Here is a 144,179-nt window from a genome sequence, read left to right on the forward strand (position 1 = left end):
CGCCCTGGGCCCCCGCGCAGCAGCCGCAGCCCGCGAGGGGACGCGCTGCCGTCGGCGGAGCCGGGTCGTGCGTCCCGCTCAGGGCTGGGGCCGGACCCGGGGCCTCGGAGGCAGCCAAAGGCCGCGGCGCCCCACATCCGGCCGGGCCCGGCCTGAGCGCTCCCCCCGGTCGGGGGTCCCCCGTCCCGCGGGGTCACAGCGCGGCCGGCGCCCCATGGGGTCCTGAGAGGCCGGTGCCGCCGGGCGGGGCGCGGAGCCGGGAAGCCTCTGGTGGCCGCGGGCAGCCCACCGCCCACCTCGTCCCTCCCGCCCCCCGGCGGCGGCGCCGCCGGCCCCCTGCACGCTCGCGGGGAGCCCCAGAGCCCGCGTGTCCTCCAAAAAGTGTCCGCGGGGAACTCCGGAGGCCGTGGGACCCGCTCCCGAAAGGCCTCCCCGGGATCGCGCTCCTGGAGACGCGCCGGCCGTCCCCGCTCCGCCCCGCAGGCCGCCCGCGGTCGGGAAAGAACGGAGGCCACGCGGCTCAGACAAAAACGGGCTTTATTGAAAGTCCGCGAAGTGACGACTCTCTGCAGGCCACGAGTCACGCCCCAAATGGGGGCGCGGGTCTTCGTAGGGTTCGGCTACGGCCGGGGTTTCTTGGCGCGGGAGGGCGGCGGGGCCTCTCCTGCCAGCGGGGGATGCGCTGGGATCTCCCGCCGGAGCCGGGGCTCTCCTGCCGGGCGGGCGGGCTGGAGCAGTTACTGCCGTCGGTCTGGCTCTAGTTCGGCTTCTCTCCGCGGCGGCGGCCGCTGGGCGCCGGGGCAGTGATGGGCTTTAAGACCCGCCTGTGTGTGCTCGCTCGACCCGTCGGGGCGCGGCCTGGAGGACGCGCCGGCTCCTGGGCTCTGCGATCACACGTCGCCGTGGGCTCTCCTGCCCCACGCGCGCGTCCTGGGTCTCTTCCCCCATCGCCCCGCCCAGAACGCCCTGGGCCACGGGCGGGCCTCGACCCTGTCCCAGGAGTCCCCCATCTAGGTCCCCTGAGCCCACGGGTGTTGGCCATGGCTTTTGTAGGATGCCCCGCAGAGGAACCTTTTTCTTTTTTCTAAAGATTGATTTATTGGGCCTCCCTGGTGGCGCAGCGGGTTGAGCGCAGCGCTGTGAAGCTGTCCGCAGCCTCTGCAGCGCAGGTTTGATTCCCGGCCGGCCAGGTAGAGTCCCACATGGCACAGCAGACCTCTCCTGCCTCACCAGCTGCTCCCCTCAGCAGTGCCTTCGATCCGTCTGCCTGTTCTGCAAACAGCTCTGTCTCTGAGGAATCCTCTCACCCTCCCGCGCTTCTGGCCTGTACCCCAGCTCTTGTATAAATAAAAAATATTAAAAAAAAAAAAGATTTATTTTGATGCCTACAAGAACTGAGGTGCAGGCTATAGGTGGGGGGGGGGGGGGTTAGAGGATTCCTCAGAGACAGAATGGAGAGCAGGACAGGTGGATTGACTGAAATCCACTGCTGAAGGCAGCAGTGAGAGAGACACAAGAGGTCTGCTGTGCCATGCTGGCGGGGGATTGAACTCGTGCTGCAGTGGCTGCCTATAGCTTCACAGTGCTACCACTTAACCCCTTGCGCCCCCAGGGAGACCAGGAGCAACCTTTTCAAAGAGTGCTTTTGCAGAGTCAGTGACTCAGGGCAGGAGGAGAACAGAGAAGAGGATTATGCAGAAGGAATGGATGGTCAGGTGAGTTCACTTTGCAGGGGGAGCAAGCCTGTGAATCCGAATTAGATTTAGAGCCCAGTTTCAAGGCCCATATTTGAAGATCGAATCAAGCTTCAGACCTTCGCCCCTGGTTTCCCAAGCGTTCCTGGTCCTGCCTTGTGATGGGGACACATTGTCCGAGGGGATGAAGCATCCCGCGCTCTTGTTCTTCACTGAAGAGGCACCTCTGAGAGGCGGATAGATAACTGACCCAATGGACTTTGTCCTGAGAAGACTGAACTGCACAGGGACTGAGAGTGCAGACCTTAGAAGCCCAGAGGAGACCTTTCTCCAAAGTCTGAGCCTCCAGCGATGAGATATTCATTGCCTCAGCAGGGCATTGGCACTCAAAAGCCAGCAGGGAGGATAGAAGCAGGAGACCCTTAAGCTGTTCTCTCGGGTGTGTGAGTCAGGCATGATCAGTTCTTCCCTGAAATTTTTAGTCTCCATCAAAGCATTGTCCCAAAATCACTTTAGCTGATTCACTGGTCAGCCTGACATTTTTTAAAAAAGATTTTTATTTTATTTATACAAGAGTTGGGGTACAGGTCAGAGGCATGGGAGGGTGAGAGGAATCACCAGAGACAGAGTGGGGAGCAGAACAGGCAGATGGATCGAAAGCACTGCTGAGGGGAGCAGCAGGTGAGACAGGAGAGGTCTGTCTTACCATGTGGAACTCTCGCTGGCCGGCCAGGAATCGAACCCATGCTGCAGAGGCTGCGGACAGCTTCACAGCAGTGCGCTTAACCCACTGTGCCACCGGGGAGGCCCTCAGCCTGATATTTTTACTGGAAAACATTGTAAGAGCTGGGATGCGATATCTCTATAGGTAGATAAATGCTCAAATATGTCCTTTCAGTGTCTTTTAGGTGAGATGGCATTAAATTTTAGTTGCCTTACAATGAGGAGCCAAAAGAAAACCTGAAAATTTAGTGATTTTATAGAAGATGACTTTATTTTTTTAAAAAGATTTATTTATGCATATAAGAACTGAGGTGCAGACCGGAGGGTTGGGGGGGGGGGTGTGTGTGTGAGAGAATTCACCAGAGACAGAGCGGGGAGCAAAACAGGTAGACTGACAGAAACACACTGCTGAGGGAAGCAGCAGGTGAGTCAGGAGAGGTCTGGTGCCATGTAGGCAGCTCCTGGCCCAGTGGGGGATCTAACTCATGCTACAGTGGCTGGCCAAAACTTGAGAGCACTGTCTTTAACCCCTGCGCCACCAGGGAGGCCCATACAAGATTACTTTAAATGGTCAACAAATTTTGATTATTCAGCTTAGCAAAACCTGAGTTGTATAAGAGATTTAGCCAACATTGAAATCATGACTGAAAGAAAAAGTTCAAGGCACCAGTCCATCTGCCCACCTGGCACTATGCAGGTGCTGCTTTTAACCAACTCTCTCCTACCACAGGGCAGCAGGCTGCCTGCCTGTGGGAGACCTGAACTAGGCCTGGGATTCTCTCACCTGACCACCCTTAGCAGAGGCAGCTGCTCAAGGCTGCCACGGGGCGACCAGGAAACACGAGGGGATTTCACCAAGCAAAGCAGGGGCACACGCACCCTGGGCAAACTCCCCAGATCTCCACGTGCTGCATCACCAGGACTTGCCGACTCCTCCTAGCACGCCCTGGGCGACCCTTTTTTAATTCCTTGCTACAAGCCCCTGCCCTCGGCCCAAGAGCAGGACGGGGTGTGCAGACACGAAGGGCTGCGGTCCTCAGTGTGCCCACAATTAAACTACCTTCCTTCTCCTGCTCTGTCTCTTTTCATTGGTGGGAGGAAACTGAGCCCGGACGCTGGATGTCAGCAAAGGTGACTTGGGACATAACCGCAGCGATGGAAACAAAAGGAAAGATAAACAACAAAGATCAACGCAAACGTAAAAACTGTTTCGAACTCAGTGAAACCATCACAAAACAGGCAATCCCCAGAACTGAAAACAGCACCTGCACACCCTGCATCTGACACAGGTGTCATCTCCAACATCCACACACCTCACACATCCAAGAACGAAAAAACAAATGACCCGAAGAAGATGTGGGCGAAGGAGCCCGAGGTCACTTCTCTAGGCAGACACCCCGCCTCTGCAGGCAGGGGCAGATGCATGAACGTCCCTGATACAAGGAAATGCAAATCAGTGACCCAGACGCCCCCACCCCGCGAGGGCTGCGCGCAACAAGCGTCCCTGATCCGAAACGCCGCGCCGGCACCTGCCGGAGACCAGCTGAGAGGCCGCCAGGTGCAGCCATTGAGCGGATGCCCAGAGGCCCCGCCCGGCCCACTGTGCAGACCTGGGCAGAAAGAAAAAATGCTGAACCCAGGAGTGTCGGGAGGGGGCGCTAGATCCCGCCAGGGTGAACCCCGACCGCTGCGGCACCCCCTCCCCACCGTGGGGCCGGCCTCCCCTGGGCGCTCCGGCCCCTGGGGGGCCAGGGGGGAGCCAGGGGCGGGGTCTGGGGCTCCGGAGCCCCTGGGATCTCTACACTTCTTTCTCAGGCAGGTCTACTTTTAGTGGGTTCATCAGAGACTGCCCTCCCAACCAAACTCTGAAAACAGACAAGGTCTCTCTTTGAGCTGGGTATTTCCCATCAACCCTCAGGTTCAGCCCTGGCCATAAACTTACTGCCTCTTTTTTTTTTTTTTTTTTTAAAGATTTATTTATTTATACAAGAGCTGGGGTACAGGTCAGATGCGCGGGAGGGTGAGAGGATTCACCGGAGACAGAGCGGGGAGCAGAACAGGCAGACTGACAAAATACACTGCTGAGGGGAGCAGCGGGCGAGGCAGGAGAGGTCTGCCACGCCTTGTGGGGTCCTTGCAGGCCATACAGGAATTGAACCCACGCTGTAGAGGATGCGGACAGCTTTATAGCGCTGCGCTCAACCGCTGAGCCACCAGGGAGGCCCATAAACTTACTGCCTCTTATTGCTTGTTTCTTTGTTACCAGCAATGGGGTTTCTATCCAGCCTGCCTAGTCAGATATTCACATCAAGTATTTGAGAAATCAGCTTTATTTGTAAACCAATTGGCAAGGAGGTAGGTGATAAATTCCAATCTACCTCTCTGATTAAAAAATTATTTCACTTAGCATAATCCCTTCCAGTTTCATCCATGTTGCCGTAAATGGCATGAGTTTATCTTTTCTGATTGCTGAGGGGAGAAATCAAAATCAAATACTGTCCAAAATTTAACAATGATGTAAAAAATTTTAAAAAAAAAATTAGATTATAGAAGTTTTAAGAACCAGGTTGAGAACAGAGGAGTTAAATTTTATTGGCTGGAAAGCAGGTTAAGGGCAAAGAAATGTGGACTTGGCTGGAGTTCAAAGGCTAGTCACAGGGCACTTTGTACATGAAGATGAAGAGGCTTTTCTTCAGATAACTAGAGTTCTGAATTTCTATTGGTGCACCTCTTCCTCTGTGTTCTCAGTCTCCAGCCTTGGAACTTAGTTCAGAGATGTTTGCTTCTCCGTGATTAAGCTGGGTGTCAAAGCAGGTCTGGATTTCTCCTGTCTGTAAATATGTTTCAAAGGGAAAATTTTAGAAAAGGTATTTTTTCCCCCTCTTTTGCTTTAGGGTCTGAGATCAATTAATCATTTAGCTTCAGTTTCATCTTCACCTAGCAGGATACCCTCCAAGCATGATCAATGCCTTTTATGTGCCTCTAAGTCCGAGAGCCACAACCCTCCCAGGGTTCAAGACCATTTGACTCAAGACCATTTGAAGGGAGTTGCAGTTCATCTGCAGCACAGGAGCTGGGTTTGTGTGTTCATCTGTGTCAGGGAACACATGTTAAGTTGAATTTCCTTTCTCCAGGTATGAGGCTAGGACACAGCAACCTTGTTCACAGAATTCCCTCTTAGTGATGCTGTGGGGTTGGGAGGAGGGACTGCTGTTTTAGCCAAAGAAAGTGATTCTCATAAAATCTTTCAATTTTCACAGGCTGAACCTTTTTAAATCCTTGATGCAGAGTCCAGTAATCTCACAACCTGTTAGTAACTCTTTAGTAATTTGGATCTTGATGGTTTGAATCATAATTCACTTTATTTTTTTTAATTGAAGCATCAATTTTAACCGAAATAAACACTCCCAGTATTGATGGGATTTTATGTCTCCCTGTTAATAACTTAATTGTTATTGTTATTCAAATAAACTTGTGAATATTATGAAAGTGTGATATTTACTTTTGGAATCCTTGGCAAAAATGTCTAAGAAGCACTTGCTTAAGATAGTCCTATACACTGGGCCTCCCTGGTGGCTCAGGGGTTAAAATCTGAGCACTATCAAGCTATTGAGAGCCACTGAGGCTTGAGTTCACTCCCCACCACACAGCAGACCTCTCCTGTCTTTCCCACTGCTCCCTTCAGCAGTGTCTCTCAGTAGATCAGCCTGTTCTGCTCCCCACTCTGTATCTCACCCCCCGCACCTCTGGCCTGGACCCCAGTTCTTGTAGGCATAAATATTTTTTAAAAAGATAGTCCTATATACATGATCAATAGTCAATACGTTTCCATGCGTAAAATGAAATTCACTTTGATATCCAAAATCTTTTCTATCTTCCCATGTTAACATCAGGATGATACACAATGTAGATCCTTCTCAAGTGCTTTTCTCATGCTGTCATCTTTCCTACAGCTGTTACTGTCCCACTGGGTGGAAAGGAGTGTACTGCACAGAGACAATCTCCACCTGCGATCCTGAACATGACCCTCCACAGGGCTGTAGCAAGGGAGCAACTTGTGGTCTCATGGATACACATGTGACTGTCCCCTAGGAGCCATTGGACTTCACTGTGAACAAGGTGAGGCAGAAGTTCAACTGCACTGTCTACAAACAGAGCTAAGGCAACTTCCTTTGGGGAATGTAAAATGAAATATACAAAATAATAAAAATGGAGTCCATTCTCTTCTCTATATAATTGACATTCTATTTCAGATAAGATAGTACTCAAAATTCAGCAGTATACGGATGAGGCTTATCTTTTTACAATTGCTTTAGTTCATTAACTCTAAACCTCTGTTTATTCAAAATTCTTTTGTGCTAGGTGCAGTCTAATTGAGATTACGTTATAACTTAATTCTAGAACAAGGCTCTACCTCTGAGTTTTACCTTCTGCAACTTCCATCTGATTCAGGACTCTCAAGAGTATCATAAGGTAGATACATCAGCTCTGGTGTAAAAGAAAATTTTGAGGGGTGAAATGACCCCACAAAGTCTAGTGGGAATAAGAAGGAGCTTTCAATTTTTAGGACTCTTCTGCTTTAGTGTTTCCTCATACCTTGTAATTGATAATGTCCTTACCACTGGGGCAAAATATGGTACTGCCTCTGAGGGAGCCCCACAGTCTCTGAGTGTTCGCCATGTGATTGTGTCTGAGCTAACTCCTCTTCAGTTCCCAGCTTAAGATTTTCTAGATTTCCTCCAAATCACAAATACTATAAGATGGAGCTGGGGAGTGGAACTTCATGAAGTCAGCAAACACTGAATGTGACTCTCTACTGCCCCTCATTCCCCAACTGCAAGCAAGAATTCCACTCTACATTTTATTTTATCTCCTCTTAAAGCTTCCCTGGCCTCCTTTCCCTGCACCACTCCTTTTCTTACTCACAAGCTTATTGGGAGGGTCAGTAAAAGGCTAGTCACCTCTTGAGCTCATCCATCACACTAGAGTCCTCTGCTAAAACTCTAAGAACTCCCAGGGCAAATTATGACTACAAAATATAAGGGCTAGATGGAGACATTGGAATAAGGTGTCATGAGAAAACCAGGAAAGTGTATGCTATTCATGTCTCAAGTCACACACTGTTTAAAAATCAGTACTTCACAGTTGGTCATCTTTGGTATAGTTCTAAGTAGCAGAACAAAATTGGAATAAAAGACCTCTGCAACCCCACACAACTCAGCATCCTAAAAACTCATTTGTGTCACACAGCTGTGTTACTGTGAGGGGAATGGAATGACCTCAGATCAGCCAGTCAGTCAGGATCTAGTTGCACAATCCAAGTTCATCCTGTTCCTGCTTCAGTTTGCTGCCAGCTGGTGGCTGTTGTCCTCTGCAGCCTGTATCCATAGGGATGATTCTGAGTCTTATGGCTGACCGAGACTTCCAGGTCAGGGTAGCAGGGATTTCAGGTATTTCCCTTAACTGCAAATCTGGATAGATTAAGGCAGGAAAAAATGGCAATATGGGTCCCACTACCATTTCCTGGCTTCCTGAGACTAGATAATACACTATTTCTCCTGCCTCACCCTTCATGTAGAAGATAAAACTTCGGACTTTACATCTCCTGTTTAGGAACAAAGGTCAGGGTAAAAGTAATCTAGTCCCAATCACCAATTGTGTTATCTCTACCTTTGAAAAATTTGGGATTAATTGCAATATCATATATGTGGGGTAATAAATTTAATCTCTTTCAGATCCCTTTATAAATATATAAATGCAAACATTTCTAATTCTATATTCCTTGAAGTTCTATGTGTATTTAACTTTCCTCCAAAAGTAAAATTTGGTGATGATTGGAAGACAATGAAAAGTTAGTACACAAGTGATTTAGTAAAATAAATTTTTAATGATGTCATTGGGCGTGAATATAAAATAATGAGTGAAGTTTTGTGTCTGCCTTGTGGAAATAATGTTTTCATAATAACACAGAGAGATCTTGACATTTAAAAAATGGTTTCTTAGTTCCTGGAAGATGCCGTAATCCACCCTCTTTCCTGGAATAAGGACTTTACACATACTTTTTCCTCTATCTAAAATGCTCTCATCTTTCCTTGACGCCCACTAACACTTGTTTATGCTTCAGATGTCAGTTCAGATATTACTTCCTTAGGAAGCCTTTCCTGATTTCACAGAACTAAGGGCAGTGACCCTGCCAATGCTTTCATCATTGTTGAATCTCTGGAAACCACCATATAGAGCACAACAACAACAAAAAATCTACTAATACATTTCAACTTAAATAGTTTTAAAATAGTAAAAACTGTGTTAGTCAAATGTAGAGAAACTAGATCTCTCACACATTGTTGGCGAGAATGTAAAGTGGTACAGCTACTCTAGAAAATAGCGTTGCAGTTTCTTATAAAACTAAATACACACTGACCGTACAACCCAGCAATCTCACCAACTGGGTATTTATACAAAGAAATTAAAATGTATGTCTACACAAAAACATGCACATAAATGTTCATAGTAACTTTATTGTAATAGCCAAAACCTGGAAACAACCCAAATGTCCTTCAGTGGATGGTCAAACTAATATATTCATCCCATGGGATACTCCAAGAGAAAAAAGTAATACTGATACATGCAACAGCTTGATGGATCTAAAGGACATTATGCCAAGTAAAAGAGGTGATCGACAATCCATACAGAGTATCAAAAGGTGACACTTCTGGTCCATGATTTACTGAGAGAGAGAGAAAGAGGTCAGAGAAAGCTACTTATTTTTTTTAAAAAAAGAGAACTGTTGGATGTAGGAATAGCAAATGGGATACCTCAAAAATAGAGTAGAAGAGCACCCCCAAAAAGTATTCATAGAAAATAGGGGCCCTTGCCAGAAAGAGAGAAAACTAACATTTCGCTCCTTAAGCTATCAGTTTGAGCTAAGCTGACACTGGTTATGATATCAGAGTGAAGCATGGGAGAAAGAATTCAAGAAAAACAGACCCATGTCTCCTGGAGTGAGCAAAGACTTAAAACCAGTACCTGTCAGCATTCAACACAGCCTGAAAGTAAAAGCTTGGCTGGAGCTGTCTCTGAGGGCAGGGCTAGATTCAGAGAATCAGGGAGCAGAGGTTGACCCTCCACTGAGGACATGGCAAAAGCCACATGGCACAACTAAAGTAAGCAGGCATGAGTCAACTTGAAAGCAATTTAGCCAAAAAGGTAAACTGTCTGAAACAGAAAGAAGCTGAATTTGTAATCACCAAGGAACATCAGTCTTATCAGGAACTATAGGAGAGAGGTACCAGTGGAGATTTGAAACACTTAAGACTCTCTTCCATGGAGAGAAGACATTAAAAAACTGCGTATAGACAAGAAAAACATTTTCCTTGTCCTCTTACCAGTGATCCCCAATGTTATCTTGGAAAAGCTGAAAATAGCTAAGTGGAAGGTGGAGAGTAAGTACAAACAACAACAGGAAAACCCCACAATTCTCAAGCTACTCCACTTTCCAAGCTTGGATCATATCTGGGCTGGGGAGACAGGATAGAAACTTGGAAATAATCAAGACATTGGGGTTTTAATTCATAGTGAATGGAATTTCAAAATACCTGAAAATGAAAACTTTTCACTGGGTCCTACAAATGATCAAATAGCTGTGGGATTAGCCAAATATAATAAAGAGAACAGAAAAACCCACAGAATATGTCTAACAGGCAATCACAAGGAAAAGTCAAATTACTACCAGAACGCCTTCTATCAAAAATGCAGTCCTTTCAGGACCTATACAAAGAAACTATAAAACACTGTTAAAAGAAATAGAAGAAGACACAAAGAAATGGAAAGACATCCCCTGCTCATGGATTGGAAGAATAAACATTATTAAAATGGCCATCCTACCAAAAGCAATATACAGATTCAATGCTATTCCAATCAAAATCTCAATGGCATTCTTCAAAGAAATAGAACAATTATTGATGAAATTCATATGGAATCACTAAAAACCCTGAATAGCCAAAGCTCTACTGAAAAAAAAAGAAGGAAATGGAGGCATCACACTCCCAGACTTCAAACTATACTACAAAGCCATAATCATCAAAACTGCATGGTATTGGAACAAGAACAGACATACAGACCAATGGAATCGAATAGAAAATCCAGAAATAAACCCACAGATTTATGGTCAACTAATCTTTGACAAAGGCGCAAAGACTATGCATTGGAGCAAAGAAAGTTTGTTCAATAAATGGTGCTGGGAAAACTGGGTCGCTACATGCAAAAGAATGAAGCTTGACCACTACCTCACACCATACACAAAAATCAACTCAAAATGGATTAAAGAACTAGACATAAGACCTGAAACCATAAAATACATAGAAGGAAATATAGGCAAAACACTATGGGATTTGCACATCAAAGACATCTTTACAGACACATCACCCAAAGCAGTGATAGTGAAGACAAAGATAAACAGATGGGACTACATCAAATTAAAGAGCTTCTGCACAGCAAAAGAGACAATAACAAAAACAAAGAGAAACCCCACCAACTGGGAGAACATTTTTGCACCCAACACTAATGATAAAGAACTGATCACAAAAATCTGCAAAGAGCTGATGAGACTCAGCAACAACAAAGAAAATAATCCAGTCAAAAAATGGGCAGAAGAGCTAAAAAGAAACTTCTCTGAAGAGGAAATGCAAATTGCCAACAGACATATGAAAAAATGTTCAACATCACTTGTAATCAGGGAAATTCAAATCAAAACTACCATGAGATACCATCTCACACCAGTGAGAATGGCACATATTAAAAAAACTAGCAATAACAAATGTTGGCGAAGGTGTGGAGAAAAGGAACTCTTCTGCACTGTTGGTGGGAGTGCAAACTGGTCCAACCACTATGGAGAGCTGTGTGGAGATTTCTGGACCTACTAAACATAGAGCTTCCATATGATCCAGCAATTCCACTCCTAGGTATTTACCCAAAGGACACAGAAACATCAATTCCAAAGAGCACCTGCACCCCTATGTTTATAGCAGCACTGTTTACAATAGCTAAGCTTTGGAAACAGCCCAAATGCCCAAAAATAGATGACTGGATCAAGAAGATGTGGTACATATATACCAGGGAATATTACTCAGCATTCAAAAAAGATAAACACATGCAATTTGCAGCAACATGGATGGCGCTGGAAGGGATCATGCTCAGCGAAATAAGCCAAAAAGAAAAAGAAAAATACCGGATGGTCTCACTCATAGCAGGAATCTAGAAAACTTAAATAAGGGACCAGGAAAATGAATATAAGAAAGTGAAAATCAAAATCAACAAAAAACTATGAACCAGAGACACTTTTTGGGGGGTGGGGGGCGGGAGGGGAAGGATTGGGGTCAGAATGGGGCGTTTGCAATTGTATGGGGGAATATAAAAATAAAATTTATTATTTAAAAAAAATGCAGTCCTTTCAATAAATCATTACAAATCCTTGTATCTTTCCTTTGATTTTTGGTATTATGCCAACATCCAGCAATCTTTGCTCATGCTAAAAAATAAAAAAAAAAAGTCTTACTCTGATGTCCCACATCACATATTCTTGGATATTTTGAAGAGATATCTTTACTTAAATAATTGCTTGTTTTAGAAATCTACTGATTCCCTAAGTCAGATGGTGCAGCATTGCAATTCAAGTGTTTCCACCTCATTAATTGGCCCATTCTGCTTTCCTTTTATGAGATTGTACTGGCCTGGTGCCAGTCAATGCTGTAGTTGTAAATAAATCAGTGGTAAATAAAAATATTAGTAATTTTTCTAGGGGTTCTATTTATAATAAACAAGGTCATAAAAGTGATGGGCATGGATGAAGTTTGTGTAATTTGGAAATCACCGCAATTATTAGCTATTATGCCTCCCAGAAAACTATCCCTTCTGGAACTGCTCCTCACACTGCCCAGCCCAGAGGCTGCTAGCCAGATAGATCAGTTATCCAAGAAGAGAGTAGTTTTCTTCTAATTAACCTGCCATTGATTAATAAATTCTCCTAAATATGATTCACTGTCAGAATGACTCTGCATGAGTCACTAGAAAATCTGACCTTTTCTGAAATTCTACTACACAGTGAACACAATAGAGAAAATATTCTACACAATAGAGAAAATATTTCACAGCTAATTTAGCGATGACAAATGACTTAAGTCAGAGTTCTTGAAATCCTATTGTATCTTCCACCTGTCTTCACAAGCAGACCCACTCACATCTAAAAGGCATCAGAACTTTTAGTCCTCTCAAACTATAAAAATTTAATGAGCAATATCTTCATAATTCAGCAATAACAGCTATCAACTCTGTATACATTGTCTCCAAAGGTACAGTCATTTGAAAGTATCTTGTCTATCAAAATATATACATTCATCCCTTATCTAAAAACACAGGACATTAAAGTCCCTGTATACATAGCTTCAAGTTATAATAATTTCACACCAGTGAAAGAAATGGAATGTGCCAGCCTATCTGCAGCACTTCAAGCAAGGTATTTTGAAAACAAAGAGTGCAAGTCCTCATACTGCCATTTGGAATACAAAAATTTAAATAGGATTATGCTTTATTATAAATAGTTATCTTTTTGGAATTCTTGTGCTTCTAAAAGTGCTAAACATTTTCATGTTATCATAAGGGCTACAATAAGTATATTAAGACGTTTACGTTCTAAAGTGTAAAGTAAATAAGGTATCCACAAAGGTCAAAGTTAAATCCTTCTAAAGTGTTTTAGTACATACTATAGATCCCCATCCCTCTTTCTATATGAGGATCCCCATCCCTCTTTCTATATGAGGATCCCCATCCCTCAATTGCTGGGAATATTGCCAGCAGATGTTTGAAGCTGAGTCCCTCCCCAGCACTGAAGGGAACTGCCTTGCCCAAGCTTACACCACCCCAGCCTGACCCCAGTGTTGCATGTGGAGGCTATGCAGGCTAGAGGTTGGCTGGAGGCCCACCCACTTTGCCTCAGTATTTGCACTCTTGCAAATAAACATGTACCCCATTTAGTGATATCTCACAGCAATATTTTGAATATGTGGCATTATTAGAAAATTTAGTTCTCCCAATATTTTCTAAATATGATTGAATTCTTAAACAAATAATGGTACAGGGCTAAAGCAAACCTCCTTCATTATATAAAGAAGTAGCTATTGGGTATGTCTTTGAAACATTCAATATCAGGGGTACTAATAAAACCCATTTCATTTTTTAAATTTACTATTCTATCTTGTTTAATGTCTTAGAATGAAAATGTATTAATTTAATAAAATTACAAAAACAATTTCAAAAGGACACCCAATTTTTTAACCACTCTTACATTCTTAAACTTTAATTGTTTATGAAAATATGGCCCAACTAATACTTAGGATGGAAACACCTAAGTATTTATTAAAAATAAACTTCCTAGACTCCATCAAATGGTGAGGTATAAAACTTTGTATCTTAGGGCCTCCCTGGTGGCACAAGGGGTTAAGCATCTGTACTATGAAGCTTACCGCAGCTACTACAGCATGAGTTCAATCCCCAACAAGGTTAACACATATGGCACACCAGAGCTCTCCTGTCTCTCCCACTGCTCCCCTTAGCAGTGTATTTCAGTCAATGCACCTGTTCTGTTCCCCACTCTGTCTCTGGCGAATCCTCTCACACCCCACACCTCTGGCCTGTATCCTATTTTTTGTATGCATAAATAAATAAATCTTAAAAAAACAAAAAACTTGGGCCTCCCTGGTGGCACAAGGGGTTAAGCAACGCACTATGAAGCAATTCGAAGCCTCTGCAGCATGAGTTCGATCCCCAGCCTGCCAGGGAGCAACCCACATGGCGCAGCAGACCTCTCCTGACTTGCCTGCTGCTCCCCTCAGCAGTGTATTTCAGTCAGTCTGCCTGTTCTGTTCCCCACGCTGTCTCTGGTAAATCCTCTCACGGCTCCCGGCCCCCGACATCTCTAGCCTGTACCCCAGCTCTTGTATGCATAAATAAATCTTCAAAAAAATACAAAGACAAAATAAAGACTGTGTCTTAGCATTCACACCAGTTGAGTCTAACTTCTAACCTCCAAATTGCAGAAAGTCAAAATGAGTGATGTATTCCTTAAAAATCCATAAATGCCAAAACCTTTTGGATAAATACCAACCAGTTGCCTATTAATCTAAAAGGAAAGACAATAGCCAGTACAGACCAGGGTCAATAGGAGAAAAAGCTAAACGAGTAATGACTCAAGACATGTGGTGACGCACCTCCCTAAAAGCACTATTAATATAAAATAAGAAGGAATATAGATTTCATAAGGATAAAATTTGCAAAATGAGGAAAACTCCCTTTCTTCATCTCATAATTCCCATCTGGTCAATTATACAGACACAACAAGTAATATCTGAGTGATTATAAATATATAATAATCCTACTTCAGTTTACACTGAAATGAATTTTCACATGCTTGACATGAAATACAACCCAGGAGTTAGCACTTTCTGAAGATATAGATTTAAATCACTAAGTAAACTGGCATTTATTTCCATTATTATAGTCACTTAAAATCAGAAATATAGAAACACAAGAATAAATCATATAGTCAGGACATCTCCCACTAATTGAATCATCTTTTTGAAAGTATTAATGTTAGACATTTCCAAAAATCTCACATTCTTGAGAAAATAAGACATTCTCAGAATCTAAGCGTCTGCTGCCTCTCTGTAACACAATCTAGAGTGAAAAGTTGTGCTACACAGCACCAGTCAAAAGGAGCAGTTATCAAAAGCATAGAAGGCTTTTCAATAATTGGCCCCATCACAAAAACCCTTCAATTGGTGAGACTGGAACAGTTAGCAAGGTTCAGTGTATTCAGCTAGATGCATCCCTTGAATGGTAAGTTTTTATTCTGTTGTCACTGAAAGTGTATGTTTATGAATTTAGGTCCCTAAATATAAATGTTAATAAAAATAGTAAGAGCTTTGTTAAAGTTAGCAAGATCCAGACATAGTATACATACTATAGACATATTTTATATATACAGTATATACATGCTCAACTTTGTAATAACCTCATCAAAAGATGAAGTCTTGCATAATACTCCAAAAAAGACAAGATCTGCCTGTAAAAGATAAATGAAATGGATGTATCACTGATGTATTTCCAGTAAATCCATCCACATTTATGGTTTCAAATTTTTTTGTTTTTTGTCACCTAGTTTAGATTTCTGATTTTGGAAAGAGTTCTTGGGGAGATAAAACATTGGTCCCTGTTTATTTGCTTCTGCTAGAAGCAGAAAAAGTTCCAAAATAAGTTTATAAAAAGTTCCAAAATAAGTTTATAAAAATGTTGAACTACAAAATGCAAAAATATTATAAAGTCTTGAATTTTCCACTTTCATAAGATCTTTCTCCAGAACTTCTGAGAAAGATTTTTGCATATAGTTATATTTCTACTGCAAAATATACATTTTTAAAGTTTTATCTTTGACTTTTCAAATTCATCTTGTTTCTCAGAAAATATTTTGGTATTGAGAAATAATTAAATCAGTTAATTTTGTTTCACATAGTCATCAAAAGTGGTGCCCTGATTTTCACAATGCAAATAGTTATTTTAAATGTGCCTTAAGATGTGGATAAGTGATGAAAATATCAAAGAAGTTTAGAACAAAGTGGTTCCATCTCAATGCACTGGTGAAATACCTTCAAAAACAATTTCAAGGAGAAAAGATAAATTCCAACAAAAAATATAAAATGATTGAGATACAAAATATATCCTACAAGAAATTTTTCTCCTGAAATAGTTTTAAATTCATGAATAATTTAAATTTCCCCTGTGAAAATGTCAAATGGGAAAAATCATACACTAACAGCAAATTCCTACTTGTAAAATGAGACATGAAAAGACAATCAACTTCAACTCTCTTGCTCATAAAAACTCAAGGTTCAGGAGGTTATGACAAAGTCCTTGCCTGTCAACTAGGAGTTGTGATGTGAGAAACATCTGCAGGAACACTCTCATGTTGATGCAAGCAGCCTTTTTTTTTTTTATGGGACTGTCTTGCTACGTCACTGGTTAAGGTCACCATAAGAACATAAGGCAGAAATTAAAAAAAAAAAGAAACAACTCACTGTTGCCTTTTTGTACAAGGACAGAAAATCAAAAGATATTTGGAACTGTGACTGGCCAAGAATATTGCACTGTAATTTTATAATCATTACCCTGGATACATATTTGCATTTATGTTTATAAACTTAAAGCTAACACGCATTAACAGGAAAGCAAGGGCATATTTTCTTACATCTATTATTAAATGGCATTCTATTTCAGTTCATGAGTAAAGATTTTCCTTTTTTCATTTATGTAAGGAAATCATGAAAACTTTGAAATATTTAAAAAATCTAAGCTTTACATTTTCAGTCTTAACTCAAAGGTAATTATCAAATGACAGGCATAAAGTTGTTTCTTTAACAATCAAGTGGTAAAAGTTTATCTAAAGTAAAAATTCAGTTTATTGTCCTGTAACTTTGTACCTTCTCTAAGAGCTGGTGGATGTAATCATTAACCAAGTCTTCCAGCTGATTCTCTCCTAAAAGGATGTTAGTAAAAATATACCAAAACACTTAATACACAATGTCAAAAACCACAAATTTAGATCTCTGTAGAGAACTTGGCAAACCAAGTTCTTGACAAGGTTTGTGTCTCTTTACACATTAATCATCTGAATGATCTCAATAAAGCATGAAATTTCAAATAAAATGATAGTTCGGAAATGATGATAGCTGATTTTAGATTTCTGATTTTGGAAAGAGTTCTTGGGGAGATAAAACATTGGTCCCTGTTTATTTGCTTCTGCTAGATATATAAAACCTTAAAAAGAGTTTTTATACATAAAATTTATCATTGTTAAATACAAATTAATAAATAACCTGAATCATTATAACCTGAATTCAAAAATTATAAATAACCTGAATTCATCTGGATAATTTCAGCCCTCCCAAATATATATTTTAAAGGCCTACTTATCTGTAATGGATAGTCAAACAATGAGATAAACACAATATTAAATTTGTTTGCCTTTTCATGACACTTTTTGGGGCGGGAGGTAAGGCAATGTGGCGCTGTGGAAAGAGGAAGAGGCAAAATGAGCAGCATGTGCCAAGAAATTTCTCTGGATAAGAAAAGGTAACTTTAATTGTTATGAAATGTTAGAGGGAAAGGGAGTTTTTTTTTTTTTTTTTTAAGATGTATTTATTTATGCATTCAAGAGCTGGGGCACAGACCAGAGATGTGGGGGGGGGGGGGTGAGAGGATCCATCCACCAGAGACAGAGTGGGGAACAGAACAGGCAGACTGACTGAAATACACTGCTGAGGGGAGCAGCGAGCGAGACAGCAGAGGTGTGCCATGCCATGTGGGTTTCTCCCTGGCCAGCCGGGGATCGAACTCGTGCTGCAGAGGCTGCAGATTGCTTCATAGCGCGGTGCTTAACCCCTTGTGCCACCAGGAAGGCCCGGGAAATGAAGTTTCAAGGAAGATTTCTGCCTAGTTTGATATGTAAACCACTTTGCTACATTCTTGAAGCGCTCTTAATTGAAGCAATCTTACGTTAAAGTTCTTATATTCTTTTTTCAGGCCCATAGTTCATTTACTTTTTCTCTGAAGGTTTCATTGCAACTTCATACAAATGCTAGATCACATTTGTTCAGATTTATTCATGTATGACTAAATAAGAGATAGTGAAGGAGAGAAATCTGGTGCTACTAAAGCACCAATCCAAAAATGTCTTACCAACTCCGGAGAATCAAGACTTCTGAGGAAGTATCATTTGCTCTAAGACCTCAAAGATGGATAGGAGTTAACTCAATAAGGAGAAATGGGGAGAGGGGAAAAAAAATGCATAAAGTTGCTGAATGAAACTCTAGCAGGGTTAGTGTTGCTGGACTAATAAAAATGTAGAAACAGGGAAGATTACATTTCAGATAAGGTGGAGAGAAGGGCCTACAGTTTTTATAAATATGTTAAAGATTTTAGGTTATCCCAACAAAAGGGAATGCCTTTCAAAGGTAGCATTAACAATAAAACTTTCACTTGAAAAGCTCACATTAGCTTCAATGTAGATTGAAAAATCAGTTGTACAGGAAGAAGAGTGGTGAGCCTTGGCAATAGCTCAAGCTAGACAGTAAATTTAAGGTGGCAGGAAACAAGGTGGTGGATTTGAAATGTACACAATAAATAAAAACACTAATTAATCTGCTTGATTCAAAACCTATCTTGTGTGACAGTTTATGTGTGGGGCAGAAAAGGCTGGTATTAAGAAACACACCAAAATTTTTGTTTTGAAGAACTGAATAGATGGGAAAGCAAGACAGAGTTGGGGAAGACAGCAAGAGGACAGGTTTATGGGAGGAAATCCACAAACTGAGCTATGAACTTTGGAGCTTGAGATTTCTTTAAAACAACTAAATAGATTTCAAATAGCCATTTGCGGAGTTGTACATGGAGCTTGATGCCAAGGGCAAGGCTGAAACTTTGGAGAGCATACAATATAGGTTTTCATTGCACCACTATTGACTGTTGTTATTTTTCTGGCCTACCTCCCTAACCTCTGCAACAGAATCCTAGCTTGGATTTCAAAACAACCAAGTCATTTATTTTTCCACATTCACCCTTAAACTAAAGTCATTCAAGAAAAACCTCACTTAAACTTAGTACAAAAAAGAGGCATTCATTCAGTGTGAAATATTTACCACTAGGGAGAACTTATGTGGCCAATTCCTGAACAACAACAAAAAACAGGATATGTGTATGAATATCTACACATATATTTTGAGCTGCAAATAGGAACAAAACTCTCGAAAATAACTGTGATCAAGGTTTGCTACCATTTCCCCCCAAAACTTGAGTAAGTGGTCAAAAAGTACAAAAGCTTTTTATAACATTTTACATTTACTAATTAAGCTGGTTGTGTTCTTTCAGGTGATTTTTTGTCTCTCCTTAGTAAATGGTTCTGTTCAACTCCACTACAACCTTGGGGACAAAGCTATCACTCTAGAAACTCTCCAAAAACTGACTTTTAATAGTAGTTGGCATATGATTAAAGCAGGAAGAGTTGGTGCAGAAGGCTACCTGGACCTTGATCGCATAAATGTAACAGAAAAAAAACCACTGCTAAAATGAGCTCCCTGGATACAAATACTGACTTCTGTATCAGAGGAGTGTCATCCTTAAATCTTGTAAATCCCATGGCTATAGCAAATAAACCTGTGGGTCTTTGAGGTGTGTAAGAGAAGTTATTACAAATAATCAAGAATTACAATTAACTGAATTAGGAGTGAAAGATGAAATATAGCTGTGATGGTACAGCCTGTGGCTATAATGTGTGCAGAAATAAGGCTGAATGTATAGTAAATGACCTAGCTTTTTCTTGCAAATGTTTGCCACACTGGACTGGAAATACATGTGACCAGAGTGTGTACTGTTTGAATGATCTTTGTCTCCACCAATCTCTATGTATACCTAACCAATCATTTTCTTACAGTTGCTTATGCACTTTGGGTTGGGTGGGAAGGTACTGTGAAAAAAAATTTCATTTTCAACTGCAAAATTTATGGGTGATTCTTACATTAAATACATTGATTCATATTACAAAATAAGAAACCTTCGGTTTACTACCATATCCTTAAATTTCAGTGCTACTGAAAGAGAAGGCTTAATTGTATGGATAGGAAAAGGTCAAAATGAAGAAAATGATTTTCTGGCAATTGGTCTCCATAATCAGACCGTGAAAATAGTAGTTAACTTAGGAGACAGTGTCTCTGTGCCTGATTTATAGCAGTGGCATGCCCTGTTGTAATAAATGGCACCATGTAGTTAAAATTCAAAATCAAACTCTTTTATAAAGGCCTACCTGGATGACAATCTAACCCTCTTTGAAGATACCTATCCAAACAAAAAATGTGTTGCTCTGAACTATGATGGTGTTATTTATATAGGAGTCTTTAAATATGGCTGAAATGTAAATATCATTACTCAGGTATTGTTTGAGAGATTTTGTTGGCAATGTTAAAGATGTCTTTTTTCAGCATTCAGAAAAAAATTGAGTTAATTAGAAGGATACAATATTTTTGATGGAGATCAACAAAATTAGGTTACACAAACTAATGATTTTCATATACAAAATATTAATGTAGTTGCTTTGATAGTTATTCCTTTGGCACAATGTTTACTGGAAATCAACTGTTTAATATTATATGAAATAGCACAAATTCTTAGGTTTATAAAATACAGCTAATTAAGAAACTGGTTCTTTCCTATATCCAATTTAACTACATGTTGATTCCTAAGTTTCATTCTATTAGTTCATTTATTCATCTTCATTATTCATCTATGAACTGTTTTTAAATAAAATTTGAGTGGGAATGAATCAGTTATAAATACAAAAAAAGCAAAATTTATTAACCAAAGGAAAAATAAAAATTATATAAAGAAATATATTCCATTACATGGATGAGCTGTAAATATGACTGAAATAATGAAATGTGCATCTGGACTTCACCCAAATTTGTGTTTGGGAAAGTAAAAGATAAGGAAGAGAGCTGCCTGGTGAGAATTAAATGTTTTCTTCCCCAGTCAGTCATTAATATATTTTTTGTACTTTTTGAAAAAAAAAAAAATAGCATATGCACATCAGTTATAAATACAAAGGCAAATATCCTGAGAAATATCTAAAAGAAGTGAAGTGGTTCCTTCTAGTGTACTTTTTGTCTATAAACCCTGTAGAATTACTTGACTTTTAAAGCATTGTATATTTCGGCAACCGATCACATTCCCATTTAAACCTCATTTACGTTTAACTTTCCAATTCTATAGGTGTAAAAATTGGGCATAAAAGATTCTGAATGACATCAAAAAGTATTCTTCTGATATATCTGTCCTATTAAAAGCGTAACTCAAGAGTGTCCACGTTGCCCAAGCACCACTTACTGACATAACATTAACGGCATTTCAGCCCTGACTCCACTCCACTATTGCAACTGGGAGGTAGTTATTTCTGCTGTTACTATCACTTTCAGTTTGATTTATGACAATTTTGCCATCAAGAAAGCAAACTAATAACATGACTGACACAAAGCACTAATAGGTAGAATAAGACTAAGTGGAGAAAATCTTGGCAATAAGCAACGAGTTTAAGAGCAAAATAACTATTAAAGGGCAAGGACTTTACAGATAAGACCATGACTGATGCACAGTAAACTTCTCATCACTATTAATAAGCAAAATGTGTGCAGGTCCCCATCTATACACAGAATGTTCATCATAGTGTGTGAACATAACATAACATGAAGTACAGATGCAGAATCAAATGTTTTTACATTGAATCAAATGTTTTTAAACAGAAATCACACAATACAGCTCCATCCAAATGGAGGCTAAAATTTTTTTAAATAAACCTGGTCTACACCATTTCACTTTGGAGATGCTGTTATCATAAGGGTAACAGCTCTAAAATGTCTTTTTTGATAGCTGATAATCAAAAGTAACTTTTTTTTTTTTTTTTTTTGCTACAAAGCCCGGAAGCTCTTGTATGGGAGGCTACAAAAACTTGAAGGAAACTTTGCTGAGCTGCATTGGCCTCACTTTAGGATGCCTGTCTTAGACTACAATGTGTCTTTCTTGAAAGCACTCCCTCCCAAACTGGAGTTCAGGGACCTGTGAGGGTCCCCTAGACTTTTTCAGAGGCTTCAGAGTACTTTCTTTCCCAACAATAATCCATGTGAAGCCAATTTTCTTCATATATTGAAAACAAAATGACATATTGAATTTGTAAGACACTGACTGTAGGAGTAGATTAAAACAAACAAATAAATCCAGCTGCCTTAAGTCAGACTTTGGAGATTTACAAACACTCTTCTTACTAAACTGATTTAGATTGGAAGCTATCTGCCAGGAGACAACACTATCATTTACCCCTTTAAAAACTCCTTTTGAACATTGAGTTTCTAACAACATCATTACTTTTGGGGAAAAAAAACCATTCTCTTAAGAATAGTTTTAAGACAGTTTGGGAAGATACATATAAATCTCTATATAAACTTTTACAGAAACAGTGAAGGTACCTGGGGATACTGAGTTTTATTAGATTCACTTTTAACATATGCTGGGGTTTCCCCATGACACTGCTCCACTGGTCCAGGGGACTCCTGCTTTCAAAATGCTCCTAGGTATCGATCTAGTATTTTTCAATTCACCTATTCATGTGCCCTCTTGCTCTCTACAGGAATTAAATTCTTTATGAAACAGGAATCAAAGAATCAGGGTATTTGGCCCCTTTTTAAAAGCAGTAACAAATCTCAACCATGATTTGCTTTAAGAGATAAATGTTATTTATGCACATACTGCCTTTTGTAGTCATCTGTAAATGGTAACTGGACCACTTTTTCATCTCTATTTTTAGTATTATAACTTATTTACTATGGTCTTAGATGTTTCATAACCTCCCAAATTTAAGATTAGTGCACCCATTACTAGTGAGTCAAAAACTGTGACACAGAATGGCTCCCAAAAGTACACCCTAATCTCTGGTATCTATAAACTGCTAGGTTACATAGCGAATTAATCTAAATGAATTAAGGTCACAGATGGAATTTAGATAGCTAACCTGTGGATGTTAAAAGTTAAAATTATCCTAGATTATCTGGACAGCTAGCCAAATTTATCTGGTATTATGTGGCCCAATGTTATCAAGACTCTTCAAAGCAGAAGAGGAATGAGAAGGGTCACAATGGCAACAGGAGTTAGTCCCACTTTATTGGCTTTGAAGAGTGAGGCAAGTAAAGTGGGTGGTTGCTAGAAGCCCCACTTTGCTGGAAAAGGCAAGAAAAATGCCTCCAGGAAGGGACTGCACCCTCTAACACCTTCATCTTTACTCACTGAGATGTGCTCATCAGACTTCTAAATCTACATATCTGTAAGATAATAAATTTGTATCATTTTAAATTACTAATTTTGCAATAAAAGAGCAGAGCAGCAATAGAAACCTAGTGAGAACTGGAGAATCAGAATTTGAAAATACTATAATTACTAATTATAACACAATGATGTTAATTTTATTACTGTATGTGAATCTGTACACATGTACACAAATAACCAAACTTTTGTGCCTCTCTCTCATTCTCAATTCTCAGAACACAAGTGCCACACAGACTTTGGAGAAAGAGAGAGTTGAGCTAGAATGCCAGCTCTAACAATAGCAATCTAACTTTGGGCAATTTTTTCAACATTTCCAAGTACCAGTTTCCTCAATTCTAAGTTTTTACCACTCAAACTGGCCAAAGTTTATATGAGCTACTAAAAACGAAGTTTGACATACAGAGGATTCATGGAGGTTTTCTTTTTGACACCAGATTACAAGGGGTAGACTGTAGGTTTCTAGATATCCTAAGACATTTTACTTAATGTGCATATAAATCATTCTAAATTTCAAAAAGAATCAAACTGTTTTTAAAGAGCAAATCTTCCATAGCAGAAACTGAGAGATGAACTTCATGGAACACAAGTTTAAGGTTGTTTTGGAAGAGACTTAAAGACTGAAAATGGCTTTGGACCTACTACTACTGTTACAGGGCAAACCTTGATATAAAATGGGGTTGCCTGACTGTGGGTCCTCACCCGCACGCTTAAAGGGGACTTAATGCTGAACTGAAGACGTACACAAAGGTTGATAAAAGGTTTATATACAAGGTAAGGGGAAATGGGAAATGAGTAACTCAGGGAGAAAAAGAGGGAGATAAGTTCGTAAATGCGTCCTACCCGTTCCGCTGACTTGGAATCCCAAAGACCCGCTAAGCTGGCGAAAAACCAGCAGGCAGGCTGCTTAGCCAAAAGGGCGATCCCAGCCACGTGGCAAGTTAAATATTCAAACTAAGAGCCTGGCTGCTTAACCCCGCCCTCAGTTCCTGCAACCTTCCCTTTGGTGATCATGGGACTTGTAGTTCCCAGTGTCATGGGGATGGCGTCCACAAAGTCTGTATGGAGTTTGCTCAGGACATCTCCCCTCTCCCTGCCCTGTAACACTTTCCCCCTAACACTACTTGAAAAATTCTCATTCCCTTTCATTCCTCACAAGCTAAAACCTCAGCCAATATGCCCACACTCTTCCCTACTCTCCACAACATTCCAGTCAACCTATCATTTAGAAATTGGCTCCAAATTTTAGTAACCCTGTAATCCCAGGTTACGGCCATCACTAATTAGGTTCTATATGGGATGCTTCAAGATCCAACAACATGTATAAGAAATAACTGGCTACGACATAGTAACTTACCTTTTTGGTTTTTTGGTTAACCCGTTCTTTTTTGTACCTTGCAAAACCAATCTGGTGTCTCATCAAAACCACCCCACACCCACTACCAGATAAATCCATCAAAGTAGATCTACCGACAAAATAAACATTTAAAATCAAAAAGTTAACTTTCTTTTGTTTGGGAGTTTTTTTGGTAAAGAAACTGACAATCTCTACTAAAGATGACTGACCTTAGGAGGTTAGGTTTGTTTGGAGACTAACTTGTTTTGTAACAAGCTAATTTCTAAAAGAAGACCAAAGCTAAACAAACTTTATTTAAATACAAATACATTATTTCAAAACTTGTATGATGATACTTTTCAGAGGCTAACAAAAAAAGGGTTGCAAGTTGTTGCACATTAGACAATGCTCTGTTTTGAATCTCCAGTAGTTTTCTTTCCAGTGACAATAGCAGGCTGACTGTTTCAAAACTATTTTTAACTCTAATCTTTAGTCTGTTTGGGAAAACTAACTTTACAGCCTCATTTTGTGAAATTCCGTCCTCCTTCATTAACAGGTAAATAAAAAGTGTTTCTCCTCTTCTTTGGCTCCAAGTGTTAGTATTATTTGGCAGCTATGGCTTTAAATTATAGCAATCAATGCAGTATGTAGTTTAGGGTGTAAAAAAATTTAGATTTGCACTAAAAATCTTTCATGTGCTATTTAAGCAAAACTAGCATCAAAAAATTGCAGTTACCCATAAAACAAATTTGAGTTAATTACATATTTTACAAAAAGAGCACATTTTTCTCAAATAAAAGTTCTGTGGTCTCACAATGATCAGTCAGTGTACCAATTTTGATGATGTACAAGTTTTCAGAAATGTACCTATAAAGTGAGTTACAGCTGCATTGCTTTTCCACTGGCAGCTCTAAATTCCAGCTTCTTTAGAAAAACACACACAATTTATCTCAACAATTTATGATCTAAAACAAATTATTATCCCCCCCAATGCCTGACATAGAGATGTGCCTACATGTTCTTAGTTGAGTAAGAGAAGAAAAATGTCTGAAGGTAATTAAAGCTTCAAAGAAATAATTTGCTATTGAATTTCAAATCACACACACACAATAGGTGAGAAATTCTTTTATCATATTTAGAATCAAAATATCCCTTAAAATATTTACATTTTACAGTAAAAAGGATAGCAAAACACAAGATCATGTACAAGCTTAAGTATTCAAGTTTCTGAAGAGCCAAAATGAAAAGGAAAATAATGGTCTACCACAAAGCTGTAGCATATGGTAATAAACGCCTTCCAATGAGTGCAGATTAAAGCAATAATGTACTCCTTAGGCTTCTGATTCTTGGTCAAAAACTGCTCAACTAAATGATTAATATAATCTGATTATGAAGTTTGCTTGGCTTTTTTGTTGCTCCTTTACAGTCTCTTTAAAAACAGTGCAATTGGAAACAAACTTACAGAGCACACATCTCAAATTAGTCATATAAAGGACATTCACTAGAGGCAGTAAATATATTCCATAGTTAACCATATTTCCACTTAAGGAATAAAACTAAATTTTCTAAGCCTTTATTGCATATTAATAAAACAAATCTTTGAATATACAGCAATGTAAAACTTTTAAAAATATTAAATTCCTATAACTAGGGACAGTTGGTATGAAGAAGGGACGATGAACACTGGTACAGAGAACTCTGCACCAACACACAGAATTCAATTGTTCTGCAAACCACCAATATTAAAAATTTTAAAGATGGCACAATCCTAGCAGGCAATCAAAGTTTGTAAGATACGACATTTAAGTTATGTAATCTTGAAGCAGCCTGCAGATTTTACCTTTTACTTTTAGCTCTGTCAGTGTGGTCCCTGTCTTTGTGGTACCTATCTCTGTCCTTTTCCCCTTCCCTATGTTTACTTTTTTCTCGTTCTTTGTCCTTTTCATGGTCTTCACTTTTAGGTTTATCTGGTTTCTTTTCTACATTCCTACTATCTCTGCTTGCTTTGCCATCTACTCCTCGATCACCATGTGACAACCGTGCCCTCTCTTTATCTTTGTGCCCTTCCTCCCTGCTTTTTCTGTCTCTCTCCTTGTCTTGGGTTCTGTCTCTGCGTCTATGCCTTTCAGATTCTTGCTCCCACTCCTTTTCATGCCGCTCTCTTTTCAAGTGGTGTGAATCACTATAAAATCTCTGGCGATCTCCTTTGCCCCTATTAAATGGCCTATCCAGTTGCTGTTGATCTTGCCTACCCCAGGGATCACTATGGCGCCTTTCTGGTCTCCGAATGTCCTTAACCTGGTAAAAATTTTGTGGCCCTATAAACCTTGATGCTTGTGAAAGGGGACCTATCATACGTTGTGGCTGGCCTGTCATATGAACAACTGGAGGCCAGGGAACCATGGGATTCTGAGCAAATCCAAAGCCTGGAGGGGGCAATAAAGGAGGTGGCAAATGTGGTGCAAATCCAAACATGCCTTGTGGGGGGAAATTGGGAGGCCCTGGAAATGGAAATCCAGGGGGGCTAGACTTGAGATGCTGAAGGTTGGGTTGCTGTGGCCTCATAGGTGAAAAGTTCGCACTTGCTCTGGGGCTGGTGCTTCTGGAAGTGAAGTTGATGCTTTTAGAAGGAAATTCTGATTGACACGTGTTTCCAACTTCAAAATGAGATGCTGTTGCTGCTGAGCCTCTCCGAAATGGGTGCACAGTTTCAATATTTTGCATTAAGATATCCTCCTGTAAGGATTTTGCCTGTTCTGCTTGAGAAGTGTGTATGTTTTCTCCTGATGGCGATTTCTGTGCAGCCCCTGAATTATCACTCTGCTGAACAGATGAATTTTTGTCTACAGAAGACAATTTTTCCTCCACATTGCTTTGTTCTGGCAAGGGTTCCTTTTGTGACAGAACAGGTAGGGTGCTCTTTTCTCCATTTCGGCAACTATCTCCATCTTTGTTTTCTGAAGTAGTTATCTGCTGACTTCGTCCTGCTGCTTGCCGCGGATCCCTTTTCAGGTTGATAAATGGTGGGGACCTTGTCGTATTAGCAACAACATTTTCATTACAACTCACATTACCATCTGTATTTCCTTTCCCTACATTAGACCTGCAGGGAGAACTAGTATTTGAGGTCAGATTATCCTGCAAATTATTCTCTTGATCTTGCAGTTGTCTTTTTAATGTTCTCTCTTTGCTGTCCACATTTTCCTCTTGTTTTGCCTGAATTGATAAGTTTGTTAAGAATGCTTCTGTAGAAACGTCTGGGGGTTTACCTCTGAGACTAAGACTTGTCAAAGGCCCAGGAGAAACAGAAGAGGACCCCACTACTGATGTTTCTTCTCCTCCTACTACTGAATTATCTGTAGATTCTGAAAGATTATCTACATTAACCTTTACCTCCTTGGCTTCACCATCAGTTACTTCCACATTATCTATTTTCTCAGCTTTGGGGTTGGCTTGCTCATTTATAAATGGAATTTCTTTAAGAGTGTTTGGTTCTACTGCTGATTGAGCCTGTTCATATACTTGACCAGTAGTACCCAAAAGGCTCTGAAGAATATCATCCACAGGAAGAGGTTTATTTGCTAATTCCAGAGTAGAAGGTTGATTTTCCCAGCCAATCAATACCCCAGGCAGGAATCTTAAAGGTTTTGGTGGCTCCTGTTTGGTGACTTCCACTAAAGGTTCAATTACTGTTGGAAGATCTTCCTGAAGAGTTTGCTGAGGCTTATTCCTCTGCTTATGCAATACAGTTGTAAAAGAATTGAAAAAGTCATTTTCCTCCTCTGGTGCGTCCTCTGTGGATACTTCCATTTTACTTTTCTTATCAGGTGGCAACGCTATGGGTACACTTTCAGGAGTCTCAGCTGTGTGACTAGTACTAGTACTAGCACTATGTTGCCGCTTCAATTTTTGACGAATAATTAAGCCCAACAACAGATTAGGTCTATGCAGTTCAAGGCCTGTATAAAATCAAAACATCAATTAATAGTCACTTTAAATTATTACAATAAAAGGTAAAATTAAGCAACTAGCAATTTATTATAAATTGCTAATAAATTGTCTAATTAAAAAAGTCTAATAAATTGGTCCCTGTCAAGTCAGTTCTAGGAGACTGGATTCTAAGAAACCAGAATCTGTTTTTTGCACTTTGATCTCAGCTCTCTTATTTCAACCGATTGTGTTTTTAAAATGTATACTTACCAGGTCCATCAAAAGGCACAAGTGGGTGTGGAATTTTATCTGTGGCACCTAAAGGAATAAGGTACATATCTTTAACCTGCTTCATGTTGTTAGCAGCAACTCCATAGCGCTTTCTGCTGCTGAAGTATGCAAACAGCAAAGTATAAGAAATTTGATCTTCTTCAGTTACAGGTGTGAAGCGAACAACACAAATTTCCTATCCAAGAAAATAAAAAAATGATTGTTTAAACAAAAACCTAAACAAATGGGTTGGTTTTAAATACCATTTCTTAATTAAAAAAAATATCTGAATTTCATAATGGTTAACCAAATAACATAGTATACCAACTTAAAGAGGGAAGTATACTAACAGAAAACAACTCTTAGGAAACCATTTATTGACGTTTGTTTTATCTAAAGGGTTCCCATAAGAAATTGAATTCAAAAGTTAACTGATTTGTTAAAGGTGATATATTTATCATGGGAGAGATAATACTTAAACTGAAATCTTTTGATAGCTATACTCTATATTTGCAGTTGGTATAACCTCCACAGAGGGAAGCCTGTGTTCTAATTACAATGAAAATTAATAGCAACTACTGTCACCACCCTACCATGTACACAAACACACAAATCCACTAATAATCAAATTTACAAGGGCTGAATTGTATGGTATGGGGAGTATGGTAAAAAGACCTCAAGTACACATAGGACGTACAACTTAAATTCAGTTGGTTTACTTAGGAACTTACATGCTTGCCTCTGAGTTCTTGTCTATGTTGCAGATATTAAAGACATTCCCAATTTGGTATTAAATTATAATGTGAAAAACGGAAACTTTTTCAGGAAGGTAAATAGAGAAATGGGCAGATTCAGATTTGTTGCAAAGTCAAATTGATGCAATACCCTACAGAAAACGTGTATAAGCTGAACCATAGCTCTGTCTCCTATAAAAAGTGTTTCATATAAACTGTCCTCTTACAGAGTTAACAACTGTTACAATGTTAGTTAATTCAAGTTGGAGGCACATTATAAAGTATTTGTCAGTGGTATCTGGTTAGACCATGCAAGATTACCAAAATATCTGAGTAAAACTTTCCAATACTTTCATATGACTTTCGCTGTGACAGTGACTTTCATATAACTTTTTTTTATAGTGCTTTAATGATTATTTGTATTACAACACTTACCAGTTTAAATTCTAAAATCTACACCGAAAAATAAATATTTTCAGCTTAGGATCATCCATTTGGATTGTAACATTAACTTCTAATGTTACAGAGAATTACTAAGATTTTAAAAATTTATGTTCACTTATTCAAGATTTGTTTTTTGAATGTCTATAAAATGGTAAGTAATATCTATGGAGGGAAAAAACAATTTTTTCTGAAGATTAAATGTTCTTGCGTAGTGCTGTTCTATGAGTTAAGCAATGATAGCAGGTAGAGAAAAGAAAAATATTAAAGAAGCTACTAATTATCTCCCAGCAACTAGTCTCCTCCTTGCCTATCTACAGAGGAAAACCCTTAACTTTTAGGTGAGTACATGACCATGTGGTAGAGATTACATTTCCTAGTCTCCTCAGGAGTTAGGTGAGGCTACATGATGAAATGCCTGCCAGTGGAAATCAGAGGAAACAAAATGAGAACTCTTAATTTCTAGGTCTTGCTCTTAAAAAACTGGACAGGCAGGTTTCATTTTTCCCCCACTTAGTTATGAGTGGGCTTTGACAGTGTTTTACTAATAAAACACAACAGTAAACTGTCAAATAACAACACAAAAGGGACCTTGCCCCGGATGACATTGTAGAACTAAAGCAACTTAATCACCCTGAACAACAGATCTACCTTACAGAAAAATTAACTTCTCTATTTCTTTGAGTCACTGTATTGAGAGTCTCTTCATTGCAACAGATTAGCCCATGTCTTAATTAAAACAAATACCTATAATCAAACAAGGGAGAACTCCAGGATAAATTTCAAAATCACTGTAGAACATTTTTTCCAAAACAGTGAGGAAGTCACTAAGAAACCCAAAGTAGGGGTCGGGGGAATCCCACGAAAGGAAAGATAGGCTATTTTGAGATAGCAAATGGCTTTAGTTTAGCATATATGTTATATAGATTAAAATTTGTACTGGCTCTCTCCCCAGGGGACTGTGTATAGGAACTCTTTAGCGGTTTACTGTTCAATTAGTCTCTCCTACTGGGATAGTTAGGGAAAAGGGAAAAAAAAAACAAAAACAACACAACAATGCTCTCATTACCTTTGTTCCTGATGCTTTAATTTTTTCCACATAATCCCAAACTGTCTGAGGTGATATCCTGCCACCTACTTGAATGCTATCTGGTAAATCCTATGGTAAAAATGAAAGTGGTCAATGAATAAAAAATAACTTTAATATTCATAATTCACACAAATTTAGCTCTTAGACTTATTTGAAATGGAAAATAAACAAATAAAAAGATGATGAAATGCAACAGAGAACATAAGAAAATACAGTCAGCCTCTATGCCTATGGGCTCCACATCCATGGATTCAAACAACCATAGACCATTACTGGCTGTTTATCATTAACAATTGGATTTCAGAAGTTATTAAGTTTAATTATATAGCACATAATACTATAATTGCTTATTTTCTATGAATGATACATAGCTCCTTCCTATCGCTGAGTTATAAACCCAACCAAGGGTAAGTTGCAGCAACTATGGTCACTGGTCTCATGAAACATACAATTAACTATAGTTTCAACTATATCCTCTCCTGCTTACAGAAATTAGCATATAAGATCTGTAGCCATGGAGTTGGGAAAACACGCAGTAGAGAAAAACTTCACAAGACTTGTTAAAGTGAAAAATCTTCCTGATGGACTAGCACTGAAGGCCACGAGTATGTCAATCTTTTATATTTAAAGAAAAATTTACATATCCATGCAGTGTCTCAATTTTTAATTCACTGCCACAGTAAAGTACATACATCTTCAAAAGAGTATAGGACACGTGGGTTTCAAACTTTCAGAGCACAGTTTTGTACAGTTTTTAAAATCCATTTGTGAACTCATACTTCCATTAATTAATTGGCATAAGGACTACTGTTAATATTTTTATTATGAATTAAAATGAAATATTTTTATTATGTTATTTCCCTGTCTACTGTTTTCAGAAATATCTATGTCAACCCAGGCAAGGAAAGGGAAAGAAGTTCACGGTACCTCTGTCAAGTACTCAGGAGAACCAGACACTGGGTAGGCTTTGGTAACAAATTTTGCCACAGAAGGCATGTTGATAAAACCTTTCCAGATGAAGTTCAATCGAGCCAGGAAAGTAGACTCAACTTCAACAGTTCCCGGCATCTCTGGACTAAAAAGTGATATTAAAGTTTTCAGACTAAGATATGCTCATGAATAAATTCATTTTCTACTTAGTCATCAATTCTACTTTTACACATGAAAAAGAGCAAAATATGTAAAGGCTATTAAAGAGCTTATATTGTCATTTTATAAAATTATGTTCGTATTTACATAGTCACATTTTACAAAGTTATCCTTCTTTGTTGACTTTGTCGAACTATGATCCAGAGAAGTACAAGTAATTTTCCATTAGTGACCTATCTTGGGACCAACATAATTAAAAGTAGTTTTAAAATAAAGTTCACATATACTCAAAATTTCAAATAACCCTTCAGAGTCTTTTTCTGTTATCTCAATTAGTTTAGAATATACGAAAGTACAGTTACTTTCTCCAAAAGAAAGGATCCTAAAAAATATGTCAGTTATCTGTTTTTTAAAGACCTCCAAGTGTAATTTGGCAAAGATCTATAATGATTATTAATAAAAAATTAAAGTTAACAGAAAATTACCGTGGCGCAGGAGAGAATGTTGACTTTGGAGATTCCTGTTTATCTTCTTCAAAGAATTCAGAAGCCAAAATATTTGAGGTTGAAGACAATGCATCTGCTATACTTTCTGCTTCATTGTCTGAATGTTTACGAGATACCCCAACAACAACTTTCACCTTTTTTGGAGAAAGATCATCTACAGGTGGTGCCATTCGACCTATAACCAGAAGAAATCATTTTAAATGATATTTCTATTACTTAATAACTGATGGAGTTTATACAGTTTCTCTGATTGCAACTATTGTGTATTATGTATTTCCAGAAGTAATTTTAGACAATCATTTCTCATAAACTATTTTCCACTTCTATTACTGATGTAAAAATTAGACCAAGATGATGCTAAACAACTGGGTCTAAAATGGAAACATTATAACTATAATCTGTAAGAGTTAACAAAATTTTTAACTAAACTAAAATTCAGTCTTGAAAGTAACCTAAAAAAAAAAATGACAACAAATTTTTATCTTACTTTGTTTCATACAGCATCGATTCATGACTATATGCATAGTGTAGTAATAGCAAGTTACTAAGCATTAAAAATATTATTAAAATATAGAAAATTACATTGGTTTTAGTTACACTTGTAACTTAAATTATCACCTGCCTGTCTTTATTACTAGATCTTTTTTTTCTCTATTCATCATCAGGATAACATTTTACTTTCTCACCACTACATTCCCTGAAAAGTAAACTGCCTGCAAGGAGCAAGCACTCAATGAATATTTGTTCAACAAATGACCACAGATAAGAACAGTAATAGCTATGTAAACAAATAGCAAATCAATAAAATTTTATTAAAAACAAAAGAGAGAAAGAGCACGCAACAGAGAGGTTGGTGCTAAAAGCATGTAAGGTGAAAAGCCCAAGAGTATATTAGCTTCAGACAAGGCTGGATAAAGGAAAGGAGGGGAATATCACCAGGGTTCAGTATCTTCCTCCACCTATTCTCAGGTAAGCTCTGACTTAGTAATGACCCACAGCACCTCTTCCTCAATAATTCTTGAAAACAAAAAATTTGTATTTGAGTCTATAAAAAACAGTATTAGTGAAAAGGTAATTTCTGATTTGTTTCAAGTCATATATAATAATAAAATTTGAACACTACTTCATTCCTTCACTTAGACATAAATAACAGTACCATTGAAACTGTCTGAAATTTCTAATGTTTATTCTCATGGTTAAATTCTAGTCATTTGCCCCTGGGCTGGCTAGGTTCAGATTTTATATAATATAATTAACTGTAGATAGTAAACTATACCACAAACTACACTATCAAAGGGAATGGTGGGTACCTCACCACTAATACTGGGAAAATGAGACCCTACTTACATTACAAATACAAGTATCCCCTTCCAAATGAAAGCAACATTTTAGGGAAAAAAAATATTTTAAACTACCTATGCAAATTTTGCAGTTCAGATCAAACAGATGTTGTCTGTGTTGACTAGTGGTATCTTTAGACATAGAATCAATCTCTTCTTTTTGCCTTTCAGATCCTTCTGTCTTCTCCAATGATTTATTTGCTGTTGATTCCTAAATGAAAATGAGAGTAAGAATTAGTTTTAGCAGATAAAACTTTACTTCAATTATTAAAACCAACACATTTCAAAGTTATTTTTTTCCAAAATAAATCTGTTCTATTCATAGCTTGTCTTTCACTCTCTCTTTAAAAATGTTAGATAATGGCCTCCCCGGTTGGGCAGTGGGTTGAGTGCCTTGCTGTGATGCTGTCCGCAGCCTCTGCAGCACAGGTTCGATTCCCGGACAGCGAGGGAGAAACCCACATAGCGTGGCAGACCTCTCCTGCCTCGCCCGCTACTCCCCTCGGCAGCGTCTTTGGTCCATCTGCCTGTTCTCCCCACTCTATCTCTGGTGAATTCTCTCACCCTCTTGCGCCTCTGACCTGTACCCCTGTTCTTATATAAATAAATAAAAAAATCTTTAAAAAGATGTAAAAACTTAAAAAAAAAGTTAGATATTAATGACTTAAAATAAAGCAAAAACTCAAACATTCCTTATTCTTCAAGGCTTCTAACAAAATGTCATGTTATTTCTTCACTGATTATATTTACCTGAATCTGATTATATTTATATTATATTATATATTTATATTTACATTATATTTATATTATATTCACTGATTATATTTACCTGAATCTCCATGGCGGCTTCCTGTTCTTTCATTGGGGCATCACTCTCAATTTCTATTTCACCTTTATGAGTTATTTTTGTGATTGGTCGCCTTTCCACTTCTCTCTGCTCTTTCTCAATCATCTCTATGGTCTAACAGGAAATATTTTAAGGAAATACTTTACAATTAAACATATATATTTCTAAATGAACAGCTTTACATACTAATATGAACTTATAAAAATACAATGACAGATAATTTAAAATCTTTAAGTGGTCTCTCAAACAACAAACATACTGAGATAGACAGAGAGAGAGAGAGAGAGAGAGAGAGAGAGAGAGAGAGAGAGAGAGAGAGAATGTATGTGTATGTGCATAGAAACTGCCTCAAGTGCTGCGGTTTTAAGATTTACCCAGTACTTCAGTCTCGAGAAGTTCCTATTTACATAACTGGAAGCAATAATAAAGTGTAATGTAATTTGCAAAGTAATAGAATGATATTTATATGTAAAATCTCCTTTCTGATTTAGTATTCTAACAGTAGTCACAGGGAAATGAAACATACCTTTCTCTTTGTTTCCTAACTTGATATTCTCACATGTCCCCCCTTGAGAGCAGTTTACTCAAAGACCAAAAATTATCAGGTAGTCTCCTATCAGTTGTCTCCTGACTCAGCTTTTGTGGCAGTGATAATTCACAACTAAATAAGCTTAGCAACAAAATATAAAATTTAAGAGAGTATGACAAAAATTAGTAAAAGATATTTGAGCACGGAACAGGGTAAGAAAAGTAACGATGGGGCTCATCATCTCCCTTGCCTTTGTTAAATGCGTATCATCCTTTAAAGAAAGAAACCAGGTAAGTAATCTAAAGAAAGAACAAACTGTCTCCAACGCAGTCTCAAAGCAAAAGAAAGGTGTATACATATTTGAGATATGAAGGGAAAGAGGAGGAGGTGATATTATTTTCAAAATGAAAGAAGAAACCACATGAAGTGAATACTATGTAAGTAAGTACAGCATATCAAATCAACACCACTTGCACTTCTATATCTAGATGGAGGTTCAATGCCCAAAATGCAATTGTTATGGAACAATCAGGTATCATGTAGGATTAATATGAACTACAAGTAACCAGTATTTTAGAATAAAGGGCAACTACAATAAGATAATGGGTAATGTGGCTATCTCACTGTCACAAAATCTAAGTCATGTATTTAATCTTTAAAGGTAATTAAAGTTCACAACTCTTGACATTAGTAATTTTCAGAAATTTTTAGTTTTAAAAATGCAGTATGGTACACATAATGGGATGGAGCTACTTACTTAACATACAATGTATCTGTGAATATGAACATTCACTACTTATCAATGAATTTGTTACAGGGAAAAGCCTTATTTTTTCATCATTTGGCACTTTGAATATTAAGGTAGCATAAACCTGTAAAATTTTCATTCTCATTAAACTAGCTCTACAAATTACCAATATTCATAATACTTTCAAACTGTGCTTTGAAAAGCATAGATATGATGAGGATGCACCTATTTTCCCATCCTTCTGATTTATAAAACACAAAACACAAGGTAATTCTGTAACTGAAGGATATAGAAAGAGCCACAGAGATCAGGAAAAGCAAAAGATACCATTTAAGAATTAGGTAAGAAGAAAGGTTTAAGTAACAGAAGCACAGAAAGTCTGCATTACTGTGCAATCTGTATGTAATTTGGCTGAAATACATAGGTAAAGAATCTCACATGTCTGTTTTCTCTTCGTCTCCATGCAGCTAATTCTTTGGAAGCTAGTTCTTCTGGACTCATTCTTATAAGATGATCAGGGGTTACTTCACCTTTTAGTACTTTTTTAAATAGTATCTGAAAATATTTAAAAATGGGAAGGAAAGGAGAGAAAAACACTTCTTAAAAAAGAGGGAGCTGCTATATAGAAACACAATAAAGATGCAATTTTGAAACCTGATATACAAATTTTGGAGACTGATACACATAATGTTTAATGATTTACATAATTCCCCACCAATCTTTCCAGGGACACACACTGTCATAATAGCCAATAACCAATAATACAGTAAGGTACTGCTAAAAAAAAACTTTACTGAATGGGATGTCGTTCATATTTTTAAGATTTCACAGGTTTAAATCCTAACAGGCCTGATGGAGATTCCAGGGCAAAGAAACAACTAAAAGAAAGAATCTAAAGGAAATAAATCTTACCGAAGAAAAGCTTACAGATTATATAATTTGAGGAGGATCTGAAATAACTGATTCTTGACAAAATGAAAGTTATTTTATGGGGAAAAATGGGTTTTGTATTTTGATTCGAACATATGGTAAAGTAATTACTGTAATAGTTCAGCTAACAGTCATCATTTTCCCTTTGGCAAGTATCAATTGTTAATATGTATACGGATGCATAGTTCTGAATCTCTTCTCTATCCCACTGATTACTTCTGATATATTTTTCTACATTTTCCCTATCTGATCTATTTGTCTAGCATTAAAAATGGAAAATAGGTAAAAATAAAAGATTATTCTATTACAAAAATCTCTTTAAAATATTACTGACTTTAAATGGAAAAACAAAAAGTTAGCTGATATCCTGAATCGTGTACATGTTTCTTAAGTAGCTGTTAGTATACTTCAAGAAAATGCATACCATAGCAAATATATGATACAAGTTGACAAACTGATATCATTTATGTTAAAACCTATTAGAATTTAAGCATATCATATACAAGGTGCCTGCATCTACACAAACAGCTTTAAGTTCGAAACAAGAAATCCCAAGAAAAGTTTAGAGCTCAATGTTTACTCCATTGCTAAAAGGTTATTTAGAAGTCAGTCATATTTAATTTACTAAGAATGTGTTAAAACAGCTTTTCTGGGCCTCCCCGGTGGCGCAGTGGTTGAGTGCTGGATTGCAAAGCTGCCCGCGGCCTCTGCGGCGCTGGTTCGATCCCCGGCTGTTCCCCGGCCACCGGAGGAGGGTCCCACATGGCGCGCAGACCTCTCCTGCCGCCCGCTGCTCCCCTCAGCAGTGTACTTCGGTCCTTCTGCCTGCTCTGCTCCCTGCTCTGGCTCTGGTGAATTCTCTCACCCTCCCGCGCTTCTGACTGTACCCAGTGCATGTATAAACAAAACAAACAAACAAATAAATAAAACATGCCTCTATTAAAAAAAAAAAAAAAACAGCTTTTCTTTTTATCTAAATGCAACTTATTTTCATAAGTAGCAGAGTTCTATTTTCAGATTTAAATCAGAAGGATTAATATAGTTTTATGAATTTTGGCTTAAAAGAATTTTTGAAGAAAATATATGAATCAATTTAATAAAATAGATTAAACAAGGACATAAAGGACAGAAAATTCACATAAACCAGGGTGAGAAAGACTTAATATATTTTCAAGAAACTAATATATAACACTAATTTACCACTAGCAGAATTCCTAACACAGGTAAGTAGCATATTTTATTAAAATTACAGGATCAAACTACAAAAAATAAATTATAAATCTATTATAATCTTAAATTCCTAAGTACTAGGACAGTTAGAAGCATAAATATCTACACACATACGAAACATACTTACATTGTTTTTTGGATCTTTCAGATTGAACATCAAACTTCTGTATTTATTCTTATATTTAGCATCTGTGTCCCGAAAAAAAGAGAAAAGCTCTTTTTCAATTTTTGTAGCAACTTTTGTTGCCTTTTCCTCTGGTACCTTCAAATTTGAGTCTGTAAGTCTTAAAATTAGAAAATTCAATTATTTTTCAAATACATAAAGTATAAATTATTCCACCTTCTCCAATAATAATGTGCATTACCTTTTCATAAGAATGTCTTTGAGAGAATGTCTGACACTTTGTCTAATCTGATCTGCAGAAGGCTTAGATGCAGCAGCAGCAGGAGGATGCACATTAGGCACTCCTTTTTCAATTTTCTTCTTTTTCATTTCTTGCTTCTCATGAGCACCTAATTTAAATAATATCAAAAAGCATCAAACTGTTTTTAACAAAGTATTTTTCCACTAAATTATTAATATAAATTTATAAATAAAATTAATTGATTATAAGTCACCATTTAAAAATAAAATCAGAACCCAAATTCCATATTGAAAATTTCCTGATACCAAAATTCTAATTTAAATGAATTTAAATGATAAATTGATTAAAAAATTGTTCCTAGAGCTATGAAATATCTATGCCCTTTTTCCACTTTAGATAATGGCTTTTAGATCTAGTTACTTTTCACATAAAGTGATCTGAAAGTATTAGCAAATAATTTAATAACCTTACTAATACCACAAAATTAAAACTGGCTTTAATTGTAATTGATAATTTGAATGTTAAGTTTTTTTGAATGATTCTTCATTCTATCACTAATTCCCACCTCCAAAATCTCAAAACATCCTACTACTCTGATCTGCTATCATACCAGCTTATTTATTTGAGAACTCCTCATTCCAACAATTCCTAGCTATCATTTTTATATCCACATTCCTCACTTTTGCACATAACCGGCCTTGATAGTCCAACACTATTACCACTCCCTTGCATACTTAACACCTTCATTCACTCTCCTTTAAACACTTGTATTACCAAAGCTATATCCCTCTTGAAAGCAAACTTTTATCTTTCAAAGAGTCTAAACACAGATGAAACTAACGGGAGAAATACGAGCACCAGTGTTTAGAGCTTACTTAAAATACATAACCACAAATCTCAAGTAGATAACTCAATCGGCTGTCCTAATCCTATTAAATTTCCCTGGTTAATTTGCTCTCCCACTTTAAAAAAAAAAAAAACAAACAAAAAACACTTTTTCTCCTCATCTCAAACCAACAATACCTCCTTTCCAAATTTCAACTTCATTTGATTTTCTCACTCTATATTTCACTGAGGAAACAGAAAAATGTTAACTATCACATTTCCCATCATTAAAACTACTAACTGATTTGCATCTGTCCTCCCTCCTACCACATGCAATCGTCCTTATTAGTACAATGCACAAACTCGTCCCTTTCTATGACCAATTCCCTCCATGTATAGTGGCTCCCACCCCCTCTTGTGACCCCATGGATTTTGAACCTCAACTACCTTTCTCTTACATCATTAAACTCTCTCTCACTGAATCAGTTCAACAGTTTTACAAAAATAAGAGCTATAAGAGCTCCTTAAGGGCCTCCCCTTAAGGAGAGTGGTGCAGCGGTTGAGCGCTGGGCTGCGAAATTGCCTGCAGCCTCTGCAGCACAGGTTCGATCCCCGGCTGCCGACGAGGGTTCCAAATGGCGTGCAGACCTCTCCTGCCGCCCGCTGCTCCCCTCAGCAGTGTATTTCGTCAGTCTGTCTGTTCTGTTCCCCACTCTGGCTCTGGTGAATTCTCTTACCCTCCCGCACTTCTGACTGTACCCAGCGCTTGTATAAATAAATAAATCTTTTTTTTTTGAAGATTTATTTATTCATTTATTTATTTATACAAGCACTGGGTATAGTCAGAAGCACGGGAGGGTGAAAGAATTCACCAGAGTCAGAGCAGGATGCAGAACAGGCAGAGGACTGAAGCACACTGCTGAGGGGAGCAGCGGGCAGCAGGAGAGGTCTAGCACGCCATGTGGGACCCTCCTCTGGTGGCCGGGGAGCAGCCGGGGATCGAACCGGCACTGCAGAGGCTGCGGGCAGCTTCGCAACCCAGCGCTCAACTGCTGCGCCACCGGGGAGGCCCAATAAATAAATCTTTAAAAAAAAAAAGCGAGCTCCTTAAAAAAAAAATTCCCTGACCCTACCTCTAGCTACCTCACCACTTCTGTTCCCTTTAACAGCAGAATTCCTTCAGAGTTATCTGTAAGTACTATCTCTAGTTTTTCATATTCTGTTCTTCCTTGAGCCACTGTAATTGTTGGCGCCACTGTTGCAGGAAAATCATTTTAGTGAGTCACCAATGATTTTCATTTCATTAATACATATATTTTACAATCTATGTTCACCTTATTGTTATCCAAACAGCATTTGACAGCTGATTAGAACCTCCTTAAAATTTCACTGTCTTCCAAGCAATCACGGTCTCTTACTTTTCTTACCTCACATACCACTGACAAGCTCCAAGAACTCTCTGCCTCTTCATTATCAAATTCTGTCTGTAGCTGTTTATTTATATCTAGGTCCATTACTTCTATGTACTGATAAATCCCAAGTTTATATACTACTCTGATCGTCTCTGAGCTCCATACTCATCAGCCAAAGTTTATTCAAACATCTTCACCTAGCTATTAGGCGTCTCAACATTAAAATGGACTAAGCACAATTTTTTTATTTTCCTCCGGAAATCTTTGTTCTCAGTATTTCTCATAGCAATAAATAGCACCAACATTTCCCTAGTCATCCTCTTAAGACTCCCTCTGTTCCACACTACCATCATTCCCTTCCTAGGATACTACCACTGACTCCTACCATCTTTCTCTCCTATCTTCCTAAAGGTCAATCTCTACAGAAAAAATCAGAGCAATCCATCATTCCCTTGTTCAAATTCCTCTAAAGGTTTCCTACGACATTCAGAATAAAATACGAACTTTGTTATAACCTCAAAATTCCCACATAACTCTTAATTCACCAACAACCATCCTGCCCTCATTAATTACCTTATAATAACTCCACAGGGGCTTTCCTGTTGCTCAAATGATAAGCATGTTTCTAACTCAAAGTCCTTCAACTGTTATTATAACCTTTACCTATTCCCTTTAATAACAAAATTCCATGAGTTATCCTTTCTACCTAAAACAAACTCCCACCACCCTCCTTGACCTTGGGTTTCCATTCCATTACTGTTTTTCCTTCAAAATGCCTAAATTCTACAAAATAATATTAACAGCCATATCTACTTAATGTCTGTCTTCTCCATGAGCATTTAAGTGCTATGAGGCCAGAGGCCTTATCTTATTAAGTTCATTAGTACTTCCCTAGATCCTAGAGTTAATGGCTTCAAATTTCAAATAGGTGAATCACCTAAATTATTTGTATTGCCATTAAAATGCCACATTTTTTGTTTCTCAAAATATACTACTTGATGGTATATGAAATGAAATGTAACTACATTATAATATATTAACTCTTACTAGTCCTACTACCTGGTTTTGAAGTTTTTTCTCCTGTGCAAGTAACAGTTACAGACTCTTTTGGTATTTTTTCACTTTTTTCTTCTGAAGATCTTCGAGGTAAAACTGGTTGTCCCATCTTTCGAAGAGGAGCTAACTGCCATTTTTTAATTTCACTATCTTTACAGTCTGATGAGGTTTTGCCTTCACCAGATTCCTGGAAAACATATTTAATTCATGAGAATAAAAATTAATAAATTAACTTTAAATATAAAACAAGCTACAAAAGTATGTGGATTCAAAATAATTAAATCTAATTAGCATTCAACTTAAGATATCATACACACTTCATTCTTTAGTACAAAAATAGTTTAAAAAGTTTTTAAGATATAAAACTCAAATATTAACAAAAGGGAGATTCATTCACCCTTTTATTCAAAATCCATGTTTAGCACCTATAGTCTGCATAACTACCTGAAAGCCTATAAAACAGAAACAAAAATACATAAAGATCATGCTGCCAAAGATATAAGAAAATTGTATGTAAGAAAATAAGAGCTCTCTTAGTTAGCTATGGATATGGCAGAAGCAGCAGAAATTGTGGATAAATAGGTAATCTATATACTCGCTGTTTTCAAAACACACGAATTTATAATCACCTATAATGGGTTTATAAATCAAATTCTCAACGTATCTAATGGCAATATAACTACCAGAAGATAGAATAAACCATACTTGCTATTCTTATCCTAATTATCCCCACAAAGAACTACTGTGAAACCAGAGTTCTTACACCCTTAAAATTAATTAATCGGGGGCTCCCTAGTGGCAGGTTGAGCGCAGTGCTGTGAAGGCTGTCTGCAGCCTCCACAGCACTGGTTGGATTCATGGCCGGCCAGGGAGAATCCCACATGGCGAGGCAAAACTCTCCTATCTTGTCCGCTGCTCCCCTCAGCAGTGTCTTTGGTCTGCCTGTTCTGTTCCCCGCTATGTCTCTGGTGAATCCTCTCACTCTCCCGCGCCTCCGGCCTGTACCCCAGCTCTTGTAAAAATTTAAAAAAAAAAAAGTAATTAATCATATCAAACTAGTGTTTGAAAGACAGAAAACTGTATTCATAGAAATATAATCATAGATTTTAACTGGATAGAGTAGCAAAATAAAACAAGACAAAACACAACTGATTTTCTCTAGACTAAGAATCCTCTAACTTACTTAAACATTTATTTCCTACCTCACACACTTAACTTGAGAGCAGGAACTTATTTCAATCAGTGCTATACACCCAAGCCTGGTAGCAGGCTTGGCACACAACAGGAACTCAATAAATGGTTTAATGTAAGGTAGGGGTAAGAAGAAATAATTAAAAAGCAGATTCCATAAACTAAAATTAGAAAAGTCCCAATAAGATCCAACAGTCCATCATAAAAAAGAAAATGAAGCAGCTATCGCTTAGATGGCACATGCACATTCAAAATCAAACAATTCTAATACATATGGATGGTTTCTCAAAACATTATGTTGATGTTTTGTACTTTTTTTAGACAATTTAGCTACATTACAATACAACAAGCCATTTTTTCAAATGGCCAAGAAACTGTATCCAGTAAGTGATGAATATCCGTTAGTGATAAGCAGAAATTTTCAAAAGGTGTGCTATGGAATTCCCAGGTCTGCATTATCAATTACTTTGGCACTAATCAAATCAATAGACAATGCAAATTATTGGAAGGACAACATCTGCTTCTCAGACTATTGGCAAAAAAACAAATGCTGTATGTCATAAGGATTTGGAAAATTGGAATTATCGTCATATGTGAAGAACTGAGTTTATAAATATTGAAGAATATTTTAGAGAAAACATGTTTTTATGCTCTTCAATCTGAATGGACTGAAAGATTTGCAAGGTTGTTCCCAATTCTATAATTCATGTTGTCTTTTGGATTATTATATTTGACTATCCATATATATTTGATGTCACTGTATCTCCTCCTTTGCACGTAAATAGTAAATCAATGATTAGAAAAATTATAGGTTATAAGGTAGACAATGATAATAAAATGTCATCAGTTAAAGTACTGTGTTCTTTATAAATTTCTCCTCTATCTTAAAATTTCTAGTTAGAAGATACTTCTAGAAGGTAACAACCTTTTTTAAGACTTCACATTTTAAGAGAAAAATAAGGAGATGAGGATTTCAAGCAAGTAACTGGAAAGAAGATCAAAATAACTAACACATTTTTCCTTACAGAGAGAAAATAACTTTCACTTGAAAGGTACAGTTAAGAATTAGGAGATATTTATGCACTGAAAATCTTTTTTCAAAAAACTTATCAGCACTGTAGAACATTCACTTAAAAGTTTTTGGGAAAAGTTTTTTTCTTGAAAATAAAATTCCTCAATATTAAAAAAACTTACCAGCAAAGCACAATTTATACTTAATCAAGACCACACACCAAAAAAGTTGAAACCAGAGACTAGCAACATCACAAAATCATAAGAAATGAGGCTGAAGTATTTTATTAAAAAATCTATTATCAAAAAATAAAATGGAAAATGTACACTAGAACAATAAACCCTAAAGAGAAATTTCAAATTCTCATGGTTAGTCCATTCAAAATTCTTAACTAAGCAAGGAGAGGAAGGACTACGGTCAAAGTAAGAGGGGAGGGGGGTGCAATTGTATGGGGAGTATTACCAAAACGAAAATGCATACATTGTACAAAAATGAAAAATGATGTAAGAATTATATAAAATATTAATTAAAAATTCTTAACAAAAGAATGCATTAATGAGCTTACCCGTTTTAATATTTTGACCTTGTGCTTCACTGTATCATCAGCATATTTGGTTTTGTCATTTGTTAGTGTGTGCTTTGATAGCCCAAGCTTTTCATACTCCATTGTTTTATCCTCACTCTGGCCTTCAACTTTAGCTTGGTTTTCTAAAATATCCGTATCCACTATGTCAGTCTTTTTATCTTCTTCAGCACAACATTTCACACACACATATTCTTTGTCTTCCTCTCCCATTTGCTGTGCTTGAGAAAGACTTAATCCAACACAATCACCATGAAACCAGTCATCACATCTCCCACAGCCAACCATAAACCTGAAAAATAAAAATAATTTTTATTTGATACATTTTCATAAAAAACAAGTTAAAGTGAGCCTCAACTAAATTTTAAATATTTGATACTGTGCTATTTTGTGTATTTTCCACCTTCACACATTCTATCAGATCAACATGGAACAAGTTTCAAAGAAAAGACCATTCTATAAAGACAAAACTTAACTATTTCCTCTCTGGAAAGAATGAGAAAAAAACTTAAAGGGGGCAAAAAAAAAAAAAGTATGAAAATCAAGGGCAACTGACTTTGTCAGTATTCTATATACACTTATTTCTCCAATGAGGATGATGATAGATAAGATCTGTGATAATCTAATCAGAATTGATCAGTTACTTACCAGTTTTGAAATCATACAGATCACTTTAAATGACAAAAACTGGTATTAACAAAAATGCAACTAAAAAACTAATATAATGGAGTCTCAAATTATTTCTTACTAAACAGTTATACTATAAAACTATTTTTTTTGGTCACAATATTCTAGTTCATGGCATCAACTTTAATTTAGGTCAGTTTTGGCATGTCCTTTTGTGTGCGGACTTCCTTATTACTGACCCTTTGCTTTCAATAAAAAACTTACTTCCCCAAAATGAGTAACTATAAGAAAGTGAAAATCAAAATCAACAAAAAACTATGAACCAGAGACACTTTTTGGGGGGTGGAGGGCGGGAGGGGAGGGATTGGGGTCAGAATGGGGGGGTTGCAATTGTATGGGGGAATATAAAAATAAAATTTATTATGTTAAAAAAAAAACTTACTTCCCCAGAAATCAATATTATAACATGAAAATATTAATATTCTGGTTGAATTTTTTTTTTTACTTTCCCAATTATTCCCTATAAAAGCTTTCTCTTTACTCCCTCTCATCTAAGAACCAATGAAAAATCCCAGGAATGTGAGAATGATGCTAAAAGGTTTTTCTAAAAAAGGAATGTGGAATTAATTTTAAGTAACAATGCAAGTCACAAGTGTGGAAATTTGAGGGAAAGTATCTTCTTTACATGTTTCAACCCATTGTTAGGAAGAAACAAAAGCTTAAAATAACATTTTCTCTTCAGATCATCTGTTATATTTGTAATGTTAAGGGAATTTAGTCATATTCTTTTACAATATAAAGGCTTTATGATAATTTTGATCTTGTTAATATCCCTTTTAAAAATGTATGTTCTAATAGAAAGATGTTAAAGTTACTAGTGATATGGCTAATTCTACAAGATTCTGTTATAATGCTGGAACTCTAAAAGGCAGAGTTTCAGTCCATACAGGGTCTCTTGAAAATGACCAAGTCAAATACCTCAACCCCTAATAGTAACACTTTGTGTGCCTCTGTTGTGTATTAAAATATTACTCTACATTAAAAAAATTTGACTTGAGGTTTATAATTCACCATTCTTGACCCTAACCGGTAATGACTGTGCTGGCATGCTAACTTTAATAACTATTTCCATAGTGACTCATTTGGTTGGGAGTTGGGAGTGAAGGAGGGGACCCTCATGTCTTAGGTGTAAAAAATATAGAATGTATCCCTAAGCACAAATAAGAAAAAAATTAAATAATATGGTCATTTGTTTACATAATAGGAATGGTTTCTCTGTGTTTTAGAGATTAGATGGGTCCAAGTTTTGGTGATAATGATCCTCCAGTCAACAGAAAAATACAGTTTAAAAAAATATAGGCGCTTAGAAGTTCTTCTGTTTCAAGTTGCAAAGACATAAGAATTGCTGTTTCTGAAAAGTAACTGTCTAATATGAAGGTCTTTAAAACACTGAAGGAAAGCTGTTAGTGATTTTCCTTTATTTCCACAACCAAAGCTATACTATGCTTTCCTCAAAGCCATGTCTTGAACAGCTTCAGTAAGACACCACTAAATAACCTACACCATTACCTGGAGTATGCTTTTGTACCAAATTCAAATCTAAAAATCAAACTATAAGCCACATAATAAGGAATTTCAAATGTTCATTCTAGTTAACCATGAAATAGCTTTATGACCATGAAATTAAACATACAACTATTTCACTATACTTCATTTCAAGTTCATTTTGGAAATGTCTTCTCAAACTTGAGAGGTTATGTAAAAATCCTCTACTGGCATCTACAGATGCTTAATACTCTAGATTTTATGTGAAATAATGCAGCTATATAAGAGAAATCAAGAAAAAAATGACTTGATTTCCATGCCATAGGGTATGATTTCACTTGATAAATTACCTAAAAATGTAAATATGGAACATTTTTAGGTCTAAACCTTAAAAGTACTGAGAACTTTATGAACCGTATTTTTTAAAGATAGCTTATTACTAAAGGAGAATAATTCTCTTCCCTGTTCTAATTATTCCTCCTGCTTTAAAAATGTGGGAAGAGGGAATAATGGATCACATAACAGAACTACTCTCCCATTTTCAAATTTCTGATTAATAGGCAAAATCACATAAGGACAACTACAGCCTGGAGTCAATTCTTTCATTTTAAAAAATCAATTATTGTGTGGGTGTAGCACAGAAACAATTAATTAGACTAAATCAGTATGAAAGTTATAACGGAAGAGTTCAGAGATGTTTGTATCCTGTTTTGTGTTATACACACAAAATTAAAAAAAAAATCAACTAAGCTAGACAAGGCAACTAAAAATTAATTTAAAATTCTAACCTTAATTTGTAATCTTTTTGGCTTAAACCAAAATATATTCTTAGAAAACTGTTTCTTCAAAGTAAACGAGAGGCAACATTGAGAACTCCTGTTCTTAGCAAATCCATGTCAAAAATTCACTGACAATGAATTCTCAAAAAGAGTTCTCATTTCTGGTGTTTTAAGTGATTATCTAGAATAAATTGATACACACACACACACACACACACACACATATATGTGAGTATATATCTCTCATTTCTGAGATATAAAGGATTATATTCCAAACAAAGTCACACCACAGTTTTCATCACCAACAATCTAATCTGTTGAGTAACTTAACCTACGCAGTTGAAAATCCTAAGAAAAACTAGAATCATTTTTTCTAGGGTGAAAATTTCCTTCTAAGGAAAAGGTATCTTATAACTGAGTATAAAACCATGAATCCATTCTCTGTTTTTGTATTTAAATTCATCCAATACACTAATTTTCTATAACTAGGTAAGAAAATGTAATACAAACTAAAAGCATAAATATCTTGTGAAGAGATAAATACTGGAAGTTACGATATATAAAACAAGACTTAAATTTCTTCCTTCCAAAAGACTTAAGCTTGAAAGAAGTTCACAGATCACACTCTATTTTTTTTTAAATGGATATTGAATAGACTGGTTTCTAAAGTAATGAAGACACCTTTGTTGTAAGGCTCAATCAGGTAAATAAATGGAAACAAAAACAGCATGACATAAAACTTGTTATACTGACTTTAGTGTATGTACAGAAGTCACTTATGATCAAACATTACATTTGACTATGCCATAATTAAATCTGTATTACAAAATGTAATTTCCAACTGGAAGCACATACAGGAAGCTACTAACCTCAACTGAAACAGGTATAAATGCTGAAGTCAAGCCTTTATAGAAGTAAAGCTGTTACAAGAGCTAGAAAATGTCATATTAACAAATAGCTCTCATTTGTAGCTAATGCATGAGATCAGAAAGATGAAAATTATTTTCAGAAATGCCATTCTGAAAAAATTTGTATTATTACACATGGAATAATATAGGAAAATTACATGCTGCATGACAAGTGCATTTTTTGAGTAACATCAATGTATATAAGCACAATTATCAAAGTAGTAGTAAAAGGCTAGTAAGCAGTAAAGAAAAAAACAATGTTTCTTTATTCACAAAATTAATGTGAAATGTTGGTTCCAAAATTGTCTCCAATGTTTTCAGGTCAATTACACATAGAGTGAATTCAAAATCCCTACACATCTAATAGTCTTAAAGTCATCCTCCAGACTGAGGCAAAGAAACCCTAGGTTTTAAAGAACAGATCCAAAAGTGACAGTAGGTAACGAAAGGATGAGTGGAGACTGAACATTTAATCTTCATTTTAGGAAAATAACGATACTGGTGAAGTGGTACTCATCAATAAAAAGCCTAGACAAACTCAGGGGGACCAGGTCATCAGAACAGAAGTCCATCTACAAAAAAAGCTACATCATAACATACTTAACATGGCTTTCAAGCCTAGGACAAAGTTTGTTTTTGAGACTCATTCACTTTAAGACTCCTATTCCATAAATCTGACAGGGTCAGCACCATGATCCTGACTAACAGAAAAGGGGCTGATTAACAGAGCACTTGGAAGTTCCACCTCGCCCTTTATTAGCAGGCCCACTTTGAAATATGAGCATGTTATTTTAAATAAAAAAGCATAAAGAGTATATAAGTGAGGGCAAATGTGCACTATAGTCAAACAAGTCACAATTTTTTAAAACTAAAGTATGTTGTTGCAAAGTTTAACGCTATTTTCAATGTTATAACTAACACTGAAAATATGTCACAAGTTAAATCACAAAAGAAAACCTTTGGAATACTTTTTTTTTCCCTCAGCATAGTCCCAAGATCTCCCACCAAACTCTCTAAACCCTACTCCCATATATACCAAAGTAATGTATCACAACACTTTACTAAACTGTCTCTCCCTGAAGAATTTCACTTTTATGTAACCTGATAATATTGGGGTAAAGCTACTCAAATATATATTTCATGAGTAAGAATATTACAGTGTGATACAATTCTTTTATAAAATCAGCGTTGATAGATGTTCCAACAGCAATCTCAACACTTGAACAGGGTTAATTTTATAGCTGAAACTCCACTTCATCTCTTGTTATCCTTTTCTTAAAAAGACAGCAAATAAAAAAATACACTGGAGGAAGGGAGTGGATGGGGCCAACAATGTCATGAGACTACGTAACAGTGACTTCTAAGGAAAGAATGCCAATGGGTAGTGCAAAAAAGGTTAAGGTTATTTCTTGAAAGATAAGAATTCACAGGAAATTCTACAAATCATAACATTTAAAAAAAAAAACACACGTTTTCATTCCATTCCATGTTACATACAATTCATCTGGATAATTTAACATTTTTTTTGCTATCAAATTTCATTCCAAGGTCAGATCTGATAGTTATGAAATTGTGGTATTAAGTCATAGTGAATGTGCTTCATTTTATCCACCCCCCCAAAAAGTCTTGAGAAGAAAAAAAGAATTTCAATTATAACCTTCACACTTTATTACTAGTTCCTCTCAAACCAAATAAAGAACTTACAGGACCCAGCAAGGTGAAACAATTTTCTGATTAACAGAAAGTTTTACTTTTTCGGATGCAATGACTAAATTATACTCTCTAACTGGTTACAATAGTAAAAACATTTCCATATATATCAACTGCTGGTCAAGCTATGCTTTTCAAATGTTTTAGGATGATATACTTGTAAATTCAGTGGCTCCACATCTTTCTATCATTTATCCAGGATTGATAAGGGGATTCTGTTTCTGCACAAGTCTTTGTATAGGAAATAACTTCTTTCTATAAAAATGTTCTCACAATCCCACCCTAAAAAGCAATTTCTCTTCAATGCACACATCACACATACACACATGCACACACACGCGCGCGCACACACACACCTGTTGCCATGTGGTTTTTTGCAAAACCCACACTGCTTGCTGGGAGTCCACATATATTTGCTTTCAAATGAAGAGCTATGATCTGAGCCTTCTCTTTTTACGGTAGCTATGTTGTCTGGAATGAACAATGGTGGCTCATCCAAAGAAAAACTTTTGCTGCTTCTTCTTTGGCGGGGTTGTAGGTTCTTCTCAGGTTTTTTCAGTTTCAATTTATCTTCCTCCTTAAAATGCTCTACACCTGCATGTTCAAGCTCTTCCTTCACATGACTATTGGTTTTCACTGTTGTAACTAGCTGCTGGGGCTTATGACACTGTTTCTGGTTGCAGTGTAGTAAGTGTCCAGTTTGTGCAGGATGATGAGGTTCTTTAGAGGAACCAGGGTGACCATGAGACTTATCACTCAAAGAATGAGGTAAGGGTTTGGAAGTCTGTAGTGAATTTTGATCCTGTGATGTTTTTTTCAATACAGAATGAGCTTGATTTTTCACAGATTTGACCCCAGAATTGCAACTCTGAAGTTTTGAATCTTTGTCAACATGTTTTTTTCTCACTTTGGCTGATCTATGAAAATTTTGCTGAGATTCTGGTTCATCAGCATTTCGCTTTACACTTTTGACATTAACTTTAGTTTTGTTATGCGTTAATTCATGTTTTGCTACAACAATTTTCTTCAGAGTATCTGTCATGTTTTGCTTAGAATGAATTACTGGTTTCATATGTTTGGATTTTATGTTTTTTGGCTCTAAGCAAGAAACACTACTTGACTGGCTGCTTCTGTCATCCTGAAAGTTTGCTGTGTTGTGAGTCCCCATTTTAATACTTTCAACAATATTCAATCCTTTTGGATTTTGGTCAGGGGCATCACAAATAGCATTTTCTGAAGTGTTACTTTCTGGTTCAAAAGCACTAGTATCTACCACCTCTACATTTGATTTGTTAAATTCATCTCTCTCCAACTGATTATCATTAGACTCTGTCTCTTTACAATATCCCAATGGCTCTATTTCAAGTCTCTGAAGGGAGTTCTTGGTTTGATCAGAAACATCCATGGTATTCTTCAATTCCAAATTACATTCATTTACTTCACCCACAGAACTAGACATATCTACAACGTTGTCTTCTGTCTTATTTGGATTTGTACAAGCAGCATCACCAGAGAAAGTCACAGCAGATGTAGATTCTTCAATAATTTGGTCTTCTTCATGGGACAATTTTACTATGTCCTTTGATTCTTGTTCAATTTCTTCCTTTGCCCTCACTTCTTCAACAATAGTCTCATCTCTTTTATCAGAAATAGACTCATTCTGTTCCTGTTCTTCTTTATCTGAAAACTTAAACAATGGGCTACTAACAGTTTTGATTTTACATTCCATCAGAGGTTCATTTTTCTTGTCTTCAATATTAACACAAGTCTCTGAGAGGAGTGAACAATTTAATTCATGAGATGGCACATTTGTTTCTCCCTGATTATTACACTTCGGCTTAGAATCTAATCCAGCTCCATCCTTCATGTCAAGACAAGATGACACTGAAGAATGACTTGGAGACACTGATACTTCTGGTACCAATTCAATTTGTCCAATATGTCGACTGCTTCTTCTGCTCTCTTTATGGTACTCAGGTTTCAGTGTGGTAGAAACTTCTTCTTTAATTTGACACCTTTCTGGTTGCTTCACCCCAGCTTTCGGGGCAGATACAGTCTTCCCAGATGCTTTTTTTGTGCTATTTAAAGGTGCTGCATTTGAACGCTTGGCAATAGTGCTTTGTCGCAAACTTCTTACTTGCTCTAGCACAAGGGAAAAAAATAAATAAAAATAACTTAGCTATGTTGCCATTTTGTTTTATTTCAATTCAATTTAGAATATATCAATTCCTTGTTTGAGCTATAAAACTATCTGCTCATTTCAATGAAAATGCACTGAAGTTACTTGTGATAGTGATTTTAACATATATATGTTAAATTATATGTAACATACAATATATATTAAACATATATATGTTACATTTTATATTCACCAAAGTTCTATAAATCCTGGCAGTGGGAAAATGCCTCTCTAAAATTCAGACTGATACACATTACTACAAACAAGACAGAAACATTGTCATCAAGTCTCTTTTTCATAAGGAGTAAGCTGAGAGCAAAATGAATTTCCTTTACTAATGCCCATCTTATAGAAAAGTTTCAAATATTATTTTTAAACATACAAAAGAAAACAAATTCAGGTACCAATTAAATCTGAACTAAACCACCTATCACAAACAGGATCTGTGTGAGTTTCATAGCAGAGCTTCAAAAGAACTCTAATCCCTCTAGGAATGTGTTTCACTTATTTCAACATGTTAGCAATCAAGCTATTCCTAAGAGAAAAATGACATATATACTAGAGTACTAGACACATGTCCAAAAAAGAGAAATCAGAATGAAAAAAATTTAAATCGAGAAAATGCATGTGGGAAAATGCACACAGATTCCTAATAAGGAATAGATAAATGAGTTTTTCCTCCTCCTCCTCCTATCTGGGTATGTCTCCAGGAGAAAAGAGAAACACAGAGTGAAAAGAAACTGGAAAGAATGAAAGCTAAATAAGAAATTCACTAGGTAGAAAACCCATTAGCTAAAATATAAAATAAGCTATTTCTAAGTCTATATATATTCAACACTCTGAATCTGCATGAAAATTGAACAGTACTAACTTAAAAAGTCTCCCTCCATTCAATGTAAAACTCTATCATGCAACCAATATTTAGAACATTTCCCTAAGCTATAAGATTCATAAATTATTTGGTGGATTTTAAACTGTTGATTACATGCTCAAATACATAAAATTTTTAATAACTAAAACTTTAATGGCCTATTATCAATATTTAGATATTTCTAAAGCTCTGAACACAGCTTATAATAACATACAATTCTACTTCATTCATCCACCCTGAAATAAAACAGAACTTTTAACACCCATTACCTAAAACAATTAAGACTGACAAGTGAACACCATATTCAACTGTGATGGCATTCAGATAAAATATTGTCTTCTACCAATGACTGATTTACTGAGCAATATAAAAAGCAACTTTTTCTCTCTAAATATAAACTGCCTTAATTTGAAGCCTGGCTGTACAGGACATACATTGATTATCATTATTTACTGTTACTGTGTAGACTCTTCTGTTCTTTCCCAAATTTACAAGTATATAATTTAAAAACTGATTTAAAAATATTAATTGGGGGAAAAAAATCAAGTAAATAGATGCATCTAAGGTTTACTTATCAAAATTCCACTAAAACTACATACTAAGGGGTTCTTTTTGAAAAGGTATGACTCTAAAAGTAAACAGAAGAAAACGGTGACAATTTTGGATGCCAAAGAAAAAATAGCAAGTAACTAATATAGAAGATCAAAACAAAAAAACAAAAAACAAAGCACTAAACTGACAATGTTGGCAAGACCTAACATCATTAACACTTCAAAAGGCTTAGGAATAGCTCCCATGCCATTTGGCAACATGATGGGCTTAAAACAGACATAGTATCCCTGACAGTACCTGAACAGCAACCTAAAGTCCAGGCATTAGGGAGGAGAGAGGTGCCTCTATAGTTGAGTAGGCAGCCAAGAAAACAAAAACAAAAGTAGTAAAGGGGGTACCACAGAGCAAGAGGAACCTAACAAATTATCAGGAGATTGAACTGATGATGTAGCAAAACAAACGAAAAGGCAAACACTAGAAGAAAAAGAAAGAAATAATAGTGGAGATGGAGCAACTGGGAAAAAGAGAAAGAGGAGGAAAAAGTCAGAGACCCTCCCTCAGTTCTATTACGAACTTGTATTCTCATGGTGTATTTCCCAAAGGACAAGAATGCAAGTTTGCCCACATGATGGGCAAACAGTTGCTAGTGAAACTATTAGTGAAGAAAAGAAAGCACACGATAAAGCTAATTTAGAGTTTTAGAATGATTTTCAAGAAGCTATAGAAACACACGGACAATTTAGAAAACTGCTATGAGCTGGATCAAGCCTTGGATGACACTGAGAGAAATCTGTGAGAAGTTGGAAAACTGTTCATGAAAGCTAATATCAGAGAATGGATTAAACAAACACAGGCTTGGCATTTCCTACAGTAGGTTTTTCTTTCAATAACTGAGCTGTCTAATACACCTGCAATGCTGTTAACACAAGATTATTACATTATGATAGAATTTGGAACATTAAAGGTGATAATAGCATTACTGACTGCTTTAACTGTCATTTGAATCCTAAATATAATGCATTATTAAAAGTTTAAAACACATTGTTAACATTGGAATAAAGTATCCCGGAACAAATGTCCATAAATGTGAGGCCATCCAAGAAGTTGTGGAATCCTATGAAACATAGAAATGACAAGATCAAAAAATACCTTGACATTAATGAAAATGAGGACACAAGCTATCAGAAATTACAGTATGCAACAAAAGTGTCTTGAGGGAAGAAAACTACAAGTCCACATTAAGAAACAAAAAAAATCCCATTAAACAATTTAATATAGGGCCTCCCCTGGTGGCGCAGGCGGTTGAGCGCCATGCTGTGAAACTGTCTGCAGTGCTGGTTCAATCCTGGCCAGCGAGGGTCCCACATGGCGCAGCAGACCTCTCCTGTCTCGCCCGCTGCTCCCTTCAGCAGTTTATTTCGTCAGTCTGCCTGTTCTGTTCCTCATTCTGTCTCTGGTGAATCCTTTCACCCTCCCACAAATTTGGCCTGTACCCCGGTTCTTGTATAAATAAATAAATCTTTAAAAAAATTTAATATTACACCTAAAACAACTTGAAAAAGAGCAACAAACAGGATTTAAAGTTAACAGTAAGATGGAGATAATAAAAACAATAACAGAAATCAACTTAAAAATGACCATACAAAACATCAATTAAACTAAGATTTGGTTCTTTGAGAAGATACACAAAATTGATGAGCCTCTAGCTAGGCTAAAAAAAAAGAGACCAAGATAGAGAAAACATTAATAAACAGAATTAGACGCAAAAGAGAAAAATCTACCAGATGGCACTGAAATATAAAGGACCATAAGAGAACAACTATTCAGTCATTAGGATAGAGGAAATGTTACCATTTACAGGAAAATGGAAGGAGGCTGAGGGAATTCCATGTAGTACAAGTCAGAATGACAAAGGTGAATATTGGACAAATACACAATGGATGATTCTACAAAGCAAAATACCTATAAAAACTAGCAGATACTAATAAAGTGAGATTTTCTGAAGTTAATGGGGGAAGGGAGAATGGGTCAAAGGAGTATATAGGACTATGATGGGGGAAAAAAATAGGTGGGAGACATGCCAAATGGAATCAATTCATAATACTTTTACCCATGGTTTAAAAGGAAGAATTTGATCAAAGACAAACCATATCATGTAATTAACCAAAAAAGAAAAGTTTTCAGAACTGTTACCAGTCATCCCCTGTGCTCTAGGAAAGGTCAAATCAGTTAGGAATGATATATACAAGCTGTTTTGAACACCAAATATATGCTTTTCATCTTTATACTACCATATGCTTAAATGAATTCTTTGAATGACTACATCCAATTCTGTACCAATTACTGTTCAGTATTGCTTTTTAACCTTCCTGTAATCCATTTTCTAAAAAAGTAGTCATTTTCAGATGGGGATAGAGAGGGGAAGGATTAGGAATTGGTAACCCCAGTTGACCCTAAAGTGAAGCAAGAAAGGTAGTTAAAGTTAGTATGAAGTGAATGTATGAATAAGAAGCAGTTAGATCCCTAGTTCCTCCTTCTCTGCAGCCCATCTGCTGGGCAAATAACCTTCCTGGTCTTAATATAAGAATGGGGACTTAGTTTCTATAGTTTCAGGGTTTCTATACTAAGGAACACAGAAAATAATGGCAATAAAATATACTGAAACTTGTGCAATTAAGTATATACTGAAAGCTGAGATGCCCCAGTCAGATTCCCTCAAAGGCTTCCATAATATGCCAGCAAGCCAATGAACCTAAGAAAGTGACCTAACTTCTGACATCAGGGTATACACCAAAAAATAGCACACTATAATACTCGTAGTTGACAAAAACCAGATGACATTCCATATAGTTTTAGTTTCCTATTCCTAAACATAAGCAAACCAATCAAGGATCAGACAGTTAGAAAAGTGTCCGACACAAAAGATGAAAATCAAAAAAGGGGGAAGAAGAGAAATTATAACTATGAAGGGATATTTAAATATTTTGTTCAAATACCATTAAGTATTTCATGAAAGACAACAGAAAACATTGCATCCCTAAAACAGTAACAGGACATCACAAAAAGGACAATTCCCAAAACAACAAAATGGCATTTGAAAATTAGAAATGCAAAATTTAATGGAAAAATTGGAAGAAAAAATGAGAAATTTTCAGCAAATAGAGGAAAAGATCAAAGAGACAGAATGTAGATAATTTAAAAAAAAAAATTCAAGGTCAGTTCCTGCTATTTAGCAGTTGAATTATAGGAGTCTCAGAAGCAAATTCTGAGAAAACAGAGAGGAACTGTCAATGAAACAATTCAGGAAATTTTTAGTCTCATTTTCAGACTAAAATCACCTACTGAGTACCCCGCTAGATACATTAAATACACCTCCATAAAGACACATCATCAGAAATATCAAAGCACTGGAGCCAAAAAAAAAAAAAAAAAAAAAAGAATAATCAGAATAACTTATCAAAAACACAGAATTTAATAAAAAATAGAGCATCACTTTCAAATTTCTGAAGGAAAATGATTTCCAACCTTGAATTCTATATTCAATTAGATTAAGATTTCAATATAAGAATACAGTAAGTTCGTACAAGGTTTAAAAATATCGTATTTTTTTCTTGAACTTCTGGAATACGTGTCACCAAAATGAAGTAAATAAAATAAAATAAAAAAGAGGAAATAGAAACTGCACATTGCACAGACGTCTCAGAAGAACGAAAAAGAGAGAACCCTGGCTAAGTTATGTCACAAGTCTTATAGAGCAAATACCAATCCATATATTGATAGAAGCAGATCAGAGCAGGTTCAAAAGAAATACTTCTCTCAAAAAAATGAAAATGTTATCTGATATGCATAAATATCTTTAGGAAAGATTTACAGTGACTAGGATATAATTATTGACATATACACAAAAAACTGTTCACAAATGTACAAAACTATAAGCAAATGAGCAACAAGATTATTAGACAAAATGTTACCATAGCAAATTAAATGAATCATCTCCAATAGACTATAAATTACTAGTGATCTAACAAAATTACATTTTAAAGGTTAAAAATATGTACTTTTGTGTGAGTGGGGAAAAAAGAATGCTAAATCATCATCCAGTGTGGGATATTAATAAACACCTACAGAATAATAAAAAAGTAGTAATATTTATGTTACTTAGAGACACGAAGGTAATACTAATAAACTAAATAAAACCAGCTGAAGAGTAAAAAATACTTTCTTCTGGAAAGGGAAATAGTACGGTGGCAAGTACTGGAAAGTGATAGAATAAACTCTTAAATTTTGTGACTGCATAATTTCAATAAAAATGTTTTAAATTTTACTAACAGAACAATATAATCTCAAAATTAATAATCAAAATACTCAGATTAGCAATCACCAAAAAAGTATGTTCTCCATTTATAATCTATCACATCTGTTTTTAATACCGCTGATTTTCCAGCTAGAGGTCTTTGGAAGGATTACCTTGTGCCATTAAACGAGGAGATTTTCTTGGTGATCTCACTGAATTTTCTTCTACTTTGTCCCTCAAATTCCTGTTAGGTAAAATCAGTTCTTCTTCATCAATGGTATCATTGCCACTTTCTTTAACAACTCCTTCGTCCATAATATCGTCAAGACCAACAACTAAGAAAAAAGCAAAAACAAAGAAGATATTAATTTCAAAAAATTCATCAGGGATGTTAAGTATTTAAAGGCAGTATAGAAAATATTGTGCAACAGCTTAATATAGTCCTACTAATCTGAAAATCTAGTTTTATTCCTAATATATGTGATTTTGCTACTACCAAGCTCCCAACTTCTACCTTATGAAGTAACAGGTCAGAGAAGATTAACTATCTCTCAATTTGACCTCAACTATTACTCTCACTTAGTATTCATTGTACCACCTTGTGAATATCATAGGCAACTGTATCTGGAGTGTTCAATTATTCCAATTGTAGTTAAAGTATAAAGTAGTGCAAGAATCTAATACCCTGAAAAGCTTATGATGTAGATTCATGCTAAAACCAAAAGATTTCAGTTCTAACTGAAATTGCATAGAGTTTATGCCACAGGTATGAAAATAAGCAATGTAGATTATACTTCTCAATGATAGCAAACACATACAAGCATGCATGTGCACATGTGCACGTGCGCGCGAGCACACACACACACACACACACACACACACAAAGGAAAGAAAAACCTCCCCCTCCCCCAAATGCTGGTGGAAATGGTAGATATTTTAAATATCTACATAATTAAATTACCTTCTCTGCGTCAAAAAAGAAAGACTCATTTATGAATGAAGGGTTGGGGCAGGGAAGATAGGGAAAAGGATTGGAGAACACTGTAAGAAATATTAACACTATATTGCCATTGAGTTTATTACTATATATAACAAATGTTATTTAACTAGCTGATATAGAGCAATTCTAAATGTGTAGCCTGTATACAATTTTATAAAAGAATGTGATTTAAATCAGACCTAGATTAAAATCCCTGCTAAGATACGTAAATAAAACTTGACCATATCACTCAACTTCTCTATCAGTTTCTTTATCTCTAAAATGAGAATAACAATACCACCTGTCCTACCTACCTCACAGGGTTGTTGTGAGGATCAAGTAAGATGTTGTATGAAGTATGAGAACTCACTTTGTAAACTTTAGAGCACTATACAAATGTTAGTTATTATCTTCATCCTAGGGGTTAGAAGGAACCTCAAGAAGTTATCTAGTCCTCATCTTTGTATCCAAGTAGAACTTCATTTAAAAGAGCTCAACAAGATAGTGGTCTATCCTAAAATTTAAAGAAAACAAAATTTTTTATAAATATACTTTCAAATGGTACAATCTTTTTAAAGAGCAATTTGACAAAAAGAATCATGAAACTACTTAGACACTTTGACAAATTATGAAGAATACACTTTGACAAATTGTAAAGGAATTCTCTATTATAGAGAATAGATTATGAAAAAAATGCTGGCTAAAAACAGTGTGATTCTCAGTAACAAATGAGATGTGTGTGTACATTCAGATACATAAAAAAGTCAGCAAGAAATAAATGAAAATTATAATTATTCTATGAAAGATTAGACTGGTTTCCTGTTTTCCAAATTTCCTGCTCTAATATTATATTGCTCTCTATAAAAAGAGTTCATGCTTTTAGTCACTATGCTATGTACTAATAGCTTACAAGAGTATTTTTTTTAAGAAAATTCATTGTGTTCATTTAAAATACAATGAGGGAAGAAACAAGTGGGGGTATTTAGTTTTAAGAGCTTATTCTACCTTGATAGAATACTTATGTTGCCATAGTCACACATTCTCAATAAATTTTTAAAATAAGATTAAGAGTTCTACCATGTTCATTCTAAAAAGCAAAATTTAAGACTATTTTCACCTCAATTTTATATAAAAGCATATGTAAAACAAATATATGCATTACAAATGTGCACAGATAGGAAAAGTGGCACCAGGGTGTTTCCACTTACCACTAGTGTAAGGTGGATATGAGGTGCAGATGTATTTCTAATCATTAGTATATTTTCTCTGTTTCCTAACTTTTATAATGAGCATGTATTATTGTGTGTTGTAAGTACAAGAGAAAGAGACAATTCAAAAATGTAAACTAGTCCAGGAGAAAAGTTATTAATGTCTAATTAATACTGTTAGGAGGGTGTTAAAAGGTATGTAATGAATTTTCAGATTATATTGCAAAGCAGAATCAACAGAATTTAGCACACCAAATCCAAAAGAACTACTAGGCCTTCCTTATCTTACTCCATTTCTTACCAGCATCTGACCATTGGCTCCTCACCCCTCCTTGCCATTAAGCTTCTGGACATCATACCCTACTATCTATGTCACTTTTCAACATCTTCTGACAGCAGTTTTCTCTTGTTGTAGGTATCTACACATTAGAGGACTTACGGAGTCAGTCCTCCCAACTCTCCTCTTTTTTTTTTTTTAAGATTTATTTATTTGTTCATACAAGAGCTGGGGTACAGGCCAGAGATGAGGCGGGGGTGAGACGAGAGGATTCACCAGAGACAGAGTGGGGAACAGAACAGGCAGACTGACCGAAGTACACTGCTGAGGGGAGCAGCAGGCAAGACAGGAGAGGTCTGCTGTGCCATGTGGGTTGCTCCCTGGCCAAGGCTCCTGCTGCGGATAGCTTCATAGTGCAGTGCTTAACCCCTTGCGCCACCAGGGAGGCCCCCATCTCTCCTCTTAACCAACAGTCATTCCTCCTTAAGTTAACTTATGCAGTCTATTCAATATTTGGAAAACTCCCCAAAATTATTTTCTCTACCTCCAAGTTCTTATTTAACCTCCGGAAAAGTGAAATTTGAAATCTTCACTAGGGTGTCCATCAGGCATCTCAAGTTTAATATATTGAAAACATACATTCATTCCACCCATTCCTCCACCTCTCAATAGAACTCTTCCTAGGGTATTCCAGTAACAGATTAACTCCAGAACCATTCTTAACTCCTCTCTCCTCATATCCCACATCCACACAATCTTTTATGTTCTGCTAGCTCTATATAAAAATTTTATCAGTAATCTAACCATTTACACCTTCACAGCAGATATTCTATTCCAAATCGCCATCATCTCTCATTAAAATGTACTATTGGGAAGGAAAAAAACAAAACCAACTATATTGTAATAGTCTCCTAAAGTCCCAGGTTCCTCTACTGCCGAGCCCTACATACACACACACACACACACACACACACACACACAACTTCTCCACTCAATCATCACTGTGATCCTTCTATAATAAGTAAAGTCATATCACCATTCTTTAGTTTAAGACTATCCAAACCCTTAACACATTTAGATTTACGTCTAAAATCTGAGCCAGGGCCCACAAGGTCCTAAGAGGATCTTCCCTAGCCATTGTTCTCTAACTCACCGCCTACCACTCTGACTCATTTTGCTCCTGTCACACAGGGCTTTTCTGAACATTGTAAAGTATAAGGCCATCTCTGGCCTTGCTATTCCCTCTGCCTGGAGTGCTTTCCCCCAAAATATCCATATGCTCACTCTCTCCATTCAGTTTTCATCAAACATTAGCTTCTCAGAGAAATCTTCCCTAACAATCTTATCCAAAACAGCATATACTCCCATCACTTACCATACTTTATCCTTTAAAACATGTTTCACTACCCAGTATCTGTTTAACTTTCTTCTCCACCCGAGTGTAAACCTTATAAATCAGGGACTGTGTCTCTGATTTGTTGTTTGAACCCAAGAATCCAAGAATAACTGGTATATAGTAGGTACTCCAGAAATATTTGCTGAATAAAAATCTAGGGAAAAGAGAATTGGGAAAATTCAAACCTTGATGAGTAAGAAAAATGTTTCCACTTACCAAGAAAAGTTGGAAAGAACTGAGGAAGTAAGATAATAAATTCACTTTGATATATTGATGGCATGAAGAAAAAAGAGCAGGCAGAGTAATACAATATCACAAAGGAAGGGTAAGAAGATTTCCAAGCAAGTAGGAATGGGATAGTTAACTGCTATAGGGAGAACACAGGAAGAAAAATCCACTAACAGGAGAGGATTAGATGACAAGAGGTTAAAAAATGATTAGGTGAAGAATGACAGCTGTGACATATAAAAAGGTGCCAAGTTAAAGGAACAAATCATGGTTTGTTATGACAAAAAAGGAGAGATGAGAAGGGAAGATGATTAAGATAGGGAGAATCACCTTTACAAAGAAGGAAATGGGGGAATGGAAAGACACAGAATGCAAAAGAGGTAAGTGGATGCGGGGGAGACGAAAATACCTGGGCATATTTGTGCTGGAAAAAACCTGAAATGCTGCACTGAGGTTCCATCCACTCCCCTCCCCCTTAGAAAATTATATATTCCATCAGAAATTATATATTCCTTCTCCCTTTTTTCCTTAACTCTTCCAGAACAAATCAACTATTTAAAAAGCACTTGATGGGGCCTCCTCTGGTGGCGCAGTGGTTGAGCGCTGGGTTGCGAGGCTGCCCGCAGCCTCTGCAGCGCCAGTTCAATCCCCCGACCACCAGCCAGAGTCCCACAAAAAAAAAAAAAAAAAAAGCACTTGATGGGTGAAAGTTGTCAAGAGGTACAAACTTCCGATTACAAAATTAGTTAAGTCCTGGTGGTATAATGTACAGCATTATAACCAGTTAATAACGCTGTTTTGCATGTCTGAAAGATGCTAACAAAGTAGATCTTAAAAATCACAAGAAAACAACCTTGTAACTACATATGGTGTCACATAACAGACTTATTGGGGAAATCATTCACAATACAGCAGGTCCTTTTCTTCAACACCATTTTGTTATTAACACTCATGAGGGAAAAAACTATCCTGGCCCAATGTCTTATTCAAGGATCTGCTTTCATCATATGTCATTTCATTTAAAGTCACAGTTTCAAAGAACTTATCAACAATGTTAAGTGAGCATTTGCTATACATTCAAATATTAAATCATTACTCTGCACATCTGAAGCCAATATTGCGCATCAATTCTATCTCAATTTTTAATAAAGGCCTGATTCTCATTCATTCACCTGATTAAAGTAATTCACAGTGCAGAATGACTGGCAAGACCCTCCCAAGCAGGCAGTTATGTCTTAAAGAGTTAATTCAGCACTTCCCTGGTGGCGTAAGGGGTTAAGCACCACACTATGAAGCAATCCGAAGCCTATTCAGCACAAGTTCGATCCCCAGCTGGGCAGGGAGATACCCACGTGGCGCAGCAGACCTCTTTCCTGACTCACCCATTGCTCCCCTCAGTAGTGTACTTTGGTCAGTCTGCCGTTTCTCCTTCCCATTCTGTCTCTGGTGAATCCTCTCACCCCCCGCATCTCTGGCCTGTGCCCCAGCTCTTGTATGCGTAAATAAATAAATCTTAAAAAAAAAAAGTAGTTAATTCAACTGCTTCTGGTAAGAAAATGAAAAGAAGCAGAAGAATTGGAGTTCTTTTCAGAACACAGCTGAGTCTACTCCTACATAGATCCACAACTCCCACTCCCACGGCCACAAAGCAAACTAAGATTCAGTATTTGATATCTTACTTTAAAAAAAGTGGCCAGTGAGTTACCAAAATAATGCAATGGTGTGAATTCTTTAGGAAGCAAGTACACAACCATGCCATACATAACATGCTTTTTCTTCTCGCCCATGTTCCAGAGTTTGTCGTCACTGTCATTTTGGTATTTTAGCATAAAATATAGAAACATATTCAGAAATCTCCTTGAGTCTGAGTACCAATCACATTAAAATTCCTTCCATTCCCATCACCAATCAGCTTTAACCTCCTAAATCTAAATCCTTCTGATATTAATATTACTTTACCCCAGACAAATTCCAATCTATCTTTCTGAGAAAAGGAGGTTTAATTCCAATCTATCTTTCTGAGAAAAGGAGGTTTAACAGAGAGTAAAACCAAATCATGTGGAATTAAATTTACTGAAGTTCTCCACACTAGGATGTTTAAAACACTTTAATACCATACAAAAGGAAAAGCACAAGTGTATTACAAAAGGAGAATCACAAATTTAGTATAGAACTCTTCCCTTTTGACATGCCTTAATTCATGATGGACAGTAAGGCATGATTGACATGCCTTAATTCACCCACTCCAAGAACAGTTATTTCCTCTATTATAAAAGTTGGCATTAAGTGTTAGATTTAAGATAAAACTAAACAGCATGCTATCTTTGCAGTGTCACAACAAGAATCTATTTTATAGGAATTGTGTTTTCAAACAGAATAAGAAAATATATGGTTACATCCTCCTAACAGAGCCTCTATATCTTTCTCATTTAATATTACCAAAGACTACCTAGCCTCCACTTGCCTACCTTTATGTGAGATTTTTCTACAACATGGATGATTCATACATTCACCCCCCAAAAAGGTTATAAAAGATATATAACATTAAGTTGTACATTATATACAAATTACCCATTTTGGGATGAATTTATCATTTCAGACATTAGCATATTCCTACTTTGGAAAGTTATTACATGTACTTATTTTTCTCTTTGAGTCCTTCTTTACAATAAATTTAATGTTTACTGAATCAAAAAGACAAACACATTTAACTTTACTATTCTATATATATCTCATCATATGACCTTCAACTAAGATTATAAGGGATTTAAAAAGCTAAGACTCACTGGCATTGTTTCAGATTTAGAAAAAAATTAGTACTAAAAAATCTGAATATTTCATATAGTGTAAACTACCTTTTAAAATGAGCTTTCCTCACTCATAAGAATCTACTCAAAGAACACAAAAACACTAATTAGAAAGGAAACCCGCAAGCCTATGTTTAGTGCAGCACTATTTACAATAGCTAAGATATGGAAATAACCCAAATGCCCCAAAACAGAGGAATAGATCAAGATGATGTGGTATATATACACAATAAAATACTACTCAGCAATCAAAAAAAGATAAACCATGCCATTTGTAGCGATATGGATGGAGATGGAAGGGATCATGCTAAGCGATATAAATCAGAAGGAAAATTCACTTACACATGGAATATGGGAAAAACTGAACAAAGGGTCAGGAAAAAGACAAAACTTGAAGCTGACCCCAGATCTGAGGCATACAGCAGGGGAACAGGAGGGAGAGGAGTCAAAACAGAGGAGGGAAGAACACAAGGGGCTGTGGTGATGGATCACGGGTGCTATGATGGTAGGAGAACTAGGGGGACACTACACCAGTGGGGAGAAATCAAAACACTGCCCAAAATTAATACCAATGTAAGAAAATAAATAATATTAGTAAATGACTACATTTAGCTTTCCCTACACCTTCCTACTCAGGTCTTAATGTGTCTTTCAATAATTTATATAAATTCTTTATGGATCATCTGTGTTGTCTATTTGGTCTATTTTTATTTATGTTAGTATTACTTGGTATCAATTTCACCTAATTTTTCTTCAGTATGCTATCTTCAGTTAATCCAACAATATTATCTATTCTTTATGCTCTAACACACTTATTTTAATACATTCTAACACCTTAAATTTAAATGAATACAAATACTTCAACTTTTGCCAAACTCAATCAACTTCATACTTTGAGGATAACTTTATAGCATATTTCATGGAAAAGGGCTTTTCCAATAAAACCAGTCTAAAAGACATTGGGTTAAATGAAGCTAAAACAATTAGTTCACTGCATATCTTCCAAGGCTTTAATATAATGCTAAAGAGCATTATATGAGTTAAAGAACTGCAAATGGTTTAGTATAACTGTCTCCCAAGTCTTATATTCTCATACATATATACATATCAAAATAAAAATAATGGTTATTTCAGAGATATTTCCCATTATAATTTTATTCATATTGCCCAGTCCATCTCATATTAAAAATGTTTGGTTTAAAAAAATTCCCCAAAATTGTGATTATACATGTGAATACCTAGAAACAGAAGGTTGGAAAGACACACTTTTTATTCTTAAATTGCTTTCTTTTTATCCAAGTTATACATGAAGTGATTTTAAAGAGTTGTCTTATTTCCAAATGTTTGCAGAAAAACATTAATCTTAGCACCACTTCCCCTCCACTTCCCACAGTGAAATTCAATCACTTCACTGGAAAAATGTAGGTATTACCATCCTTCACTGAATGATTGTGACAAAAAATGAATTCATTAAATTTAGCTTCTACTCACTTAATACAGTTTCCAACACTATGCTTGATGTGCAAAACAGTAAGATCGTCCATCGGTAGCCAACTCACTCTGGGAAGTGTACAGTGACCAAGTAAACACTGCTGATAAAAACTTGGGTGTTGGGGAGCAATTGAGTCGCTTAAGGATACTTCTTGGTTGTTCAAATTTTTCATTTCATTCCTTAGGTTCTTCAATCATTGTCTCACACTGAGTTCATTTACACAGTCTACCAAAAACTGTGAATATAATTACATAAACCACAACCAAAGGGGATACCAGAACTAGTTATGAATAGTGGATTACTTTGGCCTGACAAAAACACTGACTAGTCACCACTTAAATTATTGCATACCTTTCATTTACTATTGCTCTACATGGAATGTAATTCACTTACCCAGATATTCAAAAAGCTGCACTCTATATCTGTAAGATTGCTGTTATTCTTAATATGTCACCTCCAGAGAGGTATACCCTGACAATCCAACTCAAAAAAGCCAGGGACTCCACCACCAAACAACCAAGATATTTTCTATCACCTTACACATACTTATAAGTATCTGAAGACAGGGGCTTTGTCTCAAACACCACTGTATCCTCAAATACTAGAAACAGTTTAGCACATTTTGGGTGTGTATTAAATATTTGTAAAATGAACATTTAACATTTTCATATTATGTTAAAGCAAGTCATTATACCTCACAACCGTGGACCTATGCTGTAAGGTGCTAATGCCTGGAATGCTATTTAATGAGAGTGTTACCATAAAACAGGAAATCAGTTGGGAAAATGCAACTCAACCCTAACAACATAGGTCTTACCATTATATATTGAGTGTCACATTTCAAAGAATTAGATCCCAACTAGGTACTTTGTTCTGTAACATGTTAACTTTTATTCAATCATAAAACAAAACAAAAACAAACAAAAAAACAAAGACAAATAAGGCCAAGCCAAAAGTTCTCAAAGGATTATGTATTTTCTAGTAGATAAGACTTAAAACAATTTCTACTCTATCACAGTAAAGCAAAAGATTTTTAATGGTTATTAATTCAACATTAAATAGAATACAAACTCCATTAGGTAGGAATTTGTCTTTTTGGTTTCAGATATATCACCAAAGCCTAGAACAGCAGTTGGTACATGAAGTTCAGTGTTAAGCACAACTCAAATGAAAAATGATGAATATATACAAAGAATTCATGGTCCCAGGATTGTTTTTATTCCCTTTTCCTTTTCTTCCCCTCCCTTCCGCCCATTAACATCAGTCTTCACAGTGTTTATTAATATCCACTAGTTTTTGAAACTATTTTACTTTAGGAAATTGTATGTTACATAAATGCCCAGTATTTGTTTTTATTGTTCTGACCTGCTTTATTACACATAATTCCCTCAAACTCCATTTTGCTTAAAATGGTACACTTCAGCTTTCCTTATGGTTGAACAGTATTCCATTGCCTGGATATAGCACATCTTCTTGATCCAATTATCTACTGATGGACATGGCATTTAGGCTATTTCCATGTCCTACCTATTGAAATAATGCTGCTATGAGCATTGCAGAACACAAAGATTTTTGTATTGATGGTTTCATATTCTTTGGACACCAAAGAGTAGGATTGCTGGGTGATGTGATATTTCCATTTTCAGTTTTTCAAGGTAAAAACTGAACCTTTTCAAGGTAAAACAGCTTTCCATAATGGCTGCACCAGTTTACATTCCCTCCAACAGTATAATAATCCTCTTTCTCTGCATCCTCTCCAGAATTTTATGTCTTAAGTTTTTAATATGTGCCACACTCACACATGAGACAAGTATTCTCACTGTGGTTTTAACCTTTAGCTCTCTTGTGGGGGTTCCCAAGTTTTTAGCTCAAGAAAGCAGAATTAAACTAGACTTAAATTAAGAAGTTACCCTTAGCGGGCCTCCCCGGTGGCGCAGTGGTTGAGCACTGGGTTGCGAACCTGCCCGCAGCCTCTGCGGCGCCAGTTCGATCCCCGGCTGCTCCCCAGCCAACGGAGGAGGGTCCCACATGGCGCGCAGACCTCTCCTGCCACCCGCTGCTCCCCTCAGCAGTGTACTTTGGTCCTTCTACCTGCTTTGCTCCCCGCTCTGGCTCTGGTGAATTCTCTCACCCTCCCGCGCTTCTGACTGTACCCAGTGCATGTATAAACAAAACAAACAAATAAATAAACATGCCTCTATAAAAAAAAAATAAATAAAATAAAAAAAAATTAAAAAAAAGAAGTTACCCTTAGCAAGTAAAAGAAATAGAATAAAATACCTCTAATTACATCACAATATTGAATGACTCCTTAAAGAACACAGAATAAGAATAATAGTTTAGAAAGCACTATTAGAAGGAAGAAAAAAATGAACAACCGAAAGTGTTAATTAGAAAGATACAATTAGCATTTTTCAGACTATATGCATAAAAGCCAAAGCCTCTTTAGGAGTTCAACTGATAAAAGTCTCTAAAGGACTTAAGAGTATCTTTTCTACCAAAATGGCATGAAAATAGAAGTCAATCACAGGAAAAAAAAAAAGCAAAAGAAAAAGCTCAAATATGTGAAGACTAAATATCATGCTGTTGAATTACTGGATACATGAGAAAATCAGAGTAGAAATCAAAAAATATGTACAAATAAATTACAAAATAAGACACAAACTATCAGAACCTACTGGGTGCAACAAAATCTGTGCTAAGAGTATAAAGTATACAGGAATAAAAGCCCACATCAAGAAACTAAAAAGAGAGGCCAGATTGTATACCCTGAGGCTCTAGAAAACAGGAACAAATGAAATCAAAAGTCACCTCTGGAGGAAGAATATAAAAACAAGGGTGGAAAAATAAAACTGAAATTAAAAAGACAGCAAGCACAAAAGATCAATGAAACTAAGGGCTGGTTCTTCGAAAAAATGAACAAAATAGACAAACTTTTAGCAAGGCTCACCAGGAAAAAATAAAGAGAAAACTCTAATAAATAGAATAAAAAATGAAAAAGGACAACTTACAACAGATAACTCAGGAACAGAGGATAAGAGACTAGTGTAAATATCTTTAAAACAAGAAGCAGGATAATCTAGAATGGACAAAATTCTTAGCATCATAAGCCTTCAAAGTACAAAGCTATAAAATCAATATACAAAAATCTGTTCTATTCCTGCATGTAAATAACTAGAAGAGAAAGAAATCAAGGAGGAAATGCAATTACAAGCACATCAAAAGATTTGAATACTTAACAAAGGAGGTGAAACACCAGTATGATGAAAATGACAAGGCATAACTAAAAGTAACAGAAAATTAAAAGAAATGGAAAGATACTCATTGTCTACAGGTTGGAAGAATTAACACTGTCAAAAGGGCCATCTTCTCCAAAGCAATATACAGACTCAATGCAGTTGCAGCAAAGTTTTAAAGGCCTCCTTCAAGGAAACAGAGGAAACATTACTGAAATTTATGTGGAGCCACAAAAAACCACAAATAACAAAAATAATTCTGACAAAAATGTAGAATAATGGAGGTATCACACTCCCAGAATTCAAATTACACAAATCCAGTTTTTAGATCACTATAGTATTGAAATAAAAACAGCGGAATAAAACTGAGAGCCCAGAAATAAACCCGCACTTGTATGGTCAGTTAAAATGAACCAAGAATATGAAGGGAGTCGCCTCAAAAATAGTACTAGGAAAAGTGGAGAGTCTCATACCATACACAAAAATTAACTCAAGACCTGAAGCCCTGAAATAAATAGGAAAAAAAAAACATAGATAAAACATTCCACAACACTGGCCTCAGTAATGTCTTTGAGGACTTGACTAACAGCAAGAGAATCAATAGCAAATATTAAAAAATGGGACTACCTGAAACTAAATAGCTTCAGCCCAGCAAACTAAACTGGGAGGGCCAGGGTGGGGGGGGGGTAATAGGAGGGAGGAGGTTGTTGTTGGGGGGGGAGAAAGACACCCTCTTGAGCAGAAGAAAATAGCTGCATACCATAAATTCAACAAGGGTTTAAGATCCAAAATCTATGAAGAACTCATAAAATCCCACAAAAAGAAAATAATCCAATGAAAATATGGTTGGAAAAGCTAGACAGACACTTTTCCAAAGAAGACATGAAGATGGTCAACAGGTACAAGAAAAAATGCTAATTATCCTGTCATCAGGGGAATACAAAGCAAAAACATAATAAGGTAGCATCTCACACATGTGAGAATAGTCCATAAGAAAAAGAGCAGAAACAACAAGAATTTAGTGAGGATGTGGTGGAAATGGAACCCTTGCACACTTTTGGTAGAAATGCCCAGCCCCTATGGAAAACAGTATGGTATGAGGCTTCCCAAAGTTTTGAAAATAGATCTGCCTTACAATCCAGCAATCTCACTCCTAGGTATTTATCTAAAAGATGCAAAAACAATAATATGAAAGGGGGTGTGTGTGTACTCCTATGTTCACTGCAGCACCCAATTATGGAAACGATTATGGAAACGACCATAATTACAATACCCAATTATACCCAATTATGGAAATACCCAATTATGGAAACGACCTAAGTCCCCAAGAACAGAGAAATGGGTTAAGACGATGTGGTATATATATACACAATGGAATATTACTTAGCTATTAAAAAAGATGAAATTTTGACATTTGCAACAACGTGGATAGAAATGGAGCAGATTATGCTAAACAAAGTTAGTCAGAAGGAGAAAGACAAACACAGAAATACAAAAACTAAACCAAGACAAACCCTCAAGTCTGACTGTAGAACAGGGGCTACCAGAAGAGGAGGGAGAAGGAAAGATAACTCTAGGTGCTTTTGTGGCAGACATGGTATTGTAATATACATCTGAAGAGGTTTGAGGCTGTATCTCCAAGTTATATACAATGCCACAAATTATATACAACACTATTACCTAAATAAAATAACAGTTTAAAAAGAGAAAAACATTCAATGGAATATTATCATTTAACCATGAGAAAAAAAAATCCTGCCATTTGGAATGGCATGGATAGTCCCTGAAGGCATTATCCTAAATGAAATATGACAGATTAAGACAAAATACTGAATGGTACTATTTGCATGTGGAATCTTAAAAAAAAAAAAAAAAAAAAAGGTCAAACTTACAGGAACAGAATAGAAATGGTTGGCAGGGGTGGGACAGGGCAACCAGGGAAAGGCTAAGGTTAGCAAAAGTGTCCAAACTTTCATCTAGAAAAATATGGTCTCAGAATCTAATGTAAAAGGTGACTAAAGTTGATACCACTGTACTGTGCAATTGAAATTTGCTTAGAGAATATAATTCTAATTTCTCACCAAAAAAATGAGATAAATATACAATGTTATGGACATATTAACTAACAGAAATGGATGGAATCCTTACATAATTCCAATGAAGAAATGAACACAAAGTGAATTTTAAATCTTAGAATTTTATGTCAATTATACCTCAATAATGTGAAATTTTTTCAAAGACAAGGAAAAAAGGGTCAACTCAGGAATAAATTTAGAACACATGTATTATAAGAACCTCGAAGACACAAGGAGAGAATTCTAATAAATATAAAAAATCTGTTAAGTAAACATAAATGTAGCTAGGTAAGGGTTTTAATGAGCAAGAAATGAATATATATATAGCTTTGAAACAACTATATATACAGTAAAATATATCATCCCTTTTCATAACAGATTTAGAAGCCATCAATATCTGTTATCGTCAATAATTCTGTCTAAGGGCCTCCCTGGTGGCGCAAGGGGTTAAGCACCGCACTATGAAGCAATCCACAGCCTCCGCAGCAAGAGTTTGATCCCTGATGGCCAAGGGGATCTTTTGATATGAAGCAGCAGACCTCTCCTGACTCTCCCACTGCTCCCCTCAGCAGTGTACTTTGGTCAATCTGCCTGTTCTGTTCCCCATTTGTCTCTGGTGAATCCTCTCACTCATCTCTGGCCTCTCACTCATCTCATACCCCAGCTCTTGTATGCATAAATAAATAAATCTTTAAATACAGTTCTTGGAGAAAAACAACTTTAAAGAGGTTTATTTTGGTCCATGTGCTACACACACACACACACACACACACACACCCTTTATTCATAAATGTGCACTTACACACACACACACCCCCTTTATTCATAAATGCGCACTTCCCCTTACTTTAGCTCATTTATTTTTAGTAATCTGTTTTCTGACCTTTCAAGTAGATGGACAGACCACACTATTAACTCATATTTGAGAAAGAGCAACTAAAAGATGTCAAAACATTATACAATAAAAGGACAGAAAGTGTGATACTATGCCTCTGAATCACATTAAGTGTTATAAACCAGTATATTACCTCAATAAACAACAAAGGGAAAATGAGTCATTAAAAAACATTGTTTCCAAGTGTATTTGTCTCATGTTCAACTAATGTAGGGACCAAAAACCTTGATAAAATAGAATCTAAGAATATCACTGAAAATGAATGATACAAAATTTATTCCCTAAAATAATTCAGTCAATAGTTAAAAGCTGTATTTCGTTCACCATCCTATTTTTTTAAAGAGGCGCCATCAAAAATATCTTAGAAAATAACCCATTCAAAACGGTTAAAATAAAAATGGTTTTAAAACTATCTTTATCTTGGGGAATTTAGGTGGAATAATTATTTTCCAACTAAAATATTACATAAATTTTTTAATATCGCTTTCTCCATTAGTCAAGATAATTTATTTGACAATTCGTCTCTCCTATGACCAGTGTGTGTCAAACTTGATTTAAAACATTTCTATCAATGTTAATCCTTGGGGAAAAATCACCTACCAAACTGACTTCTTTTTTACATTTTGATTTCCTGATGAAGCTGTTTATCAGGAAATTTTTCATGATGAAATTGACTGCAAATATACATACAGAACAGGAAAATAGGGTTCTGAAGCCAAAATTAAAGCAAAATAATCTCAGAGTATAAAAGGCAACTCGAGTACTTTAAGAAAACATTCTGCATCTTATAACACAAGATTTTCTGAGCATTGAAAAAAGGACTATTTGAGCATCAAAAACAAAAAGGATTGTAACAATTTATTTTAACAACACATGAGCCATTAATGACAAAAAGTTGAAAGTCGAAAGTAGCAATATGTCATCTGTGGCACTATATATGATCATTTCATGAACTCCTTACTCTATAAATTGGTATTCAAATGTTAATTCTTTCCCTTTAATCTGCCTGTTCAGTAGAAACTATAATTCAGAGTAACCAGGAAATAAACTTTTCTTTGCCAGAAGAATGCAACAAAGTAAATAATAGTCATCACTTGGCTACAACTGATCCTACCAAGTTTCATCAAGGGATGCATGAAGAAATGGTTAATCACTAACTTTATAGTTTCATGTTGCCAAAGTTAGATCCCTATAGATTATTTGCTATCTCAAGTATTTAGGAAGGAGAAATTTGTCCTTCACCACCTTAACCCAGTAACAAAATCTAGCATCAAAATCAAACATAAAAAGACTTCTGGTGTGATGTAATACGAACTGGAGTATCACCTATAAAGGATTCTCACCAAAATGTTTACCTTTAATCAAGCTTAAAACCTAATTTACAATGTGCAGGAAATAAAAAAAAATAGAAGAACAAGTCCACAGACATTAACATCAAAGTCCAAAATATGGGATATCCCTAACTGACATTGGGTCTCATTCCTTCAAAAATCCAGTGTGACTTGGAAAAAGATATGGGAGGCTTCCAAGTATAATAAAATACCAGATGTTTAATTACATCTTCATTTAACAAATCAAGTGAAAATGATTGTTTTAGGGACCAGTGGCAATATTGAACAAATCAGTACATTAGATTTTTGGAAATTGTTCTTTTCTTATGGTATTGTTGAGAAATCCTTTTTGAAAGATGCACAGTGAAGTAACACTAAACAAGTGGAGAGACTGAATAAATGAGTTGGTAAATTAATAAATGGATGTAGTAAATATAGCAAAAACTGTAATAACTGTTGAATTTGATAATGATTAAATGTATATATACATTCCCTAGTCTTTCTGTTTCAGTATGTTTTAAATTTTCAAAATACGAAAGTAACATTTTAGAAAAAATAATAGCTTAAGAAAAAATAAGCTTGTTGGGCATTAAACAGAATGTAATTGACTTACAAACAACTTTGTTCAAACCAAATGTAAAGTGGCCTTAAAATATTATAAGCAAAAGTATTATTAAAAAAAAGAAAAATAAGAAAAAAAAGCAAAAGAAAATTATGGGCAAGAAACTAAAATTAAAGTCAAGGATGATCACAGTGACCAAAATGACTTACAACATTTACATTTTACCAGGAATTCCCTGGTTTTATGAAGGTAAGCCAATTAACAAAAACTCTTTAGGGGAGAATATATGAAAAAAATAAGTCAATATACTTTTAAAAAGTACTACCTCTAAATAAAATACCTTACCATTTCAATAGATACCCTGTAACAGTTTTCACTATAAATATTAAGCACTACAGTGGCAACACCTGATGGGGTATCTAAATCTTACCTCAATTAAAATAAATTTTAAAAAATAAACAAACAGGTGGTCTTCCAAAGAGACTGTACACGTAAGGTCAGAAATTAAGCTCTAATAACATTTAATCAAACTGCTATATATTACTAGATTCATATCAGTCAAAATTTATCTAGACTCTAAGTGAGAATTCCATAAAGTACAAGTTGATAACCTTATGCATTGATTTGCCTTCAATACACTGCATTGCTATAAGATGTCATCAGTATGAACGCCTTTAACATCTTTATAAAAATCCTGATACACAACTGATGGTTTATATTAATTTTAATGATGAGAAGTGACTATTAAAATCTTAGCTCTCCAATAACTCACAGAAAATTTCTTTAAGAATTTTTAGACTATTTTGCTGTGCAGAAGCTCTTTAATTTGATGTAGTCCCAGCTGTTTATCTTTGCCTTCACTATCACTGCTTTGGGTGATGTGTCTGTAAAGATGTCTTTGATGTGCATATCACGTAGTGTTTCGCCTATATTTCCTTCTATGTATTTTATGGTTTCAGGTCTTATGTCTAGTTCTTTAATCCATGTTGAGTTGATTTTTGTGTATGGTGTGAGGTAGTGGTCAAGCTTCATAGCTCTATGTGATATGTCATATTAAAAATAAACATCTTTAATCTGTCCCTTGTAGATAAAGGTGACATTTTAGTAATGAGTAAAAAAATAATTTTCAAAAAGAAAGCTGGGCTAGGAAAACTGATGTTTAGAATTGTTTCCATGATTATGTAATTTGTGACTAAAAATAAATTATGGCACCTATAAATACTCTTAGCTAGCACTTTGAAATTTTTACACATAAAAAGTTTCAGTGATTTTTTTGAACCAAAATGCTTTAGTATTTTAAAACATATAACAACTTTCTATTGGTTGAAAAGAACAAACACACCGAAGATGACAGAAATGTTCCATCTAAGCTGCAATGAAAGCATTTACATACTTGGCAGACAGAAACAAAAATTTAGGATTACAACTAAGTAGAGAATAAATTGAATTTCTTCCTGTCATTCATTAAGATAGTTATTAAAATCAAGCATCTAAATTAACTCTACTTAGAATCTGATATATGAAAGATTATATCAGAATGACAAATGAAATTTTCAAAAATAAATGATCAGACTGAAATAAAAAGTTTTCATTGAATTTATTTTAATAATTTTAAGTATGAATACCATTTATATTATCTATAGCATGTCATTTTTAAGTTCACTGTATGGGTTATAAACATGTAATAACTGCATAAATATACATACAAGTATCAAAGAACATCCCAAAATGATAAACATATTCTTTCAAAATGTTTGGATACCGCCACCTTAATTAAAAGAAGCTTCATAAACGTAAGTAGCAATTCTGACACTCACTCTCTCACCCCCAACCCCAATCTAAAATTTTGATGCAGAAAATCATGATCTATAAACAAAGACCTGAAATTTATTAACTGAGACACAAGTTCCATTAGTTAGAGGTAAAAAGTAGAAATGTAACCTAGAAAAGTCTTAGACAAATGAAGCAGGAACAGTTCTGAAAACAAGTGAAGTATTCTACACCTCCTACCCCCAGCTCCCACCCCTTACTCAGGATAACCTGTGACCTGGGGTGGGGCTTAACCAAGAAAGAGGTACTGATCTTTAGTCTCCCGACAGTGTAAGTAAGCCACAGCTGAAAACTATGCTTGACAATACTAGCTGCTGCTCAATATCCAATCAGCCAGTCTTCCTCACTCACTAGAGAATTCCTGTTTTTCTATCAGGCACATGGTCACCCATATTAGAGACTACACTTTTCAATCTACCTTACTGTTAGATGAAGCCACTGCCTAAGTTACAGCCAATGGAAGGTAAGGAGAAATGGTACAAGCAGCTCAGGATGCGATTATACTGAAAGAGAGCATACCTCTCTCTTTCCCTTTTCTCTTTTACTGACCAGAGGCCAACTTCATAGCTGGAACAGCCATTTCAAACTATGAGGTGAAATGAAACAGGACTCATACATGGTGGAGCTATTGCTCTGATACCATACAGCTCCATAGCAACTCTCAATCATTCCTGGGCATGACAAAATAAATCATTTTTAGTTTTATAACACTGTTATTTGGCATTTTCTGTCTCCCCCAGCTGAATTCAGTCACAAACCAAAGGCTAAAAATTTTTATTAATATGACCCAATGAGCCAAAACCCGTAAGAACCAAATCCATGGCAGCAACAGACTAGGGAAAGAATAGTGAGTCTGACGTAGGGAACACAGAAATGAAAACCAGGCAGCCAGAAAGGATGAACATACCTCGATCTTTGGGGAAATCTAGGTAAGTAGGGATTCCGTACTCTCTAGTAAGAATCTGCCACTGCAAAGAAATTAGGAAATTTAACTCATGGCTGGAAAGTACTCATCCACTGCTAGGATAAGGAAGTTGGGCCAGAGCTACAGTCCTCAACAAGCTAATCTCTCTCTGGGGCCAATGAGCCAGCAGTCTCATCCTCAAGATTCCATAAGAAGAATCAGGGCCTCCGCGGTGGCGCAGTGGTTGAGCGCTGGGTTGCGAGGCTGCCCGCAGCCTCTGCGGCGCCGGTTCGATCCCCGGCTGCTCCCCGGCCACTGGAGGAGGGTCCCACATGGCGCGCAGACCTCTCCTGCCGCCCGCTGCTCCCCTCAGCAGTGTGCTTCGGTCCTTCTGCCTGCTCTGCTCCCTGCTCTGGCTCTGGTGAATTCTCTCACCCTCCCGCGCTTCTGACTGTGCCCAGTGCTTGTATGAATAAATATATAAATCTTTAAAAAAAAAAAAAAAAGAAGAATCACAGATTCAGACTAATTCATACCTTTTATCAGAACTTCTCTTTGGTCAACATCCTCAAAAGATGGCAAAATACAGGCTTAGTAAATGTATTACTCATTTTTCTCCCGATTGGGAACAAAAAACAGTAAGAATAAAACTAATGGGATTAATTAAACAAAGATCAAAACAAAGGTCAAGAAAGCATTTACTCTTTTGCACACAACACTAATGATAAAGGACTGATCACAAAAATCTACAAAGAGCTGATGAGAATCAACAAAAACAAAGAAAATAATCCAGTCAAAAAATGGGCAGAAGGGCCTCCCCGGTGGCGCAGTGGTTGAGCGCTGGGTTGCGAAGCTGCCCGCAGCCTCTGAAGCGCCGGTTCGATCCCCGGCTGCTCCCCAGCCACCAGAGGAGGGTCCCACATGGTGCGCAGACCTCTCCTGCCGCCCACTGCTCCCCTCAGCAGTGTACTTCAGTCTGCCTGCTCTGCTCCCCGCTCTGGCTCTGGTGAATTCTCTCGCCCTCCCGCGCTTCTGACTGTACCCAGTGCTTGTATAAATAAATAAATAAATCTTGCATAAATAAATAAGCCTTTTAAAAATAAATAAATAAATTAGAAAAAAATGGGCAGAAGAGCTAAAAAGAAACTGCTCTGAAGAGGAAATGCAAATGGCCAACAGGCATATGAAAAAATGTTCAACATCACTTGTAATCAGGGAAATGCAAATCAAAACTACAATACCATCTGACACCAGTGAGAATGGCACATATTAAAAAAACTAGCAACAACAAATGTTGGCGAGGTTGTGGAGAAAAAGGAACTCTCCTGCACTATTGGTGGGAGTGCAAACTGGTCCAACACTATGGAAAGCTGTGTGGAGATTTCTTGACCTACTAAACATAGAGTTTCCGTATGATCCAGCAATTCCACTCCTAGGTATTTACCCAAAGGACATAGAAACATCAATTCCAAAGAGCACCTGCACCCCTATGTTCACAGCAGCACTGTTTACAATAGCTAACAAATGCCCAAAAATAGATGACTGGATCAAGAAGATGTGGTACATATACACCATGGAATATTACTCAGCATTCAAAAAAGATAAACACATGCAATTTGTAGCAACATGGATGGAGCTGGAAGGGATCATGCTCAGAGAAATAAGCCAGAAAGAAAAAGAAAAATACCGGATGGTCTCACTCATAGCAGGAATCTAGAGAAAACTTAAATAAGGGACCAGGAAAAAGAATAACTATAAGAAGTAAAAAATCAAAACCAACAAACAACTATGAACCAGAGACACTCTAGGGGGGGTGGGGGCGGGGAAAGGAGAGATTGGGGTCAAATAAGGGGGTTGTAATTGTATGGCGAATATAAAAATAAAATTTAAATTAAAAAAATAAAAAATAAAACAATGAAATTCCAAAAAAAAAAAAAGCATTTATTCAAGGCTCCTTGACTTACTTTATGCCAGATTTTTAAATTAAGCAAGAATAATTCACTACTGTAATAAAGACTTAAAAGCTGTTCATACATTATCTCCTTTTTTAGTACTTAAGTTAAATATCAACTTGTATACTTCCAGTATGCAGTAATATTCTATGACTCTGAGAAGTCATAGTTGCTATCACATTAAACAATTATTATATAGAACCCTATGATAGGGTCTTTTAAATCACAAAAATGATCTTTCTACTCCAAAAACTACCTATTATCCATATGCAGTACCACAGAAGTATTTTTACTTCACTATGTGAAAGTCTGCAAGCCTCCAGTACAAACTCTGCAACAGAAAAAACCACTTTGAAAAATACAAACAGTTCCAGAACTGCTAGTGTTATCAATCATATTTAATCATTTGTGGTTAAAGAATGATCTTAAAAGGAATTCACTTGCAAGAAAGGAAGAGGTACAAAGGAGAAAAGATTCACAACATAAAATGGTTAAGAATAAGCAAGCCAACACATACTTTCAAAATATTCTAGGACATGGAATTTAAAAACACTTTCATGTATCTGTACAAAAGCAAGACTCAGAAATCAGGCTCACCCTAGTATCATCCTGTATCAGCAGAGTTATGAATTTTGAAAAAGCATGAGAAAGCTAACCTGGAAATATGACTACAGAAAAGCAAATTCAAATTCATACTTTCTGGGCCTCCCCAGTGGCGCAGCGGTTGAGCGCTGGGTTGCGAAGCTGCCCGCAGCCTCTGCGGCGCCGGTTCGATCCCTGGCTGCTCCCCAGCCACCGGAGCAGGATCCCACATGGCGCGCAGACCTCTCCTGCCACCCGCTGCTCCCCTCAGCAGTGTACTTTGGTCCTTCTACCTGCTTTGCTCCCCGCTCTGGCTCTGGTGAATTCTCTCACCCTCCCGCGCTTCTGACTGTACCCAGTGCATGTATAAACGAAACAAACGAACAAACAAATAAATAAATAAAACATGCCTCTATTAAAAAAAAAAAAAAACAAATTCATACTTTCTGAAAACTGACTCATGTCTGTTATATTCTTTTTAGCTGAATATTAATACACATTTAATATCTGATATGTAATCCCCCCAAATTTTGTGCCACTCAGCTCTTATGACTTTTGTCACATTTTTAAATTACAAAAAAATGACTATTTCTTGTCTGTGAGAACAGCTATAAAATCATACTTAATTCTGGGAAGAGAAATAATTGGCCTTTTTAACTCAAAACAGGAGATATTTTCTTTTTTCTTGAAATCAGAGTACACTACCACCAAGTGGTGGTAGCTCAGTAATCACACAGAAATCTAATTGTAAACTAGTTTTTCAAACTAACAGTATTACTGTCTGTCACATGTGCCACTTTCCTATATTAGAAAACTTAAAATCACAATACAATCAAATGATTACCAAACATCATTTTATTTTTTTTTAAGAATTATTCCTTGATTGTAAGATTTTTATTTATTTTAGTGTAGAAGAACTGGGGTATAGGCCAGAGGTGGGGGGGGGGGGTGAGAGGATTCACCAGAGATGGAGTGGAGAGTAGAACAGGCCGATGTACTGAAATACACTTCTGTGGGAAACAATGGGCAAGACAAGAGAGGTCTGCTCTGCCATATGAGTTAGCTCCCTGGTGGGTGTTTAACTCAAGCTGCTTTGACCATTTGACTGAAGCAGTGGTAGTGTTAAGACTTTAACCCCTAGGCCACCAGGAAGTACCCCCAACCCCAACATCATTTTACATAAAAATACGTATGTATAAATTAATGCTCACTCCCTGAAGCTATCCCTCAACTCATAAACACTGTGTTCTCTGACTGGTAGCCACTGAAGTTGTGCAATGCAACTGGTAGAATGATCTGGCCCTATCTCAGACTTTGGTTACAGGAAGATAACTTTACCAGGAAAAAAGGAGTGAATCAATCATGCTTAGAACAATGTCATTATTTTTGGCTATTTCTTTATTTTACTACTAATCATGCCATGACAATTTATCACTCCTACTATATAAGTATACATTTGGTAACTAAGTCATCATTCAAGCTGTACAAAAACACTGTAATAACAAGCCTATAATAAAGAAATCAAAATTAGAAAAAGAGAGTAGAAAAGAGACAGCAGAGGCCAGTAGCAATACCAGTAGCTCCTAATCTATTCAAAAACATTCTCCAACTAAGGCAAATAAATATGGAAGAAAAAAGAAGTACAAGAGTTTGTACAAGTATTAGAAAGCACAGGCCCTAAAAACACCAAAGAAATCCAGGCAGTGATTATGGTGAAAATGGCAACAAGGGTTTGTGCAATTTACCTGTGACTAAAAGAAAGCAGCAAGAATAACTGACTGGTACTAAAGAACACAAATCTATGAATTTTATTCAAGTTGCCACTTTAAAACATGAGCTATAAAACAAAAATTATAAATGCGAAAATGAACTCATTTTTGTCTGAGATTAAAGGTTTCTCCTGTCCACCTGCATATCACAGAGGATTCCAAAAGATTTTCCTAGGAAAATCTTAGCTCTGTCCTCCTTTACCCAGGGAGAACAGAACAGTCTCCTACTTAAATGCCCCATCAGAGCCTTTAAATTTACATAATCCTATACAGGACTCTGTTTGTAAAGCTTATGCCTATGTGCTTAGCTGGCAAAAAAAAAAAAAAAAGGTGGGTAGTGGGGAGGTAGTGGGGAATGGCTACATTCCCAACAGTTCTCAGGAAGTATTCTATAACTCACCTTGCCTTTAATACATTTAAAAAATCTGGTGTGAAGAACAATATTCAAGGGAAGTTGTTTGAAAGATAGTCTAAAATCTACCCTGGGATTGGATCCAACCATTTTTTAGTCCTTATAATACTACTGTAGTGAGAAAAATTATAGTGAAACGATCTATTTTCATTGAAAATATATTACATGTCATGATAAACCTTTTTCTAGTTGTAGTGTCAGAAACAGTTCTCCTTTTCCTGGACACTGGATTTGATTGTGCCTTGAGGAAACCAATTTTTTATCTTAGAATGCTTTCCCCTTCCATAATGACCACAAGAAATTTGAGAGCAAAAGCTATGTCATAGCTGCAGCAAGCATGTTATTTACTATCCTAACAACTTACATAGCAACTATGTAGCCCTACTTTTTGCCTTTCTTTGTGTTTTTGTTGCTACTGTTTTTAATTTAATTTACTGAAAATTTATTATGGGCTACAAACAACTTTACTGCCTGTATGAACAACACAGATAAAGCAATCTTCATCTTGATGGCGCTATTTAAATTATTTCTTTATCATTTAATGATTAAAGTGCTTGATAAATCCACATGAATCATTTCTAAGTTTAAACACAATAATATCAACAACTATGAAGGGCCTGGGATTTTACACTACTTGCAAATTAAAAAATTAATTCACGTTGCTGACGAAAGACATGATACTACAGGTGAGTAGTATGAGCAAGCAGGATGATCTTGATGTTCCATTAGTTCCCTTTACAACCCCCTCTCCTTCCCCCAGAACACATTCCATATGGCCAATACTGGTGGGTCTAGACAGATGTCTACACACACAATGAGTTTGAGATAGAAGAGGAAGAGGAAGTGTGAAAAATTTACAGCCTTTATAGAGAGCCAGTAAGCAAACCTGTGCATTTTCTTGGGTAAAGGTATAAACATCACCTTATACTTCAAGGTTGTTTGCTATAAACGAGTTTTTAAAATGGACAAGCTTTCAAAAATGATTCAGTCAGTCTTCAGGACCTTACATTCTTGGCATACCAAGCAAGAAATGACATGCAAGGCCAATGGCACATTACCTCTCTGAATAAATTATGTCAAATAAGTAGCCTTTTTAGCATCTTCTGTAAAATCAGGAAAAAAATATTTCTATACTAAACTTTAAGCTCCCTAAGAATATGGACCAGGTTTGTTTTATACAATATTTATATCCACTCTCTGGAAACTAACTGCTACAAAACAGAAATTCAATAAGTGAATAAAACATTTTTAACAAAATTTCTTCAAGTTAAGGTTTATTTGTAAGCTTCAATTTCTTCAACTGTATGTACAGTGAAGTCAGATTTCCCGCTCATATATCACCCAATAGCATCCTTAATATTATGTCTGATTATGATTTATATGACTTATATTTCTACCTGTTGGCACATGAAAAAGGGTTATCATTAGAGAATACTATAATTCATGAGTGACTAAATCAGTGGCTGATATCTCTCTCTAAAACCCCCTTAGTCTTAAATAGTTAAAAACTATTTCAGGCATTTATAAACCCTCCAATAAAAACACATTCTTTGTAAAGGAAAGATAGCAACTATGGCCTTTGTTCTTTTAAAAACAAAATTAAAAAAAAAAAAAACAACTTCATCTTAACTTACTGAATGAAGCCAAATGAACTTTGGGATGCAGTTTAGAGTCCTGATCTCTGAAAGCAAGACTTAAAATCTATTCCAGTACAAGCTCTATAACTTAACTATTAGTGAATTTAGGAAATTAATTAAGCACTCTCAAACCCTCAGTTTATTCAGCTATAAAAAAGATTAAAAATATTTATCTAAATCTGCCATGTTGAACCAGTGAATCTTTCACTTCAGTCTTCAGTGTTGTGGTTTTTTTTTTTTAAATAAAAACCTAAGGGTCTTAGGGATTTGTCAATAGTTAATGAAATAATGGTGACAAAGTATTTTTTATAGCACTTGGTACATTAACACCCACACATATTAGCTACTTTATCAACTTTCTTTATATACAATCCTTTATGAAAGAAAAGACCCATGGGTTTTATAAAGGAGCCTCTGCCAGAAATTCCCCTTTGAAACCACTTTCTCAAAAAGTGACACTAAAATAAGTTTCATGACAACATACATAAACTGACAGTTCAATGAATAATTTATTAGGCTCTCAAAGTTTGGTAGGCCTGCTTTAATTAATATTACATATTGATATAAACTGGTAATGCCACAGTGCCCAGATATTTAGTGAAAAAGCCAATCTAAATGTTACGACGAAGGTGTGTTATTTTTTTAAAGATTTATTTTTATACAAGAACTGGGGTACAGGCCAGAGCATGGGAGGGTGAGAGGATTCACCAGAGACAGAGCAGGGAGCACAAAAGGCAGACAGACTGAAGTACACTGTTGAGGGGAACAGCGGGCGAGACAGAAGAGGTCTGCCACGCCATGTGGGTATCTCCCTGGCCGGCTGGGAATCGAACCAGTGCTGCAGAGGCTGAAGACAGCTTCACAGTGCTGTGCTCAACCCACTGCGCCACCAGGGAGGCCCTATGAAGGTGTTTTTTAAATGCAATTAACATTCAAGCTGGTAGACTTTGAGTGTATAAGATTACCCCCATACTGTGGGAGGGTCTCATCAAACCAGAAGAAGATTTTAAGAGAAAACAGACAGAGGTTCCCCCAAAAGAGGGAATTCTGGCTCCAGAGAGCCTTCAGATGAAAGCCGCAACATAATTCTTTCTTGGATCTCCAGTCTATTAATCTACCCTGGCAGATTTGCAGCTTGCCAGCCTCCACAACTGCATAGACAAAGTTCTCAAAATAAACCAATATTAATCAATATTTCTCACTACCTACCTACACAGACAATACCTTATTGGTTTTGTTTCTCTGATGAACCCTAAATAACATCTTGCAAATTCTGAGAAGTTTGTTAGTAGCTTTATCACTAACCAAAGACTAAAATTACTAATAGGTCAAGAAATCTTGAAAAGTGAACAAATACAACCAACTTAGAAAAAAATTAAACTACAGGGTACAATTCAACACTGACAAAGGCAAGATAATAATGGACAGAGTTCCAAAATCTTCAAGTAAGAATCACTGAATATCAAAATGTTTCTATTTATTACAGCTTAATTAAAAGGGCCTCTGATTGAATATGGCAGATTTGCATATCCCCTCATTCTCCATAAATCACATTAAATTGAGAATAAGCAAATAAAAGGTAAAACTCTATAACAACAAGGATTAGAAAGCCAAGAAACATGAAAGATTTCAACATATTTCTGCAAGATGAAAAACTGGTATTAGTAATAGAAAGCATGAACAGCATAGCCTAGAGCCAAAAATTTGCAGCTGAAAAGGGAACAACCTCATTCAACAAATGTTAGTTTCTAGGAACAGAATGATAGTGAGCACTGGCAGTGAGGTGGGCTTTTTAAAAATAAATAAATAAATAAATAAGAGGCCTAATTTTAAAAGCTCAACTTTATCCCTTCCCCAACTTTAGTAGCCAGCAAAACCACAGCCAAGCACTTAATACCAGGCAAGAAAATCTTTTCAGGGCCTCCCCGGTGGCGCAGCGGTTGAGCACTGGGTTGCGAAGCTGCCCGCAGCCTCTGCAGCACCGGTTCGATCCCTGGACACCAGCAAGGGTCCCACATGGCGCGCAGACCTCTCCTGCTGTCCGCTGCTCCCCTCAGCAGTGTACTTCGGTCCTTCTGCCTGTTCTGCTCCCCGCTCTGGCTCTGGTGAATTCTCTCACCCTCCCGTGCTTCTGACTGTACCCAGTGCTTGTATAAATAAATAAATCTTAAAAAAAAAAAAAAAAAAAGACTTGAAGTCCAACTTCCTTGATAAGGTCTTTGACCACTCAAATAAATAGTATTGTTAAAAAAAAAAAAAGAAAGAAAATCTTTTCACCCTAACCTGAAACTGAATGAACAAGCTGGAGGTAATAGGACAGTAACCATCTAACTGAAAAGATGCATCTCACCCTGGTATTAGAAGTTCCCTACAGGGCCTCCCCTGGTGGCTCAGGTGGTTGAGCACAGCGCTGTGAAGCTGTCTGCAGCCTCATCAGCGCCAGTTCGATCCCGGCCAGCTAGTGAGGGTCCCACATGGCGCAGCAGACCTCTGCTCCCCTCAGCAGTATATTTCGTCAGTCTGCCTTCTCTGTTTCCGCTCTGTCTCTGGTGAATCCTCTAACCCTCCTGCACATCTGGCCTGTACCCTGGCTCTTGTATAAATAAAAAATAAATCTTTAAAAAAAAAAAAAGTTCCCTACAATAAATGTAGCTCCCTAGTTAAATTCAATTATCCCACTCAAATTATGACTTAAATTTTCTGTATCCTCACATTTTAGGTATCAGCAACCAAAACTACTCAGATACCTGGGGGAAGCTTGCAACAATATAAGAAAAATCAAAATAAGTAAGTTATTAAGACTATAAAAAAAGGATCCTCCCTGGTGGCACCACACTATGAAGCAATCTGCAACCTCTGCAGCCATGAGTTCGATCTCCAGCCGGCCAGGGAGCTACCCACATGGCACAGCAGACCTCTCCTGTCTTGCCTGCTGGCCCCTCAGCAGTGTGTTTCAGTCTGCCTGCCTGTTCTGTTCCCCACTTGTCTCTGGTGAATCCTCTCACCCCCTGCATCTCTGGCCTGTACCCCAGCTCTTGTATGCATAAATAAATAATCTTTAAAAAAAAAAGAGCATAAAACGACACTATCTCTGTAACAACAACACTATTCAAAAATAGTATGATCAACTCAGCTTTTGGCTAAGCTCAAGTGTAGTATCTGTTCTTATCAGTATAATACAGTATGAATAAAGAGAAGGTAAGGACTCCAGAAATAGTAATACAATAGTTAAAATTATTACTTGTTAAAATATTAAATCAAAAAGATGGAAAATATGACAGCATATCTCTAAAACTAGGTAAGAAACATAGGCAATGAAACCAGAAGAATCAACCAGGATTTGTAGGGAAAAGACAAAATTTTCCTGAGCTGAAATAATCACTACCCAAATGAAGAAGTCTCACCAAAGAGCCCCACAAAAATAAAGATTAACCACCAAAAGATAATAAGATACCAAGCTGGAAGTGTAGGGAAGGCTACATAACAATACAACAAATCTCATGCAAGAATCAGATCACCTATCAGCAACAACAGATATTAGAAGGCTAGGACATAATGCCTTAGAATTTTATTGCCCAAGACCTTAGAAAATGAAGTCTGATGTGACAGCATAGAAATACAAGTTTGTTTTAATGCAATCAGCAGGTCAGAGAATAAAATTATATCCTTGTCTTGACAAAAAGTTTTTGTTTTTTGTTTTTAAGTGAAACAACAGGCTTTCAGAGTAATAGTGGAATGTAAGATATTAGGAACACAGTAATGAATACAAGATTAATTTTATTTCACATTTTAAATTAAGAAGAAAAAATTAAATGCTCAGTCAGTGCAAAGTAAAATTAAAATATATTTGTGTTATATTGCATCAAGCTAAGGAAAGCAAAGTCAGCAGTATCAAGTAGAGATAAATCTGACAAAAGTCACAAAATACACATACGAAAAACATAAATTACAAATCTTTGTCCTTTGCTAGAAACTCACTTCCTTTTGGTTTCCTGAATTTACACAGTGGTATTTTACTATTTATGTTATATCTTGTTTTAACTGAGTTCAATTCTGTTAATTCTGGTATTAAAGACACAATCATTAATTAATGAAAATACCTGTTTGAGAAGAACTGACATGTCCTGTTAAAAATGTCAAAACAGAAGAGCCTATAACACAGAGTAAGCATAAGAAATAAGATGGTAAGAAGTGATGAATTAAGAACAATGAAAGCTGCTTGCATAAATGTAGTTATCACTATGCTTTGAGGTTGTATTTCAAATAATTTAAAGCAGCAATGAAGTGTATCAAGCCTGCAGGATTTAGGGTTAAACGGTCTAATTTTTAGTAAGGAAGAAGTAACTGAGACACTATGTTAAAACAGACTTTAAAGTCGCCTACTAAATGAACAACTATTTGATGCATGAATCCCTGAAAAACCTCAGTATAGGGGATGATATCCCCAAAGAAGGTAAATCCCATTTCCCTAGAAAAACTATTACGCTATTTTTTGGAACTGCAGGCTTTTCATTTTAGCCAATCAAATTCTACCTCTCTCTAACTGCTACCTACTAGATATAGTTCTTTCCCATTATCCAAAAAGAAGTAAAATCCCTTGCCAAAGTGACAAACTTTCAAGCATCTCTGGCTACTATTATGTCCTCTTTTTACCTTCAAGCATTTCCTCTTGTCCAGTATATTATATCTCTAATTCTACAAAGTGTCTCTTTTCTGTTTGCTCTTCTAAACATAGCACTTTCACCAAAACCCTGTAAGTATAACTAGAAATACTTAATCATCAAGCTTTCAAAATTTTATACACACACACACACACACACACACACACACATATCTATATTTCCCCCCCAGTATCTTGAACCTAGTACTTGGGAAAATATTGTATTAACAACAAGAAGGTTTTTTTTTTTACTTTTTAAAAGGACAGATTTAGTAGGAAAAAGACAATGACAGGATTTTAATACTAGTAATTGGTTTGATCAACAAGATCAAACATTTCCCCAATACTTAAATGATTTTTCCCACTGAAGTTTTATTTTAAAAAATGTATTACTTCATTACAAATCTAAAACCCATATGCTGACACTGCAGTTACATAAAGAAAACTTTACAGTCAAAAGAATCAAAATCAAATAATTAGCATCCTGACTTTTGAGCTTCTGACAACACTAGAAGTAATCTCATGTTTCTTTCCGAGTCTTATAATTTTAAAAGTTACTTTATGATTCCGGAGATGTTGGAATATATTGAAGGTCACTCAACCATGTCAACAAAAAACTGTTCTTAACAACTACAAAAAATCAGCTTGGTTTGGCGTAAGAGAACAAGATATAGCAGTTGTTTTCTTTGCTAATTTTAGCACTGTCAAAACCAAGGTTAACATAATCAATAGGATTCACTTGAAAGCCTGAGGAACGCTGACAGTCATCTCCCTGCTCAGCTTCAGTCAAGACAATTAGTAAAAATCTACAGAGCTAGAAGCAAACATCTAGGTAGAACTAGGTCCTTTTTATCCTACAGCAAAATGTTAAATAGTTTGTGGATAGCTGAAAGTTGTAAGTTGGCCACAGAGGGTTTTCACTAAATGATTTACAATAACATTTCTTCTTTGCAACTCTCAAATCTAAAATTATTTCAAAGCAAAATTTTAAAAAAGTGTTTTCCATTTTGCTATCATTAGAAAATATATACTAAATCAAATATCCCCATGGGAAAAAGTAACATCGAAGCAATCAAGATAAATACCCTACCTCATTGCACAATGAAATCTAAACAATTCTAGACAGTTTTGTATTTTAAGTTTCCCCCACATATCCTCTTACATATCCTAAAGTCATACATACTATATATACATATATACACACAAACAGTTCTGCTTCAGAACAAAGATAAATTGTAGCAATAAATTTAAAATAAGAAAACTTAGAAAATAATTCTACTTTTCTTAAATAAAATGTTAAAATTTACTAGATAAGTGAATCACAGTAATTATCATACCTCAAAAAAAATTAAGTACTTCAATAAAGATGCTCTAAGTCTCCTATTAGCAAAAGAAATAGTCAACAAAAAGAGACTTTTTACATAATTAAAGCTTTTCATATCAACAAAATTCAATTAAAAAAAAGGTAGCAAGTAGTAATACTGGTATTACTAAAAGGCTGGAATTGTACAAGTAAAGAAGGTTAACAAGATGATATATTTGCTGATTTCCAGGCCCAGTATAACATGAATGACAGTAACTGTATTTTCAGTAACAAGCACGTTTAAGTATTCAATAATGGTTTTTTTCTGAGTTTGAACTGTAAAACTCTGTACAACCAAACTGTCTTGACAATAAGATAATTAAATACACTGTACTGACACAGGAGCCAAAGTAAAAAAACTTGAACAATGCATGCATAAAACAAAATTTTTGAAGTTTTAAAACATTTAGAATACAACAACAAAAACAATGTAAACCTATATGGTAACACAACACAATGTAGGTAATTCAAAAATACACTATAACAGCAATTCAAATGAAGACTTTCAGTAGCCAAAGTGTGGAGATCTTTGGGCAGAGTAATTTGACAATTTCTGGATGAATAGCAAGCCACCTATTTCAAACTTTAATATTGCAATATTAGGTAGAAAATATTAAAAGGAAATGAACAATATAATGAAAAACTAGTGCAGAAGTCTAGAGTCATTGAAAAACAGACCAACACCACATAAATCTGTTGAGCTACTCCAGGGAATAATGAGGGAAAGCCTTACTTCCCCCTTTGAAACTTTCTTTTATCTAATTTTACCTTAAAGAATAACTACTTGCCCCAAAGTTTACCATATGATTTTGCTTTATTTAAAAAAAAACTATAAATATATTTCTCTCATGTAATTTCTTATGAATTAGTCTAGCTTTCTAGAAAGTTACTAGCTTCAATCTCTCAACTATGGATCTTAGATCAGTGCTATCCAATGGAAATATAATGCAAGCCATATATGTAATTTTAAATTTTCAAGTAGTCACTTTAAATAAAAGGTTAAAAGAAAACAGGTGAAATTAATTTCAACAAAATTTTATTTAACTGAAAAAATTCAAGATATAACTTCAACACGTTAATCACATTAAAAAAAAATCGAATGAAATATTTTACATTATTTTCCTCATACTGAATCTTTAGAATCTAGTGTGCATTTTACAGCACATCTCAGTTAGGACAAGACTCTTCTAAAGTGACAATTGTATGTGGCTAGTGGTTATTATGTTGGACAGCACAGGTCTAGAGTTCTTTCTCTGGATTTGAAATACATGTATAAAATACTGAAAAATCTGGTGGGAGTGCATGATATATTAAATACGAAGAACAGAAGGGACACTAAGAAAGGTCAAATCAGCTACTGCCCTTGACTCTAGCAGCTCAAGGTGGCATCATGTCATAATTTTAGGCAATCCCTATATTAGGGAGAATTCCAATTTATACCTGCTGTCATGATATAATTATAACAGCACCCCCTGAAATTCTCAAAAAATGCCCCACTTTGGATAATATATGTTACCCTAGTCTCATAAATTCCACACTCCTTGAAAGAAAATTTAGTTAAATTCTAATTCTGATGCCTGGAAAAGCTCTAAATTCAAAGAAAAGAACCCTAAATGTACTACTCTCATCAAAAAAAAAAAAAAAAAAATGCTGCTGAAAATTGTTTTTATTTTAAATTGCAGACTAAAAAAAAAAAAAAAAAAAAAGTAAGAATTACCTGTTGAACAAGGCATCTGGAAATTGGGATCATTGCTATCCAAAACAGGCAAACAGAACTGGTTACTTGCAGATCCTAGCATAGGATCCTTATCGCTGAGCATGTTCTTCAGCGAGTCCTCTAAGACATTTTGACTTGTACTAAAATCCTCACAGACTTCATTCTCCAGGTTGGATCCTAGAAATAGGGCATCATCTAAGTGTTCAGTAGGAATTAAATGATTAAATGTATCAACTATATCCATGAAGACTTCTGTGTGTCTTTCAGCCCTATAGAAAGACAAAAAAAATACCATAAGAAATAAAGCTATCAATTGATAATCACCTAAAACCAAATTATTTTAATAGTTTTGAGTCTAAGAACACAATGTTTTCTGAATTGTTTTTTAAAAAGCCCTCACTGTTTTTAGAATATACATTTGGATATGTAGAACAAATCTGTACTACATAATGTTTCTTCATCATGCATGTAGAATATCATTTTACCAGAAATCCTATTAAATGTTTACTCAACTCATTATTTTTAGGAGGATGAAAAAAAACCTATGTATATAGTCAATTAATTGACACATTTGAAAGAATTACATGGCTTAAAGCATAAATACCACATGTTTTTAACCATTACATTTTCATAAATTGAAAATCAGACACTGCTTTTACAATAAAGTCCACATAAAAGCACTAATAGCAAACCATTTAAATTATTACCCCATATCTATTAAAACTGTAAAATTGCCTTGCTTTATTTATGAAGCCTTTAAGTTACATAAAGGAAGATAATATAAACACACAAAAAGTTCTTTGTGGAGGCAGGGAAAAAACGGAAAGATACAATGACCCTAAACCCAACAAATCAAAACTCAATAAACTATACACCCATAGGCACTGACATGCACATACACACAGATTTGGGGGTGGGGAGGGGGAGCTGGGGGTTTTAGGATTAATGCTGTAACTGACAAGAAACAACATACCAGAGGATTTATTTTAGAGATGTGTGGTCTAAACAGATTATGAAGCTAGTCTTCTACGTAAACTGTATGTACAATACAAAGGACATCCTCATGCTCTAAAGTCTCAATTATCAGAAGTTGAATTATTTTCAATATGGATTTTAGAGAAAACTGAACCAACCCAACACATTTGGGGGTAGGGGTTCAACAAAAAAAATCTAATAAAATTCCATTTTCTAGGATAAATTAACCCAGAATATCTTGGGTGCCAAAGTTCCTTAAAGTAGCTCCAATTCTTCCAAAATTTTCTTTAATAACCTTGAATTCTATCCTCTATAGAAGAAGAATTTCAAAGATACTCTACAATGTACTGGTATATATTATAAGCTGCCAAACATTTTACCTACATTTAATTAACTTGTTCTCCAATAATAAAAACTCTATTATTTTTGTTTCACAAATTAAATATATTAAAATTATTTAAATGTCTTCCCCCAAAGCATGAAATAGAACCAAGATTCAAACCCAGGTTTTCAAGATTCTACAGCCTATGTTCATAACTCTTACCCTTTCACAATGAACTAAGGAGCTAGAAATTCACAAGATTGAACTCATTAACAGCAAGCAACTGAAGGACAAGCAGGGAACCCAAACTGTTAAGGAAGGCAGGGGTCTAAAGGGATCTGGCCATCAGTGTGCAAAAAAGCAAAGAAATCTATTAGTGTGACAGCTCTTTAATAGATTTACTGTACATAGAAAAAGAGAAGAAAAATAATAATTTCCCAAAATAACTGCCAAAAATACCCATGCCCTCCTGGGTAAATGCCCGGCCAAACAGGGATGGCCCGAAGAGGGACAGCTGAGGCCAGACAGCTTGCCACAAGTCCGGTAAGGCAGGTCTGGGACAAAAAGAACAAAAGAAAATGCAAAATCAGGGTAACAGCTGCCACTGCTTTCTGCTAAGGACAGCCTTCCCATGTGTCTCTTCCAAGTGTCTATATATATCTCTGCTCCATACATCTCCCTCCAACTCATCCCCCAAATCCCTGGGTGCAAGTCAATGCCACAGAAACAAGAGCCCCCTCAGAGCCCAACTGTCTTTGGTGTTATATAACTTCCCCTGGCTACTCAGTTCTACCCCTAGTTTCCACACTCCCCCACTGAGGAAGTTCAGTTCACAGAACACTGAGACCTGCAATCCAAGGTGAGTGCATACAATTGGGACAGAGGACATGCTACCTTCAAAGAAGTGTATCTATAGTAGCGCTTCTTTAAAAACAATATTCAAAAATAAATAAAAACAATATTCTATAATTTCCCAACAAATCAATGGTTGTCTGGGGCCTTAGATTAACAGTGGAATGAACTGCAAAGAGACAAGAAGGTAATTTGGGGGATGATGGGAATATCCCAATTCTTAATTATAGTAGTGAGTTTATGAGTATATATATCCACACAAAAAAATCAATGTGTTCATTTTAAATGGATGCGGTTTATTGGAACTCAATTTTTTTTTAAGAGAAAGAAAATTTCCTCACTTATAGAAGTTAATTCACTTTTAAACAGGGGTTTCAATGTCTCCTCACAAATCTTCAATTATTTATATTAAAGTACTAATAAAACACTGAAATAGCAAAATAGTAACTAACTATACTATTGACATGCCGGTTATCAACATGTATTATTAAGGACATTAAAAGAAAATTAACTCACAATGCTGATGAAAAGTCAGCGAAAGTTTTAATTTTCTAAAGCTATCTGATCACAGTCTCTAAGAAAGGCTCAAAGATCACACATTCACCAATTACTTTCACTAATGGTTTTATTTATTTATTTTTTTAAATCTATCTATTTATTTATACAAGCACTGGGTACAGTCAGAAGCTCGGGAGGGTGAGAGGATTCACCAGAGCCAGAGCGAGGAACAGAACAGGCAGACCAACGAAATACACTGCTGAGGGGAGCAGCGGGCGAGGCAGGGGAGGTCTGCGCACCATGTGGGACCCTCGCTGGGCAGCCGGGGATCAAACCGGCGCTGCAGAGGCTGCGGACAGCTTCGCCACCCAGCGCTCAACTGCTGTGCCACCAGGGAGGCCCTCACTAATGGTTTTAGTTCCAAAGAAATTTTAATTCAGAAAGTTTCTGGTAATTAAAAATGTACAAAAATTTACTAAATGTTTACAAAATTAAGTGGATAGAATTACCAATAAATTCATTCATTTTAGGTATGCTGGAATCTGAAGTTCACCGCATATCAAAACAATCTCCTGTTCAGAGTTGCATCCCAAAAAGTAATTTTTTTCCTCAAATGAATGAAAAATAAGAAAAAAATACATTTCTAGCTTTAAAAACAAATGGTTAACTTTCCTTCTAAAAACACTAAGCTAAATCTACTGTAAATGCACTCATTCCACAGCAGCATGAATCTGGTAAATTCTATAAACTTCACCTGAGATCTTTTGCACTGACTTCTGGCTATGAGTTTTCAAATTGTAGAGACATTCACCACATTCAGAAGCAAAGGTCACACGGTTGGAAATCACAAAACTCTAAGGAATTTCAGCCATTTCCAAATAATGATCTAAATAGCTTTCACTAAAATTGATATTAGCAAACCATCCCCAAACATCTTTAGTAAAAGTGCCTTCAGATCCTGTGGCATCTTGTTTAATCTCAACAAGACAACATTTAATCTTTAAAGATCAATTTAAAAAAGAAAGAAGAGCATATTATAAATGAGTTAACTTTTCAGAAAGGTTTTTTTTAGTCAAAACTAGTATGACTTATAAAGTGTGTTTCCCTCAATTTAAACAAGCTTATCAGAAAAATGGATTTCACCATCAAATGTTTAGAAAGTCTGGATATAACAAACTTTCATTTCTTTAACAATATCTTACTTATTTGACAGTTTATGAAGCAGTTACAATTGTGTGAGGAACTTTTAATAAACCAAAGAAACTGAGAATCTTCCAAGACAGAATACAGTATAAAGCACCCCAAACGTATAGGTCCGAAGAAGACAATTTCTACAGGAGATCACATAACCAATGTTTTGTGAAATTTCTATAAATTAGTAAAACTGATTTTCATAAACACTTCCAACTAGTTTTGGGACATCCCAAGTACATGTGTCCTAATGATAGTTTACAGCCATCCTATAACTCTATCTGGAACATAATTTATTTTTAAAAAAATCAGTTTCAGATATCAAATGCTCATTACCAAAAATAAAATAAAACCCCCCCCATACTAAACCAAAACACAAATGTTAGCCAGATACAGAAATATTAAATCACCTGACATGAATACACTAATCTGATGCACTATTATGCAACCCTGACTTGGAACATGAATAGAAAAAAGTAATGGGAAAACTAATGATATTATTTTTTTTCTTTTGAACTCTTATATTTTAACAATTTTTATATATATATAATAACTAATGATATTATTATTAATAGAATAACGTCTGGAATTTAGTGAAGAGTAACATACCAATGTTAATCTCTAGTTCTGATAAAGGCATTATGTCAAATGTAACACCAAAGAAAATGGATAGGGGAACTTTGTGTCTTTTCTATAAATCCAAAATCATCCCAAAATAAACTATTTCTAAAGATGAAAACTACTCTAAATTACAATGCCCTGAAATGCCAAGTAATGCAGATATACAAAAATACTCAGATCTAATTTCTAATTAAGGAAGAAATTTAAAAAATAATTTAGGGGCCTCCCCGGTGGCACAGCAGGTTGAGCATAGCACTGTGAAGCTGTCCGCAGCCTCTGCAGCCTCTGCAGTGTGGGTTCGATTCCCAGCTGGCCAGGGAGATACCCACATAGTGCAGCGGACCTCTCCTGTCATGCCTGCTGACACTCAGCAGTGTATTTCTGTCCATCTGCCTGTTCTGCTCCCTGCTCTGTCTCTCGTGAATCCTCTCACCCTCCAGTGCCTCTGGCCTGTACCCCGGTTCTTGTATAAAAATAAATAAATCTTTGGGAAAAAAACTAACTTAGTATTTCTTAAACAGACTGCTTGATTTAAATGAATTCACGTTTCTTACATTGAAACTAAATGTTTCTTCATATTTGATATTATAAATTTAAAAAAACATAACAAGTCTATCTAGGTATGTCTTAGGGTAATGATATGTTTTGTGCAGTTAAATGAGTACTAATAATCTGAGAAAACATATACCAAATATTAGAAATTATTTCTGGCTTTAGTTTAACTTGCATTATGCCTTGTGTTTAAAGACAGCAAAATGTTTACGGCTACGTCAGGGAATTTAATAATCTGTTTAATTCAAATTTATTCATGTATTTTTAGCATCCACTATAAAGTATTACAGGTATGAGGAAAACAAATTGCTTCCAATTCAAGGAATTCGCAATCTGGATAGAATAAAGACAAACAAACGCAAATGTAAACATCACAAAATAAGAAAGCGTCATACTGAGAGGTTGCAGATAGTCTCTCAGAGGAAGATGAAATTCATGAAACCAAGAACAGATAAGGAGGGGCTATGTGAGCTGGATCCTGAAGGTCCAGAGGATATTGCAGGCAAAAGAGCTAATTATGAATGACTGAGTTTGGCCCTAAAGGACCATGTACAAAATTTCAGAATACAATTAAAGAAAGAATTAGAACTAACATTCCAAATAAAATCTCTTCTAAGTTCAAAGACATTTCTCACTTTTAAATGTTTATTTAATCTGTTGGAAAATTATACTACAGGCAAATTCAGCTCACACTGATAAAACTGTGCATACTGTTAGTTCTAAGTGTTTCAAATATATCAACAAAATGCAGAAAGATTTAGACAGTACCAACAATTTAAAAAAAGTGTACTTCTACAAAATTGCTCTTTAAATTAAGAGTAAATTACAACTGATTCAACTTTTCAGACACATCTTCAAAGTAAAACAACGTATGTTGCCGTAGTATTTTTTTAAATAGTACATATAAGCCTAATAATAAATCACTAAGGCTATCAAAGACCCTAAAGGTTATCCCATGATGAAATCCTGTCTCCTGTAGTCTATATTCTTGTATGTGCATGAGAGAAAGAGAATGGAGATTACAGGGGAGTGTTATGGAGGGGGTGAGAGAAGTGAGAGGGGGACAGGGACAAACATGTATCAGGAGATCTTAAAATCTATGAAGAAATATTAAAAGGTTAATAGTGATGAGAGGGTGGGGGAAGGCATTCTTTCTGTACATGATGATAAATGAAAGCCTTGCTAAGAGGGCAATACATGATATGGGAGTGCTCCACGCACAAACAGCATGGATGCAGGCAAACACCTAAGTGCAAAGGCCCTGAGAATGCAACTGATCAATGGCCTGCAGTTCCTAACCTAGTTTAAATCAAGCTGTTGATTCATCGGGCATGCTTAATATATACAAATTTCTAATCAGCAGCAGCTGTAGAAAGGTAAATGATGACTACTAATGATGAGGATAAGACATAAAACTAAGTGCATTCTAACTTCATGCTAGGCACTGTTTCACATGCTTTATTTACATCAGTTATTCTCAATCAGGTGATTTTGTCACTCCTCAAGACTTATGACCATCTAAGACAGTTTTGGTCATCACAACTGGCATCTAGTGAATATACTACAATACAATAGGAAAACCCCACAATAAAGAATTATGTGTCATGGTTAAGAAACTCTACATTTAATTTACTAATTTAATCCTTGCAAAAATGCACTATTACAATCCTAATCATACAACATAAGAAACTTGAAACTGAGATCAGAAAAATTAAATTACTTGCTATATGTGGCAGAAGTGAAATTTGAACCCACAAAATTTCATTCACATCAATGCACTTACCACTACTTTGTATTATCTTTTCATAAAGTTAAATTTATTGAATGTGTGTTATGTGCCACCATGCTAAAACTTAAATGCACCTCATCTTTAAAACCACACAATTAAAGAGGTACTATTAGTATTCTCAGTTTACAAAGGGCTAAACCTTAGTAAAGTTACACCCCCTATCACAGAATGACAGAGCTAACTGTGTCAGCTAAATGACAGAACTGACAATCGTCAGTTCCTAACCACTATAGTATAAGAACATTAAGAAAGAATAATAGATTATCCTTACAGGATAGAGTCAAGGAATTCACTAAATGGTCAATACATTGCCTTATCCCACAAGTCTACAAAATATATTCTACAAAGCAATGCAATCTAGTCATCTGCTCTATACATATCTCTCAAATTCTGGTTCAGTTTCATTGATTAGACTCTATTAGCAAGACTTCATAGGAATTTGTTTTCTAAATTTAGCAGATAAAAGAGACTATAGACGGATTCCAAAGTATCTCTGTATGAACACCAAAACAGAAGTATAAAACCTATCAAGTGCAAGTTGAAATTTCAAAAGCAGAATTACACTAACCCAGTAGTAGGAGATTACTTCAAAGTTTACAACTATATCCTACTGACATTATGGGAAGCATCATCAGTTTAGGGAAGAGTGGAAGTAACTCCCCATTAAAACCATGGCCTAGATAATAACAGTCCACATTAAAACGTACTTAACACTGTAGTATGTGCCAGACTCCATGCTAAGTATATCATATACATTAAATCATTAGTTCCTCACAACAACCCTGTGAGGTAGGTGCCATTAATATTTCTATCTTAGAGATAAGCAAAGTAAGGTCTAGACCATTCTGTAATTTGCCCCAGGCCACATACCCAGTATACCCAAACTGGGATCCAGGCAGTGATTCCTGAATCTATACTTTTAAGCTACCATATTTCATGTACTCTACCTGAATAACTTATTAATGTTTATGTTATCAACATATCATGAATGAAGTCTCTTAAAAAAACTATTGGCAATAAAATGAGGTACCCTTCTAAAATAAATTAGGAAATGTGCACTTAGCCACCCCCTACAGACTAAAAACTAAATCACTATCCTCAATGTCTATAATCATCAATTAGGAAGTTTTCAACTATACAGCTTGAGACTTATTTTCAGTGTACAATTTTGGAATGTTTTTGTGTGCTCAGCTCACACAAATTATGAATGAATTACAAAAAATTGTGTGGCTTTTCCTTATACTCTACTGTGCCATTCAAAACTTTACTAAAGTTAGATTGTGCCATCAGATTAAAACTTCTAAATAATACATTTTTTTAAAGATTTATTTTATTTATTTATGCATTCAAAAAGTTGGGTCTAGGTCAAACTAGGCCATTGGGGGGCTGGGGGGGGGGGTTTTGAGAGGATTCACCAGAGACAGAACAGGCTGATCTACTGAAATACACTGCAGAGTAGCAGCAGGTGAGACAAAAGAGGTCTGCTGTGCCATGTGGGTCAGCTCTCTGGCCGGGGGATGGAACTCATGACGAAGTGGCAATAGCTTGATAGCGCTCAGACATAAGCCCTGTGCCACCCCAGAGGCCTATGAGTGATATTTTGAAAGTTTTACTTAACTACCTCTTCACCTCCTCTCCATTATACAAATGATCCTAAAATTTTAAACCCCCTTGCCCCTTTCTCAGTGATATCCCATAAAAGAAAAATAAATAAATTTCCTGACCACTAAAAAATTATTTAAATTAAATACACAATGCATGGCAATAATCATACATTTGGCAAGTCCTCATACAATGCCACATTACTCTTGAAATATCCTCTTCTTTCAACTCTTAATACACTGATCTAAAATCTCCTGTTTTTGAATGTTGTTTCTTAGTTTAGATTATGTTCCTTGTGTATTAAGTTCCTACATCTGAAATAGCTAGTATCAAATACTCTCAGTATCTTTCGCTGTGTAATCAAAGGCAACAATTAAAGAATGTATTTATTGTTCTCAAAAATGCAACAGTATCATAATTGTGCAATAACTTGCTAAGTTATTTTTGCAGTTAAAAAATAGAAACCCATGTTTCTTAAAAAATACTCAAGGATTCTTAAAAGATACTAAGTAGAAATAAGAGCCCAAGATGTACTGTTCCAGAAGAAAAAGAAAAACAGCACCACTTGTTAAAGAATTCCTGAAATATTTGGATGAATAAAAATATTTAGAAATCAACACATGATGAACCCTGAACTCCCTGATACTACATAGTTAACTGATTATAGGTAACCCACAAGCTGAGATGCCACACAGTAAACCTCATTATCTCATTAAATACAGATCTTACCTCCAGCCAAAACTAATTTCATGAAAAATCTGTTTAAAAAAAAAAGTGCACACTTAAGAAAGCAAAATGTGTAGTATAAATGTTGATTTTCAACAATGCACATCTGAAACTTGTATGTGAAAAAGCAATGTTACTTCAATTTTAAAAAACAAAGCAAAATCTATGAAAAAGGTAAATATCATATTACCACATCAAGGAAGATAACCACAATATATCTTCATTTACTAGCCAAAAAAGAACTATATACTTAATTTACCTTCACCTGTTTCCCCAAATATAATGCATATGTAAAAACCTAACTTAAGATCATTTTGTAGTAATCCAAATTGTCACTTTCTGCCTTCCAATTTATAACAATAGTTTTATTAATAATCACATAATCCAAGATTATCAACCTCTCCTAGCTGATTCCAAAACCCACTGCAATATATAGCTTAACAGCATGATTTAAAATGATTAATTTGAAGACAATTTCCATTTTTCTATCACGAAATTTGCGTTTTGCCAAAGCGATTTTTCACCCAGATTTACACAGACCATTTTTCATAGATTTGACGAAACATACACAATACAGGAGTCTACCCTATGATCAATCTGACAAAGGTATCTGAGGTCTATCCAAGAGCATGAAATGCTTAAGTTAGTATAACAGATAAGGAAGCTCACTAACCTCCCAAAGGATAAAATAAATTAATTTTTATGTTTTTCAATAAATGGACCTACAAAGCATAAAGGAACAGGGGGAAACTATTCCCATCACCAAATCATTTGTTATCCTTTAAACAAATTACCAATGCAAATATCAAGTGAGATTTAAAATCTAAGTCTGTAATTCTACATACTTAAAAACGAGTCCACTTCAGCTGAGTTTAAGTGTTTTGCTACTAAGACGTAAATGAATAACTGAACATGTATGGCTTAATCAGTGCAATAATAACTCCTAAATGCACACACACCCCCAATATAATATTATGATGGGGGAAAATAAGTATTTTTTTAAAGTAATAGTAATTATAATGGAGAAAAAATTCACTATATAGATAGCCAGTAAACGGAAGAATTGGGGAAGAAAAAATAAATTTGAAGGTTAAAAGTTACTGTTTGAAATAATACTGTCTACACAACACCTTCTGTGCTCTGGAACCAAAGCATAAATTCAAAGTCAGATGAAAGCGGCAAAGATTTCCTAAAATGACTCACATATCATTCCTACCACAATAGACACATTTCCTACTAACATTTTCACAATCCCAAACACTTCATTCAAGGATTCAAAAAAGTGGTACGAAATGAATGAGAAATGGAGGCACAATTTTGGAAGATCTCAAACAACCAATTAGATAAAAAGACAAGTTCGACTCCAAAACATTAAGTAGAACAATGAACTCCCTAAGTATTGCTAGTTTACCTTTTTTTAACTTAAAATAAAAAGATAAAGTTCGTATTTGGGGAATGATCAATGACTGATGTTTCATTTTGAACTGGCTACCTGTACACGTAATGAAGATTAGGTCTAAGCAGATCTTAAAGCACTTTTGCCATTTACATTAATGACAAACCATGCTCATATTGTGCGAATCATTCGTGAGCAGCACAAATCATCACACTCTAATTACCTCGAAGAGTCTCCAAGAAAGGCATTTTTCCAAATAGAAAAAAAAGGTCCTCGGGCCCAGCAATACCCTGCTGGGGGAGAGCGGGACCACTGGACAGTGCACCGAGCCAACACACTCTCCCTTTCTCTCCTCCCCGGCTCCCCCCTGTGTCAGGTGACCAGTTATTTAGCACCATTAACACGCACGGATCGACAAGTGGTTCATTAAATTACACGAATTATCACCACGTAAGAGTCTAGGCTTCTCATTTCAAAGTCAGCAAAAGCAGTCGACAGTTTGGGTCCCGAGCACAAAGCGCGCAGTAGCGGATGGAGGGATGGAGCGCCAATTCCACTCTTTAAGAGCCGGGACCGGGCTCGGCCTGGCCATGAAAGCCCGTCCCAGCTGCCCGGACCCAAGGCCTAAAGCTTGCAGCCCGGGATCCCGGGGAGGGAAAGGCCGGGCCGGCCGGGTCGGTGGGCCTGCGGGCCGGGCCTTTCAGGCAGCGATCGCCGCGCCTCCCGGCCTGCGCGCCCGCGCGCCGGCGGCGCACACTCCCGCCCCCCCCTCCCGAGGACCCCGCGGCTGGGGCCGGGGAGAGGCCGAAGTCCCGGCCCTCCGCCCGGTTACCTCGCCGGCGAGGCTCCCTCCCCAGCCCGCGGTCCGCACGGCGGGGCGGGAGAGGCACGGCCCGGGCAGGCCGAGGACGCTGCGCAAGAGGCCGGAGAGCTTTCCCCGCCGCGCGGGAGAAAGGCGCGGCGTGTCCGCCGCGGGAGGGGCGGGGAGGCCCGCGGAGGCGCCGTGCGTGTGGAAGGGGTTGGGGGAGGGGAGGATTGCCCGTCTCCCTGGCCGCGGCCGAAGCCGCCACTCACCCAGCTCCGCCAGACGAGCGCTACCACTGGCAGCAAGAGGAAGATGGTGGCCGCTGCCGCCGCCGCCGAGCGGGAGGAGGAGGGGGCCCGGTGGGTGCCGCGGAGAGGGGGTACGCGCAGGACGTCGGCGTCGCTGCCACGGCCGCTTTCCCTCACGGGGCCGAGCGGCGGCTGCTGACGACACCGTCTCGGCTTCCGCGACGCCCTGCTTCTCCTCGTTGCAGCCGCCGCCACCCAGGGCCCGAGGGTCGCTCGCCTCGTGGGGACCGTGCGGCGACGCGAGACCCCGCAGCCATCGGCGTGCAGCGGCTGCGCGGGGGCAGGAGCGGGGCCGCGTCACGTGATCTCACTGTTTACCGTTCCCGAGGCCGTGGCCTGCGCCGCCGCCGCCGCCGCGCCTGCGCGCTGCGTGCCCGCCCGCGCCGCGCCTCCATGGGGCCTGGGACCTCGCGCTCCGCCGCGCTTCCGCGCCCCTCCCTGCCTGGTGAGGACGCGGCGCCGCCCGCGGGCCTCCAGCCATCGCCTCGGGGGGCGGCCTGGAAGAGTGAGGCCGTGAATGGGCTCATCTTCTCGATCGTATAAGCACTAGGACTTCGTAATTAATACTCTATTGATGGACAGTCTGCACCCCACACCCCGGGTGATTTTCATGAACTGGTGGTTCGTGGTATAGGGTGGAGTAGATAAGCCCCTTGCCCAAGCATCCCTGCTCTGGATCTGCACAATAACTGCATGTTTCACCACGTCCACCTTTACTTTGCCCCTCGAGAACTGATTTTCTTCAGGACTCAAGTTGCCAGGAGATATTCCTGGCCTAAGTCACCATTTCGCAAAGTGTGGCCAGATCAGCTGAGGGGTCCTCCTGACCTTTTAGAGGAGCTTTGTTTGGCATACATAATGTATAAAACCAATTTTTCTTCATCTTCAATCAAAGCTACTTGTAGCAGCCGATTAAATTTGGAAGCAGGTGTGACGGTGCAACTGTCTTCCATTAAATCGGATATGGAAGAAATTTGCAAAATTTCAAGTAACAGCCACTCTTTCCATCAAATTTCTTGGAAATGTATTTTTCATAATACATATGTTATTTATAACAACAACGGGTTTGGGCTTTTTTAATGTTTTGATTTTTCTCAGGTATAATTACTAAGACAGGAAATATCAAAAGATGGAAACTAACCCATGCAAACAAAACCTTTTTGAAGTCCCTCACTGAGAGTGTGTGTGTGTGTGTGTGTGTGCATGCACGCGCTTGCACGCGTCCTGAGACCAAAATATGTGAAAACGCTGGTCTAGGTTATGTGCTTCTACAGCAGCGAAGGCTGACCCTTATCTCTGCCCTTAATAAGCACTGTGAGGTAATTGGTGCTAGCCATCACCCTGACCAAAATGAGCCCTTGAAAGACAGGAATTGTATCTTAAATCTGCAGAGACCATTACAGTACCTACTAAAGAATGATAGCCAGCACCTGCTGTGCTCTTCTAAAACCATTACTTGTAGATTTAAGCCTCACACCAACCACAGGCCACTTTGTAAGATTTGTGCAATGTAGAATAATAGCTCACAGGCCTGTGGTGAATCTCTATTCTTTACTGTCTCCAGTCTTCTGGTAATTCAAGCACTCCCAATGACAAGAGCTCTTCTGCAAAGGTTACATTGTCCTAATTCTACTGGAATCCTAGAATTCCATCTCCTGCCTTGATTCATCAATTACTCAAAACTTCATTTTACAATTTTTGATGGGGTTCTTTTGAGAAAGACAAATAGAAATGAGTAATCAAAGATTTTTTTTCACTTGGAATACCGGGGATGAATTGCACAAATAAATATAGTATCAAATTATCCTTACTCTTCTTCTGGAACCAATATGAAATTTCAAATAGGCATTAGGAAACAAGATTTTTGGTATAAGCAAAATTTAACTCTGAAGGAATTCATTAGAGTAGAGCTCACTGTAGAAATTGACTGGACAGAAAATTCCCTTAGAAGAATTGGGGACATTTTATCTTAGAGAAATTTTCATAAATTTATGAAAACACAAAATAGAGGTATAAGAAAATATAGGATCCATAAGCCTGTTACATTTACAAAGCAAAGATTTCTAATCCTATAAAAGCCTACAAGCTTGCCATGAAGCATGATGCTTTGATTCTATTAACTTGAATCAGCCAAGCACCCAGATTTACCTTTATCCACTAATAATCTTTGCTTTTTACTTCCAGACTGTAGGGTAAATGGTTTTCAGGCTTTTCTGCCCACCCCCCCATTAGGATTGCCCTGTCTGATGGGGCACCTGACATCGTTACATTGTTGTCTTGTTTACTTCTATGAGCCATGGGAGGAGTATTGAGATAGTCAGGAAGAGAAGCAGAAGCAGGAGAGAGGCAGGAGAGAGAAGGGGAGAAAAGAAGCCAGAGAAGTCCAGCGTGAAGTCTTGCCTGGGGCCTGGAGGCCTTCTGGCCTCCTGGCCCGTGCTCCCACCCCCACCCCTGCATGCCATGTACCTGGTTTCTTCCTCCCTACCCCATCTGTGCCGATCATAGATAACCTGCTCAGTGCCCTTCCTACCCCTACACAGACATGAACACGAACTCTCTTTTACCCAATCCAAGCAAGGTTACTAGAAGAAGGAACGTGCATAATTATATTGGGAATGTGATTAAACTGCTAGTAGGGAAATTAGACCCTATTAGTAACATTAAAAACTGCAAATTAACTTAGGAAAATTAAATTTGATAGACTGCAAAGCAAGGCAACTAACATGACTAAAATTGACAATATTTGTAATTGACTTAAAAATATATGAAAGGATTAAAACTGACAAAATTTGGATTTTGCAAACTTTGCCAAGGAAATTTGAGCATGACAGTGAATGAATGAGGCCATGGAAGACAGCTCATGATGCAGAGGTAAAAGTTAATTTTGATATGAAAAATACTTGTCATCACTGTAATATTGGTCCCTACAATATAAGTTCACTAGAGTAAACATTAAAATAAGTTGAAAAATTAACTTCACTGAATAGGAAACCAATAAAAGTATTAAATTTATTTAATGGGTTTTTCTGGAAAACACTTTCTGTTTACCCAGACACACTTTCATGCTAGTTTAAAATAACTATAAATTTATTCTTAACATGAGATCAAACAGTGGGATCAAAATTTTCCTAAACTCATTTTATCAAGATCATCTTGGAACTTAGAAGCTTAATCCAGAACACTTTGTTCCTCAGGTCAGACTTGGTCCCTTCCCACACATTTCTTTACCTACTTTCTCCAAAAAAGATGATTTCCAGTCATTCAGGCTTTTAGAAAAAAACAATGGGTAAAAAAGAAGTGCACGCTCCATCACAGGGTAAATAATTTGCCCAGCATACCAAAGTTCAGGGTAGCTTAGAAAGGCTAGCTTGTCCGTGCACCCAGTTTGGCATAGCATAAAAGCACCTTTGCAGACTTCAGCAACTCCAAGGTACAATGAAGGAGCAAAGTGTGATCTGAGACCAATATTCTAACCAGTTCTCTCATTAACTAATTTGTATGCTCTTACTTCTTATAATCCTCTTCATTATTCTCCATACCAATTTACAACTACATTTTTTCCTAGGAAAAAATGGAAAGACTCCAGTGGGTTTTAGAAGTAAAGGTATTGTTCCTGGCCTTAAGGAAATCAAAAGAGTAAGAAAGGTGGGCTAATGGACAATTACAATGCTCTGACGGCAGCTGCCGCATAAGACATGTATTTATGCTTTACCAGGCCTGCAGTGGACAGGGGCATTTCTGGCAGAGGGTATGCCTCAATATCAAGAAAGTTCCAGATGATTTGGTGTGTTTTACTAATTGCAAATGATTCATTATTTGGTTGCGAATATTCTAGCCATAAAAATAACTGAAATCAAAAGTGATTATGAGGCCTCCCTTGTGGCTCAGGGGTTAGTCTCAGCACTATCAAGCTATCACCAGCCACTGTAGCATGAGTTTGATCCCTGGCCAGGGAGCTAACCCACATGGCACAGCAGACCTCTCCTGTCTTTCCTGCTGCCCCTCTAAGCAGTGTATTTCAGTAGATCAGTCTGTTTTGCTCCCAACTCTGTCTCTGGTGAATCTTTTCACCCCCACACTGTGGCCTACACCCCAGTTCTAGTATGCATAAGTAAATACAAAATAAAATCTTTTTAAAAATAAAAGTGACTGTGATGTCATTTGCCTATTTGGCATCTTCCTTGGTTCTTCAAAGTAAAAGAATAAAAATTTCTTAATATGGTCATCAAGAACCTTTGGAATTGGTCTTTCATCAACTCTTCAGCCTCTTCTCTCCATAGTCTCTGCTTTTATAATTATAATACAGCAGCATCTAATTTCTTACTGTTTTCTACACACATATATACTGTCTTTCAACCTTAAGTCTTCTCTCAGGAATGCTATGGTCCCAACTGACCCCAAAGCACCACCACCATCCCACCTACCACTGTATCTTAGAGGTAATGACTAAGGGTATAGAATTTCTTTCAAAGTGAAAAAAAAAGTTCTAAAATTGACTGCCACGATGGTTAACTGAATCTACAAATTGAATTGTACACTTATTTTTTTTAAAGATTTATTTAATTAGATTTGCATACAAGAGCTGGGGTACAGACCAGAATTGGGGTATAGGCTAGAGGTGTGAGAGGATTCACCAGACAGAGCGGGGAACAGAACAGGCAGATTGACTGAAAAACACGGCTAAGGGGAGCAGAGGGTGAGACAGGAGAGGTCTGCTGTGCCATGTGGGTTGCTCCCTGGCAGGCCAGGGATTGAACTCGCACCGTAGAGGCTGCAGAGAGCTTCATAGAATGCATCTTAACCACTTGCACCACAAGGGAGGCCCCAAAGTGTACACTTTAAATGGGTGAATCATATGGTATGTAAATGTTCTCAATAAAATTTATTTTTAAAGGAAATTTGAATAAATGAAAAGATATATTACACTCTATGAAGGGAAAAAAAAACAGAATGAACATGTCAATTCTCCCTAAAATAATGCATGAAAGCATTGTAATTCCATCTTTAATTTGGCAAGTGAACTTTAGAGTTAATCTAGGAGAATAAAAGAGTTACTAGAGTTATCAAAACTTTTTTTGATTATGTGCTGAAGTAGGAGGTGGACTGTTTAATCCAAGTATAAGAATATATATATGGATATATATTAATCATAATCAATACAGCATGAGATTGTCTGGGAAATATAGGACCAATTAGCAGAATAAGAAGTCAAGGAACAGTGGAAAAGGGAGATTTTTAGCTTACTGGTTATATAGTTTTTGTTTGTATTATGAAAATTTTTTGGAAACAGTGCAAGGTTATCAATGTATTAATGCTATTGAATTATATGCTCAAAATGGTGAAAATGGCAATTTTTATGTTATATATATTTGCCCACAATTTGACAAAAAACAATAATATAATTATGCCCCAAACTGTTAAATTTGGACACGTAATTTCTTTATTTTTGTTTTTTCTTTATTGAGATAACATTGGTTCACAACATGTGCATGAATTAGGGAAATAAATTCATACCTCTTCATATATATATTTACCACTTCCACCAGCAAAACATTTTAAGTGGGTTAATTGCGTGGAATGTGGATTTACATCTCAATAAAGCTGTTAAAAAGAAAATCTAGAAGCAGAAAAATTAATGTACATAAAAATTTTGTCTCAAAGAAAGGTGACAGCTCAAGTCTATAGGAAAGGACTGATACAGGTTGTCATAACTGGCAACAGCTGGTGGAAGAGACAGTTGTATTCCAACCTCACACTTGATGACAAAAGAATTTCCAGATATAATCAAGATTCAAGAAGAAAATGTTTAATAAATGTATCAGAAAATTACCAACTTCATACTCAATATATAATTTGTCAGATAGGTAAAATCTTAAAAAATGTCCCTACTCAGTGTGGAGAAAAAGGAACTCTTCTGCACTGTTGGTGGGAGTGCAAACTGGTCCAACCACTGTGGAGAGCTGTGTGGAGATTTCTGGTCCTACTAAACATAGAGCTTCCATATGATCCAGCAATTCCACTCCTAGGTATTTACCCAAAGGACACAGAAACATCAATTCCAAAGAACACCTGCACCCCTATGTTTATAGCAGCACTGTTTACAATAGCTAAGCTTTGGAAACAACCCAAATGCCCAAAAATAGATGACTGGATCAAGAAGATGTGGTACATATATACCATGGAATATTACTCAGCATTCAAAAAAGATAAACACATGCAATTTGCAGCAACATGGATGGCGCTGGAAGGGATCATGCTCAGCAAAATAAGCCAGAAAGAAAAAGAAAAATACCGGATGGTCTCACTCATAGCAGGAATCTAGAACACTTAAATAAGGGACCAGGAAAATGAATAACTATAAGAAAGTGAAAATCAAAATCAACAAAAAACTATGAACCAGAGACACTTTTAGGGGGGCGGGGGCGGGAGGGGAGGGATTGGGGTCAGAATGGGGGGGCTGCAATTGTATGGGGAATATAAAAATAAAATTTATTATTTAAAAAAAATAAAATAAAATAAAAGGAATTAATAAAAGGAAAAAAAAATGTCCCTACTCAGTGTTGATGTGGGCACAGATAAAATGTCATATACTGAGGATGGAATGTAAATTAATTTTCTACCAAAAAAATTGACAACATGTATCAAAACCTTCAAATATGTACATTTTTCAACTCACCAGTCTTTTTCTTGCTTCCTATGGTCCAATCACCAAACTCCTCATAATTAAGTTGTATGATTTTAGGCCTACATTTATTTGTCTGTGCTGCTGCTTCAAGTGGAAAATCCTATCTGTCACAGGATGTATTTTTTGCAAAATCTTTCCTATTTTCTCTCTTTCCTAAAGTACAGTACTTTACTTTCCACTTTTTATCCTGTACACACCTCTGTTATAGAACTGATTAGGCTCCTGCCTTTCCCATTAGGATTTGAGCTCTTGGCAAATTGGGATGTCATTTCATTTCTATGTCCCTAGCAGTGAGCATGTTGCCTAATTCATTTGATTAATGCTTTTCTCCATACAGTACTTTTTTGTAAATAATGTTATTTGGTTCTGAATTTTTCTTTAAGATTATGCATATATAAAGCAGTCCATTATAGTAGACATGGATATATTTGTGTATTTGTGTATGTTCTGAGTGCAACTGCACACTCTAAGACACTGAAAACTGACTCTAGACAAAGTAAGTTGTAAATTTTTAGTTAATATGCATTAGTGAAAAGTATGTTGAACACCCTCCCAGGCACTTCTTCTCAATTATATTCTGTTAAATGTGTGTTTTCTTTTGCTGAAAGTTTCCATATGTAACTCATTTTAGAGTACTCATAACAGTTTTGACTCATAGTGCCTGACAAAAGATGTGCAAGTCATATGATAACTTTGGTGCATAAAAAACAAAGGAACAGTCTCAAGCTTGATAATAAAGACAGGTGGATTTGCAGCTAAAGCTTCCTCCATAGATATTAAAGGAGAAACAGTGGCTAATGATCACTAATAGACATGAAAGCAGAGATAATGTGTACAACAGCTGAGCGGAGAAATTTTGTTGTTAAGGGAAGCATTGAAATGAAGCAATAGCAGGAGAAATTGTGTGTGTGTGTTCAGTTTGTCCACTAACGATAAGCCCATGATCTTATAAGAGGAACAATAGTGCCCTCCAAACCAGTGAGTGGTGCTCATAACCAACTTGATTATAAAAGGTGGAGCTTTCTAAACTGAACCTCAGACTCCCTGAAAGGGGCTGTTGGAAACTAGGTGCAGAGCAGACCTTCCAGGTTGACCTTAAAATGACTGAACACAGGTGGGCCACTATCTTTCCACTTGTACTCCTGTCTCTGCTTAGCGGATGCTATAGACTGGTAGGATAGACAGCACCCTGCTATGTGCTGGCCAATAAATTTTCTTCTCCTTCTATCTTAGTTCTCCTTTTCGCAATCCTGATGCAAATCTGCTTTTGTGTCTTTTCCTATGTTTTAAGAGTATGGGTGAAGACTCACAAACCTGGTCATTCCCTTTGTCCCCAGATTTGCCCCATAGCAAACTTATATAGGTATAACAATAATCTCACCATTTTAACAAGAGGGAAGAGCGGGTAAAGATGCAGGTAAACGTATTGGTTTGTTGTTGTGAGATGATGGATAAGTTCTTTAGTAATGATCAAGAGTTAGCAACAGAAGCATATTAGATATATGAGAAGGAGAAGCAGTGAAGTTTATGTCTCTGAGTGGAAAAGCAAGCTTTTCAAGGGAGATGGATGAGATATTCTGGGTAGTGTTGGGTGCCTATTTAAGATTTGTGATTATAGCTTAAAATGAGACAAACTAGCTGGGTTGCATGATTTCCCCCAGCAAGTCAGCTGCTCAGGCACAAGCTCTGAAAATGTGGACCATTGGATTCAATTTAAGTTGAGATTTGCTAGACACGTGTAGTAGAGAAGAGAGAAACAATCAGTTGAATAGAGTTTTTAGGAAGTAATAATGATGTATACTGTACTACAACTGGGTAACAGGAAATAATGATAGGAAGGAGATAATGTGTAATGCGAAAGGGATTCAAGAGGTTAGTATCTGAATGAGGTAGAAAAATTACAGTGCCATAAATGGTAAAGCAAGAGTGGTAGAAGGTAAGGCTGGTGAGTAGATTTAAGGATTTCTGAAATTGTTAGAACAATGTGCAGAGAAGAGCAACTGAGTCAGTGTATGATATCCTAAATGGACTCTACCTCCACCTCCATGCCAGCAACATTTCACGTGCAAGAACTACAACCTCTTATTTTGATAGTGCAAGGAAAAAAATCATTAAAATTATTGTTCAACACTATGTTGCCCTTATGATCACTTTATGTGCATTTGTGAAACTAAGCATTTAACAGGTGTTTTCATGATGATTTACTTTCAACTGATATTTTAGAGGAGCTACATGTTTTTGTGACTTGGTCTGTCATTGTAGGTACCGCTGATGGTGATGTGCTAAAGGAATTAAGTTTTCCTTCTTCTCTAGTAATAATTGACTAAAGTACAGGTTTATTTTTAGTCTAGGATTTGATTTGTTATGTATATATTTTAAGACAATCCTTTGATATAAAGCATTGTTTACTACTTAAAAGATTTCTGATTATTTTCAAAAGTAATCTTAAGATTATTATTCCCTTCACTATGAATACATAATCAAGCAAATCCAGAATGTGGTAAATTCCACAAGTTAAATGACCCAGTTTTGCTAACAAACTAATAACATTTTAATAAGAACCAAAAGGGAGGGAAGAATATCATTGATTAAAGGAAAACTAAAAGACACATGAAACAAATGCAATGTGAGGTTCTTCTTTGGATCTGAATTTTGATCCTGAGCCAAGGGGCTTGCTGCTCAATACATATAAAACCAACATTATAAATTTGGGAATTTGAGAAAAGAAAAGGTTTAAATATGATTTGACTTGCAAAAAGACAGGAGCCGAAATCAAATCATTCTTTTTACTTTGAAACAGGATGGGTGTTACAACAATTTGTTGGGAGTTGGGTTGAGAACAGAGGAGTTAAATTCTATTAGCTAAGATTTGGGGTAAGGTCAAGGAATGTGGACTTGTCTAAAGTCCATTGGATCATTACAAATGAACACATTTGGGGAGAGGTCCTTTTAAATGACCAGCTCTTCCACATGGACAGACTCGTTGACTTTGGAATATAGTCCTATTGGTCCTTCATGCAGTGGATAGACCCCTCATTTCTCAATGTGGTTGGAGTGGTCCTTTATCCCTGTCTTCTCATCCTTGCCAGCAGTCTTTAGGTTTCAATTTAGTTTAAATCAGTTACTTCTGGGCCTCCCCAGTGGCGCAGGAGTTGAGCGCTGGGTTGCAAGGCGGCCCGCAGCCTCTGCAGCACCAATTCGATCCCCAGCTGCCAGATGAGGGTCCCACATGGCGCGCAGGCCTCTCCTGCCGCCTGCTGCTCCCCTCAGCAGTGTACTTCATCAGTCTGCCTGCTCTGCTCCCCACTTTGGCTCTGGTGAATTCTCTCACCCTCCCGCGCTTCTGACTGTACCCAGTGCTTGTATAAATAAATAAATAAATAAATCTTTAAAAAATAAAAAATCAGTTACTTCTGCACATTTAAGCCCTGACTTCAGAATAAGATGGAGACATTTGTATTGCTCATCAAAAATAACCAACTTCTGTCAAGTGTTGTTTTCCAGATAATAAGGGGAAAATATCTTTCTGTCTTAAAGAAAAATCTAAACTAGCCAAACAAATTAACAAACAAACCTGTGTTCATTATATGAAATTCACAAAAAGGAAGGATTGAGTATGTCATAACAAAATAGGTCCTGGCTACAATTTGGAGAAAATACAGAGTAAGAAGAGTCCTGAGTTTGATTTCCACCAGCTCACTACAGATGGGCACAGAACCTCCATCATTGTCCACAAGAGCTTTCACCACCCGGGCATACTTTGCCCAGATAGCATAGCTAGAAAACAAGGCCCAGGGTCCACTTGCATAGTGTGACCATTCAGAGAACCACCTGGAAAGGGAAAAGTTCAGGAAAAGAAAGTAAGGGATAACAGATAAAAATGTAGAGAATTACATCCAACCTACAGCCAAATCTGAGAAGAGACACTTGGTGGAAACCGTACCAGGCAGCCCTGTCAGAATGAGGACAATGCTCCCCTCAGGCTGGAGAGTGTGTGGTCACTTGAGGACCAGGACCTCCTCCAAAGCCCACAAAAAGGAGAGAAAAGGAAAAGCTAACATCAAGTCCAAGCAGCAGTGCAGATACCATTAGATGAAACCCTGATGAAAAAGAGGACGAAAAGGAAGAAAGGTTCCTGATAAATTTTCTCAAGCCAGATCCTTCCAAGCTCTCAGCTGGCAGGGCACTGCTGCAAAATCTTTGGCCTGAAGTAAAAGCAGGGTTCATGTGTCCCTCTTAATATGCCTGTGAGTTGCTAAGTCTTGCCCTCTCACTACACTTTTTTCCAAATCATACTCCCGGAAGAATTTTTTAATGCCCCAAATCATGGCTCTCATAAACAAATTTTTTAGGGCTCAAAAAAGGAAAACTTATGTCCTTATATTTATAGTGCCTAACACAGAATATTTTTCTAATGAATGAATAATAAATGAATAAATTAAGCAGTGGAGGACTAACTGAAAGGGCAAATCTAAAGCTGGAATATTAGTCTATGAGAAGAGTAAAGTGATTATGCCTAAATTATAATTGTAGCTACCACTACTGAATTTTTGTAATTTTCCAACTACTGTGTTAACCACTTCATACATTTCATATAGCTCTTAGAATAACCTTTCCAGGCAAATACTATAAAATTACTGTTATAACCCCTATGATACATATAAGGAAATTAAGTAAGAGAAAAACTAAAGAAAAAAAAGTAAAACCCCACAAAATCTAAAGTTCCACAACTAATGAGGCATATATGGATATATAGCTTAAGGTTGTTTTTTCCCCTTAAGTAATCAGATTTTTTTTTTGTTTGAGAAGTTTTACATGTACAGAAAATTGAGCAGAGAGGTAGAGAGAATCTCCATATACTTCCTTATTCCCTGTATCACAGCTTCCCTATTATTAATTTTTTTCGTCAATGTGGTACATTTGTTATGATTGACAAACCAACACGGACACATTTTTTAAATTTTTTTTAAGAGTTGTATAAATAATATAAGAGCTGCGGTACAGTCCAGAGTCACGGGAGGGTGAGAGGATTCACCAGAGACACAGCTGGGAGCAGAACAGGCAGACGGACCAGACCGAAAGCACTGCTGTGGGGAGCAGTGGGGGAGACAGGAGAGGTCTGCCTCGCCATGTAGGATGCTCCTTGGTGGCCGGGAACCGAACCGGCGCTGCAGAGGCTGTGGACAGCTTCACAGCACTGCGCTCAACCCGCTACGCCACAGGGAGGTCCAATATGGGCACATTATTAGCTGAAATTCATAGTTTACATTAAGGTTCATGTTTTATATTGTACAGTTCTATGCATGGCTCAAGATTTTAATCCCAAATTACTATAAAACGATACCTAAGAGTCATTAGAAAGCTGTTCAAACCAATTCCAAGATCTTGTGATCAGAGTGTTAGTCTTCAAATCAGTCTATGAAGTTGTTGTCATTTTTATTGTACTCACAATAAGATTTTCATGGAACTTGAAAAAAACATTCTAAAACTCAAATTGTAAGGCAAGGAAGAGCCAGGATAATTTTGAAGAAAAAGGAATGTTATCCCTACCAGTTATTAAGTTTTGTAATAAAAACATGTCCTTGTTACAATTATATACAAATAAAAAGAAATAAGTCAAGAAACAGACCATTGCATAGTAATTTTGATTTATAATAGAAGTGGTATTCCAAATCAGTGGGGAAAGTATATAGTATTCAATAAATAATGCTCAAACAATTGACTCACCATATAAGGATAATAAAGGAAAGTTTTACCATTACCCCCAAATTCAGATGGACTATACAATGAACTTGAAAAATACATTATAAAATTTTCAGAAGTTAGTAGAGTAAAATATCACATTGCATATGGGCTCCAAGGAAGAATTTTTTTCTCTTTTTAAAAAAGATTTATTTTTATTTATTTATGCATAGGAGAACTTTGGTGTAGGCCAGAAGTGCGGGAGGTGAGAGGGTTCACCAGAGATAGAGTGGGAAGCAGAACAGGCAGTTCTACTGAAATACACTGCAGAGGGGAGCAGAGGACAAGACAGGTGAGTTTTCCTAGTGGGTCAGCTCCCTGGCTGGGCATTGAACTCATGCTGCAGTCGCTGGCAACAGCCCATCAGCACCAAGACTTAACCCCTGTGCCACTAGGAAGGCTCAAGGAAGAATTTCTTAAAGCACAAACACCATAATCCACAAAGGAAAACTGATAAACTGGGTACAGTAACACTTGAAACTTTGTATGACAAGAAGCACACACACACACACAAAAAAAAAAAACTAGAAGAATTTAAAATTCATAGTCAAAATACAAACAAGTAGAATTCATAAAGAACTACTAGATCAATAAGTAAAACAAAGGGAAAAATGGAGTAATTGATTTGAACAAAGGAGGAAAAAATGTGGGAAGAAACATGTAGAGACTCTAGCCTTACTATCAGAGAAATGTAAATTAAAAGCAAAATACAAGGCTATTCCACACCTATTAGTTTGAGAAAAACTGAAGTTTGACAATGTAATGTATTAATTAGGGTGTCGAGGAATAGGAAGTCTAATACACTTCTGGTAGAAATCTAAATCACTTCCACTATGGGAAATGAAGGAGGCAGAGATTGCCAACTCTTTATTAAATCCATTCTCCTCTTCTTCCGGGGCACTCAGCTCTCTGACCTTCCCCAGCATTCTCTGAAATGAGGGATGGTCATGTAATTGAGAGTTACCAATGAATTGGAATTGAAAGTGATGTGCAACTCCAGGGACAATTCTCTCTCTCAGATGGCAGTACCCAAGAAAACATAGAAGACACATGCTAAAAATGCTAGCATCCCTCATAGTCTGGTAATTTGAATAGTTGTGTGGAGCAGAATTCCCCTTTCCCAATCTACTCTGGCATTCATTCAAGTCTCTCTGAAGGTCTGAGCACATCCCATTCTGGGCTTTTAGTTTTTTTGTGGGTTTATTTATTTTTCTATCATTTTAAAAGGACACGTTTAGAACAAAAGGTGAGGAAAAAAGACAAACCTTGCAGGCAAACTATAGATCTGAGGCATGCACCAGGGGAGGGGGAAGGGGATGTCAAAACAGGGGAGGGAAGAACACAAGGGACGATGGTGAAGGTTCATGGGTGATGCAGTGGGAGATTTATGGGGACTACATCTGAGGGGAGAAACCAAATATTGTACAAAAATGAACAATAATGTAAGAGAATAAAAACGTTTATAAAATTAAAATAACTAAAAGAACAGGTTAGGAGAAAGAAAGAGAGAGGTACCTGCATGGTCATAGGTGGGCAGAAGAGCTGCTCCGTCCTAGGCTTTGGGCAAATGAAAAATAGCTCGCTATTGAATTGAGGCTCTAAAATGATGGACCAGGGCCTCCCTAGTGGCGCAAGGGGTTAAGATGCAAACTATGATGCTCTCTGCAGCCACTGCAACACGAGTTCAATCCCTGGCCAGGGAGGTACCCACATGGCACAGCAGACCTCTCCTGTCTCGCCCGCTGTACCCCTCAGCAGTATATTTCAGTCAATCTGCCTGTTCTCTTCTCTGCCTCCTCTGTCTGGTGAATCCTCTCACCACCACCCCTCCACACACCTCTGACCTATACCCCAGTTCTTGTATACATAAATAAAAAAATCTTTAAAAAAAATTACGGACCAATCTGTTACTGTACTTTAGTATACCCTAGAAATGCATTTGGCAGTTTACAATAACTACACACTTTAGTAGTCAACAATTCTGTTTCTAGGTATATTTATTCCCTATGGACACTCAGAGTTGTGTGAATGCAGACATGTTTAAGGATGTCACTGGAGCACTGATGATAATAAGAAAAACTGAGGGAAAAAATTAACTACCATTATAAAGGAATGAATAAATTGTGGTTTGTACATAAAATGGAGTACAATAGAGCAGTCATAATAATTAATGGTTTAGACACATTTTTAATGTAAAAATGAAGGGATAAATTAAGGAAAATTCAAATTACAAAATAATTTTATTATGATACTATTTACATAAAAATTTAAAGATTAGCATGTAAAGAACATTTTAATGTCAACCCTCACTTGTAGTGAAAATATGAAAATGAAATGACAATTACACTGAAAACCATTAATTTCAAACAGTAAACAAGAGCTGACATGCATAATTGTGTTCTGCATTGCATGACTCTCTGGGGCACCACTGATGTAAACTACAATGTTTACACAGTCTCCTCAGTCTTTTATGGCAAACTCAGGATGGGGCTGATATTTTAATTATGTCTGCAACTTACAGAGAGGAGAGAGATGGGAGGGAACATGAAATATTTTATAATTTAAAACAAAAAGGCAACTAAAGAAACCCATTCAGAAGTCCATGGAAAAAAATGAAATTTCTAATAAAAATCTAGTATAGTCAGTGACAATGTAGTGCTTGTTTATTAAATATAAGTGTCTATGCATGAAATGTCTTTTTGTGGTTCATCTACAACATATGTGCCATAAAAGGAACATCAGCACGTAATATAAAATGACTGTTCTGGTTTGTAAGACTTTCTATCAGAATAAAACTCATTTCAACTATTTTCAAATAAAAAATAGAGAGGGGATGGGTGGGAATTAACTGACACTTTACTACAGGGAGTAAAGTTAACTGACATTTACTATCTCTGGTGGGCTATAGATGATGGGATAAGATGATGGGATAAGACCAAACACATTATATCTTTCCTTTGCCTAATTATTTGCCCACCAATATTTGCAAGAGTAAAATGAAATCTGGCTTAAATAGTATTAAAGACAATCTAGAAGCTCAAAAAACAAAGTACACACTAAGGAGTTGGTGTAGTGTAACAGATTATTTTATTCCAAAAATAGGCACAACAATATCTCTCATTCTACCTACTTATCTTACAATATGATTTTTTCTTCCCTTTCATTGATAGATGGTGTCTAGGCTTTGACTTCTCTCCTCCAATCTGGACAGGACTTTGTTGTTGCTGTTGTTATTGTTTTTAAGATTTTACTTATTTTGGGGAAGCACTGGGGTATAGGCCAGAGACGGAAGACTGGGAGGATTCACCAGAGTCAGAGTGGGAAGCAGAACAGGCAGATTTACTGAGTTACACTGCTGAGGGGGGCAGAACTCTCCTGTCTCACCCGCTGTTCCCCTCCGCAGTGTGTTTCAGTCAGTCTGCCTGTTCTGTTCCCCACTTTGTCTCTGGTGAATCCTCTCACTCCCGGCACCTCTGACCTACACCCCAATTCCTGTATGCCTAAATAAATAAATATTAAAAAAAATAAGTGGAAGAGAGGATAGGACTACTTGCCAGCCCCTGGTTTCTAGGTTTTACTACTAATAATGAAAGCTCCTTGTTTCCTCTTTTTGTGTGCATAGTGTCTTGGTCTGGCCCTTGACAATGTTATGTCCATCAAGAGAGAACAATCAATGTTTGTTAAATACATGAATAGTTTAGAGCAGCTGAGCACTTTTATCCCATCATTAAAAACTTGCTTTTGGGGGAAAATAATTAATACTGTATACTCTTTCATTCTTTCCACAAACAGGAAATGCACCACTTTTGTAAATCAACCCAGTATACTGCTTTGCTAGTTTGCATTGCTTAAAAGTTAAATTAACTTCATTTTTTGTGTTATGGTGGTTTCTTTCTTTCATACATACACACACACACACACATACACACTTATGTAAAACTTAGTGTACTGACTTCAATCTTCAAAATACAAGTGATTTATCTGAACTTTTTAGTTACTGTCTATTTGAAGAACAAGCATGTGTAATCCTTGTTCCTGGGAATCCTACCTATGCATTATTATTTCTCAGTCTTAAAATTGTGGAATAACAACCTTCAAAAGAAGGTTAGAAAGCATGATTCCCAAGGAAGAATGATTAAAAATTAATTTAAAAATGACCAAATCAAACATTAAAAAGATCATTAGTTTTGCTGAGATTAATAGTTAGTATCTGAGTAAGATTCCAAAGAGTGTCTCTAATTAGGGGTCTTCCTGGTGTCTCAAGGGGTTAAGATGCAGCACTATGAAGCTATCCATAGCCACTGATTGCAGCAGGAGTAGGATCCCCTGCCAGGGAGGTGACCCACATGGTGCAGCAGACCTCTCCTGACTCACCCGCTGCTCCCCTCAGCAATGTATTTCAGTCAGTCTGCCTGTTCTGTTCCCCACTCTGACTCTGGTGAATCCTTTCAACCCCTGTACCTCTGCCCTGCACCCCCCAGCTCTTGTATGCATAAATAAATCTTAAAAAAAAAACCAACAAATAGTATCTCTGTAATCAGATTCATTATGATGCCTGTTTGCCAATCAAAAATCGCAGTTTAGGAAACTAATTTAGGTCAAAAAAGTATGTGTTGGTTTATGTAAATGAACTTTATTCAGAAAAACAGAAAAACTTGCATTAAAGATGAATGGAACCAGGGACTCAAATGTCATTAGGGTCATTTTTCCAACCCTCTCTTCCTTTTTATTCCTTTCTCCTTATTTCTTGGTTTATTTTCCTTTGCTTGTTAGTCACCACACACTCCCAAGATTGACTTTCTCCTCTCCTGTTAGCAGGTATTGAATTCAAATCCTCAGCAGAGAAAGGAACTCTCACTCAATAGCACCAATCTTAAAAGAAAAAAAAAATTAATTCTCTCTTATTAAGTCATATCCAAGTCTTCCTTTTGGAATAAATATTTCTTTCTCTTTATTTCATAGTATTATCTGTTCTCTCAAACACTTTTTCATTCTGTTCTTTTTTGCCTCTTAGGGAATTTGTCTCTCTATAAAGTCCTTTAAAAAAAAATATTTATTTATGCATACAAGAGCTGGGGTGCAGGCCAGGTGTGTGTGAGGGAGGGGAGGGGTGAGAGGATTCACCAGAGAGAGTGGGGAGCAGAACAGGCAGATATACTGAACTACACTGCTGAGGGGAGCAGTGGGTGAGAATGGAGAGGTCTGCTGCACCATGTGGGTTAGCTCCCTGGCTAGCCTGGAAACGAACTCGAACTCAGGCTGCAGTGGCCCACTTCATAGCTTGATAGAGCTGTCTTTAACCCGTGCACAACCAGGGAGACCCCCAATTCCTCTTTTTTTTTTTTCAATTGAGGTAACTATCATTGGTTTACAACACTGTATATGATTCAAAGGTATAGGATCAGACCTCTTCTGATGTATGTTGTCACACCATGATTAGTTGTTAATTGCTCTTGGTTACTGTAACCTATCACATTAAAAGATTAAGACAGGTTAGAATATTTTAAGTAAATGTTTTACTTCTAAAACAATTTTCATTGCTTAATTCATTCATCCAGGAGGTAAAACATTCTACATGTAGTTTTGTGAAATAGCATCTTGGTTCAACAGCATAGGGAAAGGTACATGTACCCAGAGGGTATCGCGCTTCAGGGAGAGTAGACTGAAATGACAATTGACCACTAAGTAGAGGACAGGAGTATTGGGTGGGGGGTATTGGGAGTCAATAGGACAGAACCAGCAAGGGTCAACATTGAGGGCTACAAAGAGGTTCAGGCAGGCAGGCATTTGGCACTGAGTTAGAAACTCAACAGTGATTCAGACTTAGGGTTTTTTGTTTTATTTTTTAAATTTTATTTTCTTACATCATTGTTCTCCCCTCCCGTGTAGTGCCTATAGTTCTTCCACCACCATAGCACCCAAGAACCATCACCATAATCCTTTGTGCTCTTCCCTCCCTTCCATTGGCCCCTCTCCCTCCCACTTCCTTGCTCTTTGTCTCAAACAAGACTTAGGGTTTTGAATCCAGATTTTGGAAGGGGACTAATGAAATCAAATACCCTAAATAAGAAAGAATGAAGGTTCCAGATAGATGACAAAGTATGACTCGGAAATGGGGACTGTGACATAATGTGGATAAACTCACAGTAGCAGAAAAGTATTAAAGGGGATTGATTTTTATTCAAGAAATTAGAGCTGGCAGTACTTAAAGTGATTGGCAGTCCTGGGAAGCAGGGGAAGCATTTGTCTGAAGCTGGGAATTTAAGCATTTCTGCTGTGTGGAGGAAATGGAAGCCAGCTTGGGCCTTAGATATAAAGTATAAAGGTAACATCCAGAAGCAGTTTTGAGAAACAAATGGGTAAAATAGATGATGCCTCGCATTCTGTGTTACACCTTCAGAATTTCACACTTTACTGCAAGTATGGAAATGTCTTGTTTGGGGAAATGAGATTGGGAAAAATAATTCCATGTTGATGTGTTCTTATTAGGACAGATAATTTTCTCTCCTAATTACAAACTCTGTCTGCAAAAATTGTATATTCAATATAGCAATACATTTTAACAGAAAATAAACTAAATAACACCATTGGCAGTTTTTGTTAGTTTCTTTAATGCTCTTATTTAATGCCTTTATTTTTTAAATTCAGAATATGGCACAGTGCTTTGCAGAGCCTGGTAAAATGTGGTAAAATCTGAACTAAGTTTTATTAATTTTCGGCTACATAACTCAGAAAAAAATATTTCTTATCTCTGAGATGTGATTCTCTATCTCTAAAATAGAACTGATCATAAATACCAGGTAGTTTGTTATAAAGATTAAATAAAATGATGTATTAATATCATTTGATAGTGGGTCTGTCTTATAGCAGACAAAGTAAATGCCAGCTTTGAATAAATGTCTGTGGAGATGAACATACTTTGTTTGTCCTTGTTCTCCTCTTGTTTTGGAGGGCAATGAAATACTTGTTGATTAACATTTGAATTTACTAAATTCTTTGTAACTTGGAAACCACTACAATATTTTCACTTCGAGCACACGCAAAAATAAAAGTGATCATGGAAGTTCTGCTTTAGGTATTTTGGTACAATCTTCCTACTAAAAACAAATTTTAAAGCTGAGGTTGAGGTGGACATAAAAATAATCAGCAGTTATATATGGGATACAAATAATACACATACACACACACACGCACACACACACACACACACACACTGGCATAGCATATCAAAAACAATTCTTAGACCTAGTGAAAAATACACTGGTTACCAGAGGGAACAGGGAAGTGGGAGAAGAGAATGGGGAAGGAAAGGGCTAGAGTTTTGCCCTGAAAGTTTGGTGGAGGTTGAGTAAAGTTATGTGCATACATGTAGGAATAATAATGTAACCCTGAAGTTATTATGTAGACACATGACTGAAAGATTTAAAAAATAATGAATGATTAAAAAAAATCAGAAGGCATCAGAGAGTAACCAAAGAAATGACAATCTGTGGAACACATTCTAGGACAAAAAGAAGCCCAGAGAGGTGAACCCAGAATTTGAAACTTCTTTCATCCTTAGGGTGATTGTCAATTTCAGGAAGAGAAGGGGAGAAACTGAAAATTTATATTTTTGAATTATTTTTGACTAAGCAAAACATTAATAAGGTACAACATTTATAGTGTCTACAGTGAGCATAGGCAAAGTTTCCTTTCACCCCTGTTCTCCAGATACTGCTTACCTTCTTAGGAGGCAACCACTGTTACCAATTTCTTGTGTATGGAAAAGAAGACTATTCTCATAGCTCAAGAAGTGGCAAGGCAGATCTATCACAGGCTGATTGAAGCTTATTTGTGACTCAAGAAGCAAAACAAAACCAGGGCCTCCCTGGTGGCACAAGGGGTTAAAGTCTCAGCACTATCAAGCTTTGCCAGCCACTGCTGCAAGAGTTCTATGCCCAGCCAGGGAGCTAACCCACATGGTGCAGCAGACCTCTCCTGTTTGCCCGATGCTCCCCTCAGCAGTGTGTTTCAGTATATCTGCCTGTTCTGCTTCCTATTATCTCTCCCTGGTGAAACCTCTCAGCCCCCTACACCTGTGGCCTATACCCAAGTTCTTGTATGCATAAATAAAAATAAATCTTTAAAAAAAAAAAACAAAAACTATTGCTTAGTTTAGTCCCTTTCAATCCTTTCTTAAATATTTGTTTAAAATATATTAAGAGGAAATAATTTCTAAATAAATACTGTATGCAAACACTAATCCATTATTTACTTCCATTTGCTAGTCAATATTTAATAAAACCTGTAAAATATTTTCTGTAAATTTTGCAGTTTTGTCCACTTTTTACTTATAAGTTTTCTTAAGTAGTGAGATTTGTGATAGTTATGATAGACACTTCATGAGGGCCTTGCAAAAATATTCAATAGAGATGTTGGCATAATAATTTCTTAGAATTATTATCTACATTTGCCAGCACAGCAGTGAACGATGAGGCCGTCTCAGGGTTGAGAGACTGCTCAGGGTGGTCAGGGATTTGGCTGAAGAAATGACAAAAAGACACACTTCAAGAGAGAGTGTAAATCTGAGTGCAATTTTATTTAAGTTAGTCCCCAGTATATATACAGGAGCAGTGAATGGATTTAGCTTATCGCTGAGTGGTTTACATCTGAGTGGTTTACATCTGGACCTAGCCTCTTTCTTAAGTAGATAATCCATTAGTTTTGTTTTTAAGCTATATGATCGCATTTTTTGTTTTACTAACTACTTTTTTCACCTATACTATATTTTAATTATTACAGGGTTTAGTAACGTTTCATTTGAGTCAGGCTTGTGTTAAGGATTTCATATGATTTTTTAATTAACAACAAATGACCTTTATAGAAGAAAAAAGGAAGTTTTAGAAAGACAATAAAGGGATAAAGTTTGTAGTTCTAGAAAGACCGAGATAAGGTTTTAACTTCTGGTGGTCCTAATCCTTTGATAAGCTTCTGTCTTATCCATGTCTTCAGGGAACTTTGCTGTACTCCCCTGCCTCAGGGAGTTTTTGTTGTTCTCCCCCTGCATGCTGGTTCCTTGCCCAGCCGGACCTAGGGATCTTGGCGATAGCCATTAGCCCTAAAGGTCACTGCAGGGGGAGGTGCAGCATACATTGGTTGAACTGGAGTCAAGTTAACTTTTTCTCAGTGTTAGTACCTCTGGATTTAATCATAATTCATTCCAAAGATGACTATTTTAATTAATAAATCTTGTTTAAATTCATGCTATTTTTGTTCCCCTTTTATATTCCTCTATTTTGCCATCTAACTTTAAAAATAGAAACCTCCTGTTTTTATTCCCCACCTCCTATTTTTTTCTGAGTGTTTTAAATTCCTATCTATCCTCATTTTTTAATATCAGTCTGCTTCTTTAAGTTTTAATTTATTCCATTTAAATTTTTTTCTTAGCCTATGAATTTTTATTCCTTCTTCTTTATTGTGTCTAGTCAGTGCTTACTGATTGATATACTTGGGTAGGAGAGTACCAGAAATCAACTGAAAAGAGACTTGGTCCTACAGGTTAAAGGAAATTGATAATTCATTTAGAATAATGCAGAATGGCAAGGTTTTGAGGGATGGGCACCTGGTCTCATCTCCAAATTTGTCTTTATTACCAGCAAATTTAGACATCCCAGCAGGATTACAGATTGCTTATCCCCATGTCTTGGCTAAGGTTAGGAACTCCATTTCCCAGAATCCCCTTTTCCATATGGTCCCAGTTAAGAATTGGATAAAAGAAAAAAATTGTATGAGATTTGGAACGTGAATAAAAGTGATGCAATTATGCTTAGAATGTCATTTGCTGTCAGACTGGGTAACAGCAGAGGGAGCCACGCCCCGTTCTTTCTCTTCTCCATTCTCTTTTGCCTCTCTTGCCATCTGCTGGTACTGCTGACCAATAGCAGCCCTTGACCCTTCACTGTAAAAGGATAAGGCTGTTGTCTCCAGAGAAATTAGTTATACAAAGGGAACTGTTTCCCCAGAGCTAACAACTGAAAAGATCTCTGCACTGAGCACTCCCTTTGGAGACTCCCTTGGGGCAGCTGCACTTGGTTTGTTGACTTCCTCTGTGAGCTCCCAATGTGTTCTCCCTCCCCAGCGTTAGGTGGAATGTTTGATGCTGACATCTCTGATCCTCTGACTCCCTTTCTAGATACTCAGTTTTACAACTTTTCCCTCCATATGTGGAAGGTCTAGTTGTTCTTATTCTTATTATATTCACAGTGGCTGTTTTCTTACTGATAGACTTGGAACCTTTTACTCTTTCTGCACCTCTGTCTTTATTGCTTTGTCGGTGAGTATGCTCAAGGCTGCAGAATGGCTACCATAAACCATGCATTGTGCTCCTGGTGATGTTGCCCCAAGTAAGAAGCAGGACCAGTACTTCTAAAGGAACTCTCTTACATTCTTCTCATATTTCAGGGAGGAAAAATTTTATCAGAAATTTCTAGCAATTTTTTTTTTAAGTCTCATCAATCAGAGTAGGGTTATTCTACCTTTCTCTAGTCTGACAAAGTGGATGAATTATCATTATTGCTTTAAATCTCTGGTCCTGCTCCCTGAACACATATCAGTATAACCTGGAAAGCTTTTAAAACATATTTTCACCTGCACCCAACCTGCAGGAATTCTGATTTAATTGCTCTGGGGGTGGTGCCCTAGAATCAGTTCTTTGTAAAATTAAAATTCTCTCCCACAGTGCTGTTATGGTTGGGAAACACTGCTTGGATCAAATGTCATTCATTCTCCAGAGCTGCTGCACAACATGCAAAAATCAGAGTTCTGTACAAGGACAAAGGTAGAAACAGCTGTAGGGCCAGCAATTGAGAATGTCTTTTAAAAAAATCTATCTAGATTACTCATCTAAGGATGATCTATAGAACGGATAGGAATATGACTAAAATTCCCACTTAGTTTACGTCATATAAAATAACCATGTTTTATATGTTATTTGATTCATATGTTCCATTTTGATTAACTCTAAGAATAACAATAGATCAGCTACTCTCCCCTGCCTTTTTACTAGAGGTCCAACAATCCTGTTTACACTATCAATCCATATTGCACAGAGTTCAAGAAAAAACTAGTCCTTGGTGGGGCACATAAAATTTCAAAAGGTAAATAAACATTTCTCCTTATCAGGAGAAATCTTATGTGCTTTCCAGAAATTTCTCCTAAACTTACCCAGGATTTGATAAAAGATGTTCCCATTAAATCCACAAAATTATAATATTCTGAAGCTGACAGTAATCAGAATATCCCAATCCAGTTATATCTTTGCCAAAGTGTTTTTTGCTATGATCTTCAGAAAGGAAAAAATGCAACTTTAGATGTAAGACATTATGTATTCCAATTAGCAGGTTACTTGAAGAAAAGAACACACATCAAGGTTCGTGACTTTAGGATCAAATTCAGCTATTAAGAATATTAGTCATAGGAAGGCATACACCAAGCTCTAGTAAATATCAAGCATTAGCTTATGTTCACTGGGACTCATTAGCATCTTAACTTTCAATTGACCAGTTCACTAGGGTTTGGCAAGCAAAGTTCATCACCTTTTTAAAATAAAATCATGCTTAATTAGTGCCTGACAATAGGAGAAGCTTCAGGCTGTACTTTAACTGAGCAACAAGTTATCTTACAGAAAGAATGTTGGTTTTAAAACTGAAATAGTCAATCTATTGTAAGGGCAGGACTGGGCACAGTGCAGGTTTTCTGATCCCATGCAGACCGGGTAAAGGAGGAGTCAGAGTCTTCAGTGGTTTTGCAGGTCTTTTATTTGGGGTTCACCAGGCATATGGCAGGCAGGGGTGCTGGCTGGGGGGCTGCCAGCCTCCCAGCCCCCAGCAAGTCTTTACTCTATCTGGGCTCTCTGGCGTTCTTTCTGCTGCTTTTCCGCTTCGGCTTCTGCTGCTGCTGCTGCTGCTGGCTGGGGCTGCTGGCGTCCCCCCGTGACGCCGCCCTTAAAAGCACAGTCTTAACTCAGCTGAATCCCATCTACCTATGCCCACACCCTATTCCAGGTGCCCGCCATCAGGCATGCATTCAGGACAAGGATCCATCATCTATCCTGATGGCGGAAGGGCAGAAAAGCCTGACATTTTCTTTACCCTACATCTATTCACATAATTCAAAATTTAAAATGAACACCTATGATGTCATCTTACCAAAAAAGAATCAAACCTTAATCTGAACAAATCTCTATTACTGCCAATTTATAGAAAATATGAAAATCAGAGGAAAATGTTAAGTGATACCATGTAAATGTAATGAATAACATTCAGATTACGGGGGATTCTATAAGACAAACAACCCAAAATCTTGAACAAATTGTCAAAAAAGCAATTGAGTTGGTTTTTCAATTAAGGTAACACTGGTTTACATTGTTATCTATGCTTTGGAGGCATAGGCTCCCACTTCAAGTGCTGTGCTACACTTGAAGACCCTCCGTCTGTTACAGGGCAGGAAGAGGGGCAGCCCAAACCCTGCAAACCTGCCTATTCTAAATGGGTTCTGCCATCTGCCACATCAACACAAAACATGAGACTTTAATGGGAAGCAACTTTAATACAACTAGGAAACAATACAGGAAAGGCAAAGAATCTAGTTTCTAAATCAAGCACCCAAAGTTACCCATCCCCTTGTGGGTAAAAGTCCATCCAAATGGGATTGGCCAGAGCAAGGCCCCAAAGCCTGCCACAAGTCTAACGTATCTTCCAATGGGGACCCACAGAAAAGGGTCAGAAACAACCAGACAAGCCTGGAAGGAAAAGAGCAAAATCAAAATCAAGATAAAAGCTGCCATGGTCACCTCCCCATGGGTCTCTCACCCACATCTGTGTCACCCAGTCTACCACCAAAAGGCAAGCATCATTCCTTCACGTGTCTCTAGGCTCCATGCGCCTCCTTTAGGTCTCCTTCTTGCTCTCCATCCTGCTTTCTTCTTTCTCAATCTCCTCTGCAGCTTCTTCTCTCCCTGCTCAGCTCCACCCTCCCTTGGGTGGGGAAGGGAACCTGGAACCTCCCTCTGCTTTTCCTGGGGACCACCCTGTTACAAGTCTATCTCGCTCCACAGGAGAACCTCTAAATTAAAAGCAACATGCCAACAAATTGCATTACATGGAATTTATATGAATCCTTAGTTGTGCATATTTTAAAAAAATGCATGAGACAATCAGAGAAATTTGAATTGGATAATTGATATTAAGAAAATTGTTAATTTTTAGATATGATTAATGATATTGTGGTATTGATGGAAGATAAGGACAGAAAAGTTAGAAAGAAGGTGCCACAAGACCAGAAACCTGGCTCACACAATGCTGGGGGCTGGGGGCTGGAGGTAGGAGTAGAAGTGATTAACATAGTCATTAAACCAGCTATAGGAACTAAAAATCCTTCCGGTGCCAAGGCACAGACCCAAGCAAAATGTCAGACTGCTGTTAGTGTCATAGGGCACAGACCAGAGGTAAAGAGAATGTGGAGATTGTGGGCCATTGTAAATTCTCCAGTCCCTTTCAAATTTTACATAGTTATCCAAAATCACAGCAAACAGGTCACTCCACAAAGGAATGAGCCCCTCCCAAGGAGGAAAAGACTGTGCAATTTCTGACCTGGCAGGGGCAGCAGTCCTTCTACCCACCTGGGACTATGCAGATGCTTCTTTTCACCAACTGTCCCTCCACAGGGCAGCAGCCTTCCTGCCTGCCTGTGAGTGCACCATGCCAGGGCTTCTCTTCTCTGACCTGCAGCAGAGGCAGCTCCTCAAGGCTGCCCGCCTGTGACCATGCAGGCCTCTCTCTTAGCAAACCTGTCGCTTTTGGGCAGCTCTCTCTGCCCGCTTATGTCTATGCAAATGACCTTTATTCTCTCCCTTTTTATATAAACCTGCCCTTTTGGATATAACTAATATCTCTGTGTCATGGAGAAACTTGCCTGGGAAACTCAGCATTTTTGCTGAAAGGGCAGCTCTGGCAAAACGTTTCCCAGAATAGAACTGGTCCAACCACTATGGAAAGCTATGTGGAGATTCCTCAACCTACTAAAGATAGAGATTCCATATGATCCAGCAATTCCACTCCTAGGTATTTACCCAAATGACACAGAAACATTAATTCAAAAGGGTACCTGCACCACTATGTTTATAGCAACACTATTTACAATAGCTAAGCTTTGGAAACAACCCAAATGCCCAAAAATAGATGACTGGATCAAGAAGATGTGGTATATAATACACAGTGGAATATTACTCAGCAATCAAAAGAGATTAACTCATGCAATTTGCAGCAACATGGATGGAGCTGGAAGGGATCATGCTCAGAGAAATAAGCCAGAAAGAAAAAGAAAAATACCGGATGGTCTCACTCATAGCAGGAATTTAGAAAACCTAAATAAGGGACCAGGAAAAAGAATAACTATACGAAAGAAAAAAATCAAAATCAACAAGCAACCATAAACCAGACACACACTATGGGGGGGGTGGCGAGGGGAGAAGAGGGATTGAGGTCAAAATGAGGAGGGTGCAACTGTATGGGGAATATAAAAAACAATAAATCTTAAAAAAAATTAGACTAAAAAAAACTTTTCCCAGAATAAACCCAAGGAACCCACTGTCTGAACCCAATAGCTCCAAAAATGACTTCAGTATGTTTAGAAAAGATAAGTTATCTTTTAAAAACATACACCAAAATATATTCAGATGAAATTATAGCTGATAGTTATTTCAAACAACCCTGCGTGGTGGGTAAATAGTATTAATTAGCGTCTACTGTTGCATAGCAAATTACCCCAAAATTTAGTGACTTTAAACCGCAAGCATGTATCTCACGTTTTCTGTGAGTCAGGATTCCAGAAGTAGCTTAGCTGACATTTCAGGCTCAGGGTCTCTGTAGTCATCTGGAGGCTGGAGGATCTATTTCTAAGATTAGTCTTAGAACTGTTGGCTGGTTGTTGACTGACCTATTTTCTTTGTTGTCTGCCACTAGAGGCCTCATTTTCATTCTTCTCTATAGGTTGCTTGGATATCCTCAAGTAGTGGCAGTTGGTTTTCCCCCAGCAGAGTCCAAAATGGAAGATGCTTTCTTTCATAACCTAGTCTCAGAAATGACGTACCATCTTTTGTGCCGTATTCTGTTGGTCGCATAGACAAATTCTGGAAGAATATAGAAAGGCACCATTGATGTATACAATAGCAAAATGTAAGATGATTAGGAGTGTAGAGGCAGGAGGACGCGGAACAGGATCTCTATGATCCAAGCAGATGGGGTAAGGAGGAGTGAGTCCTGAGAGCCCTTGGTGGCTTTTGCAGGCCTTTATTGGGATTTACCGGGTACACAGCAGGCAGGGGTGCCAGCCTCCCGGCCCCCAGCAAGCCTTCTCTCGTGGCCTCTACTTCTCTCGGCTTCTTGTTCCCATGATGCCGCCCTTATAAGCCCAGTCTCTTGGCCCTGATGAATCCCATCTACATATGCCACACCCTATTCCAGGTGCCCACCATCAGGCATGCGTTCAGGACCACAAGGATCTATCATTAATCCTAACGGTGGGAGGGCAGAAAAGCCTGATACTATACTTACTCTACAAGGAACCATTTTAAAAACAGGCTACCACGTTGACCCAATGGTTTGTCAGGACTCCATCCATCCTCTGACCTCCATAATCCAAGACACTAAGTGGTGGACCATAATTCAGGGGAAGGAAATATTTATGGTAAAACCTAAAAATAAGAAAATTTGAAAAGCAGTGAAAGAAATAAGATGTTGGAAGGGCTACAATTATAGCAAATGATGTTACTTTCTATTGAGTTTGGGAATTTATTTTTGTATATTTCAACTAGGATAAGACCCCGCCAAGACCTTCATTTCAAAGGGACAGAGACTACTTAGTTTTGAGAAGAAGGTCTCTGTTAATCATTCTCATGCCTTCCACATGTAGGGGAATAGATTAGCTTTTCCAGGTTCACATTCTTGGGAGAAGTAAGTGAAGCAAGTTGAAAAGTGAAGTGAAGCAGTTTTCCAACAGAAAAGCACTGCAAAACAAGTTGCATCAAAATTGATAGTACCGGGCCTCCCCGGTGGCGCAGCGGTTGAGCACTGGGTTGCGAGGCTGCCCGCGGCCTCCGCAGCGCCGGTTCGATTCCCGGCTGCTCCCGGGCCACCGGAAACCGGAGGAGGGTGCCACATGGCGCAGACATCTCCTGCCACCCGCTGCTCCCCTCAGCAGTGCACTTCCGTCCTTCTGCCTGCTCTGCTCCCTGCTCTGGCTCTGGTGAATTCTCTCACCCTCCCGCGCTTCTGACTGTACCCAGTGCTTGTATAAATAAATAAATAAATCTTTAAAAAAAATTGATAGTACCAAAAAGGACTCCAACAAAGTAGTCACTGTGTAAGAGTTTTTCTCTTGTAAAATATCGGATGGTTTCAATTACAGGAGGAACATAGGGATCAGGAAAAAAAAAAAGACAAAACTAGCAGGCAAAACATAAATCAGAGACATTCAGCAGGGGAGGGTGGAGGAGAGGGATCAAAACCGGAGGGAAGAGCATGAAAGTCTATGGTGACAGTTCACAGGTGTCTTGGTGGTGGTAATTTTATGGGGACAACACCTGAGAGGAGAAATAAAACATTGCAGAAAAATGAATAACGATGTAAAAATATATAAATAAAAATGAAAAAATGAACGATATAAAACATAAATAAAAATAAAAAATTTTCTTTTGTGTTGAATTTAGAAGCAATATTTAACATGTCAAGGGTGCTTAGGATTGATATGACACCATATTTTGTCAATGACAAGTTACTAGTATTAGTAATACAAGATTAAATTTTCTTTTTTTAATATTTATTTTATTTATGCATACAAAAGCTGGGGTGTAGGCAGGTGAGAGGATTCACCAGACACAGAGTGGGGAGCAGAACAGGCAGATTGACTGAAATACACTGCTGAGGGGAGCAGCAGGAGAGGTGCTGCACCGTGTGGGTTATCTCCCTGGATGGGATCGAACTCCTGCTGCAGTAGCTGTGGATTGCTTCATAGTGCTGTGCTTAACCCCTGTGCCACCAGGTAGGCCCCCCAGGGTTATTATAACTAAGTATCACAATAGCTTTTTTTATCCAACAGGACATAGAGTTAGCAGCTAGAACAATCTTCTAAGTAGAAATTGTTAGTGATTTTTATTTATTGTTTTTTAAAGATTTATTTGTACAGGAACTGGGGTACAGTCAGAGGCGCAGGAGAGTGAGAGAATTCACCAGAGACGGAGCGGGGAGCAGAGCAGGCAGACCAGACCCAAGACACTGCTGAGGGGAGCAGCAGGCGCAATGGGAGAGGTCTGCTGCGCCATGTGGGATTCTCACCGCTGGCCAGGATCGAACCTGCGCTGCAGAGGGTATGAACAGCTCTAGAGCATGGTGTTCAACCCGCTGCGCCACTGGGGAGGCCCCTATTAGTGATTTTTAGATCCTTCTCAAGGACCACCAGATTTGTATATCTTAGTCAATTAACTCAGAGCTAAGGCTTATACTTGAAAGTTTATCCTGTCAGGTTTTTGCTATTTGAATGGCTCTCCCGTAATGGGTTTGAGTATTTTGGCACTGATGAGCCCTGTCAAACATGGCAGGATTCTCATGAACAGCATATCTAGTAGGCAAAACTGTCATTTAATTAGTGTCTAAATATTTGCTTTATTTAAAGCTGTTTAATGGCATTTACCTAATAGCTAACTGTAGAAATTACTTTTGAGTTATTAGAAAACACTTCCTTTGTAATCCAGAACAAGTGGGAGGTTTTTGAGGTTTTTTTTTGTTTTTGCCTTAGATACGCTTGTTTTTAATATGCTATACCCAGTAGTTCAGGTTTAAATTTTGATGTGCTACTCAAAACTCTATTAAGGTAGAGATCAAGATTGTTCTCATCATTTTGTCTACAGTGCCAAATACATGCTACATAATGTTCACTCAATGAACATTTGTGGAGCTAATGCACTGTTTTTTGAGTCTAGTAAATTAAAAAATGGAATAGCTTTCTCAGGGCTAGAATTTTGCCTTATTTCTAGTTCTACCAACAAACCTCAGAAACTCTCAACTCCAAAAACGATGCCCTTCCTGGAATATAAATATATAAAAATATATATATATATACACACACATATACACACATTGAATTGAACTGATATAAAGAAAAGTAACAATCACATTTGACATTCAATAATTGAATAAATCTTAGCAAACATAACAAGTCATATAAGTATATAAAACTAGTAAAAGCAGAACAGAATGGACTGTCTTACAGGGCTGATTTCTTAGTATGCTGAAAGGGGCAGGAGGGGACAGGGCAGGTTTCTCTATGAACCGAGCAGATGGGGTAAAGGAAGAGAGAGTCCTGGAGCCCTCAGTGGCTTTTCAGGCTTTTATTGGGATTTACCAGGTGAACAGCCGGCAGGGGTGCTGGGAAGCTGGCAGGATGGCAGGCCTCAGGTCCCATCAAATCTTCACTCTGGACTCTCCGGCTTTCTCTCGTGGCCTTGTTCTCTGCTCCTCTCAGGGTTCTTTTGGGCGTCCCCCTGATGCCGCCCGTAAAAGCCCAGTCTTAGCCCAGGTGGATCCCATCTACCTATGTCCACACCCTACTCCAGGTGCCCCCATCAGGCATGCATTCAGGACCCCAAGGATCCATCACCAATCCTAAGGCGGGAGGGCAGAAAAGTCTGACACTTTTTTAACCTTACCCTACATATGCTGTCTGATTTCCTTGTGACTGAATTCAAATTAGGCACATACCTGGCAGAGATTTCCCTAAAACAGGAAATAGGTACTTAAATATGTTGAAACTGGGGACAAACCTAGTTGCAGGTATTATCATGTTGCAGAGTTTGCATTATGAGAATTAGAGAAATCAACTGATGAGTGGTTTCCCTAGGGCTTCATTCCTGGTTGACAAGAAATGGCATTTATCAGTTAAGTTCTGCGAGATTATCTTAACAGTATTGGGAGACTGCTAGCAGAGCAGGTTTTCAATGAACAAAGACAACTGAATACAGGAATTACACTAAGTCACAGCTATCACTGTGATATTGGAGATGAGCTCATGTTGCCTATCCTACAGATGAAGGGATCTTTTTAACTATATACTCATTGATTTCTTATGCAAATTCAGTTTTGGGAAGCAAAAGTATTTTCGTGAATGAACATCCACTTTTAAAATTAGTTTTTTTTATATTTTATTGTTACTATTTCTCCCCAATTAACAGTGATTACCTCATCCAAAAGCATTTGTGGGTGTGGGGAGCAGGAATGGCCACTGAGCAGGTTTTCTAGGATCCCATGCAGACCGGGTAGAGGAGGAGTTCTGGAGCCCTCAGGGGTTTTGCAGGTCTTTTATTGGGGTTCACCAGGCATATGGCAGGCAGAGGTGCTGGGGGGCCGGGAGGCTGGCAGGCCTCCCAGCCCCCAGCAGGTCTTCACTCTGGGCTCTCCGGCCTTCTCTCAGCTTCTGCTGCTCTTGCTTCTCTCTCGGCTTCTCTTTTGGCTTCTACTGGTGTCCCTGTGACGCCGCCCTTAAAAACCCAGTCTCAGCCCAGGTGAATCCCATCTACCTATGCCCACACCCTATCCCAGGTACCTGCCATCAGGCATGTATTCAGGACCACAAGGAGCCATCATCTATCCTGATGGTGGGAGGGCAGAAAAGCCTGGCATTTTTCCTTACCCTACAGTGGGTCATTTTCTTACCAACCAGTATAACCAATAACATAATGAAAACACATGCAACTGAAATTTAAATTTTAGGATCATATGATGTCAGAGAAGTGATTTTGGAGAACTGCTCAAATCACAAAAAATTATCATATGAACATCTAGTGGAGTTAAATCAATTAAAAATTGAAAACAGGTAAATTTATATGAGTACTATAGTAGATACTTCAAAACAAAATTATCTGAATAATAGTTAATAAAGGCCTTTAGAAAAATTAAAGGCTTGAAATATTTTTGCAAAAATGACATTCTATTGCAGTGTATATATGAAAATGGACATTACGTTACCATTTTTAAAAGATTTTTTTAAAGATTTATTTGTTTATGCATGTAAGAACTGGGGTACAGGCCAGAGGTGTTGGGGGTGAGAGGATTCACCAGAGCAGAGTGGGAAACAGAACAGGCAGACTGTAATACACTGCTGAGGGAAGTAGGGGGCAAGACAGGAGAGGTCTGCTGAGCCATGCGGGTATCTCCCTGACCAGGAGCTGGGAATCGAACTCATGCTGCAGAGGCTTTGGATAGCTTCACAGTGCTGTGCTTATCCCTTGTGCCACCAGGGAGGCCCTACATTACCATTTTGTTGGAGAAAACATACTCTATTTACCCCACCCCCAATCAACACTTGATTCATTAAACTGAATTTGAATGCAGATTCTTCCATCATATTGCCACCAAAAAGAGTGTACAGCTATGTATGTAAGTTTGGCGTTCTTATAGCTAATGCCAACTTTTCCCAATGTGTGTTTTCTGCAAAATACTAAGGTCCCAGTCACCTGTGGACAAAAAGTGTTCATAGTCGTTCAGGATATTTTGCTTCCATTGCTTCTGCTATGTGCCCAATGAATGGATTGCATACAGACTGAAGATTCCTTTGTTAACTGTCTTCCTCTTGAGTTTGGTTAAAAGGAAGAATGGGAGACGGGTAGGACATTAAATTGCTTTGGAGATTAGGTTTTACTCCTCCTCCTCCTATTGGAGTGCCATTGATTGGTAGTCCCTCTTCCTTACTACGGGTCAGTTTTTTGAGATAGTTCTTTCCATTTGGTTGTCTTTTTTCCCTTCTATTAACTATTCCCCCTACTTTGTCTCTTTAGGCCTGGAGATGTTAATAGTGCTTTCTGTTTAGTTGACTTCCCTTTATCAAATGTTTCTTAATTACCCACTCTGAGTGAAACATTTCTTTCCTTCTTGGAGGCTATACAATGGTTAAATATTAAATTGTACTCTTGGATTCAAATCCTTATTAGCACATTTAAGGTTATAAATAACATGGGAATAATGTGTAGCCCGGCATTTTCTAAACATTTATTCATGGCAACATTTCCCTAATAAAAAGAACTTGCCTTGAAAACATGGGATTCTAAGATTCCTCACCCTAAAATACATAAAGCCAAGTTTGATTGATTATAATCTTGTTGACTAAGAGTAATCATTATAGTTGTTTTTTCTTTTAAAGATTTATTTATGAATATATAAAAGAACTGGGGTACAGGCCAGAGGTATGGGGGGGGTGAGAGGATTCACCAGAGACAGAGTAGGCAAATTGACTGAAATACACTACTAAGGGGAGTAGCGGGCAAGTCAGAAGAGGTGTGCGGCGCCACGTGGGTAGCTCCCTGGCTGGGGCTCATGCTGCAGTGGTTGCAAATAGCTTCATAGGTTGCATCTTAACACCTTGCGCCACCAGGGAGGCCCTCGTTTTAGTTTTTGTGTGGTGTGTAAGACAAAGCCAGCCTGAAGGTCTACTGAGGTAAGCCTACGGCTGTTATTATACTGGCATGTCCCAAATTATTTGGCTGTGCTTTTTAAATTTAGTTTCTCTAATCCAAGTCTCTCAATGTCAGGCAAGTATATATCATCACTACCCATGTGCTTCTTCCCCCTGGACTCCACCTCATATTTACTATCACTAATCTGGCAGGAAACCAAATTACCATCGCCTGCTAACGTTATATCTAAAAAAAAGATTAGACTTCAATACCTAATTTCTAAAACTCAATTTAGTGCCAAAATTTCATGGATTTACTTTGGTTACTTAGGAACTTTATCCTCTTATATTTGATATTAGTTATGTGGGGTGTGTGTGTGTGTGTGTTGCTGTGGATATACTTTTTAAAACAAACCCATTTAATAAACTTTTTAAATAAATTTATATATTACGGAAACCCCAATTTTGCAATCTCTTATGGAAAAGGCTCAGTACTTGGTTAACAAAATTTGGGGATACCACCTTTAATGTTGACAGTCATTAATGCCTAGCAAAAAGATTTGTTAAATGAACAGAATGGCATTTTTAAAACAGAGATTGAGATTCTGAAGTCAAGTTGGGGACTGACATAATTTTGAAGTGCTCAAGCTAGAGGGGAATGTAACCAGCTATGATACCATGCCTAGGCTGGATGTTTTTAGGCATGGAATTGTATGACATTGTGGGAATAAAATGAGCTGTCCTAGGAAAAGGAGGACACAAGTAGGAATAATGAAGTGAGCTACAAAATGAGACAGACTTATTTCCAAGCTTTTCCTTTACAAAACAAGATTGCATCGTCTGTAATTTAGTCATCATATTACTTACATGTCAGCAACATTATGGTTCCTTAGACATGCCTTCTCAACTAGTCACATCAGTCTACTGAGGAAGATTTGTTATACAAAACCACCATATTTTAGGATACCATCTGGTAGCCTCTGGTATTCAAGACCTTAACTCTATCTAAAATTCTATTTACTTTCAACTTAATTTCTACAAGTGTTACAGATACCCCTACCCATATCTGAAGTCACTGAGTATTTGGATGAAAAGCAAATCTTATTAAGCTGTATATTATACAGATATGGTCTATAATTTTTAGCACTGTGTATACAATTCAACACTGCAAACACAGTTTCAAACTCAAAAGAATTTTTCATTCCTCATGATGGTACCTTCTCTCACCACACACATTTTTATGGGGTGTATGGTAACAATTATTTCATATTCAGTTACACAAAATTATCTTTGAATAAACTATTTCCAATTTTAAAAAAGAGCCAATTATGGAGGTATGTGGGCATTTTGGTGGTAAGGTATGGTGTGGAGGAGATCCTATATCTCTAAATCACAATGTTGTAAACCGTTGTTACTTCAAAAACAAAACGAAAAACTAAAAATGAAAACCAAGGGTCTCCAGAGGCCCCTCTTGTTAACTTTTGTCCCCTATACTCTTAAGTTTTAAGAATGGAATATATAAAGTACTGAACTGGCATAAATAAAAGAAAAGCAAATTTTTTTAAATACAAGACATCGATTCATACTTTGAGTCTTTTACTGCAAAGAAAATCATTATCTGTCCCTTTTAAATTAGTAGGAGCTATGCAAAGGAAATGTCAGGTTACAGAAACATTAAGTTCTTATGGGCCAAACACTTATGTTCAAATTAATTTAAAAACCTATAAAGGTATTTAATTAATTTGCAAGTGAAAAAATTGAGGGTCAAGAATTAAACTGCCCTAAACCACTATTAGTGGAACTAAATTTCAAGTCAAGGGGGCCTCCCTGGTGGCGCAGCGGCTGAGCGTTGGGTTGTGAAGCTGCCCGCGGCCTCTGCGGCGCCGGTTCGATCCCTGGCTGCTCCCCGGCCACCGGAGGAGGGTCCCACATGGCACGCAGACCTCTCCTGCCGCCCGCTGCTCCCCTCAGCAGTGCACTTCGGTCCTTCTGCCTGGTCTGCTCCCTGCTCTGACTCTGGTGAATTCTTTCACCCTCCCGCGCTTCTGACTGTACCCAGTGCTTGTATAAACAAAACAAACAAACAAACAAATAAAAAAAACATGCCTCTATTAAAAAAAAAAATTTCAAGTCAAGGTCTTCCTCTATTATATACATTGTTTCACCTCAGCACATTGGTTCAAAATTACCTAAACTTTTACAAAGTAAATTTATAATTGAAAGCACTGTAACATTAAACACTCTCATGACCTTAATAAAACATCTACAAGGACCTTACTAAAAACTAAAATGCCAACTTCACTTAATCCTTCATTTGTTAAAAAAACAAACAAAAAAACCTACATACTTTACCTTCAATGGTACTTATGTGAAGCACAAATTCATTCACATCATCTTATACAAAATAAATTAACTTTAAGCAATCTCAATGGTAAATGCATTTCATTATTTATTTAGATGTTTAAGCTCTCGCACTAGATTTTTACAAGCTGGTGAACACTGACAAATTATTTCTCCCACAGAACTATAACCACACATTCCCGGACGGTATAAATATATGGTTGAACTAACATTAATACACATCACCATTTTATCAATTACATAATAAAACAAATTATCAAGTATCCAAATATTAAGTTACACAGCTCAAAAGGCATATAAAATATTAGATGTCTGCTCAATTCATTAGCAGAAACCCACTTTTTGTTTTTTTGCAAGAGAGGTTGGGAAGGGGGGGGGGGATCACACTCCAAAACAGAAATAAGTTGGTAAACAACCTCAGGTAAGTATGAAAAAAAATAACAAGAATTTCAGAAATTTTATGATTAAGAATCATTTTAGCTACAATAACAAAGCATCTCTACAGTTTAAAAAAATATTTACTAAATTAAAGAGCATATTCTACATGTTCTGCACAAGACAAAGGCAACATTTTCCTAAAAATACTTAATAGCCCCTTCCCATTCTTTTTTCAGGCCCTCCCTGTTAAGAGTTGCACCCGAAAGTGCAAACATTAAAATTAACTGTAAGGCTTTTTTGTCTGGAGACAGTTAAAGACATGTGCTTCTGTACAATGTAAATTTTCAAAATGGAGGTTTTTCCATAACAGCACAAAATGAGATTTATAGAAAGACATTAAATAATCACTGTAAGACTTGGTTAAAAAAAAAAGGGGGGGGGGGAGTTGAGCAAACCTGATGTATTACCGGCACAAATGTGGGAGATGTAAACATAAAGTGAGCAGGCAAATAACCATATAGGCCCTATTTTCTGTTTGAAATGACTGAAGGAGTAAACCACATAAGGTCCAGAGTGTTCATAGTTCCTGGGATTTTAGTTCTGTACGATACTAAAAATATACAAGTATTGTGCTGGGTATTTTGGCACCTAATCTTTCTAAATTTTTCTTATATATTGGTAAGATTCTGGCATGGGAATAGATTTAAAGACATAACTCAAAACTGCATGATTTCAGGAAAGATCAATTGGTACAAATGATAAGCACATTTTAAATGGTGAACAGCAAGAATCTTGTCAACTGTCCAAATAGGTTGATTGTAACCCAAATATAGAGGTTGCAACTTTGTGGCCTGGTAAAACTGCTTTTCAATGCTCCTACGGAAGCTTCATTAGACTTATTCAGCAAGCCATATGTACGACAAATTAAGTACTGTCTCAAGTTCCATTTCCAAGGCAATGGCATCAGGCACCCCAGTTTTATTGGACACAACAGTTGTTTCTATGACCATTGGAGTCTTTGAAACGCAGTCGCATTTTAGGGCGATACTTCTCCAAATATAAAAGTTGCTTGCTGTTAAATGCTCCACGCCGCTTTCTGAAAGAGAATTAAGGCAAATTTCTGTAGTAATTAAAGTAAAATCTCACTGCATTAACATTTACTGTGCTACACAGGTAGTTGTCACCTCTTTTGTGGCAATTTATCTTTTGATTAATTTGATGTCACAACACAGAACTAGACAGGGTATGTGTGTAAATGGTAGTAAATAATTAATTTTCTAGACTTCTTTAAGTGGTGGTTATAATAACTAAACATTAAGAATCCATTTATGTGAAGTCCAAGAAAAGACAACATTAAAATATGGTAATTGAAGTCAGAAAGATATTGTCCCTAGTGACAGGCAAGTTGACTACAAGGTGGCTGGTTTGAGAGTTGTCAACTTATTTATCTTTGAAACCTATTTATTGTATATTTATTATCTTAACTAATGGTCAGATGAACTATTAAGTGTTTAAACTTACTGACTTTCAAGGACAAAATGAAAATTTCATTAAATACTTACTGTCTTATGAACTGTACTGCATCTTCGTATTTCATTCCACCTTCAATTAATGCTAGGGCAACAAGCACTGGAGCTCTGATAAAGAAAGGATTTTGATAAAGCTTTTCAAAATACAGGACTAAGAAACCCATCACTCCAAACATTCCCAACCCAAAAGTATTATCACCTGCCAAACTTCTATATTAAATAAAGGTAGTAAATGTTGACTCTATGCTAATTTTTAATCTACAAACTTTTCCTTATTTTTATATCAGACCAAGATTTTTATCTAGACCCAAAATGAACTATGTCTTTGGCTATTTATAAATAATTCTAGGGCCTCCCTGGTGGCCTAGTGGTTAAGTCTCAGCGCTACCACCTTGAAAACCCACAGAGATGGCCTGAATTCAATCCCTTGCCAGGGAGCTAACAATCCACAAGGCGTAGCAGACCTCTTCTGTTTTTCGCCCACTGCTCCCTTTAGCAGTGTTTTTCAGTAGATCTGCCTGTTCTGCTTCCCACTCTGTCTCTGGTGAATCATCTCACCTCCCGCACCTCTGGCCTGCACCCGAGTTGTTCTATGCAAAAATAAATAAAATCTTAAAAAAGACAAGTGTGTTACTGGAGGTTTATTTTGAGGATTAATCAAGTAGTGATTCCAAGCAGTAAAAAGTTTGCTTTCTTTATTGTCAATCAGACTCTGACATGGTTGCAAGCTAAACCCACCCACCCTCTCCCCTATGGATTTTCATTTGACTTTTAAGCCACAATATGGCTTTTTTGGGGGAGGGGGGTGAAAGTGGTGGTTATGGATTTATAGGAATGTACCAAGTGTGTATTTGGGCATCACTGGGTAATGAGCTCCTACTAAATCAGAATCTCCAGGATAAACAATGCTATCAAAATATAACTCATGCAATGTAAAAGAAACACTTTAAGAGCTCTTTCCCCCAAAGAAGTTGGACAATGATTCCAATACCACTGATAAAATCTAACACATCTAGACACTTGCCCACAGAGACAAATGTAAATTGCAGTTACAGCTTGTTAATTCCAGCCTACTACATTCACCACATTTTCATTTTTAATTTAGTTCAGTCAACAACCTACAAAAGCAAATTGATTCACAAAAGGATAACTGAGTCTTACTGAAGTCAAAAATCAAGTTTTTCTAGATCTATGATTATTTTTAAAGGATAATTTTTAAAGGATTATTCAATTATTTTAAAAGGATTCAGGAAAATTTTCTTACCTCCCAAGGCCTGCAACACAATGAACAGCAATACAACAACCAGGTTCTTCACGAAACTTAATTTTTACAAGACTTAACCAGTCATCAACAATCTGGTTGGATGGTGGTGCACCATCATCAAAAGGCCAATCCTAAGTCGAAAGAATAAATGTCTTAGATTTTTAATATAAAAACCACACTAATAATCTCAAGTTTCTAATACCCCAATGTTTTCAAAAGCAGTTGAACATGTTTAAACATGTGGTTTATTAAACCTAACTATCAATCAAATAAATGCTGAATCTTAATTATAAAGGTCTTTGATTACTTCAAACCTTTCCTTAGCTTTCATCTTTATTTGGAAATTAAGATACTGTACAATTTTGTAGTAATTTAAAATACTAAGCTTTTTGAAGTCCATGGTTTTTGAATAAACCTTAGTAGTACAGTGTCATAAACCCATAGTCACTATTAAATACTTACAAGAACACGGATGCCTTCTTTCTCCACAGGAGTAGTGTCATAAGTTGCTTCACATACTCTTACAATTGTGGTAACTCCATACTTCTTAAGTTCCTGGGTAAAATACATAAGAAGACAATGAAGTATTCACAAAGCAAATACTACTACTCACAATTTGCCATTTTGATTTCTTTCCTAATTGCTGTTTTCTAGTTAACAGAAACTCATGGAATGGAAGGTATAACACATGCAATGTTTAAGAGGAAGCAAAATCTAATTTTAATAGACAACACTAGAATAACAGAAAAGGGAGTGTTCAGCACATATATTCTTAATAAATCAGAAGTTTTTTTTAAAAACATACAATGGTCCTTCATACATGTATTAAGTTATTTACAGTTATGTTAACACTGATTAGACAGAAATGAAGCACTAACAAAGAGGGTTAGAGGCAATTCGGGGCAAAGGTAGATAGAGTCAAAAGTATCACTCATGACTGTATGTAATGTGATCTGACTCAATTAACTCTTTAGATGTTTATTTGTAGTACACACTCAAGTCATTCAAGTATATACAAACTTGAAAATCCCCAAAACACAGTGTAAAAAGTTCTATGCCATTTAAACCACATTTAAAACCACAGAATTCAATACTCGTAACTCCTAGCATTTAAATAATATAGATGGTAATTAAAAAAAAAATATTCCCCTATTATCTGGGAAGTATTTGTTTCTGAACTTCTGCAGGTATGTATGAAATAAAATGTGTACTCATCCAAATGAATTACTCAGCACTACATTCCTTCCTTGTAGTCAAGAGGTAGGCGGCAAGGAACTTTGGCTATTTAGCTAACACCAGGAAACAGAACTAAAAGGTGAAAAGTGGATTCGAAGACACCAACTTACTTAGACTTAATGTATTAAAGCAAATACATGAAAAATTCTTAAGTGGCAGCTTTTGTCCTATAAATTTTTTACAAGTGAGAGCCATACCGTTACATTGTCCACATGCAAATTTAAATTAAGCACACTCTGAGGCATGAAGAA

At 37.1% G+C, this 144,179-nt stretch overlaps 2 protein-coding genes across 6 annotated transcripts in view; both read right to left on the reverse strand.

The window, feature by feature from the left end:
* Positions 1-26,516: 26,516 nt before the first annotated feature.
* On the reverse strand, positions 26,517-91,901 carry PHF3 (PHD finger protein 3). 2 transcript variants are annotated; one of them, XM_084228868.1, is made up of 15 exons: positions 91,620-91,901; positions 58,481-58,642; positions 50,768-52,553; positions 44,825-45,134; positions 42,060-42,243; positions 38,764-38,911; positions 38,526-38,682; positions 36,677-36,793; positions 34,944-35,075; positions 34,190-34,325; positions 32,754-32,949; positions 32,107-32,254; positions 31,159-31,248; positions 28,915-29,110; positions 26,517-28,673 (listed from the first exon to the last, which is right to left on the reverse strand). In XM_084228868.1, exons 1-15 carry the CDS (start codon positions 91,861-91,863, stop codon positions 26,551-26,553), a joined length of 6,129 nt encoding a protein of 2,042 aa, XP_084084994.1. In that variant the 5' UTR covers positions 91,864-91,901; the 3' UTR covers positions 26,517-26,550. The 2 variants fall into 2 exon arrangements, with proteins under 2 accessions (XP_084084994.1, XP_084084995.1); XM_084228869.1 differs by lacking the exon at positions 58,481-58,642.
* Positions 91,902-140,877: 48,976 nt separating this feature from the next.
* The window catches only part of PTP4A1 (protein tyrosine phosphatase 4A1), a gene marked incomplete at both ends in the record, with an annotated part of 3,621 nt that continues 319 nt past the window's right edge, over positions 140,878-144,179 (reverse strand). Inside the window, 4 exons of one of the 4 annotated variants that reach the window (XM_084228801.1) lie at positions 140,878-140,995; positions 141,462-141,536; positions 142,693-142,784; positions 143,155-143,247. In XM_084228801.1, coding sequence (XP_084084927.1) covers positions 140,878-140,995; positions 141,462-141,536; positions 142,693-142,784; positions 143,155-143,247 — 378 coding nt within the window. Of the gene's footprint in view, positions 140,996-141,461; positions 141,537-142,692; positions 142,824-143,154; positions 143,248-144,179 lie in introns of all 4 variants that reach the window. The other 3 variants (XM_084228800.1, XM_084228803.1, XM_084228802.1) reach the window with 3 other exon arrangements.

This window comes from Talpa europaea, assembly GCF_964194135.1.
Source record: "Talpa europaea genome assembly, chromosome: 2".
Taxonomy (NCBI): Eukaryota; Metazoa; Chordata; class Mammalia; order Eulipotyphla; family Talpidae; genus Talpa; species Talpa europaea.

What these genes read in the sequence shown, in the direction of transcription:
- PHF3 (XM_084228868.1), bottom strand. Translation starts at nt 91,863, where the DNA reads ATGGATATAGTTGATACATTTAATCATTTAATTCCTACTGAACACTTA. An exon ending in ACATTCTCTCCTGCGCCACG is followed by an intron (nt 32,255 to 32,753) that starts GTAATTTTCTGT and finishes ATCACTTTTTAG; the next exon opens with TCCAGAGATGCCGGGAACTG. An exon ending in TTAAAGCATCAGGAACAAAG is followed by an intron (nt 29,111 to 31,158) that starts GTAATGAGAGCA and finishes TTTCTTGGATAG; the next exon opens with GAAATTTGTGTTGTTCGCTT.